The 102,711-nt window shown below is 34.8% G+C and overlaps 10 protein-coding genes, 2 long non-coding RNA genes and 1 pseudogene across 13 annotated transcripts; 9 read left to right on the top strand and 4 right to left on the bottom strand.

The window, feature by feature from the left end:
- The first annotated feature begins 17,367 nt into the window (after nt 1-17,367).
- LOC111013107 (serine/threonine protein phosphatase 2A 57 kDa regulatory subunit B' kappa isoform) lies at nt 17,368-21,075 on the top strand. Its single transcript, XM_022287480.2, has 3 exons — nt 17,368-17,834; nt 18,794-20,108; nt 20,319-21,075. The coding sequence occupies exons 2-3, from the start codon at nt 18,951-18,953 to the stop codon at nt 20,673-20,675; spliced, it is 1,515 nt and encodes a 504-aa protein (XP_022143172.1). The 5' UTR covers nt 17,368-17,834; nt 18,794-18,950; the 3' UTR covers nt 20,676-21,075.
- A 1,360-nt stretch (nt 21,076-22,435) lies between these two features.
- Nucleotides 22,436-25,056, top strand: LOC111012977 (pentatricopeptide repeat-containing protein At2g22070-like). Its single transcript, XM_022287286.2, has one exon. It carries the CDS (start codon nt 22,636-22,638, stop codon nt 24,982-24,984), a length of 2,349 nt encoding a protein of 782 aa, XP_022142978.1. The 5' UTR covers nt 22,436-22,635; the 3' UTR covers nt 24,985-25,056.
- Nucleotides 25,057-28,121: 3,065 nt separating this feature from the next.
- On the top strand, nt 28,122-28,948 carry LOC111013105 (uncharacterized). Its single transcript, XR_002601643.2, has 2 exons — nt 28,122-28,503; nt 28,584-28,948. It is a non-coding gene; the product is annotated as an uncharacterized LOC111013105 (long non-coding RNA).
- A 5,938-nt stretch (nt 28,949-34,886) lies between these two features.
- On the top strand, nt 34,887-43,144 carry ABCG32 (pleiotropic drug resistance 4). The gene is made up of 24 exons (XM_022287342.2): nt 34,887-35,414; nt 35,658-35,778; nt 35,905-35,993; nt 36,083-36,167; nt 36,649-36,808; nt 36,877-36,953; nt 37,077-37,130; nt 37,533-37,623; nt 37,696-37,997; nt 38,076-38,357; nt 38,559-38,875; nt 38,965-39,125; nt 39,206-39,309; nt 39,403-39,562; nt 39,707-39,829; nt 39,937-40,028; nt 40,125-40,457; nt 40,542-40,832; nt 40,941-41,024; nt 41,129-41,262; nt 41,339-41,566; nt 41,690-41,861; nt 41,937-42,191; nt 42,705-43,144. Exons 1-24 carry the CDS (start codon nt 35,140-35,142, stop codon nt 42,975-42,977), a joined length of 4,263 nt encoding a protein of 1,420 aa, XP_022143034.1. The 5' UTR covers nt 34,887-35,139; the 3' UTR covers nt 42,978-43,144.
- Nucleotides 43,145-43,448: 304 nt separating this feature from the next.
- LOC148209942 (uncharacterized) lies at nt 43,449-44,144 on the bottom strand. Its single transcript, XR_015793292.1, has 3 exons — nt 44,045-44,144; nt 43,782-43,949; nt 43,449-43,687 (listed from the first exon to the last, which is right to left on the bottom strand). It is a non-coding gene; the product is annotated as an uncharacterized LOC148209942 (long non-coding RNA).
- Nucleotides 44,145-52,531: 8,387 nt separating this feature from the next.
- LOC111012987 (putative inactive receptor kinase At2g26730) lies at nt 52,532-57,123 on the top strand. The gene is made up of 2 exons (XM_088128103.1): nt 52,532-54,138; nt 56,030-57,123. Exons 1-2 carry the CDS (start codon nt 52,845-52,847, stop codon nt 56,692-56,694), a joined length of 1,959 nt encoding a protein of 652 aa, XP_087984229.1. The 5' UTR covers nt 52,532-52,844; the 3' UTR covers nt 56,695-57,123.
- Nucleotides 57,124-67,596: 10,473 nt separating this feature from the next.
- On the top strand, nt 67,597-71,258 carry LOC111012993 (Homeodomain-like superfamily protein). The gene is made up of 4 exons (XM_022287312.2): nt 67,597-68,105; nt 68,607-69,293; nt 69,775-69,851; nt 70,544-71,258. The coding sequence occupies exons 1-4, from the start codon at nt 67,874-67,876 to the stop codon at nt 71,009-71,011; spliced, it is 1,464 nt and encodes a 487-aa protein (XP_022143004.1). The 5' UTR covers nt 67,597-67,873; the 3' UTR covers nt 71,012-71,258.
- Nucleotides 71,259-73,366: 2,108 nt separating this feature from the next.
- Nucleotides 73,367-77,378, bottom strand: LOC111013144 (RNA-binding (RRM/RBD/RNP motifs) family protein). Its single transcript, XM_022287535.2, has 9 exons — nt 77,088-77,378; nt 76,505-76,603; nt 75,943-76,397; nt 75,073-75,139; nt 74,916-74,969; nt 74,492-74,560; nt 74,313-74,378; nt 74,161-74,229; nt 73,367-73,786 (listed from the first exon to the last, which is right to left on the bottom strand). Exons 1-9 carry the CDS (start codon nt 77,196-77,198, stop codon nt 73,745-73,747), a joined length of 1,032 nt encoding a protein of 343 aa, XP_022143227.1. The 5' UTR covers nt 77,199-77,378; the 3' UTR covers nt 73,367-73,744.
- A 950-nt stretch (nt 77,379-78,328) lies between these two features.
- GONST4 (golgi nucleotide sugar transporter 4) lies at nt 78,329-82,446 on the bottom strand. Of its 2 annotated transcripts, none has more exons than XM_022287404.2 (2): nt 81,025-82,446; nt 78,329-78,485 (listed from the first exon to the last, which is right to left on the bottom strand). In XM_022287404.2, exons 1-2 carry the CDS (start codon nt 82,025-82,027, stop codon nt 78,448-78,450), a joined length of 1,041 nt encoding a protein of 346 aa, XP_022143096.1. In that variant the 5' UTR covers nt 82,028-82,446; the 3' UTR covers nt 78,329-78,447. The 2 variants fall into 2 exon arrangements, with proteins under 2 accessions (XP_022143096.1, XP_022143097.1); XM_022287405.2 differs by having other exon boundaries at nt 81,037-82,446.
- LOC148209941 (pentatricopeptide repeat-containing protein At1g08070, chloroplastic-like) lies at nt 78,626-80,333 on the top strand (annotated as a pseudogene).
- A 9,140-nt stretch (nt 82,447-91,586) lies between the features above and the next one.
- Nucleotides 91,587-95,719, top strand: RPT6A (regulatory particle triple-A ATPase 6A). The gene is made up of 9 exons (XM_022287448.2): nt 91,587-91,852; nt 92,320-92,417; nt 93,178-93,402; nt 93,553-93,615; nt 93,709-93,872; nt 93,980-94,136; nt 94,228-94,326; nt 95,130-95,240; nt 95,319-95,719. The coding sequence occupies exons 1-9, from the start codon at nt 91,654-91,656 to the stop codon at nt 95,457-95,459; spliced, it is 1,257 nt and encodes a 418-aa protein (XP_022143140.1). The 5' UTR covers nt 91,587-91,653; the 3' UTR covers nt 95,460-95,719.
- A 1,412-nt stretch (nt 95,720-97,131) lies between these two features.
- Nucleotides 97,132-98,124, top strand: LOC111013086 (EG45-like domain containing protein). Its single transcript, XM_022287458.2, has 3 exons — nt 97,132-97,497; nt 97,577-97,883; nt 97,961-98,124. Exons 1-3 carry the CDS (start codon nt 97,359-97,361, stop codon nt 97,965-97,967), a joined length of 453 nt encoding a protein of 150 aa, XP_022143150.1. The 5' UTR covers nt 97,132-97,358; the 3' UTR covers nt 97,968-98,124.
- A 1,351-nt stretch (nt 98,125-99,475) lies between these two features.
- On the bottom strand, nt 99,476-102,293 carry LOC111013138 (SH3/FCH domain protein). Its single transcript, XM_022287529.2, has 4 exons — nt 102,120-102,293; nt 101,907-101,983; nt 101,696-101,786; nt 99,476-99,807 (listed from the first exon to the last, which is right to left on the bottom strand). The coding sequence occupies exons 1-4, from the start codon at nt 102,146-102,148 to the stop codon at nt 99,777-99,779; spliced, it is 228 nt and encodes a 75-aa protein (XP_022143221.1). The 5' UTR covers nt 102,149-102,293; the 3' UTR covers nt 99,476-99,776.
- Nucleotides 102,294-102,711: the final 418 nt, after the last annotated feature.

Genomic DNA, 102,711 nt, shown 5'->3' with positions numbered 1-102,711 from the left:
CTTCTCTTGAGGTCGAATATTTAAATTCCTATATCTCATATTTGTCGTACTAGAAAAAATCAGTTGGTTAGTCAATCGACAAAATTTGAAAATAATCATATCAAACGTAAGACATATATCGAAAAGTTAGAGGTTCGAATCTCCAGTTCAATTCCGACATGTAGATCAATTGTTGATATGTAAACTTAATTGTCAAAGAGATAAAATGAGTGGGTTAATTAGGGTCATCAAGTCAACAACAGTGATAAAGATTTTTTCCTCATATTATTGAGTATGTATATATATGGAATTATGATTTAAAGAGAGAATGAGATCTAAGAAATGGGCCATCACAATTCACATGATTGTTGATACAAAAGGCTGAAGATTTAGACATGTTATATTTTGGGTGTACTTTTACAAATTAAAATAAAAAGTGCATAGTGGCAAAAGTAGAGCTGTCTTTGTTAATTTAGCTGTATGCCTTAATAAAATTAGGTCCTCTTTTAGTTTACTGTTGAGATGAAATGTCAATTGAATCAACCTTTTTTTACCTAAAATAATTTTGGGAATGGAAATTGGGAAGTGTGTGAGTCTGTCCTTATAAAAAATATGGTTTTTTCTTTTAAAAAAGGGCAAGAAAAAGAAAAGGGTTGATTTGTGTAAAATCCAAAATGACTTTGAAAAAGAAATATGGTCAAATTAAGATTGTGCATTGCATTTATTAAGTGGCCTAATTTCAGTGGAATCCTAGGCTTCTTTGTACTTGAATTTGTTTTTAAATTTTTAGGCGACTGTGTACAACGATTTTTTTTAATATCATTATACTTTCAGCATTGGTCTAATAAGACCTTTTCAAGAAATAAAAAGGACCTTTTCAAAAAATAAAAATAAAATAAATTCATCCCTAATTTTTGAGTGTTTTTATGTCGAAGTGGGGATTCGAACTCACAATTTCTAGGGTGGGAAAATATGTCAATTATCATTCGCTTTGACCCATAAATTTTGAGTTGTATATATGTTTTCTAAGTTCATGTCATTGATGCTAGCTTATAATGTGCAAACTAGGGAGTAAAATTTCAGTCTAACGTGTCAGAAATTTTCATATATATATATGAGTTCAAAATTTTCATAATATTGTAAAGAAAAAAAAACATGGACAAATATAACAATATCAACAAAATATTATTAATATGGACATATAATTAATATTAATAATTTATAACTTATTTAAAAATGGTAAAATGCTTAGTGTTAATTTCATTATGAATTTTTATTTTGAATTTTTTTAAGAAATATTTGTTGACGTCATTTTATCGATATTCTCATAAAATTGAGATGTCAATATTTCCATTGATATTAACATTTTAAACCTAAAAAGAAAATGAGATAAAGTAAAGTAATATAATTTCCAGTGAATTAATGAAGTAGAAATGGAGTAGAGATGAATAAGTAGGTAATTTAGTCGTAATAGTTTTGATCATCTCTTTTAATGTTTGCTACACTTTTTCTTTTATTCTTGAATTATTTTTCTTTTTAGTGAGAAATTCTTTTTATCTGTTTGATTCTCGGGTTTTCGAAGCTTATGATTTAAATCATAAGTTTCCATTTTATACCGATCTCTTCCTATTACAATAACTGACAAGTAATTACAATGATTATTTGCACAATCAATCTCTCAAATCCATATAACTCCTGCATCATCTGATCTCATTCCTACGTCGTGTTTAGGGGCTCGAGTTCCCAATTTTGAAATTGGTAGTAATTCATAGTATCATGCTTATAAAAATTCACAAATAGATCTGGTAGTACAATAACGTATATGCCCTAAAACTTTTGCTAGCAAAAAAACCCACTATTTTAAAACCGCGATGAATGTTATAATTTTGTAGAATGAGTACACATTCTTTTATATATAATATGTAGAACAACTCAAAATATAGAGATATATTAGACTTAATGCAAAAAATATGGAAAAATATATAATTTAATATTTAAAACAACTATGCTCTGTTAAGCTTTTTCTCTCGCCAGAGTTTTAAAATCTTAAACGAGATAAAATTAAAAGTTTTTAAGATTAAAATTAGTTACCGGTGGTGAAAAAAAAGAGAGATGATTTTACAGTAAACTGTAGTGCCGAGCGTAGGTGATTTTGCCCAAAAAATCGTACGTACATTATTTGAAAAACCGTGTGCCCACTAGACTGGTTTTGCAGTGCGAGCCATATGATCTTGTCGCTCTTATTTTGGTTTCAGTGCTAATAAAGATTCCACCAATAACAACGTCACACGTCATACTCCTTCCACATGTCCCTCCCTTCTTTGTCCTCTCATTCACGACTTTAATCTCCCATCATTTTTATTATTTGTAATATTTTTTAGATTTCTATTTTCAAATAATTATATTATTTTAATCCCCTCCTTGTAATACACATTTTCAAAAGATAAGAATGTGAAATTTAAAATCGAAAAATTATATATAAAAGAAATTAACATTTCCCAACGAGAGTTTAACTACTATAGTTGAAGATTCAAAATTTGGTTGTTATTGATTGTTGGACTATAACTTAGAACTTACTCAACTGTCGTCTAACAAGTTTTTCGACATGCATAGAAATATTTCATATATAAATGAATTGCATGACTATATGTTTATATATATAATTTCAATAAACAAAATGAAAAATCGAGATATATAAAAATACATGTTATTTAATTGTTTTACAAAACCATACTCTTATGTTTTAAAAATTTAAGAATATACGGTTCCATTGATAGAAGGGATACATTTACTTAGTTTGTATCACACAATTAATTGATTCTACGATCATATATGACTATACTGTAAAACCACAACTATAAATATATTTAAAATCTGTTTAAAAATACTAGAGGATCATTTACTAAATACGTACGTACAATTTATCGATCGCTAAAAAAGAAGAGATTAGATCCGACTAAACTATCCACTCATTGGGGGTCCTATATTGGGTGCCTTAGAGAGGAAATATCATCACATTCATTTGAAATATAAAATTTTGTTCTTTACATGTTGTTGGGTTTTGATATAGAAATTTTAGGGTGGAATTTGGTTTTTATTCCCTTGCAATGTTGATGGGTAGGTGCTTGGAAGGAAACAATGTGGTGGACCCAATGAAGGGAAAGGGCAAAGGGGGCACCATGTCAACAAAACAAAGAGGATGGTCATTCACTCTTGTTTGTTTGGGTATGTTTCCTTTTTCTCCCTACAGGGACGATTTCAACTTTCTCAGTTACTTTTTATTTTCACGTCTCCCATATGATTCATCATTCACAGAAGTTGATAAGACTCTTCTAAATCACACAAGACGAAAAAAGGCATGTTAATATCAGTAGAATATTTCTAGGTCGTTAAAAGTAAGCATAGATAAGAGATTCTTAAATAGGTTAACATTTCAAAGACGCATGACACGACTAAAACATCTTAACAACCAAATGAGTGAAATTGGAGCAACCTGTTAGTTTTATATTCTAATAATATAATATCAAAGTTATCTTTTTGTTATCTATTAATCGCCATATTAATATTCTTTCTACGAATATATGGACATCGCAACCCCAAAATTACAAAAATGTAACTATTCCAAGAAAAATTTCCTTTTAAATTTGCATAGCATGTTGCTTTTTTGTCTTAGTTAGGCGCTACCAACCTTTGTTTGGGACTCCACCTAGAGGATTAGTTTTCTATTCTCTATATATAATTTATACGATCTAAAGTCCAACCATTATATATTAATTAATAATAATATGTTTTTGGTCGAGCTTTAATTAAGTTACAAAAGTAAAATAGTAATTAATTAAGCTATATGCATATTTTAATACTTAATAGCTTATATATTATTATATATAGTTGGCTCATATTTCCATTGCAAGACTTATCAACTTCTATAATTTTTTTTTGAAAGTATCAACTTCTATATTTAGATCTTAATCTAAATGATATGCTCCTTGGAAATGCAGAGAAGATAATTAGAGGCTACATAGGCTTCTGAAACACAGGGATAGATTTTTTTAAAACCATTTTTCTTTTTTATATAAATTATCAATTTTATTATTTGTATTTTATATTCATGATTAATTCATAATTCTTTTTTAATGTTTAATCGATATTTATACGAGTTACCAATAATATTGATTATTAATATCAATGTTGATAGATTGATGGATATGGACAAATATTTTAATTCTTGAGAGATAGATTTTTAGATTCAAATATTGTTAAGCAACTTATATTGAATTTTTTAATATTCAAAATTCCGCTCAATATTGTAACAGCCTTCCAATGAATTATTTTCTTGACTATATATCAAATATATATGAAAGTTTAAAAGTATATTGTTTATGCGAGGATATGCACAACGGTGTATTTCTGATTGCAGCTCGAACTCGGCCTCCGAATCGATCTGAACACTTGGGCGGACCTGCACAAAAAGGTGAGCACTCCAACGATCAAGTCAGTATAGGTCGGATTCCCGGTTTAGTTCGAGGTCAGAAATCATCCTACCTGATCGTGGAGTGAAGTCCTCTACTTATGGGTGGTAGTCCCGCTAATCTCGCAACGGTTACACTCGGTAATCTCGGGATCGTCGTTTACGCCCGGTAATCTCGGGACCGACGATTATGCCCGATAATCACGCCGCTGTCAGTAATTCGCATCGGCCCCCACCGAACTTCCCGGTAGGTCGGACCTCGGCCAGGTTCACCTCGGCCCTCATACTTAGCATCTATCAATGCTAGTAGTGGTGGTTTCGGTCATCCGAGCTGGGCATGACTCATGAGTCATCTTGGAGCACCAATAGGGGTCCTCCACGTGTCCAGGGTATTTTCATCCCCAAACATTGGCCCCCTCTCTATCTGGTCCGATCTCGACCTGGCAGAGAAGTTCATTCGATTTGCTTTGGACGCGTGGCGACTTCCTATTCGTGGGAAAATATAACCGTCGCGGGAGATTTATCGTCGGAATATTCAAATATTCCGATGCTTCGAATCTTAGGGAGGATCCTTGCCGCTCGTCGATTACACGTGTACGGTGGGGAAATTCTTCCGACGGGCTATAAATGCCCCCAATCCTGCAGGTCATACCTTACATTTCCTGAATTCTTGGAGTTCGATCTGAAGGCAGCTCGAACCCTTGGTAGGTCGGTCTCTTCCCTCACTCTCTTTCGAACGTAGTTGCCATGTCGTCCTCTTATAGCAGCAACTTAGGATCCGATGAGGACTTAGCTCGTAAGTTAGAGTCCGAGCTCGAGGAGATAGAAAACTTTAGATTCTCCGATGACGGGGAGGATAGTGACGCCTCCACTTCAGGTCAGGGTTTGGAATACCCTTCTAGGATACCTGAGCACTACCTCGGATCTCTTCGTAGGGGGTTCGCTATCCCTGAGAACATCTTCCTCAGGCTCCCGGAGGAGGGGGAGAGAGCTGACAATCCTCCAGAGGGATGGGTCACTCTCTACTTCAAAATGTTTGAGTACGGCCTCAGACTTCCCCTTCACCCTTTTGTCCAAGAATTTCTCTTTCGGACTGAGTTGGCTCCGGCTCAAGTGGCCCCCAATGGGTGGGGTGTCATTTTCGCTTTGGCCATCCTTTTTTGGCTACGAGCTCGGGATAGTGAGGAAGCCGAGCTGTTGGACGTAGACCAGCTCCTCGCGTGCTTCGAAGCGAAAAGGATAGCTAAGAAGCCTGGTCGGTTCTATATGTGAGCAAGAAAAGGCGCAGGCGGTATAGTTAAAGGGCCGACCTCCATCAAGGGATGGGTGAGGAAGTGGTTCTACGCTTCTGGGGAATGGCTCGCAAAGGACGAGTCAGGTCGTTCATTCTTCGACGTCCCCACTAGGTTTGGGAACCTAGGTACAGAGTAGTTCTTGCTTTCTGAAATTTTCTTTTCTGCCATTCAGGTCTAACTCGGATTTTGTCTTCGTGCAGTTTCAATCCGACCAGTCCCCGAGCTTACGCAAGCCTCCTTCGACACGTTGAAATATTACAAGGAGCGCTTTCCGAGGGGTAGGAAGGTCGGAACCCTGGTGACCGACGTGCTACTGCGCGAGTCCGGGCTGCTAGATTACAATCCTGCAGTTCGTCCCATTGAATCTTCGAGGCCGAACTCCGAACTTGGTATGCCGAGCTTGCTTCCCCCCCCTTTTCCCTCTAACCTTGTGCTGACCCCTGTTTTTATTTTGCAGCCATGGTTTGCGGATTTGCAAGCAGCGTGAAGCGCAAGTCCAAGGGCCGAGCCCATGCTCTTGAGGCCGCCCAGAGTTCGAAACCCGCCATCCCTGCTGTGGCAGGGCCTGCCTCGGAAGATCCAGCCCCAGTGATCGAGCTGGAGTCTTCTGGGGGTCCCTCGAGGGAGAAGCGCCCCAGGGATCAGACCGAGGCGGTGGACGCCCTGCCTTTGGGCGAGGAGGTGAGGGAGGAAGTCCCTCAGAAGCGAAGGAGGAAGAAAAAGAAGACGACCTCCCCCTTGGAGGTCGGAGCTTGTAGGGTCTTGCCTGCGAGCTTCGCAGATCGCGTGGACGATCCCGCGGCCAGGATGGGCGGGAAGTTCGACGTGACGGCACGGTTCAGAGTTGAGCCGTCAAGTTCCGGGGTGAGGGACCAGGTGTCCCGCATCTCAGCTGCAAGTTTGGACCGCTGCCTAAGGAGGGTGTCCAAATTTGTGAGCGACCCTGGGTCTGTTCTGCAGAGGGCCATCGACTACGCCGCCGAGGTAAGACTAGCGTCCCCATTTTTGCTTAATTTCACCTAACAAGTAGCTCGGTCTAACCTTTTCCTTGTACCGTTTCTCAGGCGTTCGTTGCTTCCATTCAATCGGCTCTGGCTGTAAAGGCCGAGCTGGATGAGAGGGAAGTTTTGGCAGCAAGGGAGAAAGAGGAGTTCTCTGCTGCCTTTGAGGCTGCTTCCTCCACCATGAAGGATGAGCTGCTGAAGAAGGAAGAGGACAGGCGCAAGGCCCAACTCCGAGCTGCACACGCTATCACCAGGGGCTTAGGGAAGGAGAAGTTTCAACTCCTGAAGGAGAAGGACGACATGCTCCAGGCGCTTGAAGCGAAGGATAAGGAGTTGGAGCATGCGACTACCGAGCTGGAGGCGGCGAAGGAGCGCCTCAGCAATGGAGTCTTACTGGAGGAATCGTTTAGGCAGCATCTTGACTTTGATGGATTTGCCAAGGACTTCTCTGACGCGGGCTTCAAGTTCCTCATGAAGGGCATTGCTTCCGACATGCCTGACCTTCAGATCGATCACAGCGGTCTGAAAAGGAGGTATGCCGAGAAGTGGGCGTCTGGGCCTGGCGGCACCCCTGGCCCCCAAGCGTTGGTGGATCAGTATGTCAGAGATCTGGACTCTGACTACTCCGACCTCGAAGAGGACCAGGTCGGCGCTGCACAAGAGGGCACTCCTCAGGCGGACTCTTAGGCGATCATCCTTCATGAGGCTTTTCTCTATCTCTCTTCTCTTCCTTCTTTGTTTGTAAGTGTCAGGGTAGAGCTGCAAGGTCTATAAGCCTTTGCTCTGCTCTCCATTCAATAAAGAGGCTCCCATTTGTTTTTACTTTGTCGTCGGCAACATCTTTTTTTTGCTTTCCCTGAACTGCGGCCAATGTCACCTCGCACCTCTTACTTTTGAGGTCGCACCTTTAATTAAAATAATTTGAAAGTTCGAATTTGAATCTCTGTCTAGCATTCAATGCATTGTACTAACTCTGGATTTTTTAACATCGCACTCTTAACTTAAAAACGTTAAAAGGCTAAAATCCCAAGTCCGTAGCTATTCTTCACATCGCTCCTCGTACCCTCAAGTTCGGAGGCTTGACCACTTTGAACTTTTCACATCGTCCCTTTACCTTGAAGGTTTGAATTTTAAGTTCATCAGTGGCTTCGACATCGCACCTCGTACCCTTAGGTTTTGGAGGATTGAATTTTAACCGACTGCTGGCATGTGATCGCGTGGGAGTCCGTGGCCCCCGATTAATTTCTGGTCGACTCGGAAGCATGAAATTAAATCATCACATTTATTCCGATCATAATTCTTTTGGAACAGTCTTTACAGATTCATTGAAAATACTTTTGGCATATCAGGGATAATAACGCTTCAGGTGCTCCGCGTTCCATGGGTGCGCGAGGACATCTCCTTTCAGATCGGCCAATACGTACGTCCCAGGTCGGACTATGCCCTTGACCTCAAACGGGCCCTCCCAGGCCGGATCAAGGGCACCCACATGGGTTTGGACCCTCCTTAAGACCAGATGTCCGACCTGAAAGGTCCGAGGTCGAACGCGGGCGTTGTAATGTCTGGCCATTCTGCCCTGATATTCCGCTAGGCGTAGCTGGGCCACTGCTCTTCTTTCTTCCAACAAGTCGAGGTTGAGGAGCAACTCTTCCTCATTTGCCGTAGGCTCGTAATGCTCTACTCTGTCAGATGGCATGTCGATCTCAACCGGGACTACAGCTTCGGAGCCGAAGGCCAGGGAGAACGGGGTCTCACCCGTCGATTCTCTTTGGGTGGTCTGGTACGACCACAGAACCTCTGATAGCTCCTCGGCCCACCTGCCTTTCTTGGAGTCCAGTCTAAGTTTGATGCCCCGCTTGATGGTCTTGTTGACTGCCTCCACCTGCCCATTTGCTTGCGGATGTGCGGGGGACGAGCTAAGATGACTTATGCCAAGTTTGCTGCAAAAGTCTTTGAACTTGGCGTTGTCAAACTGCTTCCCATTGTCTGTCACGATGGCCTGCGGTATACCAAAGCGACATATGATATTCGTCCATACGAAGGACGTGACTCTGGATTCCGTTATGTGGGAGAGCGCCTCGGCCTCGGCTCACTTGGTGAAGTAATCCACAGCAACCACAGCGAACTTGGTCTGGCCCTTGCCCAAAGGGAAAGGACCGATGATATCTACCCCCCACTGCGCGAATGGCCACGGGGCCGAGATGGGGGTGAGCAGCTCGGGAGGTTGGTGGATTATGGTTCCGTAGCGTTGGCAATTGTCGCAAGTTCTAACGAACTTCTTGGCATCCTGGCTGAGGGTCGGCCAATAGTATCCTTGTCGGATCACTTTGGCTGACAGCGATCGGGTGCCTGAGTAATTGCCGCACACTCTTTCGTGGATCTCTCTGAGGACGTACAAGCCCTCTTCAGGGGTTAGGCATCTCAATAGAGGCAGGGAAAAGCCACGTCGGTACAATACCCCATCTCGGACCACGAACCGAGCTGCCCGCCTTGCCAACTTCCTGCGCTCCTTGCGGTCTCGTGATGATTTGCCCCTAATGAAGTCCGCGATCGGGTCTATCCATGAGGATTCTGGAGCGCCGATCTCCATCAGATCTGGCTCTGAGATCGAGGGATTATCTAAGATCTCAACGGGGACAGACCTGGCCAGGTCGGTCTCGTACGCCGATGCTAACTTGGCCAAGGCGTCAGCATTAGAATTTTCTGCTCGCGGAATCCGGCTTACTTTGTAAGTTCGAAACTGGGCGAGGTACGATCTGACCTTGCCCAAATATTTCTCCATCCGGGTGTCTTTGGCTTGGTACTCGTCCTTGATCTGGCTCACAACCAGCTGGGAGTCACTGAAGACCTTAACACAAGAGGCCCCCAATGCTCTAGCGATTCGTAGGCCGGCAATAAATGCTTCATACTCAGCCTCGTTGTTAGAAGTTCGGAAGCCGAACCGCAAGGCATACTCAAATCGCTCACCCCCTGGTCCGAGCAAGAGGACCCCGGCTCCGCACCCCTTTTCATTGGAGGATCCGTCGACATAGACTGTCCAAGGTAGGTCGGACTCGCTCAGCTCGGAAGGTGGTGTGAGCTCGACTATGAAATCTACCGCTGCTTGTCCTTTCAACGCAGTTCTGGGTTCGAACTGGATGTTGTACTCACTTAGCTCTATTGCCCACTTCATTAGGCGTCCGGAAGCTTCCGGCTTATGGAAGATGCTTTTTAGGGGCAAGTTAGTGAGCACAACCACCGTATGGGCTTGGAAGTATGGTCTAAGCCGTCGGGCCGAGGTGACCAAAGCGAGAGCCAACTTCTCCATCTGAGGGTATCTAGTCTCGGCTTCGGTCATATCCTTGCTTGTGTAATAGACCGGGTTTTGCCGCGCTTCATCTTGCCTGATTAGGGCCGAGCTGACGGCACTGTCAGACACTGCTAAGTACAATTGGAGCTTGTCCCCCGGCATGGGCTTGGCGAGCAAAGGTGCCGAACAGAGGTAGCTCTTCAATTGCTTGAACGCTTGCTCGCACTCCGCTGTCCATTCAAACGACCCTTTCTTTCGTAGGATTTTGAAGAAAGGAAGGCACTTATCTGTCGATCTTGAAACAAACCGGCTCAGGGCCGCAATCCTGCCATTGAGACACTGAAGCTACTTCAGCGTCTTCGGTGCCTCCATCTCGAACATGGCTTTAATCTTTTCGGGGTTGGCCTCGATTCCCCGGTTATTCACCATGAAGCCGAGGAATTTTCCCGAAGAGACTCCAAAGGCACACTTAGCGGGGTTGAGCTTCATTTGATATGCCCTCAGAACCTCGAAGGCTTCGGTTAGATCGGAGAGATGCGACTTAGACTGCTTGCTCTTGACAAACATGTCGTCCACATACACTTCCATATTCCGGCCGATCTGCTTGGCGAACATTTTGTTCACCATTCTTTGGTAGGTCGCTCCTGCGTTCTTTAATCCGAAGGGCATGACCTTGTAGTAGTACAGACCTTGGTCTGTTATGAAAGCGGTATGACCTTCATCCGGGACATGCATCTTGATTTGGTTGTACCCAGAGTAGGCGTCCATGAAGGTGAGCAGCTCGTGCCCGGCTGTGGCGTCCACGAGCTGGTCAATCCTCGGCAGTGGGAAACAATCTTTCGGGCATGCCTTATTTAAGTTCGTAAAATCTACGCACATTCTCCACTTGCCGTTAGATTTTTTAACTAATACAACATTGGAGAGCCACTCGAGATACGAAATTTCTCTTATGTATTCAGCTTTCAAAAGTTTGTTAACTTCCTCAACAATTACATCACTCATTTCCTTGTTTATAGGTCTTCTCTTTTGTTTCACAGGTCGGAATGATGGATCTATGCTGAGGCGATGCGTCATAATTCGTGGGTCAATGCCAGGCATGTCCTCATGGGACCACGCAAAGACGTCCGAGTTGGATCTGAGGAAGTGGATTAGCTCCTCTCTGTCGGTGGCCCCCAGCTTGGTTCCTATGCTTACCTGCTTCTCGGGACTAAGCAGAGGAACAAGCTCGAGCTCCTCAGTGGGTGCGGCAAACTCCTTCCTCGGCAGGTCGGCCTCGAACTCGAGCGTCCCATCCCTACCGGCGAGAGTTTCGAGGGCGCAGACCGATGAGCCTTTGAGTGCGGAGGCATAACACTCCCTCGAAGCGGTCTGTTCTCCGCGGACCGTGCCCACGCCATTGGGGGTGAGATACTTCAAAACTTGATGAAGTGTTGAGGGAATGGCCCGAAATGAGTGGATGATGGGTCTCCCAAAGATGGCGTTATAGGCCGATCTACCGTCAATTACCACGAACTCGGCCATTTGAGTGACCCGAGTTCGGTCCTGCCCCAGCGTGACCGGCAAGTCGATGCAACCCTCTGGGATGACCGATTCTCCAGAGAACCCAACCAGCGGTGTCGAGCTTTTCTTCAATTGCGACCTCGTCCATCCCAAGGCGAAGTAGGTCGGTAAGGACAGGATGTTAGCGGATGCGCCCCCGTCTACCAGCACTCTCCTGACCACCACATGATCAATCAAGGGAGCAACCACAAGTGCATCATTGTGGGGCAGGTGGACCCCCTCCAAGTCTGCACCGTCGAAGGTGATTGGGCAGGTCGGCTTCTGCTCCCTGATGATGCACACCCCGCGCCTGGCTGCACGGGCTAACTCCTTTCTTTTATGGTATTGATGACCGCAGGTCGGTCAGTGCGCCGGGGCGGCGTCCTTGAACGCTTTCGCTTTTCCTTTTTCTCTGCTGAGCTGGTCCTGGGCTCTCCCACAAATTTCTTGAAGTAGCCATCCTTAATTAGATCCTCAATTTGGCGCTTCAACTCCCAGCAGTCTGACGTGTTATGGCCGTGCTCCCGATGGAATCGGCAATACTTGTCCTTGCTGCGCCTCTCCGGGGCTCCCGAAGCTTCTCAGGACGCTTGAGTAGTTTTTCCATTCAGGATTCCTCGATGTTTGTTAGGATCTCGAAAATTGGAATCGTGGTCGGGGTGAAGCGTTCGTAAAGTCGGCTCCTGGTAGGTCCGCTCTCAGCCCTTCGACACTCAGCTCGGCCGTTGGAAAAGGATCCCTTGTCCTTGGACTTGGGATCTGCCCTTTCACCTTTTCCACTTCTGCTTGGTTCGGAGGAGCTCCTGTCCATCGATGACTTTCTTCGCCTTCTGAAGCACCTCAGCGAAGGTGGCCGGGGCCTCCTCTCAAAGTTTCACCGTGAGGGCTTCGTCGGCTAGATCGGTGAGGAAATAACACATGGCCGAGTCATCGGAGCAGTGTGCGACCTTCAACTGCTCCTCTGGGAATCTGGTGACATATTCCCGCAGCGTCTCACCCTCTTTCTGCCTGATGGTGGCGAGATGGGTCGCTGTCTTTTTGTCATAGTGCCGAGAAGAGAATTAGGCGAGGAACTCCCTTCTCAGCTGAGAGTAGGTCGAGATCGACCTTGCTGGCAGTCTCCGGTACCACAATCGCGCGCTGCCAGTAAGCGCGATCTGAAAGGCGCGACATTTGATTGCGTCTGATGCCGTTTGGAAGTCCATGAGGCCTTCAAAGACCTTAACATAGTCCTTGGGGTCCTTCGTCCCATCATAAGGCTTCACGGTGGGAGCTTTGAACTTCGGAGGGATTGATGCTTCCAAAACGTCCGAGGTGAAAGGCGATTCTCCCAAGTCGCCATCGTTCAGTGAATCGTCTTTCTGCTCACATTTGGCCTTTAAGGCCTCCACCTGAGCATTGAGCTCCCCCTTCAGCTGGTCGAACTCCTCCCTTGTGATTATCCCTGCGGGATTGTGAGAGGATTCAGCCTGCTGGTTGGAGCTCCTGTGTGAGCGGGATGGTGACTGCCCTTTTCGGAGAGACAAGCCTCTCTTTCGGTTGACATGCTCACGGATGTCTCCCCTCTGGCGAGTGTACCCCTCGCTCTCGTTGTCTTCGGGACGTTCCCCCTCGGCTCGGCCGAGGTGGGAACCCCTCTGCTCGCGTACGTCCACGCGCGTCACTCGATTTTCAGATCGGGACCCTGCACCTGCAGCTAGCATCATTTCGTTATACATTTCCTCCATGGTGCGCATTTGTGTGCGCATTGCCTCCATCTCTATCTGGAGTGCATCAAAGTTCTCGCTTGTTGGAGCCGGGGCTGGACCCCGGGCGCCCTTCTTAGAGGTCCCACCTCGGCCACGGGTGGCCTTGGACGTCCTCGGGTGCGCAGGCGGTAGGGCAGGCACGGTGATCCGTGCCGACCTGCGGAGGGGTTCCGTTGCTAGGCCGTCGTGACCTTGCCCCTCTACCGCTGCTGCTCCGACCTCCCTCTAGTGGGCATCGCTGGCAGCTAGAGTCCTTCGATCTGTCGTATTGGTCGAGTTCGCTGGTTGAACCATGGTCGCTCGCGTGTTGGTTTAAAAGAATTGGGATGACTTAGATTGTCGTCCCCACAGCTGGCGCCAAATGTTTATGCAAGGATATGCACAAGGGTGTATTTCTGATTGCAGCTCGAACTCGGCCTCCGGACCGATCTGAACACTTGGGCGGACCTGCACAAAAAGGTGAGCACTCCAACGATCAAGTCAGTATAGGTCGGATTCCCGGTTTAGTTCGAGGTCAAAAATCATCCTACCTGATCGTGGAGTGAAGTCCTCTACTTATGGGTGGTAGTCCCGCTAATCTCGCAACGGTTACACTCGGTAATCTCGGGATCGTCGGTTACGCCCGGTAATCTCGGGACCGACGATTATGCCCGATAATCACGCCACTGTCAGTAATTCGCATCGGCCCCTACCGAACTTCCCGGTAGTCGGACCTTGGCCAGGTTCACCTCAGCCCCCATACTTAGCATGTATCAATGCTAGTAGTGGTGGTTTCGACCATCCGAGCTGGGCATGACTCATGAGTCATCTTGGAGCACCAATAGGGGTCCTCCACGTGTCCAGGGTATTTTCATCCCCAAACATATATGATTATATATTTTCATTACAAAACAACCAAAACTCTTACTTAAAATGTTTTTTTTTGTTAGTAAAATTAGAAAAATAGTAACCACATTTAATTCTTTCAAGTATCACACTTTAAAAAAAAATAACAACAGAGGTCCAATTTTAAAATGACAATTTTACACAAATGATATACATCTGTAATATATCTGTAATATATTTGGAATATATCTGACTATTGATATATGTATGCGATATAAATATGACATACTACTAATATATAAGTGTCTGATATACTTGCAATATGTATGTGATATACATATGATATACTACTAATATGAGTGTCTGTGTAATATGTATGTGATATACATATAATGTACTACTGATATGAGCGTCTGATATACTGTTGATATGAGTATAGTATATCAGTGAAAATTTTTTCTATATTTGAAAATTTAAAAAACATGTGACATATTTTGAAATACATAAAAATTTTTGCTACCTGCTACAATTTTTCATATTTGTAATGTTAGTGGCAATTTCGTGCCTACACGCCTTTAAACGATTTTATTAATAATGTTTGCGTGACTATCATGCCTATATTTTTGAAATTGGTAATTTTGTCTTCTATACTTCAATTTATTGATCTCAATAAGTCCTTCCATGAATTTTTGGTGTTAATTAAAAATTGTATAAAAAAGAGGCTGAAGCAATGTGGACCATTGATGTAACCAACAACTTTTGGATGCCCATGGATCACCCAACAAATTAAAATACATGGACAAACAAAAAAATATAAGTATAAAGAAATGACAAATAATACAATTTAACCTTTCTAATAACAAACTACCCACATCTTATAACAAACAAAAATTTGAAATTTCCTCCCTTAAAATTTTGTGTTCTCATTGTCTTAAAGTAAAGCTTGAACAATAAACAAAAATCAAACAAACAATACCACTCTCTCTAGTTGAAAACAACACACTTCAAATTTTCCAATCCAAACTACAAAATCAACAACCGTGCGAGAACTTTTCCTTCCGATTTAAAAAAAAAAAATCAACCAAAATGTTAAAAGGGCGATGTCAATGGAAATATGAAATATTGATGTCTCAATTTTATGAAAATGTCATGGAAAATATCAATATGGATGGATATATATTTCTAGAAAGATTATAAAAATGAAAAATTTATAATTTAAATATAAATTAACAAATAGACATTTTACTACTTTTTTTTAATAAGTTCAAAATTTTTAAAACTAATATTATGTCTTAATATGTTACTACTTTTTATAATTTGTTGATTTTTTTGCAATAACGCGTAGATTCATCTCTCTATCTCGACATCAAATTCAATAACATGTGGATAGAAATTCAACCTAACATTTGTGAGAAAAGTAGCATTGCAGGATGAAATATGTATCCCATTTTCAGTCGAAGTATTTAAATTTGTCCAAAAAAGGACAACAAAGAACAAAGCTACTTTTGTATTAAGATTGACTTTGAAATCACCTTTGTTGGGTTTTAACCATGCTTGTAATCATAACTAAGCATTATTAAATCCCATTATTATTGAATTGGTAACAATTGTTTCTTTGTCTTCTTCTTTGAGGGGAAAAAAGAAAAGAAAAGATGAGATTAAAATATTAATTCACTATATATTTACTTAAGAAATGGCCACTAACCTTTTTTTAATTAAATTACTAAAATCTCCACTACTTTATAGGATGCTTTTGAATTGATCAAGCCATTTCAAATGGGTGTGAGTCTCTTTTGAACAAAAATTATGGTGTTGTGTGTATGATTGTGTTCATTGAAGGATGATGACATTTTGTGGATCATATTTTTCCCCCACGGCTATTATGGTAAAATTGTCCCTACAACAAATTGAAATTTATTGTTTCTTTTTTCTAACACAATTGAGGGAATCAAAAGAGAAATGGAATGGTAAAAAAAAAACCTTTTGTAAATCTCAAATCAAATTCTACTTTCTTAATTTTTGAAAATTGATTCTTTAGGTTCAAATGACATTTTTGATATGTATCGTGATTTTATTAACGTTTTGTATTATGGACCTTTCTTTCGTCATAGTTTAGTTCCTTTGAAAGTTAGTGCTGTTGAAGTTAAAATTTTATTTTACTATGACCTTTTCCTTTTTTTTTTAATTTTTTTAGAAAATATTTAGAAAATAGTCATTAAAATTGTGTATGAAGTCAGTTGATCTCTACCGTTACTTTGGTGGTTATGATAGGAGTAATTTTCCTCAATTAATAAGATATTGTATCTTTTTCTAGCTCATCAATCATTAAAGATTAAATGCATCCATCATTCTCTAGAGATTGGAGGTTCTTAATCGCTCAAATTGAATTAATGTCTAAAACTTAATAAGTACATTTTTAAGTATAAAAATTTAATCTTAAAAAAAAAAAAAAGCCAAACCAGCCCTTTTTATATATATCTTTCTTATTTTTCGAAATGGATAAGATAAAAACTTTAGTAAACTCTAATTATCTAACTCATGTCTGGATTCAATTGATATTTACTGTTACTTTGACTTTTGCAGTTATTTTGTAGGGCAAGTTTTAAAAACATATAAAATTTATAGAATTACAATTGTGAAAAAAAAAGTACTTAAAAAATATCACAATTTAAAATTTATATTATATTTGAATTTGGGGAATTTTTTTATTTATCATTGGTTGTACTAAAAAAAAAAACTTCAATTTATAGGAATACCTCAAAGATAGACTCACTAAAAATTCCATTAGAAAGATGGAGAATTTCACTCCCGATTTCTGACTCCAAGTTTCTTCCCAAGAAAAAGAAAGAAAAAAAAAATCTAACTTCAAGTTTCAATTTTAAGAATCCAATAATCCCTCCAAACAAACAGTACACGAAGATTTAAAAAATCAGCCCAAGAATGGCATTGGGATACTGGTAAAATCATGGGGAATCCAATTCCAATTCCTCTTTTTGCAAGATTGGAGGGTTGGGTAATTTTCCTAGTAAAATGAATTTTCTATCATCACTTTCTCGGTAACCAAACAGCAACAGTAGAAACTGTAGAACTTCCATAAAAGAATTTTCAAATGTCCTGCTAGTTATAGGCACAAGCTATAGCTTAAATTTAACAAGTTCTTTTCTTTTCTTTAATTGCTATTTGTGTTCTATCAATGGCGGAAAATTCCAATTTAGATCTAACTCAACCCATCTCAACTAACATAGTCGGAGAATATTCTGACTTCAATTTTCTCAGAACGAGGGACCCATTTGGTTTCTTTTCAAAAAAAATTTAATTGTTTCGAAATTATCATTTTTTATATAATTTTTTTTGGGTTCTCTCTCTTTTTTCTCTAACTTCTGGTTGTGGTGACTGGCGAACTGGTACCTGCAATTTTTTTCTTGAGGTGGGGAAGGCAGAAAATGCCATACAAGTTATTCGCTTGATTCGAGGAGCTCTGTTTCTGAGACCATTTTCATGGAGGTTCACTCCCGAGTTGAAAAAACAGAGAGAGATCAGATTCAGATCGAAACCCATCGCCACAATTTTCTTCTGGATTCACGTACACTGTTCCTAACTCAATAGAAATGATTTTTCTTCTCTAGGTTTTTGAAGTTCAATTCCTTCCTCGCATTCTCATCTTGGGAAGTTCAGTTCATAATCCAGGTCCCTCTCTCTCTCTTTCTGTGTTTCTTACTCTGAATGTTGTACTCTGGCTCGATTGCAGAAGTTTGCTGCTGTTTTTGAATGTGGGGTTTACTTTTTTGTTGCAAATTTGTGATCGGAAGCCTTTGTTTGTGAAGATAATCGCGGATATTGCTTGTTGTATGGCTGTAATGTGCATCGATTTTGTTCTTCAGCTTCGAATTTGCCATGTTAGAAACTTTTCTTCTACCAGATCTGTGGTTCAGAGCACCATTTTGATTGCTATTTCATGGTTTTGGACTTGTTTTGTGGCTTTTTTGCTGTGTCACGAATCTGGATTTCCCGCCGCCGTATGCTTGAAAATGATGAAAAGAGGCGTTTCTTCTTCTTCTTGATGGTTTGGGGTAGGGTTTTGGGGCAAATGTCTTTGGATTACAACTTGGAAAATACTTTCTGTTGACTCTGGAAGACTTGTTTGTTTGGGTTTTTTTTGGATTTTAACAGAATTTTGTTTGTTAATTCATGAATCTACCCTCCCCACAAGCTTCAGATTACCAATCTTGCTTTCATATCCAAAACAAGTCCGCTAAACTGAGCTTTAGCTTATGAGGATTTGCTTCAAGAGACATGCTTCTATACCACAAGGATCTTCAATAGAAGGCTTCAATTTAAGGATTTTCTTTTCCACCATTTCCTCCTTTTTCTCACCTTATTTCTTTTCTTTCTTCTTTCACATTACTTCCATCAAGTTGGTTCCTTGTAGCCTTCCCTGTTGATTTTTGAACTGTTGTTTCTTTTTCATAGCTAAGGTTTCAAAGTTATCTGGTAATCCTCTTATCTTATTTTAGTTCTGGTGTTTGTAATTTTAAGCTATGATTAGTTGATTCCAGGTTCATAATTATGAGCTAAAGATTTCTATATCAATTCATAGAATTCTAAATGCTGAATAGCTTTCCTAAAGAATGATGTTGTGACTGCAGATACACCATAAAGTTTGCTGAAGTGAAGTTTTCGATGTCTCGTGGAAGCTAGGAAAGATTTCTCGGCAGACAAGAGCTCCTTCACGTACAATGTTCTGAAATTATCCAGCCACCTTGATTCTAAACGTTTGTCTTCCAGATCGTTAAGCATCTCACCATGCTTAAGCAAATACTGAGCAAACTTCCTCGGAAGTTGCAGAAGTTGGAGACGACGGATTCTGCAGTAAATGATTCTGGCAACAACAACAACACTTCTCGTCTTGGACATGTATTTCAGTGTACAAATGTAGGGAGTGCCCTCTCGAGCAAACTAAACGTGGTGAAACGTGTTTCTTCAGCAGTTTTTCCTGCAAGTATTGCAGCAGGAGCAGAAGCAGTGGATCCCCATCTGTCATTCAAAGAAGTTCCAAATCCACAGAAGCAAAACTTGTTTATCAGTAAATTAAACTATTGCTGCGAGGTTTTCGATTTGAATGATATGGAGAAGCAGGATCTTAAACGTCAGATGTTGATAGATGTTGTTGATTTTGTTACCTCTGGATCTGCAAAGTTCACCGAGACAGCAATTTCAGCAGTGTGTAAGTTGTGTGCTGCTAATCTTTTCCGGGTTTTCCCACCCAAATCGCGCTCAACTGTGACTGGTGGAGAAACAGAGGATGAAGAACCAATATTTGACCCTGCTTGGTCACATTTGCAAAATGTATATGATCTACTACTTCAGTTTGTCAGTAGCAATTCTCTAGATGCAAAGTTGGCCAAAAAACATCTTGATCATTCTTTTATCTTGAGATTGCTTGACCTCTTTGATTCTGATGACCCTAGAGAAAGAGATTGCGTTAAAACAATCCTTCACCGTGTTTACGGTAAGTTCATGGTACACAGGCCTTTCATCAGGAAGGCCATTAGCAATGTAATGTACCGATTTGTTTTCGAGACCGAGCGGCATAATGGAATTGCAGAACTGTTGGAGATTTTTGGGAGTGTGATTACCGGGTTTGCATTGCCATTGAAGGAGGAACACAAGACATTTTTATGGAGGGTGCTAATTCCTCTTCACAAACCAAAATCAATCGGCATTTATCATCAACAATTAACATATTGTATTGTACAGTTTATAGATAAGGATCCAAAGTTGGCCAGTTCAGTTATAAAGGGACTTTTAAGATATTGGCCTTTAACAAATAGCCAGAAAGAGCTGATGTTCTTAAGTGAAATAGAGGAGATTTTGGAAATGATCAGCATGGTCGAGTTCCAGAAGATCATGGTCCCTCTCTTTCGGCGAATCGGATTCTGCCTGAATAGCTCTCATTACCAGGTTTATTTTCTACTTCAAACTATATCTGTGATCATTCATTGTGTTTCACTAAATTTTACCTGCTGATATATACATATTCTACGAGCATTGAAGAGCTTCAAATGGATTAATTCCGTGATAAATATGAAGAATTCGATTTGATTGCCTGTCTTTTCGAGCTTTTAGTTGAATTCTGGTTGGTACATTTGTTTATTTTTTGAATTCTTTTAGGTGGCAGAGAAAGCTCATCTGCTTTGGAACAATGAACACATTGTCAATCTTATCTCACACAATCGGCAATCGATCATTCCGATCATCGTCCCAGCACTCGAACGGAATACACAAAAGCACTGGAACAATGCTGTACTCAATCTAACTTTAAATGTGAAGAAGTTGGTTCATGAGATGGATGAGGAACTGGTGCTTGCTTGTCAGCTTGAATTGAAGGAGGAACATTCAAGGTCGATCGCAGTGGCAGAGAAGAGGAGATTGATGTGGGAGCGACTCGAGAATGCTGCAAATCCACAGCCTATATCGTCTAACGTTTCGTTTCTGGTAGAACCAGCAACATGTGCAGTTGCTGGCTAATCACTTAGAATTGGAAGATCAAGCCAACAAAATGATGGTAGTTTTACTTGCAGTAACGAATCTTTCAATTCGACCGAGTTTTTCGATTCCACTGCAAAAGGCTCGTCTCGCTGAGAAGCCATGAACGAGTTTTAAGATGGATGATCGGATCGGATCCTGCTCAAACTCTCTGTACAGGTGTGCTGGGTTAGCAGCTTCTCTGGTTGCTATATATTTGAGAAAATTCTGTATCCTCTTCACTGTTTTTCCGCATCTCATTAGTCATTAATAATGGGATCTTGTGCTTTTGATTACCACTTGAAGCATATTGAAGGCTTCAGCTTTGAACTTGTTTGTTCTTCTAAAATTTCATTCTCTTCTCTTAGCTACAAATTCTAATTCTTAGTTTAAATTTGCAGAATCTGAGAGTTCCAATTTCTCTATCCTGGCTGGGTCCGGTCCAAAAATTATATAATGAAATATCCATTAAATTACATGTTTAGTTATTGTACGTAGTTTTCGTTAAATTACAAGTTTAGTTATTAAACATTTGAGGTTGTGTTAAATTACAAGTTCAAAGTCCTAGACTTGATTGGAAATTTTCAATTTTGTATCTAATGGATTATTAAATTTTTTTATTTTTTTGTCCTAATAAATCCTCTAATTTATTATACATTTTAAAAATTCATAGGCCAATTAGACATGAAATTGATATGAAAAAAAAGACTGGGTCCAATCTATCTGTAGAGATCTATTTCGCATGCTTTTAAAATTTAAAAACTTATTAGATACTAGAAACAAAATAGGGACATCGAGGACATAAAATTAGATATTATGTGAATTTTTGGATTGAGGGATTTTTTTTAAATAATGTATTTTAAGAAAAAAAAAATAAACAGAAAGAATGTAGTGATGAAAGTAATTTAAAAAATAGGTTAGCAAAATCATGGACAATAGTGGCGGTTTTCAATAAAGTGTAAAAAATTATGTTACTCCCGTACTCATGTATCTTTTGATTTCACCCTAGAGGGTTTGTACTAATAGAGATATTGTCTTAATCCTACGTACTCGTAATCTTTCTCTTATTTAGCAAACATGAGACTTTGGTTGCATTCCCAATAATTTTGTTGTTTTTTGTGTTATTTATTATATGAATTATTTTGGATTTGTTTAATATATATATATATATTTTTTTTTTTTAATTTTAATTTTCTTGGATTATTATTTTTTATTTTTATTTCTAATTTTCTTGGACTATTTATTGTTTTCATATGTTAATACTGTTGGGATGATTTGATGAGTGTGGTGGATTGTTTTTACATTTTATATTGTTTGGACTAATTTGGTGGTTTTTACATTTTATTTTGTCTCGACTGATCTGGTGAATATTGTGTGTATTATATTAACTATTATATATGTATTTAGTATAATTGAAATATTTTTGGACTTATTTTGAAATATTTTTTTGACTCATTTGAAGGGTCAATGGCCATGGAAATAGATCCAAAGAATATGGTTATAGTGTCGAAGTTTGTGAACAAAGAAGCCCTATAACTGCCGTAAAAAAACCTTTACCATTTAAATTTCCATAATAATATTAATTTAATTTAAAAAATGTATATTGAACTCGTGTACAAACATGGAAATCCCATACAATTGCTGACTCAACCCCACACGTCAGATTTGACGTGGCAGCTCCTAAATCTGACTTTGACCAAATTATAACCTTTTTTCTCTCTTTTTTCTTTTCTTTTTTTGTCAAAATTGTTTTAAATACATTATTCTAAAAATTAGCGGTTATGCCTTTTTTAGGGTGTGTTCCTCATACCAGACAGTTGCAGTCCAATATCTCACATGATAACGCCTCGGTCTCCCGCCAATTTTGCATTGTCGAAAATGCGGAACTTGAAATTAATATTCAGAAATCTATGTCGAAGTTAGAGTTGGAATTCCGTTTTTGTCTCTGGATTAATCTCCAATTATGGAAGTTGCTAATTCAACCACTTCTTCTGACTTCTTTGCACATAACCTGCAATCAAGCGTAAGAATCAGAGACCCATTTACCGGAAGATCAGTTCATTCCCAAATAATCAAAAAAGGTCTTCATCTTGGGGTGTACTTGATGAATAATCTTATGAACTTCTATGCCAAAACTGGGTCACTCAAGGATGCCCACCACGTGTTCGATGAAATGCCCGTTAAATCTACATTTTCATGGAACACTTTGATTTCTGCGTATGCCAAACAGGGCAATTTTGATTTATCGCGTCGCCTTCTGTATGAAATGCCTGATTGCGATCCTGTTTCTTGGACTGCGATCATTGTGGGTTACAATCAGTTGGGTCAATTTGATGGCGCGATTTGGATGTTTGCAAAGATGATATCTGAGAGAGTCTCACCTACCCAATTCACGGTCAGTAATGTTCTTTCTTCCTGCGCAGCGAATAAAGCTTTAGACGTTGGTAGGGAGATTCATTCATTTGTTGTCAAACTTGGACTTGGTAGCTATGCTTCTGTTTCGACTTCCTTGCTGAATATGTACGCAAAATGTGGAGATCCGATCATAGCTAAAGTTGTTTTTGACAGGATGACGCTGAAGAACATTTCATCTTGGAATGCTTTGATTTCATTGTACATGCAATCTGGACAGATTGACCTTGCTGCTGAACTGTTTGAGAAAATGCCTGAACGCGATATAGTTTCCTGGAATTCGATGATTGCAGGGTATAATCAGCAAGGGTATGATTTTGAAGCACTTGATATCTTCTCCAAGATGTCGAATGAACCTTCTTTAAAGCCAGATAAGTTCACCTTGGCAAGCGTTTTATCAGCTTGTGCCAATCTTGAGAAGTTGAATCTTGGGAAACAGATACATGGTTGTATTATAAGAACAGAAACTGAAACTTTCGGGGCAGTTGGCAATGCTTTGGTATCAATGTATGCAAAATCAGGTGGGGTTGAAATAGCTAAACGGATTATTGAGCATAACAGGACTTCAAATCTAAACATTATAGCTTTTACTGCCCTACTGGATGGATACACCAAGCTTGGAGATGTTAAACCAGCCAGAGAGATATTTGACAAATTGAGAGATCGTGATGTAGTTGCATGGACGGCCATGATTGTTGGTTATGTGCAAAATGGGTTGTGGAACGACGCACTGGAGCTGTTTCGGTTGATGGTTAACGAAGGGCCTGAGCCGAATAGTTATACCCTGGCAGCTATGCTGAGTGTCAGTTCAAGTTTGGCTGCTTTGGAGCATGGAAAACAAATCCATGCCAGTGCCATAAAAGCTGGAGAATCTTCAACAGCTTCTGTTACCAATGCCTTGATAGCCATGTATGCTAAAGCAGGAAGCATTAATATAGCCCAAAGAGTGTTTGATCTTATAAGCTGGAAGAAGGATACTGTGTCCTGGACATCAATGATCATGGCTCTAGCGCAGCATGGCCTTGGAGAAGAAGCCATCAGCCTGTTTGAGAGGATGCTCTCAGTTGGTATGAAACCTGACCATATCACTTATGTAGGAGTTTTATCTGCTTGTACACATGTGGGATTAGTAGAACAAGGCCGAAATTACTATAATTTGATGACTGAAGTCCATAAAATTGAACCCACTCTGAGCCATTATGCATGCATGATCGACCTTTATGGACGGGCTGGATTGCTTCAAGAAGCATACCAGTTCATTGAAAGCATGCCTGTAGAACCAGATAATATAGCTTGGGGATCACTGTTAGCATCTTGTAGACTTCATAAAAACACGGACATGGCAAAAGTTGCAGCAGAAAAACTGCTTCTTATCGATCCTGGAAACAGCGGTGCCTACTCGGCCCTTGCTAATGTGTATTCGGCTTGTGGGAAATGGGAAAATGCTGCCAAGACTAGAAAGCTGATGAAGGATAGACGTGTAAAGAAAGAGAAAGGATTTAGTTGGATTCATATCCAGAATATAGTTCACGCATTCGGAGTCGAAGATGTAGTTCATCCACGGAAAGATGAAATCTACAAGATGATGGATGAGATATGGAAGGAGATAAAAAAGATGGGTTTTATGCCAGACACTGAATCAGTACTGCATGACCTTGAAGAAGAAGTGAAGGAGCAGATTCTTAAACATCACAGTGAGAAACTTGCTATAGCATTTGGGCTTTTAAGTACTCCAGAGAACACTGTTCTGAGGATTATAAAAAACCTTAGAGTTTGTAATGACTGCCATTCTGCTATAAAGTTCATCTCCAAGCTTGTAGGAAGGGAAATCATTGTTAGAGATGCTACTAGATTTCACCATTTTAAGGATGGTTCATGTTCTTGTCGAGATTATTGGTAAGCATAAGCTTGAAATTTCGTCTACAAAAGAATGATGCTTGATAGCATGGGAAAACCAGGTACGTTCTTCCTCTGTTGTCCATGTCAAATTTTGATTTATTGTAGAGTATAACTTTAAAGGTGACTACTTATTTCAAAGGTGATTGAAATATAAATTCTAGAGCCATTCCAACAAGAAAATATTTGCCAGTTTGATCCTGGTTTAATTGGTTAAGATAGATTTGAATACAACAATATTTTTATTTATGTTTTGAAACAAATTGAAAACGGGAATAAGAGAGGGAATAGGAGAACAAATAATAAGAAACTTGTTTTTGTTGTTCCAAACTTTATATATGATTTTGAGAATGATTTAAAAAAAATGAGAAACAAAAAATATAAATAGTTGTCAATAGTTTAATTATAAAATTGAAAATAGAAATAAGAAATGAGAACATTATCAAACAGACTTTAAATTTTGAAAAAGAAATTGATAACTAAACTTTCAAAATGTCTATATTAAAAGAGAACAAAAAAAAAAGTTTTCATAAAATTATTTTTGTTTTTAAAATTTTGCTAATAATTCAAATATGTTTTCACGAAATTGTATAAAAACAAAGCATAATTAAAAAGAAAAAAAGAAATAGTTACTAAAACTGCCCCTTTAACTTTTAGATTTAATTTTTTACAACTATTATTTTTATACCTAACAGCTGTCATTCAATATTCGTTTTAGCCGGTGAATATGAGCTTAGTCTTATTCCGACTATTTCTGACAAAAAAAAAGGTTTATGAATTCGAATCCTCCCATCTCATCCGTTGGATTTCCAAAAACAAAAAACAAACAAGGAAAAAAAAATATTTTAGCCCATTTGTGTGCGATTTTAATACATGAAAAATTCATTTGTTAAAATAAAAATAATGGTAATAGATAAAATAATTATTTTTAAAGTTTAGAGAGGCCAAAATATAATAAATTTGAAAATGCATGGATTAAAATAGAAATTTCAAAAGTTCATAAATCAAAATGAAAAATATGCTATTATTTAAATGTAGTTTTTCTTTTATTATGTACAACAAATGTAAAATATGGATAGTTGACGGATTCTTTTATCATTAAATTATGCTATTATGCTCATGGCAAGATTAAAAATGAGATGTAAACATTAATATCGCTGAAATATCTACCTATGAATTAAATTTACTTAAATTCATCATCTTTAACGTTTTAAGTTCTTGAGTAGTTTAATCATATTTAACATAGTATCCGAGTAGGAGCCCTGTGTTCGAACTCATGTATTGTTATTTCATCTCCAATTGATTTCAGTCCCATTGCAAGAGAAAACAGCACCCTCTCTCGTAAAAGAGATTCCAAAGGAGATTAGTAATGGTTGCATTTTTGCCCCAACAAAAGTCATAGAATCAAAAGGACTATAGAGAGAGAAGAGAAGTTGATTAACTTTTTCCATTTAGTTTGACCGATAGAGTTACAGATTGGGAAATCTAAAAATATTCATGTGTTTTAAACATAATTTAAAGTAGTTTCAGATCACAAGAAGTTTTAATTAAAACATAAAGATATGATTTCTAAAATTGATAATTTAGGTATATAATTTTGTTGATATAGGTTTTTGTTTGAAAAATGGTTGGAAACAGTAGTTTTTATTTCCTTATTGAAAATTTATTAAAGAATAAAACATTGGGAACTGACAAGACAAAATTATTTTAAATATTATAATAAATCCGATGATTTTTGTAAGGCACCACTTTATGAATAAATATTTTCAATGGTCATAAACATTTAAAATAATCATTGAAGCATAGCTCAACTGAACAAGGCGTATATCGACAAAAAAAAATTCGAATTCTTACCTCTCACATGTTATAAATTTGGGAAAAAAACTAAATTTTAAAACCACTTTTTTCCTTCCAAAAAAGCGTTTTTCATGTGCATGTAAAAAATAATAATAAAAATAAATAAATAAATAACTCAAGAGTTTGTGGCCATAGGTTACTCTTGTAGACTTTCTCACCATAAAAAAATAAAAATTATATCTTGAAAAATAATGAAATAATACAACCAGCATTTTGTCCATTTACTCAAAAGGACAATTTTATCAAAGTTCATAAACCAATAGAAAATTCCAAACTTTATAAAAATAACATAATCTAACTCAAAACTCAAACTGAAATGTAATCTAAACTAAGAAAAATAACATTTATAATTTTTTTTTGGAAAAAATGAAAATTATGACATTTTTCTAAAATACATATAAAGTTATGTTATGCAATGTAATTCCTCTAAATATTTTAAGGTTAATTATATACTATTTCTAATTATGTACTTTGGCTCGAGTCCATTTCGATTATTGTATTTTCAAAACGTCTATTTGGTCCCTATACTTTTACTTTTATTCATTTTCATTTTTATACTTCCAACTTTTGTTTATTTTAATTCTTGTATTTTCAAAACCTCCATTTTAGTTCATATATTTTTAAAAATAACCATTTGATAATTTTTTAGAGTACAATACTTAGATTACCTATTAGCCAAGGTTCTATTGATTCTTTGATGCATATGATTGTTTTTTAGTGGTGTATTTTTCTATTTACCATATTTAATAGGTCGGTGGATCTCACTTTAATCCTTGAAAATCTTGTGGTTTAAAATACGGCAACCATGTTTTAAAAATACAAAAACTAAAATGAACTAAATACACGAAAAAAATAGTATTTAAATCAAAACTTTTCGATCTAAGTTTCAAAATGTTTGGTTTGATTCTTGAAACCTAAGTTGATTGGTTAGTTTCTAAACTTTCAAAGTGCTTAATACTTTATTATGTATTAAAAAAAGGAAACTATCATTTTAGCCCAAATAAGGTGTGGTACAAGATTTTGAATGTCGATGTCGATGGATGTTGGATATTTCTAAAAAGGTTATAAAAGTAAAAAATTTACAAAAAAAAAATATTTAAACCAATAAGCATTTCAAAAATTTTAAATAAGTTAAAAAATAATTAATATTAATATTATGTGTATATTAGTAATATTTTATTGATTTTTTAAAATATTATAAAATTTTCCATTTACCCTTTAATACTGAATATATAGACACAGAGAAATACTTAGAAATATCTTGATGAAAATTTAATACTACTTTTGGCCGTTTTTAATTATTTTTAATGAGATTTAAACCAAAATACTAGAAAACGAAAATCATCGTGTGCACTGTGCTTTCAGTCGTTGGTACGGGAATGTGGATAAGTTTTCAAATCCTTAGCGAAGAAGTATCACGTTTTCTTCTGAGAGAGAGAGAGAGAATTAGGTATTTCTTCGTTGTTCGCTCTGAATAATTGCGCCGCGACCTCGATTGATTGCTTCTTCGCAGTCGAACAACTTTCGTCGGCGAAGGAACTGAAGGATCTACAAATCCAACCGCAACAGAAATGTATGCTCCTCCTTATGAACAGCGGATCTCCTACGTTACTTACGTCGAGCACGTCAAGAGACGCCATGAGCACAGAGGCTGCCTCTATGCCTGGTAAGTATAAATCTCTTCTCCTTTTCTCCGGATCGTTACTGTTTTTTGTCGATTGATCTGTGCATTTGGTTCGAATTTAGTGTATTCGCACTTTGTTGCTGTTTCTGCTGTTTCGAGACTTGCGAGTGCTGTCTGGAGTCTGTTTGTTGTTGCTGCGATTGATTGAGCGATCGAATCCATTACCGATCGATTGTTCATGAATGAAGAGGAGATCGGAAAGAAAAGAAATTGAAGTTCAAGAGATGGATGTAACGTGTTTGATTCGAGTCGTTGTTCTAGTTCTAGTTAATTTATCCTCTGTTTGAATGTTTTCAACTGGACGGAAGCGAGATGCGATTTCTTGGTTCGATTAAAGAAATTGTATTATATATTTAGTTGAGCTAATTAATCATGACTAATATTTCCGGATTTTTTGTTGTAATGTAATTTTTGTCTTTCTTTTTTCCTTCTCCTCCTTAAGGTTTTTATTTATTTATTATTATTATGTTTTCTTTTTGTAAGTGCAGGGATGGATTTAACTCGAGAGATAAGCCAGACGACTCATTTCTAACAAAAATAAGGATTGAATCTCCGATCTAGAGAAAATAAGCAAACAAGATATTTTAACAGTTGAGCTACACTCACATTTGATACACATGTCAATATGTTAATATTTTTCACATTTAATTTATCAATCAATAATAGCTACCAAGAGTAGCTAAATCTATATAAACTAAACTGTTTGGGGCTTTAACTATTGAACTACACTCACTGACACATGTTAATATATTAACATCTTTCACACTTAATTTATCGGTCAATAATATATTATAGAGTAGCTAATTCGATACATTGTTCAAAGTTTTTGAATCTCGAACTTTCAAAGGTGTTTGTGGCACAAGTTTAGAATTTTAAGTATAAATTTAGTAATCTAGAAGGTTTAGGAGTATGAGTTTAGGAAAACTACATTCGAGAAAATTGATGACGATTGGTTTAGAACAAGTTTTCATTTATAAGTTAATTTGATCAAGCTACATGTGTGAACGCCTAATTAATAGAAGATCTATATAAAGGTAAATTCATTTTATTTTTCCTTTGAGTTTCTATACAATGCTCTTTCACCCAATTGTGGGTGCAAATAAATAAGAGATTTTACACAAAATTCCAGCGAACCAACTGCATTTTAATGAAGGTGAATTATGACCCAGTTCAATTTTTTTGGTAGATATATTTCCCCATTATAATAGACATAAAGAGCTGCCAAATCTTGTCAAACTTTAGGTTAAAATTGCAAATATTAAAAGTAACAAGCTTTTTAGGCACGTCAAAGTCCTAACCTTTTGTATTCTTCAAAAAGACAAAAAAAAAAAAAAAAAAACTACCTTTTGTAGATTGTCTTTTAAAAATATGGTTGTTTAAAACGTGTCGCCCTCAAACAAACTTTTTTTTTTTAAATTATTTATTTCGTTTGATATTAAAATTGTCAAATTAATATGACGTTTTTTTTTTTGGTTGATAACATAGATTTAGAAGAACAATTTAAAATTCTAAGATATAATAAGAGTATTAAATTTCAATAGATATGTGGATATTTCAACGTTTTCATGGACACAAGTTTGATATCCATGTGAAGAGTGAATTTATTATTATTTTTATAGTATTGCAAAAAAGCTTGACAAAATATAAAATATATCAACCAAATATCAATATTATAAATATAATATTAAGATTAATAAAATTTAATTTATTTAAAAAGAATGAAATGCTTATTATTATTCTAAATATTTTTTATGAATTTTTATTTTCATAATTTTTTAAAAAATATCTATCGACATCAACATCTTATTGATAGTTCTATAAACATTTTCATAAAATCGAGATCTCAATTGACGTCAATATTTAGAATCTTAGAAATAATTCAATATCTTTGAGCTTAAGAACTAAATAGGTATAATACTCAAAGCATAAGGAATGGATTTATATATTTACTTTAACTTTTGTTTGTTTACACGATCTTACAATTAATTGTTTAAAGTTATGTTTTCCTTTTTAGAGGTTGGAAGTCCAAATCTCCGAATCCTATCATAAATTAAATTTTTGATTAAGTAAAAAGGAGAAATACATAAAAGTGATTTTTATTTTTATTTTCAAAGCTATTAATTCTTTATTGATGGTGAGAATAAAGATGGGTACCGACTACAATATAAACAAATTGCGATCTTTTTTCTTTTTAAATAAAAGGTTAACATGGAGAGGCCAAAAACCACACTTTTGGACCTTTACGAAAGATTGAAATTTTAGGAACAAGTTGAGATCAAAGCAATAAATTGGGACACAAAATGCTTTTCCAACGAAGAAACTAATTTATGGTCACTTTTACTTCTCTTTTCCAAAATTTTCTTTTCGATTTTGTTAGTTTTCATTTTTGGTCACACTATTATTTAATTTGCCATCAATATTCTCACCTACAAGCCAATATGGGTTGAAAAGAAATATAACACAAAGATATGGCTGAATTTTGAGCATATTTCAATACATGATCCTCACCTCAAAAGGCTCCAAATATAAACTTCCTCCCCCACTAGTATCCCAACTACTTTGCTTTTCTTTTTCCTCTCAAACTATATTTAATAGGTTAATAGCATTGGTTAAGTTAATAAATTTAGTATATATATTAAGATCCATTTGGGTTATGTTTTAATTTAGTCTCTATTATTAATATCGGGTAATAGAATATAATGCTAACACAATCTATTTAATTAGTTTTTTTAGTATAACAAATGTGGATGTAGAGATTTGAACTTCTCACCTTAAAGAAAAGAGTATATGTAATTTAATAGACATATATTTAGTTAACTACCCATCATGTAAATTTAATCAAAAAATATATATATTTTATGAATATGTCATAGAATGATGTTTATACACATACTATATATAAAAGATAATCCAAATTTTAGAAACGTAATTTGAAAATTTTCAAAGTAAGAGAGGAAGTATATAAAGAAAATACAAATTATCTATATTTGTACTTTACTAACAATGATAAGGTTGTGAGCGTCCGCTAAAAATATATATTTTTTATTCGATGGATCTAACAAATAATTGGGTTTACTAATTAAATTTTCGTCCATATACCTGCCCTCCATCCAAATTTTCATATGTCATGAGTTCAACATCGACATGAAAGACCAATCATCGTTCGCAGTGCAATGAAAAAAAATCACAAAATATAAAAAGGTATCAATAAAATATCACTATCGATATTGATAATTTTTAATTTAATTTAAAAGGGCGTGAAAGACTTATTTCTAAATTTAAATACTCAGTTATCAATTCTTGCTCGACATTTCTAAAAAAACTTTGACATATAGTATTGTTTATTTTAGGTCCGATTCACCATGACTTTATATACTTTATTCTGGAAAAAAACTCATGAAAAAAAAAACCCATGTCGATGAAGATATATATATATATATATTTTTAAATCTATGAACTTGTCTACTCATGCTCAATATGGGAACTTTGGTAGCATCTTGGTTATCTACTTAATTAATGAAACCTAATTTCTTCTAGAAGAATTTCTATATCCACCCACCCCTAACAAAAATTGAAGTACTATATGTATTGTATACCTTTCATAGGCTTGTGTACATGTTAGTCAAGATTTTAAAGAAAATTTGAATATAATATTGATAAAATGAGAAAACGTATTAAAAAATTATGGAAACACTAGCTCACCTCTGTTGTCTGATGTTTTTTTAGTACAACATCTAAAAGTGGATTCGAACACATGATCTTTTAATCAGAAACATATGCTTTAACCAATTGGGATAAACTCAGCTAAGACAATTATTCATTAAATTTGGGTAGGAAGATATCAATTTTATTATAAAACATGGTCAAATATATAAACTTCTTTTTTTCTCTCGCACATTTGATTAAAAAAAAATACTAATAATAATGTGGATGAACAAAAGGAAGTGAATGCCATGTGGGTTTGATCCTTTCTCATTAAATGATGGGCATTGAATCGTGTTCCCTAGTCAATTTTACCTCTTATTCAATATTAGCTGTAAGTTGACTTAAATTATTGTTATACTTAATTTTGTCACACGGCAGAAAAATCATCATACTACATTTATTATGCCAGCATTATTGTTATTCAACAAACCATTTATTAATATTGTTAATTTAACTATATAATTCAATTGCCATTAGTAAAAGAAAAGTATAATTCAAGTGGTTACGTTAATGCAATGCCATCCCTTACTAACTGTAAGTTCAAAATTTAAAATAAATAAAAATCTAGATTAGTTAGTAATTATTGTGACTATAGCCGGTTCTTAATGATTTGAACCAACCTCCTATATATACATATCAAAATTATTGTGTAATTAAACAATCTTTAAAAAATGTATAACTTGATGGTAATTGACATGTATCTTCGACTAAAAAGTTGAAGTTGTGAGTTCGAATTCTCACCCCACTTGTTATATTAAAAAAAAAAAAAAGAATTTTAAGCAAATTGCTTAAAAAATGAATTTTTAGAAAATGATTTTTAAAAAAGTAACAATACATGAGAGACATATTTTGAAAAGTATAGTAAAACAAGACACTGTCATTCTTGAATGTCATATGACCAAAACTATAGTCCACCCTTTTTTTCCTGAGCACAGTAATTAAAACTTAATTAATTCGAAGTTATACAATGTTTCAATAAATACATCTTGGACTTCTCAAAAAAAAAAACATTTTGGAAATCCCCAATATTTAATAACATATTTTTATAAAAGGTAAATGCCAACTCCCAATAATAACTCAATGGATTAAGGTATTATAATCCAGCCTTCTTTAAATAAACCTTAAACAAACTAATCTATAATTTCAAAAGACATTTGAGTTTTTATTAAATGTGGTTAAGGATAATGATTAAAATAAAATATGGACTTTCAGAGGTCTTGAGACTAAATTAAATATAGTATTTGAAAGTCAGAAATTAATACAAAAGCTACAAAATTTGAAGAAATTGATTTAAAATTAAACTTATTATCTATATATATATATATATATATATATTTAATTAAGTAGAAAAATTGGGAGTTCATCCTCCATCCATATGGAAAATGGAGATGGACATGGCAACTAGAATGTTCATAAATTTATTAAAATTGACATTTATACACACATGTGGTTGCAACTAACACTTTGACATAAATTTCTTTGCTCATCAAAAATTTTTTCTTTTTACATAAATACATGTTATTATACAAGACAGTAATTTACTTTCACCTTCAAAGTCATTTTTATTTTTTTTAACACGTTCTTGCTATTAGAATAACTCACAGTGGTTTAGTTGCACCATTAACGATATATCTTATTAAACAAAAAACCACTCGGTCTCTTTTAAACAATAATTATATTTAGTTGAGTCACTCTTTTGAACGTGCCTTTTATCAAATAGAGCTTAACCAACCACCATATCACAATATGAGACAAAAGAGACTTACAACTTTTCATGGTACCTCTTACAATCTTTGTTGTTGAACAAAATATGAAATCTCTTCTTAAAACAATAAAATGTTTGTTCGTTTCCTAACAAATAATTGAGAATTTGCTCTATTCGAGCCATCTTTATCTTCAATAGCACATGCTCATCTAGAACTCAACCACATATTTGTTGGATGCAAACACACTATATTAACTAGAAGTACGTATTGTATAAGAACCATATCTTTCTTAGTATGAGTAGTTCACATGAAACAATAATAATTAAAAAAAATCATTGAAGAGACTTGTTATCCTAACAAATGATATAAGAATAATGCTTTTAACTCTATTGTATAGTGTCAATTTCATTAATCTCTACATTATTGAGATTCGATATAAAGTCTTAAAATTTTTCAACTTAAAAAAAAATTGTAATTTACACCAAAAAATACGGTGCTATTACATTACAAGTAATATGTCATAAAATTGGGTGACCATGTCAATGCTTAGTTGAAGAAAAAGCATAGAAAGCCAAACCCACCTTTCGCTTTACACAAATTTCAATTTTACCCTTTTCCGCAAAGCTACAAATGGACATTTACCCGCCCCTTTTAAACGTCCATTCATTCAGGGGTAGAATAGTCAATTCCCCCTTCCCCAACCGTTTTAATCAAAACCCTGCTCCAAGGTTTCCCCCCCACGCGCGCTTTTGTCCTGCTTAAAAACAACGCTTCCACCTCTCAGCGGAGAAAGGTCACCGAGGTAATTTCATAGCTGACGAGGCGAGTACTCGTGGTTTTGGTACGCGCGAGCGTGGGATTTGGTATGCTTGAGCCATCTCTTTTTGTCGTCCTTCCCGCGGCCATTAATGATCCTCCTCACGCTGCTCATCCTCTCTTCTTTACAAGTCTGCAACAGCAGAGATAGAGAGAGAGAGAGAGAGTTCAACCAACAAAGACTTTACAGAGAGAGAGAGAAGGAAAAAGCAGCCATTAATGCAGAGCTCAACCACCCATTCTTAGGGCAATATTAGTTCACTCAACTCAACACACAGAAAAGAGATAAACGACGCCGCAGATTCACCAATGTGACAGTCTCCGCTTCAAGCATTTGTCCATTTTCTCTCCTTCTCTGGCTGAGGAGTTCGTAGATCTCGGTCGCATTCCCATGTGGAACACGGCGGAGAACGTGTTCGTTCGGACGGCGTCGTTTAGGGAGGACGGAGAGGACGAGGAGGCGCTCCGGTGGGCCGCGCTCGAGAGGTTGCCGACGTATTCGCGTGTCCGCAGAGGAATTTTCAAGAACATTGTTGGAGACGCCAAGGAGATTGATGTCGCTGAGCTTGAGGCTCAGGAGCAGAAGCTTCTTATCGACCGTTTGGTTACTTCGGTTGAAGATGATCCTGAGATGTTCTTTGAACGAATGCGACGCCGTTTCGATGCGTAATTCTAATTCTCACCCTCCCTGCTAAATCCTCTCATAATTTTATATGTTTACTGCTCGTGTGTTGCGAAATCGTGTTTGGTTCATACGAACTCTTTTGGATTATGGCTCTGTGATCGTTTGAATTCGAGATAATGCTTGCCAGCGCCTTTTCCTGCTGAATTTTGCATTATCATTGACTCTTGAATTTTGCATTATCACTAAATTGGTTTGTTTACATTCTTTTACTTTATTGGTCGCAGAGTTGATTTAGAGTTCCCAAAGATTGAGGTTAGATTTCAACAGTTGACTGTAGAGTCGTTTGTTCACCTTGGAACCAGAGCTCTGCCGACTATTCCCAACTTCGTATGCAACATGACGGAGGTAGCGTAGAATTTACTCTCTGTATCTCCAATAGGAGTACGTCATTTGTTTGTTAATCAACTCTGGACAAATACCTTCTTCATCTGTTCTTCTGAAGGTACTTGATGTTTCTAAATATTGTGGCAGGGACTTTTGAGGAAGCTGAAAATATACAGCGGTAAAAGAAGCAAGTTGACAATTTTAGATAATATCAGTGGAATTATAAGACCTTCCAGGTAAACTCCTAGTTCTATCAATAATGGAGGTTGATTCTTTGATTATGTTTCTATTTTTAGACGTGACAAGATCATGAGCTCTTTTGTAGATTGACTTTGTTATTGGGTCCCCCGAGCTCGGGAAAGACAACTCTTCTTCTAGCCCTTGCTGGCCGCATTGGAAATGATTTACAGGTACTGAATAATTGAAACTTTAAACTTCACTGCAAAAACATTATTCATATTCACAATGGATTCGAACTTCTAGGGAAGTACATTTCTAACGATGGGAAGAATCATGTTAGATTACCCAAAAAATATATATATATATATATATATATATATATATATAAGCTAGCGCACACACATATATGTATATATATTACTACAATATGAGCTTGCATATGATTTTGGCAATGACTTCTCTAGTCCTCTGTACTTATTTTACTCCACGAATCTAACAAGTAATACAAAAAAAGTCTTTCGCACTGTCTTCTAATAATCTTCTATCACATTTGACCAGTGAGTACTAACAGTAGCAGAGTGCTTAGCTCATTGCACTACAACCTATAGAGATTGAATGTATTCCATATCTCCTGGTGTGTTCTCTGCTGACGTAACATTGAAGGCTAACTTCACTATTTTTTTAACTATTTGTTCTTAATTATTTGGTCAGCTATCAGGGAGAATAACATATAATGGGCATGGCTTCAACGAGTTTGTTCCGCAGAGAACAGCAGCTTATGTTAGTCAGCAGGACCGACATATTGCAGAACTGACTGTTAGAGAAACTCTTGATTTTGCAGGCCGCTGTCAAGGCGTTGGGTTCAAATATGGTAAGCTGTGAAAAATCATGCACTTTCACAGCTAATGCTTATGTTGATACTAATTTGAACTGTGACAGATATGCTCATGGAACTCGCAAGAAGGGAAAAGATCGCAGGGATAAAACCTGATGAAGATCTCGATATATTTATGAAGGTATGTGATACTTCATATATTTTCCCTTTTATCTTATTTTGTTTCTAACTGTTTTTTTGACTGCCACGATTATTTTAAATGATGAGTTTGACTGGTTATTAATTACTGTACTTTTCTCTCTAGTCATTGGCTCTAGGGGGTCAAGAGACGAGCCTTGTGGTGGAATACATTATGAAGGTACATCCAAGATGCTTTTTATACTTTGATATGTATGGAACTGCTAATACAAGTTACAACCTTGGTCCTGTTAAATTTCACCTCTTTTACGAATTATTCTCAAGATTCATGTGAAATATGACTGAACTTTCATTATCATCTTGTAAGTTGCTTTACTTTACTTTCCTTGATCTTGTACTGCAGAATTGTCAATTATGATGTTCTATTTGTGGAAAAGCTGGTAATCTGTTTAGTGTTTGACAGGTGGTTTTCACTAATTAATTAAATATACCTTAACTCATTAATTCAATGTAAAAATTTGAACAAACATAAGGGTTTTCTTAAAATTATATTCTTATGCGTTTTTTCTATGCAATACTTTGAAGTCATTGCTCCAGACCTGAAGTATTGATATATGCGAAGATTTTAGGGTTGGACATGTGTGCTGACACATTGGTTGGTGATGAAATGCTCAAAGGGATTTCTGGAGGTCAAAAAAAGCGCCTTACAACTGGTTTGTTTCCACCTCTTATACACAGATGAATTTATTAATATGAAAACTGATGGCGACAATGTGTGATTTCAGGCGAATTACTGATTGGTCCAGCAAGAGTTCTATTCATGGACGAGATATCAACTGGGCTTGACAGTTCGACTACCTATCAGATTATCAAATATCTTAGACATTCTACCTGTGCACTTGACTCAACCACTGTAGTTTCTCTGCTGCAGCCGGCTCCCGAGACATATGAGTTATTTGATGATGTTATACTTCTTTGTGAAGGCCAGATTGTTTATCAAGGACCCAGAGAAGCTGTTCTTGATTTCTTTGCAGCTATGGGATTCACCTGTCCCGAGAGAAAGAATGTTGCGGACTTCTTGCAAGAAGTATGCATTATAGAGATTGAACTGCGAATTCCCACTCTATTTTTGCTAATTTTTTTGTTTACTTACTAATGACTATAGGTTATATCAAAGAAGGATCAAGAGCAGTATTGGTCAGTTCCTGATCGTCCTTACCGATTTATCCCTGCAGCAAAGTTTGCCAAAGCTTTTCGTTTGTATGACATTGGGAAGAATTTGTCTGAAGAATTGGAAGTTCCTTTTGATAGACGTTATAATCATCCAGCTGCCTTGTCATCTTCTCAATATGGAGTAAAGAGGCGCGAACTTCTTAAGACCTCCTATTCAATGTTGAAGTTATTAATGAAACGGAACTCATTTATCTACATTTTTAAATTTATTCAGGTAGTAAGGAAGTTGTTCTCTACCATTTCTTATTGTTTTTCATTTTATATCTTTTATCTCCTCTTAGAAGATTGCATACAATTCATTTGTTGTTAATGCTGTGTTAGCTAGGATAAAACCTAACTAATGCAACCAGTATATACTCAACAATCGAAGAATCAAATTATCTGTAATGTTGTCCTCATTGTTTCTATATCGCAGTTACTATTGGTTGCGCTGATTACAATGAGTGTCTTTTTCCGGACAACAATGAACCATGACACAATAGATGATGGAGGACTTTATCTTGGGGCACTCTATTTTTCCACTGTTATCATCCTCTTTAATGGATTTACAGAGGTGTCAATGCTGGTGGCCAAACTTCCTGTACTTTACAAGCACAGGGATTTACACTTTTATCCAAGCTGGATATATACTCTCCCTTCTTGGATTTTGAGTATTCCATTTTCACTCTTGGAATCTGGTTGCTGGGTTGCAGTCACGTATTATGTGATTGGATATGATCCAGCAATCACTAGGTAAGTGATAAACTTGTGTTTTCCTTTTGAAATCGGTGAGATAACTATGTTGACATGGGTGGACTTGATAATGGATTCTTAATATGCAGATTCTTGCGACAACTCTTGTTATTCTTCAGTCTGCATCAAATGTCTATTGCGCTCTTTCGCCTCATGGGATCATTGGGCCGTAACATGATCGTTGCCAATACCTTTGGATCCTTCACTATGTTGGTTGTCATGGCACTTGGAGGATATATTATTTCAAGAGGTTCATAGAACATATTTTTATGTCAATGTAATTAACCCATGAATTATGCATGTATCACATCTGTTCTTTTATTGTAACAGATCGTATACCAAAGTGGTGGATATGGGGTTTCTGGTGGTCTCCTTTGATGTACGCCCAAAATGCTGCATCTGTTAATGAGTTTCTTGGACATTCTTGGGAAAAGGTAATATTCTTGTGCCTACAACTCTTAAATATCCTAGATGGGCACACATTTTTAACGATGTTGAACTTGTTTCTTTGCTCTCTGGTTTGGTAGAGCGCTGGGAACCATACAAGCATGTCACTAGGAGAGTCTTTGCTAAAATCACGCAGCCTTTTTACAGCAAGCTATTGGTATTGGATTGGCGTTGGTGCCTTGCTAGGATATGCAGTGTTGTTCAATATGCTATTCACATTCTTCCTGTCATACCTTAAGCGTAAGCAATCAGTTATAACTTATAAGCTCATTATATTTTTTTACTTCTGGCGCTATGTTAGCACCATAAGACTCTGGAAGAAGATAAAAATAATTGTGTTTCCAAATTACATTTTAAAGATTGGTTGCGTAACCTTGTTTCCAGCTTTGGGAAAAAGCCAAGCTGTAGTCTCCAAGGAAGAACTGCATGAGAGGGAGAAAAGAAAGAAAGGAGAAACCACTGTTGTTGAGTTGAGGCATTATTTGCAGTATTCGGGGTCGTTGAATGGTCTGCATCTGATAAGCTTTTTGAAAAACTTAGTATTGTTTTCCTTAGCCATTTGTCAAGTGCTGCTAAGCTAATTTTATATTTTCTCCATCTCAAATCTTTGGCAGGAAAGTATTTTAAACAGAGAGGGATGGTACTTCCCTTTCAACCACTTTCCATGTCTTTCAGCAATATTAATTACTATGTTGATGTCCCCATGGTGAGATTTGAATCCATTTCTTTATTCTTTATTTATTTATTTTTTTTTTTGGAAATTTCTTGATTTTTTATGATCTGATTTAAAGTATTGCTTCAGGAGCTGAAGCAACAAGGGATAACAGAAGACAGATTGCAACTCTTGGTTAATGTTAGTGGATCATTCAGGCCTGGTGTGCTTACAGCACTCCTAGGAGTCAGTGGGGCTGGGAAAACCACCCTCATGGATGTATTGGCTGGTAGAAAAACTGGTGGGGTCATTGAAGGCAGCATACATATATCTGGTTATCCCAAAAATCAGGATACATTTGCTAGAGTTTCTGGTTACTGTGAACAGACAGATATTCACTCCCCATGTTTGACTGTTATGGAATCACTTCTCTTCTCTGCTTGGCTGCGATTACCTTCAGATGTCGACTTGGAGACACAAAGGGTAAAACTCGATTGATGATTTCTTTTAAAGTTATTATGGTGTGTAATTAACATAATTGATACTTGGTGGTTCACATTGGTACAGGCTTTTGTTGACGAGGTGATGGAACTTGTTGAGCTTACTCCACTCAGTGGGGCTTTAGTTGGTCTACCGGGTGTTGATGGTTTATCAACAGAACAAAGGAAAAGATTAACAATTGCTGTTGAACTTGTAGCGAACCCATCCATAGTGTTCATGGATGAACCCACGTCGGGGCTGGATGCTAGGTCTGCTGCCATTGTCATGCGAACAGTGAGGAATATAGTTAATACGGGGCGTACAATAGTATGCACAATCCATCAGCCTAGCATAGATATTTTTGAATCCTTTGACGAGGTAACTTCCATTTTTCTCCAGGAGTTGCTTGCTTTGTTTATTTTTCTCTTCCCTCCATCCACTTTTTTCTAATGAAGTTCTTTTCAACGATGACATTCTATGCTGCAGCTTTTGTTAATGAAGCGTGGAGGAGAACTCATATATGCTGGTCCATTAGGGCCCAAATCTCGTGAACTTATCAAGTACTTTGAGGTAAAATTATTTATGGACGCATCTCTTTAATATTAACCAATTGCTAGATATTTGTGGAGACACAAATCCTCAGATGTCCTAGTATATTATATTATGTTATATAGGCTGTTGAAGGAGTGCCAAAGATCAAATCTGGGTATAATCCTGCTGCATGGATGCTTGAGGTTACTTCTGCAGTTGAAGAAAGTCGTCTCGGTGTGGATTTTGCTGAAGTTTACCGGAGATCAACTCTATTCCAGTATGCTCCTGTTCATTCTTTTATTTCATTCTGATACCTTTTCTTCACCTGACTAGGTCCACTTCTGTTGTTTCAGACACAATCAAGACTTGGTTGAAACCCTGAGCAAGCCACTTAGTAATTCGAAAGAACTAAGCTTCCCAACAAAGTATTCTCAGTCATCATTTAATCAATTTTTAGCTTGCCTGTGGAAACAGAATTTGTCTTACTGGCGGAACCCACAATATACTGCCGTGAAATTCTTCTACACTGTTATTATCTCATTGATGATTGGAACAATATGTTGGAGATCTGGTGCCAAAAGGTTTCTCCTATAATTTCTATCTGTTTATTATTCGATCTTCTTCCTTGTTATTTTCATGCTATCTCAACCAAATAGTCACTACGTCTACACGGTTATCATCTTTATTGTTTTCCCCTCTCACAGGGAGACCCAACAAGACTTATTTAATGCTATGGGATCTCTCTATGCTGCTGTTCTTTTCATTGGAATCACCAATGCCTCTGCTGTTCAACCAGTTGTTTCAATTGAGCGATTTGTCTCATATCGAGAAAGGGCTGCCGGGTTGTATTCTGCTTTACCATTTGCATTTGGACAGGTACTCCTCTTGATATTTTATTGTGTAGTAACTGACTTCTTGAAAGTTGCCTAATGCACTATTTTTCATGAATAGGTTGCTATCGAGTTCCCTTATGTGTTTGCACAGACAGTTATTTATAGCGCCATTTTCTACTCCATGGCTGCATTTGACTGGGCAGCTTTGAAGTTTATTTGGTATATTTTCTTTATGTATTTTACTTTGCTATACTTCACTTTCTACGGGATGATGACAACAGCTATCACACCAAATCATAATGTGGCTGCCATCATTGCTGCTCCCTTTTATATGCTTTGGAACCTCTTCAGTGGCTTCATGATTCCTCACAAGGTAATTACACTTTGATATCCTCTTACATACTTATAGTTGTTTGGCATCACAATTTTGCTAGATAATCCTATATCTCGTTCAAATTAAGCTAGGAGTGATGGAAACTAAGTCCAAACAAACTGTTAATGTTCATAAGAAATGTCTTTCTTATATGCTTATGATCCGTCGAGAAGTTACTCTCCTATTACACCAACCGATCTTATGTTTTTAACTTTTATTGAAATTAAATAGAGTGGGTCGATCTAACCACCCTAATTGACCCGGTATTACTAGATCTGAATAATGATTTCATAATCTATCCTCGGGTGTGAAAATGACTTTTTTTTCTACTCCCACTTCTAACTCTGTTCAAGCTTATATTCTCTTTTACCACTCCTTACATACGTGAACTAGTGGAGGCCTACCATTATTACTTATCTCACTCGAGTCAAATGACCATAGAAGCATCTTTTGGTTCTGTTTTGGTTATATTTATTCTGAGCTGACCTGAAGTTGCTGGTCTACTTCTCTCAGAGAATTCCAATATGGTGGAGATGGTATTATTGGGCAAATCCTGTGGCTTGGAGTCTATATGGACTCCAAGTATCGCAATATGGCGACGACAGTAAACTCGTAAAGCTATCAGATGGAATCAAGTCGATAGCGATACACGACGTTCTCAAGCATGTTTTCGGTTTCAGACACGATTTTCTGGGTGTAGCTGCCGTTATGGTATTCGGTTTCTGCTTGTTTTTTGCCACGATCTTTGCTTTCGCAATAAAATCCTTCAACTTCCAAAGGAGATGAGAGGTTGGATTTTGCATAAACTAAACTAATTCTTTTAAGTTATAAACAATATCAGAGGTTATAGATCCTGTATAGCAGTATGTATCTTTCAGATTAAATCACTCATTGTATACTTCTAGCTGGGATTTGTCTATAAGAAAGTAATAATAGATTCCTTTTCACAAAAATATTGATCATTAGTATTTGATTTGTTTGGAGGTAGTGAATTTTTCTTGGATAACTTGATCAGTTTATATTTTGCAAATAAAAACTACTCTTTTTACTTTCCAAAGGGTATTGTTAGGATTTCATAAAAGGTTATTTGTTTTTACATCTAAAAAATCCTTACACCTCGTTCTTGAGGGTGTGAAATATATATTAAAGATTTATAGTTTGATTTTTCTAAAATTCAAATATGGAGTAGAGTGTGGACATTCAGACGTCTAATATTCAGAAATTAATAATTTCTCCATCAATTGAGTTATGTTTAGGTTCGTGTGAAAGAATGCACTCTAGAAAAAAATTCACCAATTTATCGAGAACAAGAGACGAAAGCGTCAGTTATTAAAATAGAAATAGAAATAGAAGAAGATTGAATCGTATCTGGTCACTACAATGTGGCTATCCCGTAATAACCGTTTGCTTTCGAGTTTCGAATCTAAACTCTTCTGTGTTGGAATCTATACTCCACGGGATCTTCTATGGGCATCACGATCATCTTCAAGAAGTTTCTGTTTCATATAAATTTATAAAAAGAGCTTAAAAAAAAAAGAAAAAAAGAAAAAACCGGATTAGAAATTTAGAACAGAATTGGGATTTACGTACTAGGAGTTCCTCTGGGTCGAAACTGTGATCTCCATCATGAGGCAGCTGATCTTCCTGTTCTTTGTCGTCATCAATCACAATGATTGGAACTTCGGAGCTCTGAAACTTTTGTAAGCTTGGAGTTGGCTGCTTTAATGGCGTCTTCAATACCTCATCATCCAGTAGTTTCTGTTTCAGAGTGATTATTATTTTTAATATACAAAAAAGAAGGTACGAATTTGAAAGATGAACACAATACAGAAGTGGGTTTTGTTTTTACATACTTGGAAATTCTGTGGGATTAAACTACGCTCATCATCAAGATACTTCCTTATTTTCGCTTTTAATTCTTTTAGTGGATCAGCAGCAGTGGCCGTGGGGGGCTTAGCACCAAAATCTTCTACTGCTGGACCCTCCTATATTGCCAAATTGAGGAACCAGATCAAAAAAGAGAGTTAATTTTGTTAAAAAGTAATTAATATTTTTTAAACTTTGAATATTGTTTCTACTAAATTTCATAAAATTTAAAAGCTGTCTTTGTAAGTAGGGAATTTTGTCTTGATGTATTAGATACTATTTTAGTTCATAATCACCTATTAAACATTACTAAAAAAAAAAAGTTGAGTACCAATATAAATATTAGTTTAAAATACTATTTTGACCATCGTACTTTCGGCTTTCATGTACTCTTAAAATGTTCATTTTTGTGATGTGCTTTTAAACTTTGGTCCATTTTAGTTTCTATATTTTCAAAATGTCCTTGTACTTTTAAAATGTGCATTTGGGTCCCTTTATTTTATTTTTAATCACATTTTTTCTATCACAATTTCAACACAACATTACACTTAATATATTTATTAAAATGTAACCATGAATTTATATTAAATGGTTTTACATTTTTTCACGGTTTTTAAAAATATAAGGATCAAAATAAACAAATTACATGGATTAAAATGGACAAATGTTGAAAGTACAGATATGAAAATAAACGTTGTAAAACCAAATTGACAAAAAGTACGAAATACGGAGACCAAAATAATACTTTAACCTAGATATTCGTATTGTTTATTTATAATTTTTCCGAACTTGTCATCGATGTGGGACAAATCTTTCGATAATGATTAGATGACTGGTAAAGATTAAGGTTATTGTGCTAATAAAAAACATGTTGACTTTCACTTTGGAGTAGAAACGTATAGCTAATTAAGGAGGGATTTGAGATCAAAGCAACCTGAAAGAGTAGTGGAGATTTGGTTGAAAAATAGACATCCCAGAAGGCAGACCAGCACGTCGAAAGATAACCATTAGCCTCACTATTAATGCCTGTAAATAAAAACCAACACCAAATTAAACATATATCAAACAAAACAATTGTTCTTGTTCTTGTTTTTGTTTAGAAAACGCATAATGTAATATAAAATTGTAAAAGTTGATGGTTCTAGTAAATATACAGTGGAAAGTTTAAGTCTTTAAACCTATTTTGAACCTTTAAAATTTAGGGACCAAATTTATAATACTCTCTAACATTTTCTTTCGTATTTTTGAGCTTACCATGTTGAAGAATGGAATCCATTTTCAGCTCGGTTCGAAGGGACTTTGCTGTTGAATGAAGCTTCTTCTTGATGAGATAATCGTGTATGTACATATCTAGCCTAATTTTCAATCCCGAAATCAAGAAAAAAGAAATGTTCGCTCAATCTATAAACTTGAAGGATACCATATTAATCCATAAGTTAAGTCCGCAATATTCATAAGAATTTGTGGCAGGAAATAAAAGAATTCATCAAGAAAAAAGAACAGAAAGAAAGAGAAAATGAAAATGAAAGAAATTTACAATGTTTGGCAAGAAGGGTCGTGTTCTTCATTCTTGGACGTGATTATGGGCATGGCCATGGATGCTGTTCCTGCTGAATTAGAGCACTGCAAACTGTCTTTGGAAACTTTTTTTCCACAATTCTTTGATTTTCTTGTCATTTCGTACCAAAAAAAAACAACAACAAAAAGATTAAAAAATAAACTTTACTTTTGTTGCAATAATCTTGAAGAAATTGATGAATGATGATGAAGCTCAAAGAAGAAGCCTCTGAAACCAACCTCACTCTCCCTTATGTAGCTTTTCAACTGATTCCTAGGCCCAATACGTCGCCGTTTTTAACACATGACATAATAATTATCAGATGATATAATAATATTTAGTGACTCTTGGGAGGCAAATTTTGTAATTCCTCGAAATTTCTATGTTAGCAGAAATTTCAATTCTTTTTCTTTCTTCCGACCTCAACATGAATGAGATGTTTTTAAGTGTTGAACTATATTTATGTTGACTACATATAATTTTAACATCTTCAGAAAATAGTATAGCTGAAAAATGTTAAAATATGACAAGAGACTAAATTAAAATTTTTTAAAACTATAAAAACTTATTTAAAAATTAGAACTAGTTAAAAACTATATATTAATCATTATTGTTACGCAACATTATTTATCATACAGAAAAGAATTAAGGGGGTGTCAACTCTCCAATGTCCTCAACCCTTAGAACCAAAGGATGGATATATTGTTTATATTTAATAACACAAAATATTAAAATTAAAGGAAAAATAGGATACATATTAGGGTTCTTTATAGCTAATTCTGCCAAAACATATATATAATTTTTTTTCTTTCTTTTTGAGGAAAAAAACATATAGAGAAGATAATATTCTAAGTTAGTTGTCTTTTGGATTATTCATTTATTTGTTTGTAAAGAGTTGCCAATATATATATACTTACTTTTTTATTAAGTCACTCTATAGCAAATAGTTACTTGCTACCTTTTTTTTGTCTATGTTTACTTCTATTCTTTATATCTTCTTCCTTTATTTTCTATTGTCTTTTTTCTAATTAGAAAAAGAATACCAATTTAAAATTATTTATTTAAAATAAAATAAAACTCCCCAATTTCAAATTTTTATCCTCAATCCATATATCTTTGTCTCATTGCGTGGATATGACTTTGACACTTTAATTTTATGGAATTTAGAGGGTAAATTATGCCCTCCTCACTCATAAAAAAAATAAATAGAAAACAATATAAAGCATGAGATCATATTCATAACTCATGGAAAATAAATAGAAAACATTGTTATATCTCAATATGTATATTAAAAGGTGATCTAAAATTAACATTCAAATTCACACGTGAAAGAAAGAGCGTTGAGAATATATTAAATTACTAAAATTCTTATCCTTTTTTCATTTGACCTAATTTCGACAACTTAGGGTTAATTTGATGATTAAGAGGATATAGAATATTACCAGTCATAATCAAGTTAACAAACTTCAAATCATAAAGTTGAATTTATCTTCGAGTTATCTTATTTTTTTTCGATGTTTGTCTTTTTAGTGTAGGGAGAGTACTAGAGTGTTGTTATGTTGTCTGCATTTTAACAAAGGAAGCAAATGATATAAGGTCAAATTGGGTACTCCATACAACCATACTTCACACCAAAACTAAGCTTCATAAAGTGTACTGTGAATTGTGATGATGGGAAAGTGGTGGACCTTTGGCTGCTGTTATATGTCTCAGCTAAGAAGAAATGCTAAAAAAAGAAAAAAAAAAGAAAAAAAGAAAATCTTTTGATCGATATTAAGGCTATATATATAATTAATATCAATGTGACTAACTGAGGACTGACATGTGTCATGTTTAAATGGATCGTTTTCTCTTACTTTCAATCATTTGTAGTCAACTATTCTCTCTCCTGTCTTTCCCATTTAAGTTATGTTCAAGTCGGTCGTATTGTTGGTGGAATTTGAACATCCGACTAAAAAAAGAAATAAGATATGTCTTAACTATTGAACTATGCTGATGTATTAGCACTCTGATACGAGTTTATAGATTCGATGGAAGATGTGAAATTAATATTTCATAAAATTTAAATGTCATGGGGTAAAAATCAACAAAGTTTAATTAATGAACCAACCATTCTAAATGTGCATATAAATTTGTCTCTTTTTTTTTATTAAGGTATCTTAGAAAAGATTAAATTTAGCATCAATTGATTAGTGATTTTGTTAAGGACAACGGTACTGCAAGTACCCTGAATATCTCCACAATGGTATGATATTGTCCGTTTTGGGCATAACCCTCACGACTCTGCTTTTGGTTTCACTCAAAAGGTCTCTAACAATGGAGATAATTGTCCTCATCTACATATCATCGATCATGTTCTTCCGTAGCCAATGTAGGACTTTGTCTGTATTCCTTTTACAAACCCAACAGATTTAACGTGTGGTATCAGAGGAAAAGGTATTGTGTATTCTAACTTCTCCCCATTAGTATTTCATAAGCTTAAATTATTATTTTTTTCCAACCGTGATTTAACTTGGGTAAAGGAAGTAATTTTACAAGCGCTTTTTTTCAGCAAAATCTTACAAGTACTTCCTATACCATAACTCAGCCAAGATTTAAAAGAAAATGTTCTTGAACATGATTATTATGATTAATTGTACTATGCTTATTATGCTCTTTTGTTTGGCCTGAAGAATTTAACATGATTGTCAAATTTCAGCCTAAGTTTATGGAAGAAATCTCATGATAATTGACGCATTTAATTAAATTCTATATATTTTTACAATGCTACAATATTGTTTAGTTTGATCTAAATTCAACCAGATACATTTTCGAAAGAGATTAATATTTTTAAAAAATTAATATGCAAGAGAGAGAGAGAGAGAGAAAGACTATTTAATTAAAAAAAAAAACAATTTGAGATTGCAACATATATCACTCGGAGATATATGCTCATATGCTAAGCTAAGACAATCATATATGGCCAAATATTATTGATCTTTTCATCATGTTTGGTCTTAAACAAGTTGATAATAATTTTAAGTGTCTTTTCAAAGATATTAGATAAATAATTAAACCTTTATAAGAAACTTTATTCAAACTGTCAGAATCTTACTTCACATTTAGATATTAATCTCTCATTAATTTAACATAATATTAAATAATCCACATTTTTACTTCAATCTATATAATATCATCTTATTAATTATTGTTTTTTATAAATTAATATATATGCATCAACGCATCATTTCATTATATAGTTATAAGTTAGATTCCTCGATAATGATTTCGATTTCTAGTTACAAAATGTAATATTGATTAACAAATACTAAAAAAAAGTAAATAATTAAACATATCTAAAACCCTCTCTCTCTCTTTTTTTTAAATTACAAATTAATGATAGATATAAGAAAAAAAATAACAATTAAGGAAAAATATAGGTCTTATCTTGTCCGAATGTGGTTAGTTATAGACAATTATCAATAATCCGACCTGTCATAATTTAATCAGGCTTAGGTGGGCCCATTTTGGTGAAAAAAAAGAGTTATTTATTTAAAAATTGTAAAAGGGAATAATTTATAATAATATTTTTTGAAAAAACTAAAAGATTTAGCCAAATAGTATAATTTCTGCCATATGGCTAAATCATGGCCAGAAGAGCAAATATTGCTTTATTATAATTGGATGGAATGGGTTCTCTAACATGCTGTCCAAAAAGCTTTTCACATCTTTTCTTTTAAATTAAAAAAAAAAGTTTTTATCTTTTTCAGTTACGAGGTAAATGGGAGTGGAAGGATTCGAACCAACGATGGGTATCTGAAATTTAACAAATTTGTCCGTTGATGGAGTTTTAAACAAAATTCTTAATAAAAATTTTATTCTAACTAAGAATTGGGTGTTGGTTTTAATTTTGAATATGTATTGGTAAGGCAATCTAATTTTTACTTTTTAAGGAAAAAGATTAAGTTTCTATTGTACTTAATTGAGGAAGTCTTGATTTTAACATTTCAATTTTATCAAATTAAATTATCTGCTTGAATAAGTGGTAAATTTACTACTTGTTTAAAATTAAATTAAAAAAACTATCAAAGTTAATCGATTAATCTACATAAATCCAACAATTGAAATATTTCAACCTAAGCACAAAATCAAAACAGGTTAAAAAGAAAGCGTTCGATCAAACCTGATCAAATGCCAAAACCCATTAAAATAATCCAACAATTACGAAAAAAACCCAGTACCCAAAAATAATAACGTTATCTAGTCATAATAATACTCACAATTAACAACAAATCTCAAAAGGAAAAAAAAAACTCAACTAATTAATAACGGTAATTAATTAATTTCACTGTTTATTTAAGTTCATATAATTCATATAATTGAATATTCTTAGCACAAGAATATGTGTGGTAGATGTGTGGTAGAGATTTGAAAATATGCTTTAACCAATTGAGCTATATTCAGGCTGATAGTTGATTAGTTTAATTTAATAAAGTTAAAATTTTAGGAAAAAAAATTATACTATCGTATATCTGGAACTTTAAATTTTGTTCATTAACATCCTTGACTGGTGCAAAATTAAAGTTGTTGGGTAGAGCAATTGATTGGCAATGAAGAATTCATAGGTAGTGAAAAATAGGGGAAAAAGAACCATTCTAGAGAGAGAGAATGAGATGAAAGAGGAATCTCACCCAACCAATAAATAAAATAAAAATGATAATAAAAACAAATACAAAGGTGGCAATAAAAAAAAGAAGTTGAATATTAGAGAGAGAGTAATTGGAGTCCATTTGTTGGCATTTGCAGACAATTGTAATAAGACAAAAATTTATACCTCATTCTTCCATTTGGGATAATTTCCATGATGGGAATGAATTCTTATACAATATCATAGATATTTAATATACTTGTAAAGTAACTCAATACAGCTTTACCAATCAAAACTCACATCTTACATTTTGGCACTTTATAATATAACAAACAAATACTTCATTTTTTTGAGCTTAAATTTATCTTAGTTATAGCCAACTTGAAAAAATAATATACATATTTAATGTGTTGCCCTTTAAACTTAACTCAACGGTCAAGTGTGTATCTTCTATTTTGACATAAAACCTCAAATACTCTGAAACACTCTGTCATGTTTAGCAAATTGCACGGAGAAAGTCAAGGAATCAAATTCCTATGACTAACACTCTAGTGTTCTAGTATCTCTTTGACTAACTACTAATATAAGAAACAAGTCAATCATCTACTAAAGGCAAATAAGGAATAATAAATAAACTTTCTACTTTTACTCTACCTCTTTAAATTTTCACGAGTCTTGCTCACCTCTACACAACAGACTTCTGACTTGACCGTTAGAGTTCTTTACATTCCTTCTTTCATTCGCCAGCCAAAGAGATTGGAGTTGATAATAAATCTTCAAATATATGCATAAACTTTCTAGACTTTACTAATTAAGCTATAAAGATAAACATATAAGAAGTAAATACGATTTACAAGAAGTTAATAAAACTTATTGGTATGAATTGCAGGACTGAAAATTGTTTGTTTAATAACATTCCATTTAAAAGAGGTACTTATATGATATTGTCCGTCTTGGGTATAACCGTCACGGCTTTGCTTTTGGTTTCATCAAAAAGGTATCATACCAATAAAGATAATTGTCCATCTCTTATCTATTCATAATTATTCTCTTTCCTAACTAATTTGGGAATCTATTTGCACTCTCCTTGCAAACCCAACATATTGTTGTTTCGAAAAAGTGTTTATATAAAAAAAAAACACTTTACTTAGCCTCTCAACTCATTCGAAGTCGATTATAACTTAAAACAAATTCGACATAGGAATCTTAATCTATTAAACTATGTTCAGGTTGGTATTAAAACAAATTTGTTTATTATAATCTATCACTCTAGTTGAACCGATGAAAATTACACTAATTACAATTTACACTTAATTTTTAATTTTTATGTGTCTTATTGATCCTTAATAGAAATATGGCTCTTGGGTTCTACCGAAGTTGGATTTGGAAGCCCTTGTCAAAGTCAAATCTGCCGTTAATTTTCCGTTTACTAATCGAACGGTTGGTCTGCTTCGATTGGGTAGGTGATCAGATTATCAAAAGCAAAACACGATGGGACAATCAGGACCGTCAGATCTTGCTGGCCCCACAATGCCCTTAACGTGTATGATGTGCAAGCGTTGCAGTGGAACGACAAAATAAGTCACGGCCGTTTTATCCTCCGAGCTTTTCGAAATCCCACGCTCCAACTGCAGCGCGTGCATTTCACTGCCTTAGTTTAGGGAAAACTTTATTCCTAGAAATTTATGCTACATGTATAATTGGGTTTAGCTTTTCAAATAATAATAATAATAATAATAATTTGTCATTGAATTTAGAGGTTTTTTTTCTTTTAAATTTTAGGGAGTAAACAATACCACGATATATAATTTTAAAGTTAGAATGTGATTGAATTAACTTATTTTTTAGTAACAAATAAAAATTACTTTTCAAATAATCAAATAGATTTGTAATCATTTTTTTTAAATAACCACTTTAAAATTGATATCCAAAAAAGTGATAGACCGAAAATCATTTAGAATTACTTTATGAAAATTTAATATTTGTAGAATCACTTTTAGATATAATAGAATCGAAATAACTAGGAAATTAAAATCCCTTCTAAGAAGATGTAAATAACACATAAATATTTTATTAAAATTCTTTTCCTTCAAAAAAGTGGTTAAAAAAATATAAAATTATTTACAACTCAACACTGCCGTTAAAACTCTATTTCCTGTAATTTTTTAAAAATTGTTTAATTGCAAGAACTTTATAATTTCTCAGTTATTTCACTTTAAATTCCAAGACTTAGCATCCCCAAGCCTTGCCGAAATGGTGGCCCAAATGGCCGGAGGGTAATTTAGGAATAGTATTTACAATTTTATTTTAATAATTATTTATAAAAGTAAAATTGAGTAGTACTATGAGTAGACTGCAGGAGCGAAAGAGCGCGTGGGAGAACGGGGAGGAAGCGTTGTTACTTCTTCTTCTTCGTTGTTCCTCTGGATTTCACTGCGACAGTTTTCAAAAGATAAAAAGAGGAAGCGTTTCCAATGCTCCTCTGCTACTGCCACCACCATTACAACATTACATTTCTCTCTCTCTCATGGCTTTTCGCCCGCAAACCATTTCTGGTTTAACAACCCTCCCTCTTCTCTAATTCCTTCTCCGAACCCCATCAATGGCGGCACTCGCTCTTTACTCTGCCTTTCTTCTTTTCCTTCTTCTCCTCACTCGCCGGGTCGACTCCGAGCCCACTCAGGATAAACAAGCGCTCCTCAATTTCCTCTCTCACACCCCACACGCCAATCGCCTTCAATGGAATCCCTCCACTTCCGTCTGCAATTGGGTCGGCGTTGAGTGCGATTCCAACCAGTCCTTCGTCTACTCTCTCCGTTTGCCCGGCGTCGGCCTTGTCGGTCCCATTCCTTCCAACTCCATCGGCGATTTGACTCAGCTCCGAGTTCTCAGTCTCCGCTCCAATCGTCTCTCCGGTCAGATCCCCTCCGATTTCTCCAATTTGACAATGCTGCGGAATCTCTACCTCCAGGACAACGCTTTCTCCGGCGACTTCCCCCCGAGTCTCACTCGCTTGACTCGCTTGACTCGTCTAGATTTGTCTTCCAACAACTTTTCTGGCCCGATTCCGCCGTCTGTCGACAATCTCACTCACTTGAGTGGATTTTTCCTGCAGAACAATGGATTCTCCGGTTCAATCCCCGCCATTCCCGCCGTCAATTTAACGAGCTTCAATGTCTCCCACAATAATCTCAACGGCTCCATTCCCAATTCGCTGTCGAAATTCCCGGCCTCCTCATTCGCCGGAAACCTAGATCTCTGCGGCGGGCCGTTCCCATCGTGCAATCCATCCGCTCCCTCGCCGGTCCCATTCGAAAATCCACCAAACTCCGGCGGTGGAAAATCCAAGCGGCTCTCCACATCCGCGATCATCGGCATCGTCGTCGGCTCCGTCGTCGCCGCGCTCGCTCTACTCCTCCTCCTCATCCTCTGCATTCGCAACCGCTCCCGCCAACATGTCTCGAAGTCGCCAAAACCACCAGCAACAGCCACGGCGGCGCGTGCGGTTGCGGTTGCGGAGGCCGGAACATCGTCGTCGAAGGACGACATCACGGGGGGATCGGTGGAGGCCGGGGAGAGGAACAAGCTGGTGTTCTTCGAAGGCGGAGTGTACAACTTCGATTTGGAAGATTTGCTCCGGGCGTCGGCGGAGGTGCTGGGGAAGGGGAGCGTCGGAACGTCGTACAAGGCGGTGCTGGAGGAAGGGACGACGGTGGTGGTGAAGCGGCTGAAGGATGTGGTGGTGACGAAGAAGGAATTCGAGACGCAAATGGAAATTGTGGGCAACATTAAACACCAAAATCTGGTTCCCTTCAGAGCTTTCTATTTCTCCAAAGACGAGAAACTTCTGGTTTCCGATTACATCCCCACCGGAAGCTTGTCGGCGAGCCTCCACGGTAACTGCCCTCTTTTTTTTTTTTTTTATTTACATTTCATCATTAATATTTCTTTAAAAAAATTATAGGTTGGAATTATAATTTTCGGTTTAATGAAGGTGGAAATTTTGAGGGGGAAAAATGGAGATGGGTGACAGCGCATGGGGTGCTTTTTGGTTAGGAGTTCACATTATGAGCATGTTAGAAATGGAGAAAAAGTATAAGAAAATAACTTTATTCAAGTTTTCGTGTTAATTATTTATTATAAATGAAGGAGTGTTTTTTTTTTTTTTTTAATATTTGAGGTATAAATTTAATGCCGACCAGCTCAAAATTTTACTTGCTTTTAAATCCACACTGTCGTGAGACATTCTTAGTTTTCTCAGACATTCAGCATTCTTTCATGTTTTCTCTCCCGTTTAATCCTCCTTCATCATGCTAAATTACTATTTTAGCCCTCATTTCTATTCGGTGTTCAAGTTTTAATTAACCATTTTATTTTGAAAATCATATTTGGTTGCTCACATTTTTGTGGTATGTTTTGACTCCTCCTAGAAACACATTTGTATTTTCAGCCATATTTCAAAAAATAAAAACAAAATTTTCAAAATTACTTTTTTTAGTTTTCAAATTTCAACTTGAATTTTGAAAATTGCCTTAAAAAGTATATGCAAAAGAAAAAAAAAAAGGAGTTTTCAATAACAAAAATAGAAAAGAATCAAGCCAGACTTTAGTTTTTATGATAATGTCATATGACTTCTTTGTTTTAAATATCGACTAAAAAAAAATAAAGATAGCATTTGTTAACACAAGGAAATTATAGGAGATTTAACAAAATTAGATGCTTAAAATGATAATCAAACTTTTCTTTTCTTTTTTATTTTTTTTGGTTCATTTTTTTTGTTTTCCTTGAGATGCAAACTTGGGGTGGTTCTTTCTATGATGACCCAGAAACAGAGACAGAGGGAAAAGTTATAGAGAGAGAGAGAAAAGAAAGGGTGGCTTGTGAATAAAGAAAGGCAGGGAGAAATGGGTCACTCACTGCAGTGTTGATTTTCTGTAGCTCAAAGTTGGTGACATGTTTTCTTTTTTTTTTTTTTTTTGGGTTGCTTTAAACGTATAATTGAAGCCTTGGCTTTAGGCTTTTAAAGCAGGCCTCACTTTGCTTCTTCTGCCACTTCTGAAAATGATAATGCCCAACGCTTTTTCCAGTACAATTTGGCCCTGCCATTCTTTTTCCCCTTTCCACAAAAGTCCCCACTCCTCCCCCTTCCTTCACTGCCAAAATCTTGCACACACAAACTAATTCCAAATTCCATACCATCAAGTGATTGTCGTAACTTGATATTGTTTGCTTTAGATATAACTTTTATGATTTTGTTTTTAGTTTCATTCAAAAATGTCTCGTACCAATTGAGATAATTATCTTCATCTATATGTCATGGATCATTTCCACGTCGAATAAACATGAGATTTTGTTTGCATTCTCCTCACAAATCCAACGTATAGGTGTTTGGGAGGGGTTAGATTTAAGTGGATTTAGGTTAAGATGTCGAATTTCTATTTATAGGGTGGATTTGTCAAGCTAGAAATATTTCAAACAAAACCCGAATTTCAGTAGTACTCCAAACTCTGGCTCCCTTTCTCGTCGTTGGAAATGCAACCAAAGTCTCACACTGGTTAAATAAAATAGAAATCATAGATATATAAGAGAGACAATTATCTCCACTAGTATGAAGTCTTTGAGAGTTATACTCTGTATAGATACTTGGTTGTACGAGGATACTATTGTCCTCCCCACTCGTTCCTTAAAATTCATAATGAAAGTGTAGGAGTTCCAACATAGGATTTTCAGCTTTGATAGATTTTGTTAAATTACGAAAGTGTAATGTTAACAATTTTGATGGCGCAGGGAGTAGAGGGTCCGGGCGGACCCCGCTGGACTGGGATTCAAGAATGAGAATAGCGGTGAGCGCCGGCAGGGGGCTGGCCCACCTCCACATCTCCGGCAAGGTGGTTCACGGCAACATCAAGTCATCCAACGTCTTGCTCCGCCCCGACCACGACGCCTGCATCTCCGACTTCGGCCTCAACCCTCTCTTCGGCACCGCCACGCCGCCCAACCGGGTCGCCGGATACCGTGCCCCGGAGGTCCTCGAGACCCGCAAAGTCACCTTCAAATCCGACGTCTACAGCTTCGGCGTTCTCCTTCTCGAGCTCTTGACCGGAAAGGCCCCCAATCAGCACTCCCTCGGAGAGGAAGGAATCGACCTTCCCCGCTGGGTCCAGTCCGTCGTCCGGGAAGAATGGACCGCCGAGGTGTTCGACGCCGAGCTCTTGCGATTCCACAACATTGAAGAAGAGATGGTTCAGTTGCTGCAGATCGCAATGTCGTGCGTTTCCACGGTCCCCGATCAGCGTCCGGCCATGCCCGAAGTTGTACGGATGATCGAGGATATGAACAGAAGCGAGACCGACGACGGCTTGCGCCAGTCCTCCGATGACCCTTCCAAGGGCTCCGACGTCAACACGCCGCCGGCGGAGTCGAGAACCCCACCAAGAGTCATCACACCATAGAAAAAGACTCGTCTGTGAAAATGAATTTTCTCGGGAAACAAACAGGCGTTAAGGGCTCAGAAGATGGTGAATGTTGGTGGGGCCTCCTTCAAAATGTGCATAAAAAAGGGAAATTCAGTGATTGAGGGAGGGGAGTGGTCCAATTCTTCCAATTCCCTTTGTATTTCTTCAAGTTATTTTATTTTTATTTTTATTAATTTGGTTTCTTTTTTTTTTTTTTTTTAATTTTTAGTTTGCAATGATTTTACTAGATGGGGAGGGAAAATGAAATCTGTATCAGGAGTGATTGGGATGTGGCATGGAAGATGGTGGTTGGAAAACTTGGGAGTTGGCCTTGTGGTCAAAAGAGATTTTTATTTATTTTATTTGAATTTCTCATTCTTATTTAGGGTCTTTTTTTAATTCATAATAAATTATTTTGAGTTTCTATTTGTACATCTTCAAATTATCAAAATGTTTGACTAACGTTGGCGGTGTGACATTTGTAACACTTAAATCAAGTGGAAAAAAAAAAGAGAAAAGAAAACCATAGCTAACAATTAAAAAGTTGTACATTTCAATCGAGAATCTCGAGTAATTGACTATGCTGCAAAAGTAGCGAAAGTGATGATAAACCAAAAAAAAAGAAAATCCATTGTTTTAAAATTTTTTGCAAGTTTGATTAATTGATTGTCTTATATGAAATGATTAATTTTTGCAAGTTTGAATCTTTCTTTTAATAATATGAATGGTTCCTATTTTTATGACGTTTTTGTCTTTTTATAAACTCACTGTAGTTTTCACTATAAACATGAAAAATTACAAGTGTATATATAATTCAACACCTCTCAAGTCTTACCCTTCAATCACAATCAAAAGGAACAATTGGCTCATGAATAATTGTTTAAAGAATTTGTGTACTTATGCATGTTATATTGACCTTTTTGTTACTTTAGTTCTTCAAGTTTTTATAAATTTCAATTGAAAAGGTGGTGAGTGAGCGTGGATGTTGGATCTAACCGCCCTTATTTTATGCATGTATCTAGTTTATTAAAATCGTACCATCACTTATCATGGTATGCTAAATTTTTCTTATTAATTCAACTAACAGTGTTTAGGAAAGAAACTTATTAGAAACAAAATCGAATAAATTAAATCTGCAATGCTAGCTTAATAAATCTAAAGGGTATTATCAATACAATCTTAAACTCAAAATAGACGATAACGTAGCTATATATACTAACCCAAAGGAACCTAGCCAACCAAAACTACCTTTTCCCACAACTCTTAGAGAGATTTTCTTATTTGTTCTCACTTTTTTTATTTTTTATTTTTTTGGGTATTGTAAGAGAGAAGCAAAGCTTTTTCTTGTTAGTGTTACATACAAGCTGGCAATGAGACCAAGGGGGCAAATCAGGACATTATTTGTACCATTAAAATTGACTTGGAAAAGATAAAAATGTTTACTTTTTTTTTTTTATCATGTGGCACATGGGCATGCAACCTAACCCTAGCTTCTTTTATACCCTTTTTGCTCACTATTTCAAGTTCCATCAATTCAATTCAACCCAAATTATTTTAATATTATATATACTTATTTATCTTAACCCATATTTCGAAATTCGAATTCTTCAAATGGTTGTCTTTTGTAATGTCCTTCGGGAAAATAAAGTTTTAAACAATTAATTTCTTGATCAACGTACTAACCATTGAATACAATAATATTTGGTCAAATCAATGAATGCCAACATATCAAATTATGCAACCACTTCTCATCAATATATAAATAATATCTATATACGTAATTATTTATAGATACCATTCAAAAATGGGCAACTAAGGAATAGAAATGTATAAATGAAAAGAGAGAAAATATATTTTCTTTTTCAAAAAATAACTAGCTGGACATTTTTTAAGGATTTTTTTTAAATAATGTTTTTATTTAAACTTATTTTTAAAATAATACTGCGTTAAATAAAATTAACAAAAAAAAATACATTTTTTGAAATTTATTCCAAAAATAATGCTTTCGAAATTAATCCCCTACTTGGTTGTCTCTTCAAAAGACGACCATGTCACTTTTATTAGTTGGAAGGACGTGGCGCTTTATTGGCGCCTCGTCTGATTTTGTCGTTTCTTGAAGAGACGACCATGTGTTAGAATACATCCCAAGACCGTTTGGAGACGATGGAACCACTTGGATTTTTGGGAAATAATAAATATTATTATTTATTATATTATATATTAAAAAGTAGAAATTTTTGGAGTAAACCAAATAGTGGCGCAGTGGATGATAGTTCAATTTTCTTCCTTCTTCTTCAAGAGATGACCAAGTGAGAGATTAATTTTGAAAGCATTGGAATAAATTTCAAAAAATGCATTTTTTTGTTAATTTTATTTAATGCAGCATTATTTTAAAAATAAGTTTAAATAAAAACATTATTTAAAAAAAATCCCATTTTTTAATGATGGTAAATAGAAAGAGACCTATTGGTAAGTATCTAAATATTATTTTATATCCAAAAATATTTGGCTGCAACTAAATCTTGTCCTCACGGTTATTCAAAATTTTACAACTCATTATTTAAAAAGAAAAAACTTGTTTTTTACATTTTTCTCTCGTATATATAATGGTGGTCAGGACAATAATATAAACGATTAAAGAGTCAAGTATTTTTTATATATATTTATAAATAAATATAAGTGTCAAAGTCTGTGTAGATAATATAGTTTATAGATCATATATTGGAGCATAGTGTAAAAGTTTTTACTCCATATTTTATTAAATGGCTTCGTTCCAAAGTAGCTGCCCATATCCCAAAATTTGTACCCAAAATTACATAACCAATGAGACAGCATCTCTTGTACTAAAGTCCTTTACTATACCAACCCTAAACCCTTTTGTTTGTACGTCTCTCTCTCACATACCCTTAATGGAAGAGGGCCTTTTAGTTTTTTTTTTTTTTTTTAACTTTTTTTTTTATAATTTACCCAAATCGATGGTGTGTGGCTTCCGAGCTTGAATCTAAGACTTCATGGGAGGTGATAGCACAAGGCTTAAGACCCTTGCCACTACACCATCCTTCAACAACAATTTCTTGTTTCTTTCCAATTTTTTTTAAATAAAAGCATCATTTTATCATTCTTGACTTATAAAATGAACCAACGTAACATACAAATTTTGAATATTTAATTTTTAAAATTAAATTTCATATAAAAATTATAAATTTTTAATTTTAACTAAAATACTAGAGAACCATAAACAAGAAATTATTACGAAAAATATTAAAAGTCCTGCACATAAATTTGTTTCTATTTACTTAAAAAAGATGAGAAATTGGTAATGTTCATCTTGTTTTTCGTTTATTATTTTTTTTAATAAAGAAAAACAAAATATTTATTGTTAGTAAAAAATGATAAAACGATTTTTTTATTTATGTTTTGAAAAACATTAGACACATAGACAATAAACTTTATTAAATGAGGGACCTTAAGGCCTCTTTGGCTTGTTTGGTGATGTTACCGCTTCTTGTTTAATTTTTTATTTCTCATTATATTAAGAAAACTAAGTATTTGACAACCATGTAGGTTTATTATTTCTCATTTTTTAGAAACATTCTCAAAACTATATAGAAATTTTGGAAATAACAAAAACAAATTTCTTATTTTTTTGTGAGTTTGTTCGAAAACATAAAGAAAAATATTGTTTTATCATTATTGGATCGGTAGGTGTTGGAGGCATGTAATTTTATTTTTATTTATTAAAATGAATGAAACAGAAAAAAGGAACGGAAACATTACCAAACGCCCCATCGATAACTAATTTCTAATGCGATAAAGCACACTTGCTCTTATTACTCTTTTTCAACTCTCACTAACCTGATCTCTACGACCTCTATATGCACATATTATATCTATCATCTTCTTCTTTTTAAACATTTTTATTTTCTCTCACAAATTTCATTTTACAACCATTTTCTTACATTAATTTTGGTTATACAAAGATTTTCACTAACTTAACATATATTTATGTTTTTTTGCACTTAACTTGACAACAACTATGTTAATTATTAGTTTCATTGTTTTTACAAAAGTAAGCTTGTTTACCCAATAACAATTTATTTGTTTTGCAATCCAGTTTTACTAACATTGTTTAAATTATATTCAAATTTTAAATACTAAAAAATAATAATTTTCAAGTTTTTGAGATCTAGTCCAGAATTCATATGTGATTTTTAGGATAATGGAATGCAAGGAAATTATAATTTGTAAACAATCAAGTTTAGTTTAATTTTTAAAAACCATAAAACTGAAAATAAAACCGTTTCACATTAATGAGACCTAAAAAACTTATTATTTGATATCTGTATACATTTCTATCATATATTATAATTAGAAAAAACTTATTAATTATTTGAATCTCTATATCATTTCCATCACGAATTATTAAAACCTTAATCATGTCCAGAGGAACATATTTCTTTGCCAATCGATTGAATTGAAGCCTGTAGAAAAATTAAGTTTCTTGTCTTGAAAGTAAATTTCAATAATTGGAAAAGAGCTTTTTTTTTTTTTTTTTTTTTTTTGCTGATCAAAATTGGAAAAGAGCTTTGAACTTGGGGATTTTAGTCATTTCTCATTACCTAATTAATTACCAGCAATAATTCATGTATTCTTTAGTTACATTAATTCTGGTTGGACCAAACAAAACCTGTTAATTATGTTCGGTGGTTAGGAAAAGAACTTTAAGAAACATTCATTTCAGTGGAAAAGTAGTCGGCCCAGGCCCAAATTTTCTGGCCCATCGTTTATCTCCTTATTATGGCCCAATCCATTTGTGGGTTCTTGAGCAGCAGGTCATATATATATATATATATATATATTCTATTTGATGTAATTTGTTGTTTTAATATGAATTAAATTAAAACCATTGAAAATAATACTAAAATTATTTCCGGTATACAAATTAAAATCTTTCATGAAAAATTCGCTGTTATTTGATTTTCAATAATATATTTGCTTCAACCAAGAGTTTGCATAAAGATATTTTATTACGGGTGATTTAAGACGATAAAGATCAACTTGAATTTAATGTCATTGGTTAAGGCATCGATATCCTTTTTTATAAGTAAAAAATTTGAATCTCATCCGACATTTGTAATTGTCTTTCACTCTCTCGTGATAAAAATACACAAAATCATATTCGAATTTAATTAATATTCTTAGGTCAAAACAAGTGGGTAGAATACTTTTATTCTATACTTGTTACTGGTCTCTCTATAAATTTAAACAAAATATATCATAACCCATACTGCATATAGGGTATGATATTTTGATTTAATTTGGACTTCCAAGTTATCTTGACATGGAAGCAAACCCTTAAGTTATTATTCCAATATATATCAACTAATTAATATCACATCGATACCAAAACATGAATCATCATCTTGAATGATTAAGATATTGATGAAATCGTTGATTTGACAAAATAAACATCTTTCCTAGAGAGAAAAATTGACATTGTTAGATAAAATATTGCATAAAGTTTGACGTTAGAATTTGACACATTTTTTGGTAATGATACGTTTCGATTCATTTGATAGGAAACTAATAAAGTTATCAAATAGGTTATAGGCCAATTTAGTATTTGTTTAAAAAGAAAGAGAGAGAAAAGAAAAGAAAAGAAAAAGAAAATTCCACTCTTCATTTTAACACTTTGAAAAATGTACTTTTTTTTTTTTTTTTAATGAGGTTCCCATGCATGAATAATTCTCCATCTTTTTGAAATTTAAGATGAGTTAGAGGCCGACCAAAGTGATTCTAATTCCATTCTCCACTTCTCATAGCTAATTGCTGTTTAGATGCCATCTTTCACAAACATCTTTTGGTCAACCTTCTTAAGCTAATATACCAACCTATTCATGCTTTGCTACAAGCATCTAACTCTTTTTTTTTCTTTCAAAAAATAAATTATTATAACTATGACAAACAAAATAGTTTACTTAATTTTGTATAATAAAATAATTAATCTCCAATTAGTGAGGGTATAATTGGTCGATTCACTTCATTTTTAATGGATAAAACTCAAGTTCTTGCTAGTAAGTAGTTTGTATCTTCCTATTTATAGCTGACAATAAAAAATTAACAGTATATTTTCTCTCTCTTTCTTTTTCATTCATATCTATTCACAAGTACCTAAATTTTATCGATTTTCAATTATCCTATAAAAAAATGGAGATTTGGAAGACGAGGATGAGGCCAAGATATTGATTTCGATCGTTTCTTTCCAGCCAAAACCATTAAAGAATGAAGCCAATAGCATTGCACCACCACAGAGTATTTCCTTGCTGTTTTGAGGTTTAGCAAGACCCTCGTTAGTGAATACTTCAATGTGAGCTAGAACCGACCAACATGTGTTGTTTAGATTGATTGAACAAACTCGATCAATTTAGTCCAAATAGGTTTTTTTTCTCTCTCTTGCACCCCTGATCCACTAGAACTTAGCTAGAGCATTTAACGAATTATTTTCTAGTTTAATTGTAACCCAATGAATTATAATAACCTAATATTAAAGGTGGGATACAATCAAAGTTCAACATCAACTAGAGTTGTTTGAAGAAATACTAGAGATTTCATTTAGAATAAATATGGATACAACACCATACAAGTTTTAGTTAATAAAGTAATTATAATATCATACAAGATAGAGATCGACGACTCGATGTCTCAACATTAAATTCAAGAGGATATGAAGAAATGACGAATCTCTAATTAATCTCCCAAAGCAAAGAACTTGGAGAATATTTTCTTTTTTGCATGGCACAATTTTGGGTTTAACATCAACTATTTGTAAATGAGCAATAAATGATTCTGTTGGAGAGGGCCTTATAGCCCACAAGTGTAGCCATCGCTGGCTTTTGTCAAAGCTTAAGAATATTTCTTATAAATGCAACATAAAGTTTTGGTTCTGTTCTTAACTTCTTTTCTTTTTTCTCCTCTTTCTCTTTGGACCAATCCATTGAATATAGCTTTGAAATTCTGATCTTGAGTTTATCAAATTGCAATAAGGTATAATTTTGCTGTAATTAATTAGGTTTCGGAATAATAGAATCTCACTTTCCTCTCATCCGTATATCTTTTTTAACTTTAATGATAAGTATCTACCACTACTTAAGCATATTGTATTTTTCTTTCTTCTTTCTTCTTTTTTTAAATACATTAATGTATAAAGTATAAAGTATTTTTTCCCCTCCTTTTATCTTAATTATAATACCCAATATGATGGTCTTCAATTAGAGCCCCTAGGGTTTCAACTTTACAACCAAAACTTAGCTAAAAGATAGAAAATAAGATTTTTGTGTTATTATAAGTGTATGAATTGAATATATAATTTTTATGAGTCTTTTGACATTTTCATTAACATGGGTTCTCATGTATATACTTTAATAATATTTAGCTATGTAGTTTCAGAAAATATCATCTCGATCCTGAGCCAACTCCACTCAACAACATGTATTTGGATCAGAGTTTAGGATACGTATAAAATAGGGGGAAAAAAAATACAATTTTGGTCTATGAGGTTTGAGCTTAGCGTCCATAATTTGTCTTTGAAGTTTCAAAAGGTACACTTCTAGACTTACAAATTTAAAATGAATGAGAGAGCATTCCTATCTGTTAAAATAATGTGTTGACTTGTAAACAAACAGAAGGAGGGTATAATAAGAGTAAAATATAAGGGTTTGCAATGGTACCCTCGTATCCCAAAAATGTACACAAGGGTATAATATTGTCTGCTTTCGACATAAATTTTACTTTTGAATTCACCTAAAAGTCTCGTACCTATATGAAAATAGTTGATTTCTCTTATATACCATGGATAGGGTCTTTTACCAACTCAACGGTAATGCATATTAGAAGGTGACTAAGAGATATAAAAGAGAGAGGAAAGTCAGAAAATGGGGGCTGAGAGTGGAAGAATATTCTTCAAACTAAATAATAACAATAATAAAAAATATATTTGGTGCAGACAGAAAGGATATCCAAAAGGACGATTTGGAGGGAATAATTGGACACGTGTCATCACAAGGAAGAATCTCTCTGTCCTTGGTTAGTTTTTTTCATGATATCTCTCTCTCTCCTCCACAAACCCTAAAACACAGAGAGAGAGAGAGAGAATGTGCAGAAAAGTTGAGGATTGGAAGCTTATAACAGAAGAGTGGTTGAGAAAGTGACCAACCATCATCATTATCATTTTTTTTCTTTTTTTTCTTTTGGTGTTTTTCAGTGCAAGAGAATTCGATGCAGTCTCCCAACTGATCTCTCTCTGTGACCAACTTTTTTCAATTTAACTTTCTTCTTTTTCCATCAAAATTCCAACATATCCATACATTTTTTCTCTTTTTTTTAAAAAAAATAATAATTGTCGGCTAACATATTTTTCTTTTTCTTCTTCTTATGCGTAATTGGTGCCTGAGTTTCCAAAACAATTAAAACAAGTAGGATTTGTTTTGGAGTTGTATTTTGTTAATATTAATCTTACCATTATTAAACTATTAACAAATAGGAGAGAGAAATAAACATAATTTTTTTTATAAGTGACAATCAAATGAAATAGGGGTGTTGGTCATTCTTTTGTAAAAGACGATAACATGTTATAATTAAGAGCAATCCACATACGGTCATCATTTGTAGCAGACATAATGTTATTGTTCGTTTATGACAGTTAGATGTTACAAGAGAGAAATTGATAGTTTATGAAAGATTGAGGGTTTAACAATTTTCTCTATCAAATTGGAATATTATTTAGAAGGGTTGTTTGTTGAGTTTTTAGGGCAAATTAAAAGAGAGAATCTCAAAATATGTCATCTCCCATAGGCTTTGGCCAACAAAATAAAAAGGAAAGTTTGTGGTCTACCCCAAATCTTCCTTTGAACTCATAACAACTTTTGAAAGATATTTTAAAAAAAGGAAAGGAAAAGAGAAGTAATTAATTAACTACAACAACTATTGCTTCTCTAACCTATTCATTAATTTCAATCTTTTGGGATACAAGATCTGAAAGAAAAAACAAAATCAATTTGAAATGCACAAACTATAATTTGCCTCTTTATCAATAAATAAAGGTTTTTACTTTATCTTTTTAAACATGATCACTTTCTAATTGGTTATTTTGCATTTTATTCAATAAATAAATGGATCTTAATATATCTAATAAAAGTATAAACATGTATATAACAAGTATGAGCTTCTTCTCTTTTCCTTTATTATTAAAAAAAAAAAGACATTTTTTGAAGCCCTCATGTACATCATGAACTGGAAAGAGTGGAATTTTGTGTATGTAAAATTGTAAATGTGAGAGTGAGAATCTTGTTACTTCCCATCCACTCCCTGAAAAGAAAGTAGAAGCAAATTGGAGCAGATTCCCTTATTTTCACAGTAATCTCTCTCTATTTTTGTGTTTCTTTAAAGCTTTTGTGAGTTGAGTTGTGTTCCTTAATTTAGAGTCGTAGAATTGGAATTAAGATATTCTTTTCTTACAGAATATATCACATTAATATTTTAAGTTAATGTTTCGCTAAAGATGAGATATTCTCGATAAGGCTGTGTTTGGTTGGTGATTAGAAAACAAAAATCTGAATCAATGAAAAATATAGTTCTATTCTTTGTTTTTAGTGTTTTCAGATATATGTTGTTTGGCAGTAGATTTGACAATTGAATTTCAATTTAAAAAATTGTTCAACGTGTGTTTAGTAATGTATTTATAAATTGGGAGTGGTTACCGATTAAATATTTAGTTTAATCTAAAATAATATTAATTAATTCATTAACATTTTTGTTACAAATTAATAAGTATAATTATTATTTTACAATGTATAATATATAATATATTGGTATTTTACATGTTTTAATTTTAACCAAAAAAAAATTAGTTTATAACATGAAATAATATACTTATCAATGTTTTATCTTTTTTTTTAATGTCATTATGCATTTTAAAGCGTTCAACCACTAAAAACATAGAAATATTGTTTTCAAAATTTCCACTGTTTGGATCACAGAATTCGAAAACAGTTTCAAAAAATAAATCTGCCAAACACTACCAAACCTATATTCACTAAATCCATTTGATTGAGTGAATTTGAAAACAACAAACAGAATCCAAATTGGTAACCAAAGCTGAGTCTCTAGCTAATAGATCTAACAATGATTTATAATAGACATAGACTATCTCTCTCATTGTCAATTGGTTTAATTTTGAGACGAAACTCTTCATCGATAATATTGATATCTTGTGAGGGTACAAATTAAACAGGAGTGATATCATTGATATATATAAGCAAAGATATCACCTTTTAGGTTCAAGCATAATACAAAAACAAATTCATCTTCATACCCATAATAGAGATAAGAAAGGAAATTAAAGAGCTTGGCTTTGTAATTAATACACAAAGTTTTAGAAGAGAATGATGCAGCTTTTTTGAAACCCAAAAGAAATTAAAGTTGCATGCATGGGGTTGGGTAGATAGAGAAGAGTAGTACATGTCTCTCTCTCCTTCATATCCATCCAAATTGAATTTAGTAAAAGAGTTGGAGATAAGTTTAAGAGATGTAGATCAGATATGCATTTAAAAAATGACAAGTTGAAACTTTGAGGGAAAAAGAAAGCTAAGAAGAAGAGAGAGAGAATATTGAATGAAAAACATTATAATATAATATATCATTGAAGATAATAGGGTTTGGTAATTAAATGAAAAAGTAGGACAGAAGAATGAAGGTGTGTTAAAGAATGGCAAAAAAGAAAAGGAGAGAAAAAAGGGGCAAATTGTAAGAAAGAAGAAGAATCATACAACTTTTGTATTAGTGATTTTGAATTCTGTGTTTAAAGGTTCCAAAACCAGGCCCTAAGCACATGATCCCTCTAATGTCAGAGCATCTCTCTCTCTCTCTCTCTCTCTCTCTCTTCTCTTTTAGCTTTTCTTCTTTACTTATTTTTGCCTTTGTTCTTTGCAAGAAGTTACCCTCCTTCTTTATCCCATTTTCCCTTTATTCCCTGGATTCTCCTTGTGTGTTCATAAACAATATTAATTCCTTCACTCATCTCTGATCTCAAACCCCAACAACACAGTTTTTTTTTTCTTGTTTGTTTTCCACATGATATGATCAAAGTTTAAGTTTCATTGGAAGAGAAGAGAAGAAAAAAATGCCATCTCCCGGTTCAGAAGTAAGTGGGGTTGTTGATTGCAAGCCTCACAGCTACTCTATGTTGCTGAAATCATTTGTGTCATCAGATCATCAGATGCCTCATCTTCCTCCTCAACATCACTACAACCAGAACCAGCTTGAAGATTTGCTCTCTAGACTTGAAGGAGAGAGACTCAAAATTGATGCTTTCAAACGTGAACTTCCTCTTTGCATGCAACTTTTAACCAATGGTATGCCACTAAATCCTTTTTTTTTCTCTCTCGGTGATAACCCGAATCGACGCCGTGTGGCTTCCCCAGCTGGATCCCTATAATTGAGAGGTGTCGACGGTCACTCAACACTGTAACCGACGTTGTTGGGAGAGGGGAGAAACCCTGATTATGAGCCCTACGAGGCTCGGACCAGGGAGAGAACAAACCCATTACTTTTTGCTAATTCCATTTTAATTCCTACCCAATTTGAAATTTTCTTACGAAGGACAAAAAATCAGAAGAAAAACTATAAAATCTTAACTATTTTATTAATTTGTTAAGGTTTGTTTTTTAAAATAAAGTTTACGTTTTCTTGTGTCTTTTTCTTCATTGGTCAGCTTCATCTCACCTTTGATCATAAAATTTCCCATATTCTCTCATGAAACAACATTCTAATTTGAATGATATATATTAATTATTATGTATGTAAAAGTTTTGATTGAATTATGTTAATTTATGTGTGTGTGTTTTATATTATAGCTTTGGAGACTTCTAGGCAGCAGCTCCAAGGCTGCAGAGCAAACAACAACAACAATAATCAAAGTGGAACAAAACCAATTCTTGAAGAGTTCATTCCCATAAAACAATCAACCTCAGAAGGCTCAGAAACCATATCAAACATTTCTGATAAGGCAAATTGGATGACATCTGCCCAACTTTGGAGCCAAGCAACAACAACAACAACACCAAATGATGAAACGAAACCAAATCTTTCCTCTTCAAAAGAAGCCAACAAGAACAATTCTGAAGAAGTTGGTTTCGATTTGGGTAATTTTGAAGCAAAACTTCATAGAAATAACAACAATAATAATGGGATTATTGGTGGAGCTTTTCTTCCATTCTCAAAAGATAGAAATTTGTGCAACACCCAAAATTCTACAACTATTGCCACCACTGCTCAGCTCCCGGATTTGGCCCTCGCCGCCGCCGGCTGTGGAGATCAAGAAATTAACGAGTGTGTTAATTCCGATCATCACCAGCCGGAAAATAATAATTTGCTGGCCGCCGGCGAGGGGCAGACGACGAGTAATAATATTTCGACTCCGGCGGCGAATAATAACAATAACAACTCCACAAATCAGACTCACCGGAAGGCTAGGAGGTGCTGGTCGCCGGATTTGCACAGGAGATTTGTTAATGCTCTTCAAATGCTTGGTGGTTCCCAAGGTGAGGGAAAAAAAAAACTTGTACTTTGGTTGTGGTTTTCAGGAGATTCTTTTCATATCTTTAGTTTGATGATGAATTTGAGCTTTTTGTTCTTTGAAATTCCATATCATTTGAAAAATATGTGATCTCTTCTTTTTAGATTGGAGTTTTTTTTCCCCCAATTTTGACTAAGAGAGAGAAGAAAGTGAGATGTTGGAGAAACATGTGTCTGTGTCTTTTTTGGGAAAATTGATGGTTTTTTGTAATGATTTCTTGAAGATAAACATCAAATTGAGGTGAATTTTGATTGATTGTGGAAGAAAACGAAATTGGGTTCTTTAAGAAAAGAAATCTTGTTTTTTTAATTCTTTTTGTTTTTGGTTGAGAATATTCTGGAAACTTGTGTTTTTCTCATAGTTTTCTCATCATTTGATTACAAAGGTCTTCACTGATTAATTAATTGGTAATTATTTTCTGCCTTTTTCTTGTCTGAAAAATACAGTTGCCACCCCAAAGCAGATCAGGGAGCTGATGAAGGTTGACGGTTTGACCAATGATGAGGTTAAAAGCCATTTGCAGGTTCTCTCTCATATTTTTCTTTTTAACCATTAATTTGTCAAGTTTTTAACTAAGCTATATAAACAATGGGTTAGATTATGAATATTTGGTTCTTATGGGGTGAGTTAATTTTTAATTTAGTCTTTATCATTTTAAAATTTTCCATTCAATTTTATGTTTTTGATCAATTTAATTCAGCTTGGTTCTTCTAGTTTTAGAAACTTCAATTCCGTTTTTATTATTATTGGGATTTCTATAATTGGGCGTGAACATATTAACGTTGTGGGATTCGTTTCTAAAATGGGGTGGAGGGGAAAGCCTTGGCTACGCACTCCACAGGGCTCGAATCGGGAGGATATCTCCATTCAATCACAAACCTACTACGCCACTACCCGGTGGTTAATTTAGTTTTTGCAGTTTTGTTAAATCCTACTAATCATCTACAAGTTGTCTTATATATACTCCGTTGAAATCCTTTTTTTCTCTATTTTTGCTTATTCCTTAATTCTAATATAGTCAACTAAATAGAAAATATTAGGAGAATAAAATTATGACAAGCACGATTTGTGAGATTTAATTAAACGGTCAAATTAAAACTAATTTCAAATCTCAGTAACTAAATTAGAACTTTAGAGGAGATAGAGGTAATTTAACCTAAACTATAAAAAGCAACATTTTTTGTATATAATGATTTTCCAATTTTATCCACACAGAAATACAGGTTGCACACAAGAAGGCCTAGTCCAAGCCCACAAGCCGCCGGAGCTCCGGCGCCGCAGCTAGTCGTCTTAGGAGGCATCTGGGTTCCACCGGAGTACGCCACGGCGGCGGCGGCGGCGGCGCACGGCGGAGCTCCCGCCCTCTACGGCCCACACCCAACTTCCTACTGTGCACCACCGGTGCACCAAGATTTCTATCCACCGGCGCCGGCGCTGCCGCACCACCAGCTCCACCAGCAGTTGCACATGTACAAGGCCGCCGCCGCCCAGGCCCAAAGCTCGCCGGAATCCGATGGACGGGGAAACGGAGACCGCTCCGAGAGCATTGAGGACGGCGGCAAGTCGGAAAGCGGCAGCTGGAAAGCTGAGAGCGGCGGCGGAGGAGAGAGAAAGGGGAACTTGGCGGCGCTGAGGCAAGAGGGAGAGGAAAGCAATGGAAGTGAAATTACACTCAAATTCTGAGGCTAATTGAGTAATTATCATGTGATTAGGCTTTTAGACTAATTAATTTTAAGAGTTTAATTAGAATTATATATTAGAGAGAGAGAGTCTTTTTTTTCCTTCTCTTTTTAATTCTATGTGATTTTCATATCTAATTAATTCTTATTTAACTTTTGGACCAAAAATATTTGATGATATACTAAAGAAAGTGTAAACGGGAGTATAATATAAAAATAAAAGCGCCCTGAGTGTTTGTTCTCTTCCTAAATTTTTGTGTGCTTTTTTTTTTTTTTTTTATCTTTATCAATATTTGATTTTCTTTTCTTATTTTACATTAGAATTGCTAATATCCTAAAATATAATTATATTATTTTTCTCAACCTAATCTCCCATACATTGTTAAAACTAGCTAGATATTTTAACTCGAACTTTGAGCCATATTCGATTCATAGTTCATGAATGTTCATGTCTATATATCGAATAATTTTTTAACAGAATTTGGTTAAATTCACTCTCATGAATAAATGAAAAAGAAAAAAGTGAGCATTTGTTTTCTTTTCCCCTTTTGTATGCTCTATAACTTCTATTCCCATTTATAAAAGAGTGGAGATTGTTCTTCAAAAGAAAAAGAAGAAAAAGTTGGAGATTTGATTTTGATGCTATCTAGTGTTTTGTCTTTTCCCCCATATGTTTCTATATATCTTCCATCAAGTAGGACTGATTTGCCCTTATCCATACAAGATAATGACCCTTTAGTTCTACTGAAACAAAGGAAAAATAGAGATAAATTAAACTCCCTGTAACGAGATTTTTCTTTTTCACGACTATTTGAACCTGTAATCTTTTAGTTGAAAATTTGTTAACTAGCTACGCTCGGGTTAATAAAGTAGTGTTATAATTCAAATGCAGTCCGGGAAAAAAAATTGAACACACAAGACAAATTTTCTATTATTTTAAATATGAAAATTTGTAGGTTATTTCTTTTGGTAGAATTCATGTTATTTCTTTTTCCCAGTCTAAAAAAATACGTAGCCTGGACAAATAAGTGTTTGTTTATGTCACTTTTTGTAGTCTTTGTCTGATCATAGGGTATATATTGAGTGAGCTAGTTCCTATTTATAAATCCTTGACTCATGTCCATAGTCTTAAAATGAGTATCTGACATGCAAATTTGGAGCATATATACTTTGTCCAAGCTGTGAAGACATTTCAATGAGGAATATGAAGCATGCCATAATGTTTACAAGAGTGCTTCCAACCCAAACAAAAGGGAGGAGAGACTTATATTCCGCGAGGGTTTTATAATCCGAGAAACTCGATAATCGGGGATGATATCTAATCATACAGAGTCAAAAGATAATCCAACAACAATATTTAGGAGTGAGCAAAGTTTCATATCAAATTTGTAAACAAGGTTAACAACTCTACTAATAGAATTGGGGTGTGTTTGGCCTAAAATGCATAGTATCATACAAATATAATTGTTCTGACAAAATACACAGCATACTATTCCTCGTGGATCATTCAAATCTTAGTGAGTGTGCTTCGGGTTAAGATGGACAATCCAACAAATATACATCGACAGGAATTAACTTACTTCACTCCCCGAACAGTACTAAACCGAACAATATTCTAGAATGAAATGGAATCTTCTCTAATTAGTTGGAACCGTTGAGAAGCTATCAATCTCCAATGATAAATAATTGCTCAATGATTATAAAGCATGCAAGAGGAAATTGGGATAGGCTGGCTACCTTTCCCTCATTTGTTCAAGGCACCGAAAGTTCTCTGCTGCTGAACTTTCCACCTTAATTTCCTCTTTGCTTTCACAAGCTAATGCTAACTACCTTATTTCTCAGTCCCTTTTCTTAAGATTCTCCCTCTCAACCCTTTTTTTCCATACAAGAGACACAGGGTTCTGAAACTGACAGATTTTTAACGTATTTGAAACTTGTATATTGAAAGCATCAACAAATCTTAATTCTATATGATATTAAGAAGAAAACTGTTAGTTAAACAACAAAGATGTTTCAGTACAAAATTCTACAATGTCTGATTCAGTACAAAATTCTAAAATGTCTTTTCAAGCGTACCTTTTGATGCATTTGGACACTTTTTCTTCCGCGACCATATTATACCCAATCAAAACTGAAAGCATATTCTTGTCCTCCTCATCATCTTTCATTGAACCTAAACTCAGATATCCTATTATGTTTTTGTAGTAAATCTAATCTGAAATTTACTTTTGTATGAGATTTAACTAAAGTTTACTATCTTAGATAAGAGGGGAACAAAATTTAATGATGCTAGCCTGAAATATGGTTCAAAATATGATGAACTGAATGAAAAGTGTTCTCGAGTTGTAAGTGAGACGACTAAGAAAAGGATTACTACCTAAATTTCATACATATTCATGAGAAGGAACTTAATGCAAGCTGAAAATGTAATTGGTGCTAAAATTATTTCCAATACATATTTAACTAGGCAACTGTGAAGCAATGAACCCCTGAAGATGCTATTAGCGAGTAAAATCGTGGGGCTTAATAGATTATGTGAACATACCATGAAATAAATTGACAGCTTAATCTTGGGAGAAATTTGGTAGCAATGAATTCTACACCACAACTTGTCATCAGTATCAACAGAAGACCATGAATTGCCCCCACCACGGGGCAAATCTGCATGCCAACAAAATAGAAGGATGCAGCCTTTTCAGTTCATGACCAGAAGTGCAATTTGCTGGAACTTCATACTTCAGCCAACATCACTCTCTATTGCAGTTGATTCAACCAGAGCCTGTAAGCAAATTATTACAAACATGATGTTTTATTCATTCATGTGCAATATGGAAAGAATTAATTACAATAATATTTGGAAACAGAGACAATCAAGCGTAAAGCATAATCAAGAAGGGCAAACTTGTAAAAGAGTATGACAAATCCCTAACAGCTGAAACAGATAAAAGTATATTTCTTCAAATTACAATCACAGCATATCCATGTCATATGTAAGATGCCCTACAAAATGTTGATATATAGCATAATTGTTCTAATAAAATCTTATCCAGCAATTTTCACAAGTCCATTTTTTCTATTGCAGTAGGCGTTAACTGTAAAAGTTCTCTTTTTTTCAAGAAGAAGATCGAGGTGTTAGAATGATGAAGCACAAACCTGAAGTTCTTGTTCGCTGCTTTTAAGTCTCTCAGAATAATCCTTCACTAACAGAAAGCTTTTATGGAGCTGCAGTTATTCGCATAACAAAACCAGAATGGTCATTTCCATTATAGTTTCTAAACAATGAAAAATGTTAAACCGTCAATTACCTTTGTGAGCTGCATCTGACGGAATGAAGTGCGCTTCTTTGCACTGATCAATGCATCCTCGAGTTTCTGCATCCAGCATTAGTCAGTTGGACATGACCTAGATATTATTTATAAAGCTCTAAGGACAATGAGAACACAACAAAAGTATCATGGTTACTATTTATAAAATTATCTAATACCTTGGCTTTCTTTTGTAACTCAACCACAAGTTTTCCTTTTTCTCCTGTCCTCTCCTCTATTCGAGAAATCTGAAAAGGAAAACCTATAAGGCTCTACAAAAAAGTGAAATCACAGTATATAAAAGAATAATGCAAAAGAAGTAACAGAACATTGCAGAAAATTATAATTAGATTTAAACAGGTTTATCAACTGGAGCTGAATTTGATACGTTGGCTAAGTTTCTTTGAGCATGGTCACATATTTGTTTGTGGAACTATATGTATATTCTGAAGCACATTTCAAATCGAGTGTGTTAAATTATGCCAATTCACATTGGAATTTTCCTGAAAATTTTTTCAAACCAATTCCATTGACCATCACTCTCTTCTGCGAGGAAAAAAACTAATCAAGGCATTCATTGGTTAACTATAAGTAGAAAGAGACCTCCTTTCTAAGTTCTTCAAATCTTTCGGTTGATATCTCCAGTTGTTCCTTTAACTGACAATGCAAACAATAGGAGCAACGGATGCATTAGATGCCTTATTAATTAGTTGCAACCTTCTAATGGAGGAAATTTAAAAATTGAAAGTGGTAACCATACTTCATGGATGTAATCGTCACTAGAATCTGATGAAACTTCCCGGCCAGTTCGACCTTCAATTGTGAGACTGGAAAGATAAACCAAAATATCAGTCATATAATCATGGCCAAAAAGTTATTCCTCTTTTTTCATCCTTTCTATGAAACAGGAAGGAAGACATTGCAAGATCCGGAAGCTACTAAATGATCCTGAAATTCAACAAGAAGAAGAACATGTGCATTTGTTCCTCAACCTTCGCAATAAAAGATTACATCGTAAAACCATGAAAGAAATGGGGAAATGATATTTACATTTAGAGAAAAGAAAAACTATACATGGTTTTTCAATTACACAAGAGTATATAAGCACTAAACAAGTTAAGAATTACCGATTCCATGGTAATATTCTCTAAAGGATCCCCGCGGAAATTGTATTATTTAATTCATCTATCTGGTCTCAACGTTGAAACAGCAGATTCATTACTTTTCACATACATGTACTGCCATCTAGTTGGGCAGTTTGAATTAGGATCCTCTTTCCCATTTGTCCAGTTCCCTCAAAACAAAACTCAATGAACGCATATGAGGGAAAGGAGACTACCCCAAATGAAAGAATGAAATACTTTAAAGATCTCTGAAAATTTTCTGGAATCACTAACTGCCCAGTTCAATCAATACTATCAGTCATTCAAAAACATCGGCTTCAGGACCAAGCAGGCATTCCAACTCACTAAATTGTCAATAATCTTAAATTTTCAATATCATGCAACAGATATGTGAATTAGTTATATGTCTAACCAGTCTAACCTAACCTAACCAAACCCAGACAAACAGAAAATTTTTACTAAAAGAACTTTAACATTGACCTCAATAAGTTCTAAGACAAACTCACCCGCTATCTCTCCTCGATGGTAGATCTCTATCATTGTCAAGGCTTTTATCATAATCATCAGTGTTATCAATGTTTCTGCCCCCACTCCAATCTGCATCGTGATCTTTTTCCCAATCCTGATCACGGTTCAAGTCAAGCACCAGCTCGTTATCCTTCGAAGTTTTTTCCAACTCTGGATCCCTATCCAACAATTTATCCTTGGGTAGATCACGATCTTGTGGATGCTCATATCCTCTTTCCTTGTCCAAATCATGTTCTCGAGACCGATCACGCTCTCTAGACCAGTCATTATTTCTACCTCTGTGGTGATATCTGTCATGATCATAATCCCTCCCCCGATCTCTATCTTTCTCCCAGTCAGCATCCCTCTCATTGTACCGGATACCTTCTCTACCAAACCTTCCACCGCCTCTACTCTTCACTCCATTAACTCTGACAACCCGCCCATCAATAGTCTAATTGAAAGCCTTATAATGTCAGAAGTCAAGACACAAAAGCATAATGGCATATCTATAGATAACCAACACTTAAATACTTGTATTCCAGCGATAAATGAACATACCCTTCCATCCATGTCTTTGATGGCATCAACAGCAGATCGAGGGTTCGTAAAGGTAACAAAGCCATAACATTTTCCCCTCGTACTACGATCATTGATAATCTGATTACCAAAAATCAAAGTGTTAAAACTACAATCACATTGGGATAAAGCCACACGCAACAGAGGCATTTAAACACATAAAAAGTTAGACATGCGTAATTGGAGCATTTTGGCAAACCCATGTCATGGAAACATTTAAGTAACTCAAAAGTAAACTAACAACCCAAGTTCTCCACAATAGAAAAGAATCTTTACCGCTAATTCAGCTTCCTCCACGATTTTCAGTAATTAAAACCAAGTACAGACCATTAATACATGTTTAGAGGGCGTGCTTTATTCTCCAAGATACCTAAAACCCACGCCTAAACTGACTAACTTATATCCAAACAATCAAAAATTGCCTCAAAAGCCTTAAAAACATGCATAATTATTTAGTACAACGAAGCAGCGCCAGTATCAAGAGCCGTAAAAGAATATTTGTCATACAAAAGATCAAAACACGGAAAGGGCAGGAGCCATTCCGGTTGGTGAGAGAGGAATTGACCTTAACAGCGACGACGGCGCCGTACAAATCGAAGATTCGGCGCAAACTATCTTCGGTTGCGTCGTAAGGAAGTCCGCCGACGTATATGGAACTATCATCGTCTACAGTCATGGCTACCGCTCAAATCCAACCTCAGAGGAGAATGCAGAATGTCGCGACGAACACTCTTTGATGCTCCCTTCACTCACATCAAGATCAACCTCGCTTTCGCTATCGCTACTTTGTGGGAAGCGTAAATCGACATGTCGGAAGTAATAACCAAACCTAACGACAGATCGAGGAAGGGGAAAGGAAAAGATTCTGCCCACTTGAGATGAAAGTTGAAGCCAAGTCCATTTTCATTTTATTTTATATTTTAAGAATATCAGTTTTTCTAACAAATTTTTTTTTTACCACTTAAAATTTCAAACCCTATAAAAATTGTGGCTTAAAATAGATGGATAGAATGTTTCTTCTTCATTAAATCATCTACTTCTCCTTTTGAAATTCAAAATTTCACTCACGGTAGTGTAGTAAAAAAATTAAATAATTTAGTTCAGTTCACTTCTAATAGAAGCAGTATTTTTTAATATTCTTCCATTTACATGATTGATAATTAGTTGAGATACTAATCGAGATAATTGTAATAAATATGGACGCATGTTATTAGTTTACTCTATCTATAATTGATTTCTAATCAAATTACAAATTTGGTCCTTAAACTTTTAGAGTTGTGCAAGTCTTTAAATATTTTGTGTCAAATATATATCTAAACTTTTAATTTTGTGTCGAATAAGTCTCTAAATTTTTAGAAATATCTAATAAAATTTTAACTTTCAATTTTGGGTACGGTAGATTATTGAACAAAGTGTTTAATGGGTCTAAAAATTCAAGACATAGAATTAAAAGTTTATGAAGTTATTAAACCCTTTTTTAAATTTGAGCATTTATTTAAAAACATATCGAAAGTTTGAACTTATTATATACATTTATAAATACAAAAGTGTAGAGCGTAAGATGTTATTTTACAATATTTAATTCATTTTTTCAACAGGGAATATTTAATTAAACATTTTTGTTATGATTCCTAAATTTAAAAAAAAAATAATCCTTATCATGAATTTTTGTAAATTATTATTTCTTTTATAGTACAACATGTAGAGATGGGAGATTGAACTCACAATTTCTTAATTGTAGATATATATCAATTACCGGCGAATTATACTCGATTTTACGATGTCGTGTTGCAAATAAATGAAGGGTTGCATGAATAAATACTTGATTAACGAAACAATACCACAGTGATCAAAGTAGTTTAGAAGGCAAAATTTAAGAACTAATTAATTCCCATTCCCAATCCCAATAGTTGAAAGTTGATGGTCTAAAACATCGGTTTGGGTCTGTATCTCCTAATGCCATCTGCAATGTAACATAAAAAAGTGTCAATGCAATGTAATTAACACTTCAAAATTTTTAAAATCGTAAATACAAAATTATTGAATTTAAACCAAAAATAAACAACTTACATAGAACTTTTAGTTATATATAATGCAAGGGAAATGCGCGGTAATGGCGGTGCCTGTGCCACGGCCACCGCCAAAACTAGCAGAAGCAGCTCATTTCAACCGCACCCATGTCTCTTCACTTGCAATTCCATTATTCTCGCTTCTTTTCTATCAACAAATGGTCGGTCGTTGACGGTCGTCTTCTTTGTTCAAGGCCACTCCACAAACCTCGGGTTCACTTCAGATTCTTATATTCAGAACACTTTGATGTATTCTGTACTCGAATTCTGGGTGTTTGGTTGAGGCACAGAAGGTGTTCGACAAAATGCTGGATACAAGTCTGGTTTCTTGGGCAACCATGGTTGGTGCTTCTGAGCAGTGGGATGGACCAGAGAAGGCCATTGAACGAGGTTGAGAATGTGAAAGCCAATGGCGTTGCCTTGATTAGCGTTTTGACTGCTTGTGCCATCGCAAGGGATTTGAAGACGCTGAAACGGGTGAACGAGTGCATTGATGACAATGGTTCTGGGTACCATAATGTGTTGATGACGGCTCGAATTTGATTGCTAGAGATTTGTTTGACAGAATCAGAATGCCTCAGAAGAACTTGTTCTGTTGGGGCATCATAGTTAATGGACATGTAGAGGATAGTGACTATGAAGAGGCTTTCCTGCTCTTCTGTGAAATGCAACTGAAGGGGATCAAAGGCGATAAGGGTTAGTTTGCTGGTTGCTTGCAGCTATTTGGGAGAAAAGAGAAAATCGAGATGGATCTTGCATTAGGTACGGCGCTTGTTGACATGTATGCTAAATGTGGGAGCATAGAGAGTGCGACTAAGGTTTTCCAAGAACTTCCAGAGAAAGATGTTATGACTTGGACGGCTTTGATTCTTGGCTTTGCGATGTCTGGACTAGGAGAGAAGGCCTTGAAGTATTTCAACGAGATGCAGAAGAGTGAAGTATTTCAAAGTAATGTCTAATGTGTATGGAATTCAACCTGGAATTGAACACTATGGCTGTATGGTTGATTTATTAGGCAGAGTTGGTCGCATAGCTGAAGCAGAGGAGTTGATTCAGAATATGCCAATGGAAGCAGATCACTTTACTCTGGGAGGGCTTCTTGGTGCCTGCAGAACTGAGAAATCAGCCCAACAGCTTCTGAAACTTGATCCCAAGATGCTGGAACATAAGTTCTATCAAGTGGGAAGGATCTAAAAGGATCAGACCACTCATGGCAGAAAGAAAGTTGAATAAGCCCCCTGGTTGCAGCTTGATTGAGGTTAGTGGAGTGGTCCATCAATTTGGGAAGGGTGATTCTTCTCATCCTCAGTCAAGGGAAATCTATACGATGCTAGACGACATGATTAGTAAGTTGAAGGAAGCTGGCTACATTCCTGAGAAATCAGAAGTTCTGTTTGAGATGGATAAAGAAGAAAAGGTGACTGCTCTTAGCCTTCACTCGAATTGTGAAAAATCTTTGTGTTTGCACTGATTGCCACTCTGCTCTTAAGATCATCTCAAAGGTTTTACAAAAGAGAAATAGTTGTACGAGACCGCAATAGGTTTCACCATTTAAGAATGGATGTAGTTTTTGTGGAGATTTCTGGTGATCATTCATAAATATCAACACAGCAGAAGTTAAAGATTGCTGTTCAGTTTGACTCAAATATCAGTGGATTGTTTGAGGAGATTATGGAGTAGGAGAACTAAAGTACCAAACCGACATAGAGTTAAATAAAGATGACCCACCCCCCTCCCACCACGAGAGAGAGAGAGATAGAGACAGAGAGACATGAATAAATTAATCCTTAACCAAGCAGTAAGATGATGGATAAGTTTGACGATCAGCTGTTGAAATTGAAAGTAAACAAGAGGTCCAATAAACTCTGCATCCAACAGCTCAAAGAGCCATTACTGCTAACAACATGGTCCTATGAAGGGTGATATTTTGGCAAGAAAAACGAAATTCTACTTGCAACATCCGTGAAATCTCACAACTCACGAGAGTGTGGTGCTTCTGTTGAGTGAAAAATGAGTAAAAAAAGATTACTTTCAGTGAGGGAAGGTACATTAGATAGTATCTAGTCCATACCATAGAGTTTCTCAGTTTTCAAATATCAGCTAGAGATGTTGAAAGTCTGATCACAATTTGCTGCTACTATGTTTATGTCAAATGAATCCCTGAGCTAAATGCATAAAACCCTTCTATTGCAAATTAGGAATTCGTAGAAAATTGGTATACATATAAGATCCTTGAAAGCATGTATGAATGACAGCCCATGAAAATACATATCAATAGTAATATTCCAGAATGAACTACAGCGTCGAAATTCTTATGTAGAACTTAGAAGATCCCATACCTAAGTTCATATAGAATTCAAATATCCCAGTTTTTTTCATCAGTAGCCAAAAAATCTAAGTTCCAAGAAAAACCTCATACGGAGGAAAGTTTACCAGAAGCCTTGCCTTCATTTTCCTCAAGAAGCTTCTCGTCTCCAGTAGTCTTGAGCGGTGTCGATGAGGCAACGCCAACTCCAGTAACTGACTGCTGATAGAGAACACCCCCTGAAATTGTGAAAAGGAGGCAGACCAAACCAAATGGATTCGCATGCTTATCCCAAATCACCACATTGATAGCAACTGTTAGAAACTTGTTAACTACACCAGTTACTGTAAAGGCAGTAGCAGAAATTGCCTTTCTTGCCGCAAAACCAAAGAAGCTTATGAGAAAACCAAATACACACGATAAGGATACAGCAAAAAATGCATCATACTGAAACCAATCTCCTGCAGCTGAGCCTAAAGCAGCGAAAACATCAGCATACTCTCCAGTAATGAACCAGAAGACAGGGGCCAAGATCAAGGAAATTAGATTATTGTACAGGACAAAACCCCATGTGTTCAGCCCAAGATTTGTAACCATGTGTTTGATGTAAACCATCTCGGTCGTAATTGTCACCAAATAAGCAAATGCCCATGAATAAGCAGTCAAAGTAAATGCAGAATCAGTAGCCACATACCCAACTGCTCCACCCAAAATGATCAGCAGCGATACAAATGTGAGCTTAGATGGACACGGTTGTTTTCTAAACATGGTATCTGCTATCGCAACTAAAAGGGGGGTGCAGGATCTGAATACTATGAAAGTATCCACATTAGCATGACGAAGAAGATTCGTGTTGGTAAAGATTGCGAGATAGAACACAAATGCCGCAGGTAAAAACTTCTTAGCAGTTGCGTATATGAAGGGGTCATGATGCAAAAACCCAAGTTTCCCCAAAACCCAAACTCCAACAGCAGAGGTTAGATACTGCAGCGCCGTCAAAAGGCCAGGGTAGTTAAATTTGGTAATGGCAAACTTGTTTATAACAGCAAGCAAGCTGGAACAAAGAGCATAACCAACCACAAGACCACTGGTTGTGAAGTACTGCTTCGTATCCAATCGAGTGGAAGACATATCAACACCCCCAGAAATCGCAAGCTGAGTAACAAAAGAATTCAAGGTGGCATACGGATTCAAGATCGCGCAGAATAGCAGAAAAATGGGAACAAACAAACGGAATTCTCGGTGGATTACAAATCGAGAATCAAATTAGAAGTAGAGGGTAAATGGGGAGAAGCCAAGAGAGGGTTCGCATCACCGACGAATGGAGGAGCGCGGATCTGGAGCAACAATGGAGGGAAAAATTGAATCGTACAGATGCCCACGCCCCAATGATGTTAATACACCGAGTGAGAGAAATCGAAAGCGCGCTGCAGAGAGAGAAAGCAATCACAAATGGGCACAGAGGAGAGAGAGAAGACTTTAATGAACGCAGAAACAGAGAAACAGAGAAATGGAGGACGCAGCTGTGAATTTCTCGCACAGGAGAAATCAATGGGGTTCTGATTTTATTGAAGACAAAGTACGGAGGTGACAGAGAAAGGCCCATCAAAAGCCCATCAAGTAACGACGTCGTATTTGAAGTTTACCTTTTGTAATTTTTTTTAAGCTCAATTGTGTTGCAATGGTGGAGGATCCAACCATCAAACCATCGACCAATTGCGAAAATTTTTTATACCATACGAGTATATATGGATAATTCTTTCATTTCCTAATCTACTATACTACCATCATGACTATATTAGAATCATGTTAAAATTGATATGGAATCCAGTAACATTAAAAAATTATTAATAAAGATAAAATCATAGCGTGAACAAATGAAGTATGGTACTCTCGTAGTACTGGATTTGAGGATGACAATAAATATTTTTTTTATCTCTTTCAGCTATGTTTGAACTTACTTCGAATATTGCATAATGGTAATTCAATATTACAGAAATATTAACACTAAAGGTGAGGATTCAAATTCACAGTTCTTTTATTGGAGATAAATGGCTTAACTCATTGAATATACTTATATTGACACAAATATATTAAAAATTAATATTTGACTTTATTTAATTTAGTAGTATAAATCACATCTCATTGTTCAAGTACGATAAGAAATTTGACAATATGAACCTAACACAATTAGTTGAAAGATATAACTCCAGTCAAAAGATCGTTTGTTCAAACTCCATCTTATTTTAGAAAAAAACTACATCAAAAAATTACTATAGATTTCAAACTGTGTTTTTCCTTTTTCCCTCCAAACAATGAACGAATGATAATGAATTTTTACTTGTGCTGTGCTGTTAATTTTAAATGATGCAACAATTTTATTAACTTGAGATATTTTCTCTCTCATTATGGCTGCAAGTCACGACAAAACATAGCCATAAAAGATGAGAGGAAAAAAGATTTCTACCACATAGTACACAACTAACCTATCTTATTATAAATATCCTCCCAAAAAAACAAAAACAAAAAAACGAAAAACAAAACAAAATTAATTATCTCATTTTATTCCATAAATAAATAAATAAATAAATATATATATATATAGCCTGTTTCACAAAAAAAAAAAAATACACTACTTCATAAAAATATTGATAATTAGGCATTACTCTAATGACAATTAAAGTGGTTCGAAGCAAAACTTAATTGGTTAGAATATATATTCTTAACGTTTTAATATGAAGTTCGAATCCTCACTTCTACGTGTTGTTGAAATAATAAAAAAATAATAATTAAATCCTTAATTTGTGAATAAAAGTAACTTAGTCAAACTTTAAAAAATATATACAATAATCTTCTTCTTTTTTTTCCCAAAAATAGAGGTATCAATTGACTCTAATATTTAGACTTTCCATCGTATTCGAAAATACAAACAATAATATTTAACTTTAATTAATTTATTATATTGTTTAATGCTATTTATAAAACTACCCCACTTTTAAAAAATATTTTACAAACTACATAACATTTAATTTTTTAAAAAACCACAAATAAACTCAAAACATTAAAAGCTGGTATGATATTGTCTGCTTTGAGCATAACCCTCACGGATTTGCTTTTTGTTCCACCCAAAAGGCATCATATCAATGGAGATAATTGTCCTCTCTTATATACTCATGATCATTCCCTACAAATCCAACGTAACTTATTAGTCCTCCAGAAAAAAATCAATCACTTTCAGTCTCCCATCCCTCACAATAAACCAATGGTGAAAGGATAAGAGAAAATCTTTGTATCAAATTAGTCCATTGCTTAATATATAACCAACAATAATGGTGATGTTATTGTATTACTTCAAACTTTTTAATTACTTGGTCAAACTTGAAAATATATAAATGGTTAGATGTATATAATAATTTTATTATTAAAAAATAAAATTGGGAATTGACTCAATATTAAATCTAGTTAAAGAGAAATATTCAAAGGGAGCAAAGCCCAAAACTTAGGGGAGTTTTTTTGTCATTTATGTCATGTAATATCTCAATCCTTTGATTTTATTTTTTTCAGTTTAATACGTGTGGGTGGAGATTCAATAAAGATTTTTTTTTTCTTTTTTTTAATTCAATATTAACAATTTCATATTTTTTAATTTGGAGGTAGTGCACTAAATTTTTTTCTATGTTTCATCTTTGTACTATAATGGTGATTCAACCCTTGTTCTTTTTTCATTTTTTCCCACTTTTTTAGAAGTATAAAGAAAAAATTTTACATTTTGATCTATAAATTTTCAAAATATATTATTCTAAGTACTTGAACTTTAAAAAAATATAACTATTTTGGTCTCTAAACTTTAGGAAAATAATCATTTTGATATTTAAACTTTTAAAATGTTTATTTTTAACCCAATGATTGTATAAAATAATTCAAAATAGAGATATTGAGAGTTTCAAGACCAAAGTGAAATAAGTTTAAAATTTTTGGTACTAAAATGAGGTTTAAACCATAAAGAAAATATAAGCTTTCTCAAAAAATTTTCCTATAAAAACTTTCCAAAAAGAATCTAAACAAAAAATACAAAATAATATACAACACCATAATGTGCCTGATTTGTTCATAATTGGTATAAACGAAACGTCTTGATATAATATTCTTAAGGTCTTTTTTAGATAGGCTTATAAAATTTTCCTCAAAAATTTCATACATATAAAAGACCAAAGAATATTCATGCATATTAAACTTAGGGACAAAATTAAAGCATAAAAGAAAAACACACATATTCTCTCCTTCAAAATACCTTTGAAAGCTAATTATTATGCAAAGCAAATGAACAAGGATGAGACTCTTGAGAACGTGAAGGGCCAATTTAATTAAACACATATTGTTTCGGAGGAACCAACCGAACAATGGACTCTCTACCATTTCTATAATGATATGATATTGTTTACACGTTACAATGAGTCCACTTTGAACATATAAGCCCTCGTGTTTTCCATTTGGAATCATCCAAAAGATCTCATGCCAATAAAGATGTTGTCCCTTACTTATATGTCATAAATTATTTTTTCTAATCAATGTGAGATTTTGGTTGTATTCTCAACATATATATAATATATGTGTACAAAACCACACACACATATATATATATATATATGCACATATACACTGGAAACTCTCTACTTCTTTTCTAGATACCCCGTATTTCCTATTAGAAAACTATATAGGTAAGCTCTTTAAAAATATCCCTCTAATGTGATATCGTGTCGATATTTGTAAAGTACTCTTCGTAGATAGACTCATGCAGCCGGAGCGTAGTCATAATCTGCATCATCGTCATCGTCGTCTCCTTCCCGTTCGACGACTGGTGTTGAAGCCACGAAATATTTGTACTGCTCGAGATGATCTCCACTACGTGCATGGTTCTTCATCGTCGTCGTGGATGCAATGAACTTGGAAATGGGAACCGTATCGATCGAGAGATAGAGATGTTTGTGGGTTTGAATTGATGATTTAGTGTAGAAATGGGAGAGGATGAAAGGTTTATATAGAGGGAGAAAAGCTAAGGGAAATTTCAATGGTAATTAGCGCTTTTGGAGGCACAAGGGATACACGAGGGAGATTGTGGATAATGTGTAGTAAAGAGTGTCCAACGCCAACTCCCATGTGAACGTGGCACTTTTGAGACAGACAAGTCATCAGACGTTGCCAATAATGTGTGTTTAACACATTGCCAACGTTTGTTGTCCAAGTGGCCTAGACAGAAACACAGATTCGTAGCATTTTTTGAAGAGGATCAACAAAATGAAAAGCAAGAGGAATAATATATTACAAATGATATATATGTGTATGCGATATGCTTTTGCTTTTTGCCAAATTGTGCGATCACTGTTTCGAGTTTGGCTTCTCAGTTATATTGTGTTGTGTTTTGCCCTTCAAAACCAAAACACAAGTATATAATAAATAAATGCCACTTTATTCCACTTATGCCCAAATAAAATAATACAATATTAATTAAAAGATACAACCACACTTTCATGGATGATTATATCTCTATTAAAATATGACAAATTGTCAAAAAAAAAAAAAAAACAGTTGTTATTCATCCCTCACATGAGTGGTATTGGCATGAGATCGATGAATCAAGTAGTATCGGGTAGAATTCAGCATAAACAAAGAAGACATGACATACATGAATTCAAACTCATAACGTCCTCTTGTTCTGAGAGAGCAACACAGTGACAAATGTAGGATTCAAACACAAAACCTAATGGTAGGTGATACCACAAGATCCTATATCTTTGTCATTATGCTTTAATTCTCTCATTTCATTAATCATTAATTCATTTTCAATCCATTAATTCTCTTCTTTCATTAATCATTAATTCATTTTCAATCCATGTTTTATTTATGTGCTTTTAATTATCTTCTACTTTTAGTCCTTAATTATTGTGTGTTTTGTTTTATAGAAATCATTTTATTTCGAAACAATGGGATCATCTCTGTACCATTTTTCTCTTAATTATTAATACGTTTCTTGTGTTTAAACAAAGAGTTTATGATATATCTATTTGTATATTTTTACTCTAGCCCACGTAATTTTACTTTTAGTTTCAATTTAAATACCTCGCACCAATAAAAGGATACTATATTTATTTATACATAATAGTCGATCATTCCAAATTCTAACTGTCTCCGACATCTCAAAACTAAAATCAAGTACCCAACAAGAAATTGGTTTCTCTTGAAGCAAAATATTCTTGAATTGTTTTTGTGAATGCATGTGAAGAACCATTTATCTCAGTATAATATTCACTTCTTTTAATGATTAGATTACCAAAAATTGTATCAATAAATACACATGCATGATGTATATATAGTTAGAAGTGGGAAAATGAAATCATATTGATAAACTAACCAAATTGACAAGTTGCATGTGAAGATGAATTTGTGGTTCCCGTTAATTGTTTCTTCAAATGATATTCCTCGACCCATGAGTTCTCTTTTTTCCCCTTTATTTGTTTGGAAATCTACAAAATATGTTGACATTCTAACACCATACACGACTAGTATTTGTACTTAAAAAAGAAAAACGATTGCGTCAGCCAAATATCATATACATATATATATTCCCCTTTTTTCATCTCTCTTATAATTTCGAAGAGGAAATCTTGTTTTATAATTGAGAATGTTATAATAAGAATATTTAATAATTTTGATGGTTTAATTTGTCAAAATGAGCATAGTTGAGCGATAGTTGACATATATCTCTAACTACGAGATTGTGAGTTCGATCCTCCACTCACACATTTTGTACTAAAAAAAAGAATAAAATAAAATAATTTTTATTGTTTACTGCAAGTTAAATTCAAATAAAAATATTTTCGGTATATCAAATATATTTAGAGTTTAAATCGTATTTTGTTCACGAGTTTTAATATTTATTTTGTTTTGTTTCTTATATTTTAACATATTTTGTTCTAATCCAATCATTTTACATAAAAGTTTTGTTTCCATCAGTGTGGCTAAAATTTTTCAAAAAGCAAGCTTAGAGCAAAGAGATGTATATAAACACTTTTAATTAAGAAAAGAGAAGAACGAAGAGATGTATAAATTAACTGAGAACTAATATATATTTTAGAACTCGTTTGATAATATTTATATTTTTATTATTTATTTATTTATTCTTCTTTAACAAATAAAAGTAGAACTGCATTTTTTATTAAAAAAAGAAAGATATATGTCAATTACCGTCGAGCTATACTCACTTTTTAGCATGTTTCATATCTATTTATTGTTTCTTATTTTCTAAAATTTTGAATATTCAACTTTTATCATTTCAATGATAAAATAAAGTTTTTATTTATGTTTTGAAAAAAAATGGAAACAAAAAAACAAGAAATCTAATTTTGTTGTTTGCAAAAATTTTTTAAAAAATGAGAAATAAAAAATAGAAAACAGTAATCAAACATCTGTGTCTGTGTTTTTTTTAAAATTAAAAACGAAAAATAAGAAATAAGAAAGAAAAAAAAAGGTTAACAAATTAAACGAGCCTAAATGTAAAAATTAGTATATATCAATGAAGCTAAAACGCACATGCTTGAATGTAGACCCAACAAACAAGAAAGAGTCGCTTTCAATTTCCAAAGATAACATCAAAATCCGACAGATGAATTCCAATTTGGTCCACACACAATAATTGGACATTATTTTATAACATTTCTTGAAATACTTTTTAATATTTTATATAATTTAGGATACTCATGATAATTTAATTTAAATTCATTATAAATATTTTTTTTTTAGTATGGCGGATGAAAATTCAACCTAGGATAAATAATATCTATAGCTCAGCCATTATATAAATGATTTTATTATTAAAAGTTAAACTTTAAAGAACTGAAAAAAAAATAGGCTAAATACATTTTCGCTGATTTCTTATTTAAAAAATAGAAAAAAGAAATTTTTAGTTTAATTTTTTTTTCTTTACCGAATTTTATTTTGGTACCGTTTCTAGTTCATAAAATTTTAAAATGTTAATCTCTATCTTAAAAAAAAAAAACTATTTTAGTTGTTGATGTTATTAGAGATCAATATATGTTGCATTTATACTTAAATATTTACCCCCAACCAATACTTATGTAGCTTTTATTCTAGAAAACAGAAAAAAGCAAATTTATATTGCTTCAAGTCGTATTAATACATTTATTCGAAGCTACATCATCAATTTATCGATGATAGATATCAAAGCGAGCATAACTCAGCGGTAATTGGCATATACCTCCATCGATGATAGATTAATAAAAATGATCAAATCTGCTTTTTGAACATTCAAGAATCAAAATAGATATTTTAAAATAGGTAAGTTAGAAGCCAAATTGAGATTTAAATGAAAACTTTTTACCACAACGTTTGTCTAGTATTACAATTCAAGCAAGGCGGGGATTTAACCATAAGAGTGCCAATGCACCTAAATTACATTCATTCGCTCCCATTCATCCCAACAATATCTTTCAACAAGAAATCCAACACCACGCCCCTCCTCCGTTGCGGCCGCCACCACTCCTTGTTACTCTCAAATCTTCCAATCAACTCACGCAGCCGGAGCAAAGTCGTATCCACCGTCATCGTCGTCGTCCCCGTCTCCTTCAATGATTGATGCGGCGGGAGCAATATAACCATAATAATCATCTCGACCCGCTTCTGTGTTCTTCAACGAGGAAGCATTAGGTTTAGAAATGGGAACCATGGTGATGTTTGGAAAAAAAAAAGGAAGAAAGTTAGCTAAAGCTTGGAGAGGCAAAAGAAAGAGGAGATTTTAGGCAAATTTGTGTGAGGGTGTGATGGGTTTTGGTGTGGCTTATATAGGGAAGAGGAGAAGGGAGAAGTTTTAGGGTTTGAGTGGGCTCGTTTTGGGCACAGGGCAGGCACGAGGGTGTGATGGGTTTTCTGTGGCGCCCAACTCCAACCACGCATGGCTTTCTATGTTGGCAATACCACGTTGGATTCAGCTTTGACATTTCATCGAACAGGTGGAAGACAGTGTGTGGGGCAATATACTCAAGTTTTCAACTAAGGAAAATTGGCCCCATTGCCCGAGAGAGAGAGAGAGAGAGAGAGAGAGAGAGAATCTTGAGTATGAGGACCATATATATCAAGATAAGAAGAGCATATCTTATGTCTATTTTAGGGTTTTGTGTTTTGTATTATTATATATCAACCAAAGTGGAGATATGATATGCCTTTTCTCACTCTCTCTCTTTTTCTTCCAAATTGGGGGATTTTACCGTTTTTCTAGCTGTTTTTGGGTTAATGCATTTCTTAAAGGCATTGAGTAGAAACTTTTACAACCGCACTAAAAGCTAGTTTAGTGATATACTGATTATCAAACTAATTATCAAACTGGTGAAAAAGTAAAAAGAACTCAAGGTAATGGGTTCAAACTAACTTCGTGAAAGTTGCCTATCTAACTGTCTTTTAGTAACTAAATGCATTGTAGGGAATCAAGTGGTTAATTTGTGAAATTAGTCAAAGTGTACATTGTTAGAATCAAAGTAGATTTAGATGAAGAGAATGTCGTTGTGCTGTGAAATGAACAATGCATTGAAAGCAATTTTGGCACGACTTAGAGTGTTACATCGTATGCTCACTAGTTACTCCCAAGGTTAATACATATTGTATATCGCTTGAATAAATATTAAAACACATCAGAAATTTGAAGGTTGAGAAATTAAAATAAAATATTTGAAAATTTAGGTACTAAGCTCGTAGAATGGTAAACTAATAATCTAACTTGCATTTTGTATGTTTTAAAGACATGAATCTATATATATTTAAGGGATAATTAATGTTAAGTGTTTCAATTAATTGTATTTTACATTATTAGTTCCAATTTTTATAAGTTATTTTCTTGTATTCTTCGAACCAATGGTTCTACACGTGTCGTCACTATTTATTTGTAGTTTTCTTCCTTTTTTAAACAGTCAGAATCTACTCTGATTTCTCCGGTTTCCTTTTTTATAGCTGTCGTATTTGTTTTAATTAATTAGAAATGAGAGAAACAAACATTTGTATAACTCTGGAATAAATAAGCATGCAGCCGCGTAGCATAATTAATTGCTCCATACATTTATTTACTAAATTAATGATTAAGGCTAAAATAAAGCCAATGAAAATTTTTAATAAACCAAGGTCAAAGCATTATTAAGTCTTCTTTGGTACGAGGTGGTTGTGCTGTTTAACTGTCATGCATGTTTATGATATTTCCCAGGTAAGTCAACACATATTCCAAATTTAATTAAAAGTATTTTTTAATAAATTTTTTTCTTTTTATAAATTAATTTAATATTGACTCATTTCTTTTTAGAACAAGAGCATGTAGGGTGGAATTGATTGGATAGGAACTGACTATATTTTAATTAAAAATATGTGGCTTAACCAGTTCAGCTCATGCTGGCTTGATTATGTTTAATTTTTTTTCGGTAAATTGAAAATAAATTATTATTTTAAAACGAAATTAGAAAAGAAAAAAAGAAAAAAGAAATAGGAAAAATGTTACTCGCTCCAAGTATTACATGGGCTAAGCCTCATGGTATATGGGCTTTTAGCAGGCCCATGAGATGGGCTAATCTTTTAGCAAACTAAGAGAACCGAAATGTGGTCCAGTTGTGGCCCGCTTATAAGTACCTATCTGGCTCTCTCCAATCTCACCGATTTGATTCACCGAAAGAGAAACAAAACGGTTCAGGAAGCACCGATAGTTTCCAATGGCGACGATGGAGTTGGAAACCAAGCTACCGGAGGCTGGACCAGCAGAGACGTGCTCCGCCAAGCCGGCGGCGAAGCAAGGCGAAGGTCTTAGGCAGTATTATCTTCAACACATTCAGGACCTTCAGCTTCAGCTTCGCCTCAAGACTCACAATCTCAATCGTCTTGAAGCTCAGCGAAACGAGCTCAACTCTAGAGGTATCCACTGTCAATTTCTAGGGTTTGGAATTATAATCGGTGGCAGTTTTAGAAATTTTAGACGGAGAGTTGTCTTGATCGGCTTTGCCTTGTCAGATCAACGTCAACGATGATTTTAACTTTTGTTTTTATTTCGTGTGGTGAATTTTGCTTTCTTGGAGCCTGGAACATTTTGCTTCGATTGTTTTCAATGTCGGTCATGTGAATTGAGAAATTTATCATTTCCTTTGACTCCGAATTTATGCGTTTAAAGCGAAACATGGATAATTTGTTGTTGGCGAAGTACATATATGGAATGGTTAACTAAAACTACCAGACAACGAAGTTTTGTGATAGATTTCGTTACGTTTTAGTATATCATTTATGAATTTTGTTCGATCGTGAATGATATAGGATTATAATCTGATGATGCTTTAACACTTAACTCACTTTTTCCAGAATAATTCATGTTGGTTGAAATTGTGTAGTGAGGTTGCTTCGTGAAGAACTTCAGCTGCTTCAGGAACCTGGATCGTATGTTGGAGAAGTGGTCAAAGTCATGGGGAAAAATAAGGTTCTAGTGAAGGTGAGTGATTTATGAAAGTGGTGTAGACGTATGCTTTTCCTGAAGATTTAATCACCAGTTAGATCCATATTTAGGTGCATATCATCCGTGTCTAGATAGAAATTTAGGTGCATATCATCCGTGCCTAGAGTGATTTATGAAAGTGATGTTAGATGTATGCATTTCCTGAAGATTTAATCACCTGTTAGATCCATATTTAGGTGCATATTATCCGTACCTAGATAAGTATTAGTTTCAAAATGGATATCCAGGTGAAGATTTGTTTTGTAGGAAGTGTCATTCATAAGGTTTTTTGTGCTACATTTTTCCACAAATTCTCGGTAGATTTATTGTTTAGTGCGAAAGAAGATATGTGGGTGACAACTTCTGTTTAAACCTTTTGTGAGTAATAGCCTATAGTTTTTAAATTAACTTTGCACGATATGGTCTCACATAAATAAAACCATTTATTTTATGCATAAAACATATAAGGTTGTTTTAAACACAAAAATATAACCTGCAGATTTAGTCCTCAAAATTTATAACATCCTTTGGAAAGGGGCAGTTTAGTTTCAGATTTGGCTTCTTGCTTCTTCAATAACTGCAGCATGATGTTTTGCTTCATGCTGAGGCTAGTGCATCACCTTAAGCTTGCAATGCAATTTCTCTGCATCTGGAATTTATAGTACAAAGGATAAAGGCTTTAAGGTGTGATGCATAATGTGAAGCTACAAGGATGCACACTACATGTCTTTTTCAACTTCTCCCTTTTCCTTTACAGGTGCATCCTGAAGGGAAATATGTTGTAGATATAGACAAAAGCATTGATATCACAAAAATCACACCATCAACTAGGGTTGCTCTTCGAAATGACAGCTATGTTCTTCATTTAGTTTTGCCAAGCAAAGTAGATCCGTTGGTGAATCTTATGAAAGTTGAAAAGGTCCCTGATTCTACCTATGACATGATTGGTGGTCTTGATCAGCAAATTAAGGAGATTAAAGAGGTATTTTCGATTCTTGTTCTTCCATCAGTTCACATTCTCTGATTTACTTTCTTTGCTTGTAGGATGTTGATCAATCAACTGTGAGCTTATGTTTGAATTTTGAAATGTGAAATCATTGTTTCATATTTTCTCATTTGAATTCTTCATTAGGTCATTGAACTTCCAATCAAGCATCCTGAATTATTTGAAAGTCTTGGAATAGCTCAACCAAAGGTAATTTTATAATATGGACCAAGAACTGCTTCCATTTGCTGGTATATTTTTCCTCGAGTCTCACTTTTGCCTTCTTTCTTAAATAATGGATAGGGTGTCTTGCTGTATGGACCTCCTGGTACTGGGAAAACATTATTGGCTCGGGCAGTAGCGCATCACACCGACTGTACTTTCATTAGGGTTTCTGGTTCTGAGCTGGTGCAGAAGTACATTGGAGAAGGTTCAAGAATGGTTAGAGAGCTTTTCGTGATGGCCAGGTCTGTTTAGAATTTCTTTTAGTATTTGTTTTGAATAATTTAACAATTTGGATTTAGGTTAAGGTTTTCCTTTCCATTCTATTCTTAACTTGTTAACTTTTCTACAGGGAACATGCTCCATCTATCATTTTCATGGATGAAATTGACAGTATTGGATCAGCTCGTATGGAATCAGGGAGTGGTAATAGTGATAGTGAGGTGCAGAGAACAATGCTGGAACTTCTTAACCAGCTGGATGGTTTTGAAGCGTCAAACAAGATCAAGGTCTGTGTGGCTAAGTTTTGTAGATTTTGAAAAGAATTAGTAAATCATCATGCTTGTTGACATGGTGTACTAACTACCATCGTATTGACAGGTTTTGATGGCCACAAATCGGATTGATATTCTTGATCAAGCTCTTCTCAGACCTGGACGAATTGATAGAAAAATTGAGTTCCCAAATCCAAATGAGGAGGTACATAACTGTGTTAAATATCCTGGTTGAACCATTTCCTCTCTTGTTTTCTGAAAATTTTCTGGGTAGCTACGTTTTATTAAAATTTTCTAAGTACTTGTATTTGAGATCATGCAATGTGTTTATTCATCAACTATTTAAAGTTGAAGAAAATGAGGCTGAAGTGTAGTGTAATATTCAAAATCTTTAATCAATTCAGTTAGGTAGGTTATATTCTTTTGGATTGGAAGACCTTCTTTCGCTAGGGCTCCCCTTGATGGGCTTTTGTTTTTGTATGCCCGTGGGCTGTGTTTTTGTTCTCTTTTTCATTTATCTTAATGAAAAGTGCAGTTTCTTATATAAAAAAAAATATCTTTAATCAATTGAGGGTGATTCCTTTTATATCCTTGTGCCCAACTAGAAATTTTTATTAGGAGATTCATCAAGGAGTTTCAGGTATGGTGGAAAGTTGTTTGTCCACATCGAAATATGAGTTAGATCTAGAAGTTAAAAATGGACTGAAACAGCCTGAGCATATGGTGTGGCACCACCCTACTCACAGACTTGCAAAAAGATCTTTAGCCGCCCCGTAAATGATGGTGTGCAGTGCAGCTGAAATCTGATGGACCTCCTCTTATTTTTTAAAAATATTTATGAATTATATATTTTTAGAAATATAATAGCATATATTTCCTTAAATCCTTCAGCTTTATGTTTAGTTTAATACTTAGATCTCAAACTTTAGAACTGTGTTGAAATATAGGCCATTCACTTTTGTCTTTTTTAATCTGTATGACGTTACAATATTTCATCTCTCAATGCAGTCTCGTTTTGATATCTTGAAAATACATTCAAGAAAAATGAACCTAATGCGGGGGATTGATTTGAAGAAGATTGCTGAGAAGATGAATGGTGCATCTGGTGCTGAACTTAAGGTTGGTCAGACTTCTACATGAAACTCTCCTGTTTTCTGCTTCAGATGAACTTCAATGTCGATCTCCTGTTTATTGCAGGCCGTTTGCACAGAAGCTGGAATGTTTGCTCTAAGGGAAAGAAGAGTGCACGTGACACAGGAAGATTTTGAGATGGCAGTTGCGAAGGTAATGAAGAAGGATACAGATAAGAACATGTCCTTGCGGAAGCTCTGGAAGTAGATTAAAGTTTACCGATCCGCTATGTTCGTTGCTCACAAACTAAACTCTCAAACCAATACGCTCATCGGTTGACTGGCTCCTGTTGGGAATTAAAGGACGGTAGACTCTTCCCTCCATGTAAGCTTCTCCAAGTCCTTACACTCAAAATGCGTATGCCTATTCCCACTTTGAAAATTGAATACTCTGGAGGACCCTCATGGCTGTCTTGTACGTCAAATTGTGATACATTTTGTTCTGAAGGGCATTTGTGCTTTCTTGTCGATATTCTCTTATTTTCCAGGTCTTCGGGTGGGAACGGAACACTCTTTTCCCCTCCATAGAACACTTTTTCTTGGGAGAGGAATTTTCATGTGGTACAAGTCTCTGAAGAAAAATTAAAATTTGTATTTCCTTTATCAAATTTCCTTCTTTTTAAAAAAATAGTTTTTAGTCAATTTCCCCACATGGTTTTTTTTTTTTTTTTTTTTTTTTATAATTTTCGCTGATGTTACAGGCCTTAAGAATGATAGTTTAGTCAAATTATGCATTCAAGATAGGGTGACATTTTTGTAAGATTATTTTATGGGAGTCGCATGTGGGGGATGTTCGGAAAGATAAAGTTTTAATATGCATTGTCATTATTAGGCAACTTGTCACTCATGTCAACTTCTTTTTCCAAGGATAATGATTTTTCAATATGCAAGAAATGAAGAAAATTTTATATCTTATTTTAAATCTTATTTCTGTTCCTAGTTTTGGTTCCCCAATTTTGATAAAAAAAAAAAAAATTGTTTGTCCTCGTTAGTATTTTACTCATAATTTTAACACACTCATTTTGAAGTTCTATGTAGCTTTAAAATATGTCCAAACAATATCTATTCGCTAGGTAATTAATATAATGACAAATAGTTTCGTGTTCAACTACAATGGAAGTTCAGAGATTACGACAAAATGAATTTTAAATAAAATACGATTTTTCAAGTTAACATATTATTTTGTTGGTTTATTTTGGTCCTTGTATTTTCAAAGTGAGTAGTTTCAATTTTTATTTATTTTAGTTTTGTAATTTCAAAATGTTTTGTTTGGGTCTCTTTATCCTTTAATATAAATTTATTACTGTATTTTAAGAAATTTAGCAAGGGAAGAATTTTTCTAAAATTATAATACATTAGGATCAAAATGATCACAAATTATAGGGATCAAAATTAATGTTTTGGATTAAAATGAAAGAAGAATAAAAATGGACATGTTAAAGGCATAGGGAATAAAATAGTGTTTTATTATTATTATCTGCTCTTTTATCATTGGTTGATTGGAATAAATCATTGGGTCAAAAAGCTAAAAAAAAAGTCGATGCTCAAAGCGACAATAAATCATTGGCCCATAACATTTCCCAACTGTTTGAAAACGATTGAATTTATGTTCCCTTGACTTTAATATGCCTAATTGCTTAATTAAATAATGAAGAATAGTAAGAGCATCATCAAATTATTCAATTTATTTTAACATGGGAAATTTATATTTATAATTCAATTTGTTTAATTATAACTTGAGTTTGTATAAGATTTTTGTGTTTTTTTTAATCGAGTTTTGATTATTAAGTTAGGTATAGAAGTAAACGACGTTAAATAATATTAAGCGTGGAAGCAACTCCAAATTCTTATAATTAAACAATATTCTCACCCAAATTCTTAAACTAAACAACAATTTATAAGTCAAGGCTCCCACTTGCTTTATCGTGGAAGTTTCCCACTTTTCCAATCAATTTTATGATTATTCAAATTAGAGCAAAGCAGCCAAATCCAGATCCCAACCTCTCACCCACATTGACTTTCAAAACCCCAATTTTTTAATAGTTAATTCAATTGGAAGCTCTAAAAGCGAATCTTTCTTCAATCTCTAATTTTCCGGAGACGGAAAATGTTGAGAAATGGATCTCAAAATCCCCTCCAATGGCGGTGGCGGCGGCGGGTTCTCTTCTTCCTCTTGGTGTCTCTCCTTCTCCAGTCCTCCCATGGCGACGTCGGCACTGCTTCCAGATACCCTCCTCCTTATTCCCGTAAGAATCCGCAAAACATTTGGACTCCGTCTTGAAATTTTGTTAGTTGTTAATTAGGGCTTTGAATTTGGGGGTGCAGCGACGGCGTGTTTCGGCGGCGATTTGAGTCAGTTCCCGACGAGCAACCTGTTCGGGGCGGCCGGAGATGGGATTTGGGAGAACGGAGCAGCGTGTGGGAGACAGTATTTCGTGAGGTGCTTTAGCGCGTCGGAGCCGGACGCTTGCGTGGCGGATCAGACGGTCCAGATTACAATCGTCGATCACGCGGCGAAGATCGTGTCGACTCCGACGGCCGCCGGAACGACCATGATTCTGTCCACGACGGCGTACAATTCCATCGCCAATTCATCCTCTTCTGTTCAGTTCATCACCGTCGAATTTCAGCAGTAATTTCTGGCTTCTGTCTTTTTTTTTTTTTCTCATAATTGGAATATTGATGGTAAAAATGTTGTTATTGTTGCAGGGTATAAATTACAAAAGCAACCAATTCGTGGGTGAAATTATTGTAAGTTCTTCACTTGCTTGGCTTTTAAATTGCGGTATCAATTGCATAATCTATCAATATTGCATGTAGCCAAATTTATATAATTAATTAATGAGAAATTAAAGATTTCCATATTTTTGGCAGACGTTTATGTTTATTTTTACATTCTTTTGTTTGTTTTGTTTTGTGATTGGTGTTATAATCTCAAGGATTAAATAATGGGGTGTACATAAAACCAAAAATACATAATAAGAACTGGTTCAACTTTTTATGCTATATTCTTAGTTTGGTTCAACTTAAATTAGGTACTCTAAGATTAGATCCAATAAAAATAGTTGGTTTGATTGGGTCAAGTTGCATATAAATCAAACTAATCATTAGCAGCGGTGGATATAGAATTTTACGGAGCTGTGTAAAAATAAATTTGAACCTATTTAAATATTTTGATTATAAATGGGTTAAACTTCAAAATTTATCCTTAAACTGTAAATCCTTAAATATTCAATTTTGCATCAAATAAATAAAAAGTATCTGAGTATAGCTTAGCGGTAATTGACATATCCCTCTAACCATGAGGTTGTGAGTTCGATCTCCCACCTCCACATGTTGTACTAAAAAATAAAGTTGGAATAAATTGAAAATAGAAACAAGAAACTAGTTATACTTAATGGTATGTTTGATTGTCAATTTGGATTCTATTTCTTGTTTTTAGATTGAATTCAATGAATTTAGCACGGTTTAACAGATTTATTAAAATAAAAAAATGTTAATAAATTAATTAATATTATTTTAAACTAAACTATGTATATACATATATATATATATTTTAGTACAACAGGATAGAAGATTAAACTCACAACCTCTCGATTAAGAGATTAGTTGCTTTGACAACTAAACTAAATATTTATTTTCTAACTACTACTAATACAAATATATGGCTAAAATACACGTCCAAATCTACTACATAACACAAATATAAAAACATTGAAAACAAATAATTAAATCCTATTTTTGATAAACAAATAATTAAATTCTATTTTTCATTTAATTTGTTGTTTTCAAATTTTGTTTTCTAAATTTCTAATAACCAACCAAATGCACCATAAATTTTTTACTAAAATTAAAAATGAGAAAAAAAATAAAATCAAATAACAAAAACGAATTGAAACAACATAGATTACTAATTAAACATTTTTTTAAAGTGGAGTGCACTGTACGATAAGTGCATAATTTGATTTTACTTGTACATCATTTTGAAGTACATGTTTAGAAATAAGACATTTCATTTTTCTCGTATAGAATTCATTGGTTGAAGGAAGAAATACATGTTTTTTTAGTACAAGATTTGAACCCGGAACTTTCTTACTAAAATATAATACTTTAACCAATTAAACTATGAAGAAATAGATTGAAGGGAAGAACCCGACAAAAAAAAAAAAAGTTGATAAAGAGGAGAATAAAGGGAGGAAGGAGATTAAAAAAAAGTAGAGGGGGTTTAAATATGATGAGGGTTCAAAATGTCCCCAATCTATCATTATTTCATCATATTACCCCAATGCAATACAATACAATTCACTTTCACAAAATAATAATAACTCTTCATTTTTTTCCTTCCTCCAAGACAATGAAAGGGGCAACATATTGGAATAAGATGTAATGAAGATACATTCTCTTGCACAAAATTTATAAAGAAGGGAAAGAAAAAGTTAGTTTAGGGTTTAGCAATGGGAAAAAAAAAAGACATGGGAGAAGGTCTGAATTTGAGTTTGAGTTGGATGATGGATGAGTTCCACATTCACTTGCTCTCAGCGTCGTAAATATCAGTTCTGAACAAAACCAAAGCATCCAATGGACATGGAGTGTCAAGGAAATACAACACAACTAGCCAACTCACAGCCATATGCAAATCCAAATGCAATGATATAAGCAAACCAAGTGAAATGCAGTAACAACAAAGACGTTACCAAAATAGAATAAATGGTCACCCGTTACCAAAGCGAGCCCAGTTGCCACAACCACAATACCGAATACAATGGAAGGCATATATATCTTCATGGGGCATGTTGCCCAATCACCTCATATATGATAAATCTAGCTTATGAAATTTACCTCTCTTCGAACTACAAACTTTTATAACTCTATATCAAACCCTAAACGTCATCGACCCATGTTTACTGGACCCATGAGCCAAACAAAAACATTTCCGAAGGGCATTTGAGGTTATTAAGGCTAACACAAATGAGTTTGTTCTTACCAATACCAACTTGGTTTTATGCAAAGTATATGTAAAAATGGAAAATGTCACGAGATTATCACCATTTGATCAAGTAGAACAACCATGATCAGTAGGGAAAAGGAATTGAGTAGAGCAATGTAATGATGCAAAGGACATCACCATGTTAGGATGCCAAAGAATGCAAACAAAGTCCTACATTGGCTAGGGAAGGGAGTGATCCATGATATATAGAAGGGAAAATTATATCTACCAGTATAAAGCATTTCGGGTGAAATCAAAAGCAAAGCCATGAGAGTCATCTCCAAAGTAGACAATATCATACCATTGTGGAGATACTCGGGGGTTCTGTTGTCCTTAACAATTCACATAGTGAAAACTACACTATGCCATTGAGAAAAAGTTACACAAGCAGCAAGGACCACTTCTAAAAAATTACAAGCATTCCCACTGAACTCATTACCTAATAGCTCCAAATAATCCATATATGTAGCTTAAGACTGAGGGATTTCGACCGAAGTTGCAAACAAGAACCACAAAAGTTAAATAGCAAATATGAATCTAGACAACTTTAACTGTAAGACATTGCTACAGCCTAAGGGCTTTTTGGCAAACAAAACTTCTCACCTGTGCCTGCAGAATGTTACTCTTTTGACAGTAAGCAGCGACTGTGAAAATCACTAGCTCGTGTCAAAGCCTACAGGCATGCCTTGGGAGCCATTACTCAAGTCTTAAGTCCCCGTCCCTAGACAATGATTTCTACACTTGATCAACAACATTAAGAAACCAAAAAAGACACGGTTTGGCAACCTATGAATATCCTTCATGAAGTCCAACAAGGTTCTCCATCATTAAACTCCTCCATCCTCCTTTCTATCCTTTTCTGTCTAGTTTCTGCAGATTTCCACAAATTGCACTTGTATGACTACATGTCAATACAATGGTAACACACATTGATGGATTTTCCGAAGACCCATAATACATGACACACTCAGAGAATGTGGAGAAAGCACATTTCTCAGAGCAATCGACTTCAACGCGACAAATCTGTAATACTTAAGAATTTATACTAAGACCATTTCCAGTTCTTTTCCAACTCTACGATAAATGATGAGGAAGCACGTTTTTCAGATTAATTGACATCTACGACTCTATAATACTTTTGAGTAGACCAAAACTATTTCAAACTCTACACTTAAGCTGAACGATCCACATAAATGTAACTAGATCCCCTTTATTTTTTATCAACTTGGTTCTATCGAATTCGATCTCAACAGTACCATTCTAAAGAATATAAATCATCAAATGGGAAGGGTTTTGGCGAATCATAACAATTCTCAGACAAGATTGTAAATTCTAAGAAACAGAGGATGCAGATCAACAGAAAATGGACAGAGAAATATTGAAATCGAAAGATTCAAGAATTCGCATGCAATATGATATGAGCAATGATTAAAGCAAATATAAAAGTTAAAGGATACACCAGGTAAAAGCCATGGGCAAAAGCACCGGCCAACACCGCCGTGAACAGCCGATCCCTCACAACCGGGTTCTTACGCAGCGCGATTCTGACTGAAAAATCAATGGCACAAATTTAGAATCTCGTTCCAACGAAACCCCAGATGGAAAATAATCACAAAGGCTCCAAAAAAGAGAAAAAAAAAAAGAAACCTATAAGAAAAAAATACTTACTGAGAGGAAGAACAGGGGCATATACGAGAGGAACCAAGAACTTAATTGGCGCTCCTTGCTTCTTCCGAACAGCCTCACTATTCAATTTCAGCACCAAACAATAAGAGGAGGAAAAATTTTCACTTTCGGAGATTCAGATAATCGACCCTAATGCCAATGGAAAATGAATCGAACGTTTATGAAGAAAATCACGAGAATTTTTCAAAGACCCACCGAGTAGCGGGATCGTAGGGGGCGGCCATGGCGGAGCTCTCGAACCGGCGGCTATTGGAAAATGAAAATCAACTTCAGCCCGCGGGAATGGCAACTGGTAAATAATTTCACTAGCGATCCTCTCGGTTCGATTTTCTCCTTTTTTCTTACAGAAAAAAAAAATAATAATTTGCCAATGAACATTTTATTGACAGAGAATTTTGATCCAAGTTTTAAAGTGATCCAAAATGAATCAAGGACACACAAGCACTACGCAAAAAACAGGTCCATTTTTTGGAGTAATCCAAAACCTCCAATTCTGATTCGATCCAGAAGGGAGAAGCAGCACTTTGGGTTGATTGGCCCAAACCCACATAATCCAAACAATACAAAACTTCAAGAATTGGATAGTCTCTTCATAAAGCTAAAGCTGAACATTCAAAATTTCTAAATCCGAGAATAAGCTTCCCAACACTCGAATCAAAACTCATACCTAGCATCAAAATATTATAACACTCCTATATTAATATAAACAAAAGTTGATTAATTTTGAGTCTCATTTTTTGTGAATTTTCCTGTGAATAACTAACCTCTTCAGCTTCCTACTTTGCAC

The sequence above is a fragment of the Momordica charantia genome (assembly GCF_013281855.1).
Source record: "Momordica charantia cultivar OHB3-1 chromosome 8 unlocalized genomic scaffold, Mcharantia_2.0 BLBB01000008.1, whole genome shotgun sequence".
In the NCBI taxonomy this organism is placed as follows: Eukaryota; Viridiplantae; Streptophyta; class Magnoliopsida; order Cucurbitales; family Cucurbitaceae; genus Momordica; species Momordica charantia.
Note: the sequence above shows the minus strand (reverse complement) of the source record. Positions and strands in the feature narration are given on the sequence as shown.

What these genes read in the sequence shown, in the direction of transcription:
- LOC111012993 (XM_022287312.2), top strand. Translation starts at nt 67,874, where the DNA reads ATGCCATCTCCCGGTTCAGAAGTAAGTGGGGTTGTTGATTGCAAGCCT. An exon ending in CATGCAACTTTTAACCAATG is followed by an intron (nt 68,106 to 68,606) that starts GTATGCCACTAA and finishes TTTATATTATAG; the next exon opens with CTTTGGAGACTTCTAGGCAG. An exon ending in AGGTTAAAAGCCATTTGCAG is followed by an intron (nt 69,852 to 70,543) that starts GTTCTCTCTCAT and finishes TTATCCACACAG; the next exon opens with AAATACAGGTTGCACACAAG.
- LOC111013086 (XM_022287458.2), top strand. Translation starts at nt 97,359, where the DNA reads ATGTTGAGAAATGGATCTCAAAATCCCCTCCAATGGCGGTGGCGGCGG. An exon ending in ATACCCTCCTCCTTATTCCC is followed by an intron (nt 97,498 to 97,576) that starts GTAAGAATCCGC and finishes TTGGGGGTGCAG; the next exon opens with CGACGGCGTGTTTCGGCGGC.
- LOC111013107 (XM_022287480.2), top strand. Translation starts at nt 18,951, where the DNA reads ATGCTTAAGCAAATACTGAGCAAACTTCCTCGGAAGTTGCAGAAGTTG. An exon ending in TGAATAGCTCTCATTACCAG is followed by an intron (nt 20,109 to 20,318) that starts GTTTATTTTCTA and finishes GAATTCTTTTAG; the next exon opens with GTGGCAGAGAAAGCTCATCT.
- LOC111013138 (XM_022287529.2), bottom strand. Translation starts at nt 102,148, where the DNA reads ATGGCCGCCCCCTACGATCCCGCTACTCG. An exon ending in TGCCCCTGTTCTTCCTCTCA is followed by an intron (nt 101,787 to 101,906) that starts GTAAGTATTTTT and finishes TTGATTTTTCAG; the next exon opens with TCAGAATCGCGCTGCGTAAG. An exon ending in GCCCATGGCTTTTACCTGGT is followed by an intron (nt 99,808 to 101,695) that starts GTATCCTTTAAC and finishes GGTTTTGTTCAG; the next exon opens with AACTGATATTTACGACGCTG.
- LOC111012977 (XM_022287286.2), top strand. Translation starts at nt 22,636, where the DNA reads ATGGAAGTTGCTAATTCAACCACTTCTTCTGACTTCTTTGCACATAAC.
- LOC111013144 (XM_022287535.2), bottom strand. Translation starts at nt 77,198, where the DNA reads ATGACTGTAGACGATGATAGTTCCATATACGTCGGCGGACTTCCTTAC. An exon ending in GTGACGATTACATCCATGAA is followed by an intron (nt 74,970 to 75,072) that starts GTATGGTTACCA and finishes TTGCATTGTCAG; the next exon opens with TTAAAGGAACAACTGGAGAT. An exon ending in TTGAAGAACTTAGAAAGGAG is followed by an intron (nt 74,561 to 74,915) that starts GTCTCTTTCTAC and finishes TTTCCTTTTCAG; the next exon opens with ATTTCTCGAATAGAGGAGAG.
- GONST4 (XM_022287404.2), bottom strand. Translation starts at nt 82,027, where the DNA reads ATGTCTTCCACTCGATTGGATACGAAGCAGTACTTCACAACCAGTGGT. An exon ending in AAATGAAGGCAAGGCTTCTG is followed by an intron (nt 78,486 to 81,024) that starts GTAAACTTTCCT and finishes GTTACATTGCAG; the next exon opens with ATGGCATTAGGAGATACAGA.
- RPT6A (XM_022287448.2), top strand. Translation starts at nt 91,654, where the DNA reads ATGGCGACGATGGAGTTGGAAACCAAGCTACCGGAGGCTGGACCAGCA. An exon ending in AAAATAAGGTTCTAGTGAAG is followed by an intron (nt 92,418 to 93,177) that starts GTGAGTGATTTA and finishes TTTCCTTTACAG; the next exon opens with GTGCATCCTGAAGGGAAATA. An exon ending in GAGCTTTTCGTGATGGCCAG is followed by an intron (nt 93,873 to 93,979) that starts GTCTGTTTAGAA and finishes ACTTTTCTACAG; the next exon opens with GGAACATGCTCCATCTATCA.
- ABCG32 (XM_022287342.2), top strand. Translation starts at nt 35,140, where the DNA reads ATGTGGAACACGGCGGAGAACGTGTTCGTTCGGACGGCGTCGTTTAGG. An exon ending in TCGACTTGGAGACACAAAGG is followed by an intron (nt 40,458 to 40,541) that starts GTAAAACTCGAT and finishes ACATTGGTACAG; the next exon opens with GCTTTTGTTGACGAGGTGAT. An exon ending in GCTTCATGATTCCTCACAAG is followed by an intron (nt 42,192 to 42,704) that starts GTAATTACACTT and finishes TACTTCTCTCAG; the next exon opens with AGAATTCCAATATGGTGGAG.
- LOC111012987 (XM_088128103.1), top strand. Translation starts at nt 52,845, where the DNA reads ATGGCGGCACTCGCTCTTTACTCTGCCTTTCTTCTTTTCCTTCTTCTC. An exon ending in CTTGTCGGCGAGCCTCCACG is followed by an intron (nt 54,139 to 56,029) that starts GTAACTGCCCTC and finishes TTGATGGCGCAG; the next exon opens with GGAGTAGAGGGTCCGGGCGG.